At 40.0% G+C, this 124,031-nt stretch overlaps 3 protein-coding genes across 5 annotated transcripts in view; 2 read left to right on the top strand and 1 right to left on the bottom strand.

The window, feature by feature from the left end:
* Positions 1-9,530, top strand: part of CDK16 (cyclin dependent kinase 16) — a 134,389-nt gene extending 124,859 nt beyond the window's left edge. For all 3 annotated transcript variants that reach the window (XM_053695753.1, XM_053695752.1, XM_053695754.1), the window contains one exon: positions 8,308-9,530. In XM_053695753.1, coding sequence (XP_053551728.1) covers positions 8,308-8,348 — 41 coding nt within the window. In that variant the 3' untranslated portion in view covers positions 8,349-9,530. The remainder of the gene's footprint in view (positions 1-8,307) is intronic.
* Positions 9,531-26,002: 16,472 nt separating this feature from the next.
* On the bottom strand, positions 26,003-35,948 carry LOC128643026 (ER membrane protein complex subunit 3). Its single transcript, XM_053695944.1, has 8 exons — positions 35,719-35,948; positions 35,420-35,477; positions 33,515-33,608; positions 33,334-33,438; positions 32,615-32,696; positions 30,481-30,560; positions 29,212-29,294; positions 26,003-26,925 (listed from the first exon to the last, which is right to left on the bottom strand). The coding sequence occupies exons 1-8, from the start codon at positions 35,871-35,873 to the stop codon at positions 26,833-26,835; spliced, it is 750 nt and encodes a 249-aa protein (XP_053551919.1). The 5' UTR covers positions 35,874-35,948; the 3' UTR covers positions 26,003-26,832.
* Positions 35,949-35,979: 31 nt separating this feature from the next.
* On the top strand, positions 35,980-86,584 carry UXT (ubiquitously expressed prefoldin like chaperone). Its single transcript, XM_053695946.1, has 6 exons — positions 35,980-36,135; positions 42,276-42,357; positions 45,880-45,947; positions 71,671-71,778; positions 75,338-75,401; positions 86,299-86,584. The coding sequence occupies exons 1-6, from the start codon at positions 36,074-36,076 to the stop codon at positions 86,347-86,349; spliced, it is 435 nt and encodes a 144-aa protein (XP_053551921.1). The 5' UTR covers positions 35,980-36,073; the 3' UTR covers positions 86,350-86,584.
* The last annotated feature ends 37,447 nt before the right edge of the window (positions 86,585-124,031 follow it).

Below are 124,031 nucleotides of genomic sequence, written 5' to 3'. Positions count from 1 at the left end.
CTCTCTCCCCCTCTCTTGCGCGCTCTCTCTCTCTCTCCCTCTTTTGCGCTCTCTCTCCCTCTTTTGTGCTCTCTCTCCCACCTCTCTTTTAAGCTCTCTCTCTCCCCCTCTTTCTCTCCCAATCTCTTGCGCTCTTTCTCCCTCTTTTGCTCTTCCCCCCTCTTCTGCTCGCTTTCTTTCCTTCCTCTGTTTTGGTCTCTCCCGCCGGCCACACCCCTCCCGCGCGCTTCCGCGAGGCCACGCCCCCTCGCCACACCCGTCTGCCACACCCCCTCGTCATGCCTGTCACGCCCGCCGGCCACGCCCCCATCACGGCACGCCCGACGCCAGTCACGCCCCCACCAGGCAGCTTGCGCAGTGCGCACTACTCTGCAGCTGAAGGCCAGGTGTGTTTGTCCACGCGCAGTCTCTACTGCGCATGACGGCTTCAGACAAACACACTTGGCCTTGGCCTTTTAGAATATAGGATATATATATTGTCAGTATATGGCCGGGTTATAATACAATATATTTAATAATTATCCTTTAAAATAAACCACCTATAAAATGCATATACAATGTAAATTCCTAAATTCTTAATGTTAGTTAAAATTTATAGACACATTGAAATATATTTGTAAAAACCCAGATCTGAATCAAACTATACACGTTTAAACTGTTATAATATGCTATGCAAAGATCACAAAAGTTACCTTATTTATTAACCTTATTCATAGTTGAATTTCATTAAAATACCACAATGAGATACCAAGATATGAGCCACTAACTTTAACAGTGCTTAGTTAAACAATAGAAACACTTTGAAAGTCAATTTCTCCAACATAGGTGTGTCCGGTCCACGGCGTCATCCTTACTTGTGGGATATTCTCTTCCCCAACAGGAAATGGCAAAGAGCCCAGCAAAGCTGGTCACATGATCCCTCCTAGGCTCCGCCTACCCCAGTCATTCTCTTTGCCGTTGTACAGGCAACATCTCCACGGAGATGGCTTAGAGTTTTTTAGTGTTTAACTGTAGTTTTTATTATTCAATCAAGAGTTTGTTATTTTGAAATAGTGCTGGTATGTACTATTTACTCAGAAACAGAAAAGAGATGAAGATTTCTGTTTGTATGAGGAAAATGATTTTAGCAACCGTCACTAAAATCCATGGCTGTTCCACACAGGACTGTTGAGAGCAATTAACTTCAGTTGGGGGAACAGTGAGCAGTCTCTTGCTGCTTGAGGTATGACACATTCTAACAAGACGATGTAATGCTGGAAGCTGTCATTTTCCCTATGGGATCCGGTAAGCCATGTTTATTACGATCGTAAATAAGGGCTTCACAAGGGCTTATTAAGACTGTAGACTTTTTCTGGGCTAAATCGATCATATTTACACATATTTAGCCTTGAGGAATCATTTAATCTGGGTATTTTTTGTAAAATAATATCGGCAGGCACTGTTTTAGACACTTTATTCTATAGGGGCTTTCCCTAATCATAGTCAGAGCCTCATTTTCGCGCCGGTATGGCGCACTTGTTTTTGAGAACAGCATGGCATGCAGCTGCATGTGTGTGGAGCTCTGATACATAGAAAAGTCTTTCTGAAGGCATCATTTGGTATCGTATTCCCCTTTGGGCTTGGTTGGGTCTCAGCAAAGCAGATTCCAGGGACTGTAAAGGGGTTAAATATAAAAACGGCTCCGGTTCCGTTATTTTAAGGGTTAAAGCTTCCAAATTTGGTGTGCAATACTTTTAAGGCTTTAAGACACTGTGGTGAAAATTTGGTGAATTTTGAACAATTCCTTCATGTTTTTTCGCAATTGCAGTAATAAAGTGTGTTCAGTTTAAAATTTAAAGTGACAGTAACGGTTTTATTTTAAAACGTTTTTTTGTACTTGGTTATCAAGTGTATGCCTGTTTAACATGTCTGAACTACCAGATAGACTGTGTTCTGAATGTGGGGAAGCCAGAATTCCCATTCATTTAAATAAATGTGATTTATGTGACAATGACAATGATGCCCAAGATGATTCCTCAAGTGAGGGGAGTAAGCATGGTACTGCATCATTCCCTCCTTCGTCTACACGAGTCTTGCCCACTCAGGAGGCCCCTAGTACATCTAGCGCGCCAATACTCCTTACTATGCAACAATTTACGGCTGTAATGGATTATTCTGTCAAAAACATTTTAGCCAAAATGAACACTTATCAGCGTAAGCGCGACTGCTCTGTTTTAGATACTGAAGAGCATGACGACGCTGATAATAATATTTCTGAAGGGCCCATAACCCAGTCTGATGGGGCCAGGGAGGTTTTGTCTGAGGGAGAAATTACTGATTCAGGGAACATTTCTCAACAAGCTGAACCTGATGTGATTACATTTAAATTTAAGTTGGAACACCTCCGCATTCTGCTTAAGGAGGTATTATCCACTCTGGATGATTGTGACAAGTTGGTCATCCCAGAGAAACTATGTAAAATGGACAAGTTCCTAGAGGTGCCGGGGCTCCCAGAAGCTTTTCCTATACCCAAGCGGGTGGCGGACATTGTTAATAAAGAATGGGAAAGGCCCGGTATTCCTTTCGTCCCTCCCCCCATATTTAAAAAATTGTTTCCTATGGTCGACCCCAGAAAGGACTTATGGCAGACAGTCCCCAAGGTCGAGGGAGCGGTTTCCACTGTAAACAAACGCACCACTATACCCATAGAGGATAGTTGTGCTTTCAAAGATCCTATGGATAAAAAATTAGAAGGTTTGCTTAAAAAGATGTTTGTTCAGCAGGGTTGCCTTCTACAACCAATTTCATGCATTGTCCCTGTCGCTACAGCCGCATGTTTCTGGTTCGATGAGCTAATAAAGGCGGTCGATAGTGATTCTCCTCCTTATGAGGAGATTATGGACAGAATCAATGCTCTCAAATTGGCTATTCTTTCACCCTAGACGCCACTTTGCAATTGGCGAGGTTAGCGGCTAAGAATTCTGGGTTTGCTATTGTGGCGCGCAGAGCGCTTTGGTTAAAATCTTGGTCGGCTGCTGCATCTTCCAAGAACAAGCTACTTAACATTCCTTTCAAGGGGAAAACGCTGTTTGGCCCTGACTTGAAAGAGATTATCTCTGATATCACTGGGGGTAAGGGCCACGCCCTTCCTCAGGATCGGCCTTTCAAGGCAAAAAAAATAAACCTAATTTTCGTCCCTTTCGTAGAAACGGACCAGCCCAAAGTGCTACGTCCTCTAAGCAAGAGGGTAATACTTCTCAAGCCAAGCCAGCTTGGAGACCAATGCATGGCTGGAACAAGGGAAAGCAGGCCAAGAAACCTGCCACTGCTACCAAGACAGCATGAAATGTTGGCCCCCGATCCGGGATCGGATCTGGTGGGGGGCAGACTCTCTCTCTTCGCTCAGGCTTGGGCAAGAGATGTTCTGGATCCTTGGGCGATAGAAATAGTCTCCCAAGGTTATCTTCTGGAATTCAAGGGACTTCCCCCGAGGGGGAGATTCCACAAGTCTCAGTTGTCTTCAGACCACATAAAAAGACAGGCATTCTTACATTGTGTAGAAGACCTGTTAAAAATGGGAGTGATTCATCCTGTTCCATTAAGAGAACAAGGGATGGGGTTCTACTCCATTCTGTTCATAGTTCCCAAAAAAGAGGGAACGTTCAGACCAATCTTAGATCTCAAGATCTTAAACAAGTTTCTCAAGGTTCCATCGTTCAAGATGGAAACCATTCGAACTATTCTTCCTTCCATCCAGGAAGGTCAATTCATGACCACGGTGGATTTAAAGGATGCGTATCTACATATTCCTATCCACAAGGAACATCATCGGTTCCTAAGGTTCGCATTCCTGGACAAGCATTACCAGTTCGTGGCGCTTCCTTTCGGATTAGCCACTGCTCCAAGGATTTTCACAAAGGTACGAGGGTCCCTTCTAGCTGTGCTAAGACCAAGGGGCATTGCTGTAGTACCTTACTTGGACGACATTCTGATTCAAGCGTCGTCCCTTCCTCAAGCAAAGGCTCACACGGACATTGTCCTGGCCTTTCTCAGATGAACGTGGAAAAGAGTTCTCTATCTCCGTCAACAAGGGTTCCCTTCTTGGGAACAATAATAGACTCCTTAGAAATGAGGATTTTTCTGACAGAGGCCAGAAAAACAAAACTTCTAGACTCTTGTCGGATACTTCATTCTGTTCCTCTTCCTTCCATAGCTCAGTGCATGGAAGTAATCGGGTTGATGGTAGCGGTAATGGACATAGTTCCTTTTGCGCGCATTCATCTAAGACCATTACAACTGTGCATGCTCAGTCAGTGGAATGGGGACTATACAGACTTGTCTCCGAAGATACAAGTAAATCAGAGGACCAGAGACTCACTCCGTTGGTGACTGTCCCTGGACAACCTGTCACAAGGGATGACATTCCGCAGACCAGAGTGGGTCATTGTCACGACCGACGCCAGTCTGATGGGCTGGGGCGCGGTCTGGGGATCCCTGAAAGCTCAGGGTCTTTGGTCTCGGGAAGAATCTCTTCTACCGATAAATACTCTGGAACTGAGAGCGATATTCAATGCTCTCAAGGCTTGGCCTCAGCTAGCGAGGGCCAAGTTCATACGGTTTCAATCAGACAACATGACAACTGTTGCGTACATCAACCATCAGGGGGGAGTTCCCTAGCGATGGAAGAAGTGACCAGAATCATTCTATGGGCGGAGTCTCACTCCTGCCACCTGTCTGCTATCCACATCCCAGGAGTGGAATATTGGGAAGCGGATTTTCTGAGTCGTCAGACATTGCATCCGGGGGAGTGGGAACTCCATCCGGAAATCTTTGCCCAAGTCACTCAGCTGTGGGGCATTCCAGACATGGATCTGATGGCCTCTCGTCAGAACTTCAAAGTTCCTTGCTACGGGTCCAGATCCAGGGATCCCAAGGCGGCTCTAGTGGATGCACTAGTAGCACCTTGGACCTTCAAACTAGCTTATGTGTTCCCGCCGTTTCCTCTCATCCCCAGGCTGGTAGCCAGGATCAATCAGGAGAGGGCGTCGGTGATCTTGATAGCTCCTGCGTGGCCACGCAGGACTTGGTATGCAGATCTGGTGAATATGTCATCGGCTCCACCTTGGAAGCTACCTTTGAGACGAGACCTGCTTGTTCAGGGTCCGTTCGAACATCCGAATCTGGTTTCACTCCAGCTGACTGCTTGGAGATTGAACGCTTGATCTTATCGAAGCGAGGATTCTCAGATTCTGTTATCGATACTCTTGTCCAGGCCAGAAAGCCTGTAACTAGAAAGATTTACCACAAAATTTGGAAAAAATATATCTGTTGGTGTGAATCTAAAGGATTCCCTTGGGACAAGGTTAAGATTCCTAAGATTCTATCCTTCCTTCAAGAAGGATTGGAAAAAGGATTATCTGCAAGTTCCCTGAAGGGACAGATTTCTGCCTTGTCTGTGTTACTTCACAAAAAGCTGGCAGCTGTGCCAGATGTTCAAGCCTTTGTTCAGGCTCTGGTTAGAATTAAGCCTGTTTACAAACCTTTGACTCCTCCTTGGAGTCTCAATTTAGTTCTTTCAGTTCTTCAGGGGGTTCCGTTTGAACCCTTACATTCCGTTGATATTAAGTTATTATCTTGGAAAGTTTTGTTTTTAGTTGCAATTTCTTCTGCTAGAAGAGTTTCAGAATTATCTGCTCTGCAGTGTTCTCCTCCTTATCTGGTGTTCCATGCAGATAAGGTGGTTTTACGTACTAAACCTGGTTTTCTTCCAAAAGTTGTTTCTAACAAAAACATTAACCAGGAGCTTATCGTACCTTCTCTGTGTCCGAAACCAGTTTCAAAGAAGGAACGTTTGTTGCACAATTTGGATGTTGTTCGCGCTCTAAAATTCTATTTAGATGCTACAAAGGATTTTAGACAAACATCTTCCTTGTTTGTTGTTTATTCCGGTACAAGGAGAGGTCAAAAAGCAACTTCTACCTCTCTCTCTTTTTGGATTAAAAGCATCATCAGATTGGCTTACGAGACTGCCGGACGGCAGCCTCCCGAAAGAATCACAGCTCATTCCACTAGGGCTGTGGCTTCCACATGGGCCTTCAAGAACGAGGCTTCTGATGATCAGATATGTGGGGCAGCGACTTGGTCTTCACTGCACACTTTTACCAAATTTTACAAGTTTGATACTTTTGCTTCTTCTGAGGCTATTTTTGGGAGAAAGGTTTTGCAAGCCGTGGTGCCTTCCATTTAGGTGACCTGATTTGCTCCCTCCCTTCATCCGTGTCCTAAAGCTTTGGTATTGGTTCCCACAAGTAAGGATGACGCCGTGGACCGGACACACCTATGTTGGAGAAAACAGAATTTATGTTTACCTGATAAATTACTTTCTCCAACGGTGTGTCCGGTCCACGGCCCGCCCTGGTTTTTTTTTAATCAGGTCTGATAATTTATTTTCTTTAACTACAGTCACCACGGTACCATATGGTTTCTCCTATGCAAATATTCCTCCTTAATGTCGGTCGAATGACTGGGGTAGGCGGAGCCTAGGAGGGATCATGTGACCAGCTTTGCTGGGCTCTTTGCCATTTCCTGTTGGGGAAGAGAATATCCCACAAGTAAGGATGACGCCGTGGACCGGACACACCGTTGGAGAAAGTAATTTATCAGGTAAACATAAATTCTGTTTTTTATGCTAAGTTATCTGAGATGAAATATATTCTTTAGCAGCAATAAAGTAAATTCTGAAATATAGTTATATATTTGCAGAGATAAATTACACACCAGAGAGATTTACTACAATAATGGGCGTGACTAAGAAATATGCAACCCAACGGATATTTATCTAGCAAATAAATTAATTACTTAGCATACAAGAGTGACAATACAAAATACCCTTTTAAAATGACTAACTGCAATTTGACTATAGTCTTACCAATTACCTTTGTCTAAAATATTAAAGACAAACAACCATCATGCATTACCAACATAAACAATTAATGTTTTAACTTCAAGAGTTTTTCCAATCAATCCAATTTCGCTTCATAAATTGAAAGAGGTAATTTTTGCTTTATAATAGACTGGATTGCAGCAGTTTTTAATCAGTCAAAAATTCAGCACCAAGTTTTCTTTTCTCTCTTGCTTGGGACTATATTTTACAATCTAGTCCCACCCCTTTTTATTTTAATCATCGTGAAATTAGGATGATTGGCCCTCCGGAAGTTGAGCATTGATTGGTTATCTGGGAAATTTAATTTTTAACAGCCAAATGCATTTTGGCTGTAATACTGGATTTAGGCCATCGGGGGCAGCAGACAAGACATACAGTTTCATTTTTTAACACTGCTAATCCAAATATCTCCCTATATAATGATTATTTAACATACTATAACTTATTGCATTAATCACTTACAATTTTCATTTTAGATGGGATAATATAATGTCATTTTTCTGATTACTCCAATACTAAATATAAGCAAGTTTCTAGTGATCACACCAATAATACATACCTTGAGATCAGCAAACATATGCTGTTTTCATATAATTATATCTATATTGGATTACTATCCCATACAGATTAATATTTCATATCTGTATATCTCTCTGAGAGTATAAAATACACAGGATATTGTTTAAAATACCAATTATATATGTATATATAATATATAATATGAATATATATTATATATGTACTTCTTAGATGTCTGAAAGATGTAAAGAAATAGGTTTAAAAATTGGACATTTTAAAATTGACTGTATTGTCATTTTTTTAATTCCAGCATACACTTATCCAATATGTTACCGTTGTACAAATAGACAATCTGAATTGCATTTTCCCAGATCCATATATAGACATTTATTACAGTCTAAGGCATATATTTAATGTTTGAGATTTAAACCCAAGTTGTGATTCAAAATGAATTCACAAGTTATAATGCAAAACGTGTCTCTGCTAGTCAGTACAAGTGTTGATTCAATACAACAGGGACAATTTAGCATCTGTGTGCATAAGACTATTTCCTTTGAAAATGTTTGTTCAGCTAAGAACTGGTTCTTCGAATAAAATACATTTATGGAAAAACAATTTTACAGTGTACTGTCCCTTTAAGTCTAAAAAGAAATACAGTGGTTTTTCAGAGATTGTGTCTGTATCACTGCAGGAGGTAATTTATCTGATAATCTTTGTTCTCAGATGTCCTGTTAATCAAGAAAGGGAATCTTCGTCTGATCTAAGATTTGCAATACACAAAATATAGATGACCATTTTTTTTTATTTTAAGTAATTTGCCTTTCTGTGAAATGACTAATGGCCAATTGTTTTTTACTCTTCTGCAGTTCATATACAGTCTCGTCGGCTCAGTCTTGTGCTCGGATGAATTCAAAGAATTTTGTCTTCAGTGAATCAATGTGATCCTGATGGCTGGAAGGAGAAATCTGCACTTAGAAGAGCTGGACAGACTGCTCTCTGTGCCCATAGCTGGAGGACAAGTGAATGTGGATATTAGGCAGTGCCAGCATGTGGCACCTACAGAACCCATATTATATCTACCCATGCCGTGCTGTTGCAGTGCGGACAATGTGCTGCTGTCCCTCCCGGGATTCCTGCCACGTCATGCTGTGCTCCTATTATGACTCCTTTCCTTGCTATTCCTTGTGCTTGTCCTCTCCTCCCTAAGGCATGGGAAGATTTTCTCTTTACCCACAAGCCCCCTCTCTTTCAGTTGTCCTTGGGATTTAAGTATGAATTTTTATGACCTCTCAGTGAGGATGGAAGTCAACGGTTGAACAGGATGCAAACTGTTTACTGCAGAAGACCAAGATATATGGGGGAAATCAGAAGGACAAATTGTTATCTGAAAGATGGGACCATTGTGGATGTTGAACAGGAGAGAGGTTAAATATAGGTTAGGTGAAGCTATATCTAAAGAATTACTGTATGTAGTAGGAGTCTGAGTTAAGGAATCCTTTAGATGGTGTGATAGGAGGGCTCTGCAGGTAGTTGTTTGGGGGGTTAAAGTGATGCTCTGAACAAGCCTGCAGAGCATATGGAGATATCCGTTACAATAAACCAATGACAGATACCCTGGCAAATTGTACAGGGGACCACATATTCACCCCAAAACTAGGCCGTTAACTAAAGCTCTAGTCCCATTTCTAACACTGCGAGTACTAGAAGCTGCTCAGACGTGGACGTTGGTACCACACGTCTCCAAGGCAAGGTCACTACATTTCTCAGGTATAAGGGTCAGAGCTGTGTCTGTTGCAGAGGGCTCAGTATTATTGAAGGGGATAGTGAGCAGGTACCAATGCTCTGCAGATTATAATGGAAGACAGCATCTTCACTAGGAGAATGAATAAGGGCTGCATGGGAGAATAGTTGTCTCCTATATCTGTGCATGTGCAGGGCCCAATTCTGGTTCCTGTGGAGATTGCACTTGCTTCTCTAGAAGAAACATTGTCTGCCATCCAGGGGAGGAGCGAGGCAGGGACTGACCCCTCTTCCTGCTACATATCAAATGTATGAACAAATATTAAAAAAAAAGTTTTGAAAAACTAAACCAGGATTCAGTAGCTTTGTTGGAACAGAAGTGTTTTTATTGCCAAAAGATTGGTTATGTCTGCTGGTTCATTTTCTTGAAACATATTTTGTTTTTCACTTAAAGGGACAGTAAAGTCAAAAATAAACTTAACTGATTTAGATAGAGCATTCAGTTTCAAACTTTCCAATTTACCCTCTAATTTGCTTTGTACTCTTGATATCCTTTGTTGAACAGCATACCTAGGTAGGCTCGGGAACAGCAATGCACTATTGGGAACTAGCTATTGGTGGCTGCACAAATAAGCCTGTTGTCATTGGCTCACCCGATGTGTTCAGCTAGCTCCCAGAATTGCATTGATGTTCCTTCAACAAAGGATAACATGGAAATGAAGCAAAATGTATAATAGAAGTACATTTTAAAATTGTATGTTCTCTCTTAATCATAAAAGAAAAAAAAAATGTGGGATTCATGTCCATTTAACTAAAATTATACAACTCCAGAACTGATGCAAAACTGCTAAATATCTTATAGGCACCACTTCTATTTTAAATGGACGCCAGCCCTTTTTGTTGTTATGAAGTTTAAAAATTAGGTGTTAAAGGGACATTAAACTGCTGTGTACGCTCACAGATCAGTGATATTGTCTACTCTTTTACAGCAGCATAATATTTTATGTTAGTGTGCATGATACATCATATGCTATTTACATTTTATTACACTTACACAAAATATATTTAAAAAAAAAAACACAACAATAATATAGAGCAAAGCAGTCACTGCAGAAATGTACAGCTCTTTCTTTGTATCATGCACACTAACCTGAAGCTCATTATACAGCTGTAATATCACTGATCTGTGAGAATACCTGAGCTCCAAGATGGCAGTGCCCAGTACAAAGAGGCGGAGCTTCAGTATCTGGCACCTTTAAAGGGACATGAAACTTAAAAGTTTTCTTTCACGTTTCAGATACAGATGTCAATTTTAAACAACTTTCCAATTTAATTCTATTATTTAATTTGCTTTCTTCTCTTGTTATCCTTTGCTGAAAGGTTGATCCAGGTAAGCTCAGGAGCAGCAAGGAACTTAGGTTTGATTGGAGTTCAGTTAGAAACCAGTAGTGCATTGCTGCTCCTTCAACAAAACATAGCAAGAGAATGAAACAAATTAGATAATAAAAGTAAATTAGAAAGTTGTTTAAAATTGTTTGTTCCACCTGAATCATGAAACAAAATTGTTATAAAATTTAAGTTATAAAAACCTAACAGATTTGAAAAGAGCTGCAGGAACAGGATGAAATGCAAGAACATAGTGCATAAAAACCATTCTAGGGTTTAAAAGGACATGAAAGTTGGTAGTGTACTGGGGTTGTGCCTTTCTAACACTGGATTAGTAATATGTGCCAGCACCTGGTGCGTGATACAGTTTATATGGGCACCAAATGATAGTACATCCTGCAGACATCTATCCAGCTCATTCACAGATATTACCTATATATTGGCTCTTGAGTAAGTTGAGATCGGCACTTGGGTATATACATAAGGTAACAATCTTAGCATAAAAAAAATCAGCAATTCAAACTTCTTTGCTATATACAACATCTGCATTCTAGACAATGGGGGATATTTATCAAAGCCTCAACTTTGTTGCATTCACCGGCACCAACATCGCGTATCTCAATACGCTCTCCTTATTTATAAAAAAGCCGGAAAAAGACGTGTACCAAGTACGGGGGTTAACAGTCATCGATCTTGCGTCTATTCGTCTTTTTACCAACTTTATTTATACTCTGTCACTAAACGCTGCCACTATACTAATATAAAAGTGTTTAACCCCTATCCCGCCACTCCCCGACCCCGCCACAACATAGTTATTAACCCCTATTCCGCCGCTCCCCGACACCACTAAATACACGTATTAACCCCTAAACCTCTGGCCTCCCACATCACCACCACTAACTAAACCTATTAACCCCTAAACCGTCAGCCCTCCACATCGCCATAAACTAAATTAAGCTATTAGCCCCTAAACCTAACAACCCACTAACTTTAAATTAAAATTACAACATCCCTATCTTCAAATAAATTTAAACTTACCTGTAGAATTAAAATAAACTATTTTAAAATATTAATTAACCTACCCTAACTATTATACAATTAAATTAAACTACCAATTTAATTAACTAAATTACATATTAAAAACCCCAACCCTACTCAAATTATTTAAATATACTATTAAACCTTATTAAAAGTACTACATTACCAAAAAAAAAACCTAAGTTACAAAAAACAAACGAACATTAAATTACAAAAAATAAAAACCACATTATCAAAAATAAAAAAGAATTACACCTAATCTAATAGCCCTATCAAAATAAAAAACCCTAGCCTACAATAAACTACCAATGGCCCTTAAAAGGGCCTTTTGTGGGGCATTGCCCCAAAGATATCAGCTCTTTTACCTGTAAAAAAAACCAATACAAACACCTCCCAACAATTAAAGCCACCACCCAACCAACCCCCCCATTGAGCTCTCATTCTATTGGCTATTCCAATCAGCCAATAGGATTTGAGCTCAATCCTATTGGCTGATTGGAACAGCGAATAGGTAATTAGCAGCTCTAATCCTATTGGCTGATTGAAATCTTTCAGCCAATAGGAATGCAAGGGACGCCATCTTGGATGACGTCACTTGCATTGAAGTTCCAGTTTACGGCGGCAACCGTATGAAGAGGATGCTCCGTGCCGGATGTCTTCAGGATGAACCTGCTCCGCGCTGGATGGATGAAGATAGAAGATGCCGCCTGGATGAGGACTTCTCCGGCTGGATGAAGACTTCTTGCCGCCTGGATGATGACTTCTCCGGCTGGATCCTTCAAGCGGGACTTAAAAATCTGTAAGTGGATCGTCGGGGGTTAGTGTAAGGTTTTTTTTTTTTTTAAGGGTTTTTTGGGTGGGTTTTATTTTTAGAGTAGGGCATTTAAAAGAGCTAAATGTCCTTTTAAGGGCAATGCCCATACAAATGCCCTTTTCAGGGCAATGGGGAGCTTAGGTTATTTTAGATAGGTTTTTTATTTGGGGGGGTGTTTTGTATTTATTTTTTTTACAGGTAAAAAAAAAGCTGATATCTTTGGGGCAATGCCCCACAAAAGGCCCTTTTAAGGGCCATTGGTAGTTTATTGTAGGCTAGGTTTTTTTTTATTTTGGGGGGGCTTTTTTATTTTGACAGAGCTATTAGATTTGGTGTAATTCCTTTTTATTTTTGATAATGTGTTTTTTATTTTTCGTAATATAGGCTTTGTTTGATTTTTCTAACTTAGTTTTTTTGGTAATGTAGTACTTTTAATAAGGTTTAATAGTATATTTAAATAATTTGAGTAGGGTTAGGGTTTTTTAACATGTAATTTAGTTAATTAAATTGGTAGTTTTAATTTAATTGTAATACAATAGTTAGGGTAGGTTAATTAATATTTTAAAATAGTTTATTTTAATTCTACAGGTAAGTTTAAATTTATATGAAGATAGGGATGTTGTAATTTGAACTAAAAGTTAGCGGGTTGTTAGGTTTAGGTGTTAATGGCTTAATTTAGTTTATGGCGATGTGGGGGGCTGACGGTTTAGGGGTTAATATGTTTAGTTAGTGGTGGTGATGTGGGAGGCCAGAGGTTTAGGGGTTAATACGTTTATATTGTGGCGGCGGTGTCAGGGATCGGCGGAATAGGGGTTAATAATTTTACGTTGCGGCAGGGTCGGGGAGCAGCGGAATAAGGGTTAATACATTTTCTTTAGGTTGCGGCGATGTCGGGGGCGGCAGATTAGGGGTGTTTGGACTCAGGGTTTATGTTAGGTGTAAACGTCACTTGTTTTCTACCATATAAATCAATGGGATATCTGGCAGCATCGAACATAAGCTTTCGCTGCTTTCAGACTCCCATTGATTTCTATGGCATCCGTGGCCTCCAGGGTGGCGGATTGAAAACCAGGTACGCTGGATCCGAATAGCCACGAGCGTACCTGTTAACTAGGTAAAGAATATGTTGGCACAAATCAGCAACTCTATAGCCCTATCTGCAAAGCATTTGTAAAGGAAGAATATCTATGTGCTGGAATGTACTAAGGCAAGTAAACAAGATGCCAGATCACTCAAGCAGAAAATCATATAAATACATTTCCTTCTAATGGCAGTGAAGGTCCATGAAAACATTCATTACCTATGGGAAATACTTCACCTGGCCACCAGGAGGAGACAGACACCCCAAACGGAAAACACTGAAATATCCCTCCCACTTCCCCAGTTATTTTTTTGTCTTCAGGAGGACATAGAGACGTGCTCTGCAGCAATTCTGGATTTTATGCTCTAAATGGGTGGTTTCCCTTTAAGAAAGAGCAGTGTTCTTTAACTATAGAATGGTAGCTCTGTCCCATTAAAGGTTAGACGGGAAAGTAATTGCTGTCTTTCATCTAAAATATAGGATTTTAAAATTTACTAAAAAAAAAAAAAAAAGACTTTTTTAGGCTTGTGAAGGTGTAAACATTACCACCAATAAGGGGAGCAGCTTACCCCTTAGTATCTGCTATGCACAAGCTTGCACTCTGTTTCAAAATCTGTAATGGTTTACCTTTTTATCAAAAAAAAAAATTAAAAAAAGTTTAATTCCTATATATATATATATATATATATATATATATATATATATATATATATATAAATACATTGAATATATTGTCCCTATTAAATCAGAGCAAGTGAGAATTAAAAGAATCATTCCAAAAATGCTAACTATTGAAAAATATTTTCTTTCTGATACTGACAAGTTGAGTAGCTTTGCTGTTTTATCAACCACCTGCAAGTCGCAGGACTAGCATCCTTATTGGCCACTGTAAGTAAATATTTTATATGCCTGTTACTAACTAACTACCTAAAATAAGCTTTTTATCAATAGCATTTCATTAACATATCTCTACCGTATATCAGAAATCTTGTCTGCAAATTTAATTGTTTTCCAAACCCACTCCGTGGGTATCCTTTGCTCTGTACCAATCCGTTTACAATACCTAGGTTTCAAAATGGCGCTTTAAACACAAAGTTATTGGTTTAAGTATTTTGAACACGCAGTGCTGAAAATAGTGGGCAGGATAACGTGACATCATCGGCGAATAAAAGAGAGAACTTTTAGAACGTTATGAAACTTCGTTTTGGAGAAAATATAGGTCAGTAGGTTTTAATTAATGTTTATTAACTTTAATATGTTTGTTGTTTAGCTTAAAAATTATAACAGAAAGTAATCCTTTAAGAGAGAAGTTAGTGATATTTTCTAGTTAGCTTTTTACAGAGACACTGCATCACTTTCAAGTGCTTCAACATTTGGGTATCATGTCCCGTTAAGGACAGATAAAGCGTGCAGTCAGTTGCTTTGTTGAATATATCAAAGGGACTGCGTAGTGCATACATTATTCACACAAACAAATTCTTAAGTCCAAATATCTAAGTATGCTCCATAACTAATTGAATGTAACTCCAGTAACCAAATGAATGTTTGTTATAGAAACACTAGATGTCCAACTGATGTGTTCTGACTCCGCGTGTTACATGTGCTGTATATTAATCCACTTAATGTTGCAGAGTTTCAAGCTGACATCACTCTCAATGCTGTATGGTACAAACTGCGCTCTCAGCCTGTCAGTGTAGGATATATTATCCCAGCTATACAGAGTTCCGTAGTATGTATAATGAAATACAATGTGATCAGCTGTAAATTACAGCGTTTTACTCACGGATCCCAGGTGACGTCTTGTTTACTCTGAAGGGCCGTAATGGTTGATAGCGGTCCCAAGCTCCGAAATGCTTTAGGGCTCTCCAATAACCCTATTTCAATCCAGAACATCCAGCAAACACAAGTAAGGCAAATTCGGCAGAATATAAACACAAGGAAAATAAATTGCTCTAAGTTCTGACCCTAAATTAAACTTTTCACTTGAATCTTGCCCCGTGCGTCTTTTCTTCTTTTTCTTCTACAAATTCGGCAGACACCAGTATTTAAATGAGGAGGGAGCAATAAAAGTTAAAAAGTTGGTTTGTTGTAACATGAAATTAAGAACATAAAGAGTACAGCAACCAGACTTGCACAGCTAACGCGTTTCCTGCCTCTTAGGGCACTTCCTCAAAGCTGCCATACAGGTGTATCTCACCTAGTTAAGTACACAGACAGGATAGTAAGCCCAATTAATAAAATTTTATCAGGGCTACACACCCACTCTGTGTACCTATCACATATAGTCTGATACACATATACAAAAGTATAAAAACAATAAAGAAACAAAGCTAAAATGTCTCTAAACCACCCATAGATACATAGGATAAACAGATCTCAATAAAACATTTACTTACATCTGTGATAAATTAAATTGGTATGGGTGACGTAAGAGAGAGTGCATAATATCAGAAAAAAAACTCAATGCGTGTTAAGAAAAAACCTCACGACTCAAACTGTCTTTAAACATTTGATAATCATAGTGGAGACAAACTATTTCTAGATGACAAGAAAAGACATATATATATATATATATATATATATATATATATATATATATATATATATATATATATATATATATATATATATATATATATATATATATATATATATATATATATAATCGCTATCCAATGCCACAACCTCCTAGAACAAAAATCGTTTCTTCTCAAGGATTTAGCACAAACACTGCAAAAGCCCACTCACATAGCCTGTATAAAAGTCAAATGTTATATATATATAAAATAAGCCAGTGAGCTTCCAGAGCGCAAGCGTCAATCCAAGGTAAGGAAGTGGGATCAAGTAGCGACCGCATATCACATTCCTACAGATTTAATGCAAGTTGCATATCCGATATAGATAATAAATCTGAGGGAAATCTCAAACCAATATATAGTTGCTACTGGGGTTTTGGGAACTTAAGCCTCAAGTGACAATAGGTGTTCCCTAACTCGATCTTTGACCATCCTTGAGGTGAGCCCCACATATTGAAAATTGCACACCTTACATGTTACCAGATATACCACATAAGTGGAGTTACAATAATTACATTGTTTAATGGAAAAAACTTTCTTTGTAACTGTTAATACAAATGTATCTCCCTCTCTTATGTAGTTACAACTTTTACATCGTCTTCCTCTGCATCCATAAAAACCTAACCTTGGTGTTAACCAATTCTTACCAGTTCCTCTACCTGATTTGCCTGTAGCAAAATCTCCTCTTACTATATCATTTGTAGTTTTACTTTTCTTAGAAATGAATGTGCACTGTCTTGATATGGGGTGTAAATCTTTACAGAGCTACTGGCAACATGCCAACAGTTTGACAGAACGTTTAGTAGAGAGAGGATATGATAAAGGAAAACTAAACACTTTATCTAGACAAGTATCAAAATCTGATAGAGATAGTTTGCTGTTGGATAAGTTAAAACCTAGAAGGGATGATGTAGGAGTTAATTTTATCACTACCTTTAGCAAACAATTTTCAGACATTTGTAATATCATAAGAAAGAGGTTACCACTTTTGGAGAGTGATAAAGATTTACACACCATATCAAGACAGTGCAAATTCATTTCTAAGAAAAGTAAAACTACAAATGATATAGTAAGAGGAGATTTTGCTACAGGCAAATCAGGTAGAGGGATTGTTAAGATTTGGTTAACACCAAGGTTAGGTTTTTATGGTTGCAGAGGAAGACGATGTAAAAGTTGTAACTACATAAGAGAGGGAGATACATTTGTATTAACAGTTACAAAGAAAAAAAATTCTATTAAACAATGTATTAAAGTAAAGGTCAATTTTAATGAATAAGTGCCCGGTTTTTAATAATCCTATTAAAAACAAGGGCACTTTAATTCATCAAAATTGCAATTTCACTCCTTTTCTTCAAAAACGTACCTTTTAATCCTGAAAGCCGCTCCAGTGCTTCCCCCGCCCGTCGCAAGCCCTCTTCACGGGTCTAAAATGACGAATCCGGCTTCCTCCAATCAGTGTTGCAACAGGCCATGACCCCCGGGGGGGGGGGGGGGAACTGTGATTGGAGGAAGCCAGATTCGTCATTTCTGACATAAAAAGAGGATTCCGATGGCCGGGGGAATCGCTGGAGCGGCTTTCAGGATTAAAAGGTAAGTTTTTGAAGAAAAGGAGTGAAATATCAATTTTGATGAATTAAAGTGCCCTTGTTTTTAATAGGTTTATTAAAAACCGGGCACTAATTCATTCAAATTGAACTTCACTTTAATTGTAACTCCACTTATGTGGTATATCTGGTAACATGTAAGGTGTGCAATTTTCAATATAGGGGACAAAAGATAGAGTTAGGGAACACCTATTGTTACTTGAGGCTGAAGTTCCCAAAACCCCAGTAGCAAAACATTTTTTAAACATACTAATTGCTTGGAAGCCTTTAGTTTACAAGGTATTGAATTAGTTAATATTGGATGCAGAGAGGGGAGATACATTTCAAATGTTATATAAGAAAGAAGTTTTTTGGATTTACACACTACGTACAGGGTCTCCTCTAGGTATCAATGAAATCAGTGATGTGAAGCTTTTTATTGATAAAACATAATCTGTTTTCCTTCTGTAATTATATATGAATGAGTTTTTTTTGCTATATATTGGTTTGAGATTTCCCTCAGATTTATCATCTATATCGGATATGCAACTTACTAGGAATGTGATATGCGGTCGCTACTTGATCCCAATTACTTACCTTGGATTATATGTAAACATTTGACTTTTATACAGGCTATGTGAGTGGGCGTTTGCAGTGTTTGTGCTCAATCCTTTAGAAGAAACTATTTTCGTTCTAGGAGGTTGTGGCATTGGATAGCGAATATATATATATATATATATATATATATATATATATATATATATATATATATATATATATATAGCAAAAGATAGAAGACAGCACTCTCTGGTCTTAAATACAAAGGTTGTTTTATTTGTAGTGACGTTTCGGGGAAAGCTTCCCCTTCCTCAGACCAAAGAGTGCCAAACATTTATACACATACAGATCCCTCCCCCTGTTAAACACCAACATTAGTTGCTAAGCAACCATTACCTGGCTGGTTACCAATAAAGCAATTATCTAAAATACAGACAACATCTGTGTAGAGTGAATATATACTGATTGAAAACACCTGATTGTGTAAACACTTGTCTTGCTAACTATACACTTGAATTAATTACATTTAGCCTTAACTTAATCTAAACTGTACAGTCATGTTGCAAAAAATCATTTTAAAATTGTTGAAGGGTAACTAATTATTTTTATTATCATAGGACACTATGTTTATTTGTCCAGGTAATGGTTGCTTAGCAACTAATGTTGGTGTTTGTTTAACAGGGGGAGGGGTCTGTATGTGTATAAATGTTTGGCACTTTGTATTATTCTTTGGTCTGAGGAAGGGGAAGCTTTCCCCGAAACGTCACTACAAATAAAACAACCTTTGTATTTAAGACCAGAGTGTGCTGTCTTCTATCTTTTGCTATTATTACCCACATTCATGCACCCTGGCAAATCGTGATACTGTTCGTGAGAGTGCACTTGTCCTACTAACCTATATATATATATATATATATATATATATATATATATGTCTTTTCTTGTCATCTAGAAATAGTTTGTCTCCACTATGAATATCAGATGTTTAAAAACAGTTTGAGTCGTGAGGTTTTTTCTGATATTATGCACTCTCTCTTACGTCACCCATACCAATTTAATTGATCACAGATGTAAGTAGATGTTTTATTGAGATCTGTTTATCCTATGTATTTATGGGTGGTTTAGAGACATTTTAGCTTTGTTTATACTTTTGTATATGTGTATCATTAGACTATATGTGATAGGTACACGGAGTGGGTGTGTAGCCCTGATGAAATTTGATCCGTTGGGCTTACTATCCTGTCTGTGTACTTAACTAGGTGAGATACACCTGTATAGCAGCTCTGAGGAAGTGCCCTAAGAGGCAGGAAACGCGTTAGCTGCGCAGGTCTGGTTGCTGTGCTCTTTATGTTCTTAACTTCATGTTACAATAAACTGACTTTTTAACGTTTCTTGCTCCCTCCTCATTTAAATACTGGTGTCTGACGAATTTGCCTTACCTGTGTAATGCATAAAGTATATGCCCAGATGTGCAGCTGCCACTATTGATTAGCTCAGCTGCCGTGTATGCGTCTTACCAGCAATTTTCTGTGGCTTTCAAGCAATAGTTTAACTTTTTATCTGAAGGTTAAACACACAGACTGTGTTTTTGCTAAAATTCCATGCTCTAATAAATTAAATTCCTTTTTAACATTATATATGTTTGTAAGTGCGGTAAAGTTACTACACACTGCTGCATATGTTACTCATAGCCACAGCTTGACTGACTGTCCAATAAAACGTAGCCAATGTGGAAAGAACTAGCCACCACAGTAATGTAGCCACAGCCTAGCCAGTGAATTTCATTTAAACTAGTTTTGTATTTCTTTCATGCTGTTGTTATATTTATTAGTTAAACAACTTTTTCTATTTACATCATTTTATTAACATGTTTGCTTTATTCTCCAATATCATTAAACCTTTGGCAATGCAATGCATCCAGCTTTAGCATGCAGGTACAGATACTGGTCAGTGACACCATACCTCACTATTTGCTTATAGATATATCCAGGGTCACTGTGCCTTAGCATGCAGGTACAGATACTGGTCAGTGACACCATACCTCACTATTTGCTTATAGATATATCCAGGGTCACTGTGCCTTAGCATGCAGGTACAGATACTGGTCAGTGACACCATACCTCACTATTTTCTTATAGATATATCCAGGGTCACTGTGCCTTAGCATGCAGGTACAGATATTGGTCAGTGACACCATACCTCACTCTATCCTCTTATAGACAGATCAAGGGTCACTGTGCCTTAGCATGCAGGTACAGATACTGGTCAGTGACTCCATACCTCACTCTATCCTCTTATAGACAGATCAAGGGTCACTGTGCCTTAGCATGCAGGTACAGATACTGGTCAGTGACTCCATACCTCACTCTATCCTCTTATAGACAGATCAAGGGTCACTGTGCCTTAGCATGCAGGTACAGATACTGGTCAGTGACACCATACCTCACTATTTGCTTATAGATATATCCAGGGTCACTATGCCTTAGCATGCAGGTACAGATATTGGTCAGTGACGCCATACCTCACTCTATCCTCTTATAGACAGATCAAGGGTCACTGTGCCTTAGCATGCAGGTACAGATATTGGTCAGTGACACCATATCTCACTATTTGCTTATAGATATATCCAGGGTCACTGTGCCTTAGCATGCAGGTACAGATATTGGTCAGTGATTCCATATCTCACTCTATCCTCTTATAGACAAATCCAGGGTCACTGTGCCTTAGCATGCAGGTACAGATACCGGTCAGTGACGCCATACCTCACTATTTGCTTATAGATATATCCAGGGTCACTGTGCCTTAGCATGCAGGTACAGATACTGGTCAGTGACTCCATACCTCACTCTAGTTACTTATAGACTTTTCCAGGGTCACTGTGCCTTAGCATGCAGGTACAGATACTGGTCAGTGACTCCATACCTCACTCTAGTTACTTATAGACTTTTCCAGGGTCACTATGCCTTAGCATGCAGGTACAGATACCGGTCAGTGACTCCATACCTCACTCTATCCTCTTATAGACAGATCAAGGGTCACTGTGCCTTAGCATGCAGGTACAGATACTGGTCAGTGACACCATACCTCACTATTTGCTTATAGATATATCCAGGGTCACTGTGCCTTAGCATGCAGGTACAGATACTGGTCAGTGACACCATACCTCACTATTTGCTTATAGATATATCCAGGGTCACTGTGCCTTAGCATGCAGGTACAGATACTGGTCAGTGACTCCATACCTAACTCTATTTACTTAGACTTTTCCAGGGTCACTATGCCTTAGTATGCAGGTACAAATACTGGTCAGTGACACCATACCTCACTCTATCCTCTTATAGATATATCCAGGGTCACTGTGCCTTAGCATGCAGGTACAGATACTGGTCAGTGACACCATACCTCACTATTTGCTTATAGACAGATCCAGGGTCACTGTGCCTTAGCATGCAGGTACAGATATTGGTCAGTGACACCATACCTCACTATTTGCTTATAGATATATCCAGGGTCACTGTGCCTTAGCATGCAGGTACAGATACTGGTCAGTGACTCCATACCTAACTCTATTTACTTAGACTTTTCCAGGGTCACTATGCCTTAGTATGCAGGTACAAATACTGGTCAGTGACACCATACCTCACTCTATCCTCTTATAGATATATCCAGGGTCACTGTGCCTTAGCATGCAGGTACAGATACTGGTCAGTGACACCATACCTCACTATTTGCTTATAGACAGATCCAGGGTCACTGTGCCTTAGCATGCAGGTACAGATACTGGTCAGTGACACCATACCTCACTCTGTCCTCTTATAGACATATCCAGGGTCACTGTGCCTTATCATGCAGGTACAGATACTGGTCAGTGACACCATACCTCAATCTGTCCTCTTATAGACATATCCAGGGTCACTGTGCCTTAGCATGCAGGTACAGATACTGGTCAGTGACACCATACCTCACTATTTGCTTATAGACAGATCCAGGGTCACTGTGCCTTAGCATGCAGGTACAGATACTGGTCAGTGACTGCATACCTCACTCTATTTGCTTATAGACAGATCCAGGGTCACTGTGCCTTAGCATGCAGGTACAGATATTGGTCAGTGACTCCATACCTCACTCTATCCTCTTATAGTAAAATCCAGGGTCACTGTGCCTTAGAATGCAGGTACAGATACTGGTCAGTGACTCCATACCTCACTCTAGTTACTTATAGACTTTTCCAGGGTCACTATGCCTTAGTATGCAGGTACAAATACTGGTCAGTGACACCATACATCACTCTATCTTCTTATAGACAGATCCAGGGTCACTGTGCCTTAGCATGCAGGTACAGATACTGGTCAGTGACACCATACCTCACTATTTGCTTATAGATATATCCAGGGTCACTGTGCCTTAGCATGCAGGTACAGATACTGGTCAGTGACACCATACCTCACTTTATCTTCTTATAGACAGATCCAGGGTCACTGTGCCTTAATGATCAGTATCTGTACATGCATACTGACACCATACCTCACTCTATCTTCTTATAGACAGATCCAGGGTCACTGTGCCTTAGCATGAAGGTACAGATACTGGTCAGTGACTCCATACCTCACTCTATCCTCTTATAGACAGATCAAGGGTCACTGTGCCTTAGCATGCAGGTACAGATACTGGTCAGTGACTCCATACCTCACTCTATCCTCTTATAGACAGATCAAGGGTCACTGTGCCTTAGCATGCAGGTACAGATACTGGTCAGTGACTCCATACCTCACTCTATCCTCTTATAGACAGATCAAGGGTCACTGTGCCTTAGCATGCAGGTACAGATATTGGTCAGTGACACCATACCTCACTATTTGCTTATAGATATATCCAGGGTCACTGTGCCTTAGCATGCAGGTACAGATATTGGTCAGTGATTCCATATCTCACTCTATCCTCTTATAGACAAATCCAGGGTCACTGTGCCTTAGCATGCAGGTACAGATACCGGTCAGTGACACCATACCTCACTATTTGCTTATAGATATATCCAGGGTCACTGTGCCTTAGCATGCAGGTACAGATACTGGTCAGTGACTCCATACCTCACTCTAGTTACTTATAGACTTTTCCAGGGTCACTGTGCCTTAGCATGCAGGTACAGATACTGGTCAGTGACTCCATACCTCACTCTAGTTACTTATAGACTTTTCCAGGGTCACTATGCCTTAGCATGCAGGTACAGATACCGGTCAGTGACTCCATACCTCACTCTATCCTCTTATAGACAGATCAAGGGTCACTGCGCCTTAGCATGCAGGTACAGATACTGGTTAGTGACACCATACCTCACTATTTGCTTATAGATATATCCAGGGTCACTGTGCCTTAGCATGCAGGTACAGATACTGGTCAGTGACACCATACCTCACTATTTGCTTATAGATATATCCAGGGTCACTGTGCCTTAGCATGCAGGTACAGATACTGGTCAGTGACTCCATACCTAACTCTATTTACTTAGACTTTTCCAGGGTCACTATGCCTTAGTATGCAGGTACAAATACTGGTCAGTGACACCATACCTCACTCTATCCTCTTATAGACAGATCCAGGGTCACTGTGCCTTAGTATGCAGGTACAAATACTGGTCAGTGACACCATACCTCACTCTGTCCTCTTATAGATATATCCAGGGTCACTGTGCCTTAGCATGCAGGTACAGATACTGGTCAGTGACACCATACCTCACTCTTTGCTTATAGATATATCCAGGGTCACTGTGCCTTAGCATGCAGGTACAGATACTGGTCAGTGACACCATACCTCACTATTTGCTTATAGACAGATCCAGGGTCACTGTGCCTTAGCATGCAGGTACAGATATTGGTCAGTGACACCATACCTCACTATTTGCTTATAGATATATCCAGGGTCACTGTGCCTTAGCATGCAGGTACAGATACTGGTCAGTGACACCATACCTCACTCTGTCCTCTTATAGACATATCCAGGGTCACTGTGCCTTATCATGCAGGTACAGATACTGGTCAGTGACACCATACCTCAATCTGTCCTCTTATAGACATATCCAGGGTCACTGTGCCTTAGCATGCAGGTACAGATACTGGTCAGTGACACCATACCTCACTATTTGCTTATAGATATATCCAGGGTCACTATGCCTTAGCATGCAGGTACAGATATTGGTCAGTGACTCCATACCTCACTCTATCCTCTTATAGTAAAATCCAGGGTCACTGTGCCTTAGAATGCAGGTACAGATATTGGTCAGTGACACCATACCTCACTCTATTTGCTTATAGACAGATCCAGGGTCACTGTGTGTTAGCATGCAGGTACAGATATTGGTCAGTGACTCCATACCTCACTCTATCCTCTTATAGTAAAATCCAGGGTCACTGTGCCTTAGAATGCAGGTACAGATACTGGTCAGTGACTCCATACCTCACTCTAGTTACTTATAGACTTTTCCAGGGTCACTATGCCTTAGTATGCAGGTACAAATACTGGTCAGTGACACCATACCTCACTCTATCTTCTTATAGACAGATCCAGGGTCACTGTGCCTTAGCATGCAGGTACAGATACTGGTCAGTGACACCATACCTCACTTTATCTTCTTATAGACAGATCCAGGGTCACTGTGCCTTAATGATCAGTATCTGTACATGCATACTGACACCATACCTCACTATCTTCTTATAGACAGATCCAGGGTCACTGTGCCTTAGCATGCAGGTACAGATACTGGTCAGTGACTCCATACATCACTCTATTTGCTTATAGATATATCCAGGGTCACTGTGCCTTAGCATGCAGGTACAGATACTGGTCAGTGACACCATACCTCACTATTTGCTTATAGATATATCCTGGGTCACTGTGCCTTAGCATGCAGGTACAGATACTGGTCAGTGACTCCATACCTCACTCTGTCCTCTTATAGACAGATCCAGGGTCACTGTGCATATAAGTTTCTTTCTTGGCATTGCATACAAAGCCTAAATCGTGACATTGGCAGGACTGCTCCAATAAAGGAGTAACCCTAACTGTGCCAACCAGTAACTGTATTTACTATTGTGCATAAAGTACAATGCCCTGGCACTCTTCAGTCTCCTCACCTGTGCATATACAGACAGCCCCTGTACCCTGCCCATGAAGTGCCCGGTTACACTCACCACCACTCCTGAGCAGATACACACACAGCGGTCTCGTACCCATGTGCATTCTCAGCCCATTGTCATATGTCCGTTACCCCATCTTCTTTCCCCCTTCCTGAGCCCAGCTGCCCACGTCACACAGCTTTACCAATGCATGTGCATGATATTCGCCTGACAGAGGTGTGCGCCTCCCCAGCACCGTTTTTCATGTGGTTAGTCGCCCCCTGGCAGCCATAACCATTTCTGGCAAGTTTCCCTTCTCTGTGCGATGGCTTAAAAAAAAAATCAAAGTACTTTACTGGGCTGTCTTTATTTTTTTTAATGCTGTAGGAGCCAGCTGAGGTTCAACATCTTGCTCACTGATTAGTTGTCCCACGCTGATATAATCATGACGCCTCACATGAACAACGTGCTTTTAATGCGCACCTCTGGAAGTTTTGGTTTTACATTAAAAAAAAAAAATGCGACCTTGTATGATTCCAAAATCGCATGCTCTAATATTGCAATTAATCGCACAGTCATTGTTGGCATGTTATATGCCGTAAAACTAAATTTTAACATGGTGACACCCATTACTTTATAAGAAAAGAAAAAACAGAAAGAGGAAAAGAACACAAGATAAATAATCAAAGTATATTTCGTTTTTCTTTTCTTAGTACACATAATTAAACATTTTATATGAAAATCTCAAAATGCTTAAAGGGCCATAATACCCAAATGTTTAAACACTTGAAAGTGATGCTGCATAGCTGTAAAAAGCTGACTAGAAAATATCTCCTAAACATCTCTATGTAAAAAAGAAAGATATTTTACCTCAAAAGTTCCTCAGTAGCCACATCCCATTGTAAAGGATTTCTAAGCAGCATGCTAGTATGTATGTCCTGGGACAGCTGAAGGGATGAGCCTCGTGCACTCATGTTATTTCCCTATTCAGTTTAGGGAAGTTTACAATGAAATTTCATGAGCGTTAAGTGAAATCTCATGATATATCAGTAAAAGAGTTCATGACCTCAGCGCTGCTGTTCATTTTTTTTACCTGCAGCTGAGTATAACTTTTTACACAGAACTTACTCTGGTGAGCTGAGGAAATTGTGAGGTAAAATACCTTCCTTTTTACATAGAGATGCTCAAGTGATATTTTCCTGTCAGCTTTTTACAGTTACACTGCATCAGTTTCAAGTGATTTAGCATATGAGTATTATGTCCCTTTAATATCTTTTTAACAGAGGGGTTCACTGGTATTCTTCCAATTTTCATGAGCACTTTTTTTTTTGTCCATAAAACAGACATCTTTAGTAGTGTTGTAATAAATCTGCTCCACAGAAGGAGCTACGGAATAATTCATACAATTGTATTGAATTTTTAGTAAATACTCTTGTGTAGTCTGTCATACAATATAAATCCAACAAATTCCCCCTCTTCTTTAATTCCGTGCATCAGCAGATAACACTAATCTAACTTCAGATCCTTGGAAATTAGATCTTCCTCCACGTTCTCAAGTGCCCAGTGATGTTCTGTAATCTCCATTGCTTCCCACTCAGCCTGAAAAGCAAAAAGGGTACCCGAGATTAGGAACCTGACAGCGTAGCTATGGCAATATAAAAGAGGCATTGAACCCAAATGTATTATATGTTAGCTAGAGGATACAAATATAAACATTCCAAATTACTTCTCTGCTCTGGATTTGCTTTATTCTCTTGGTATCCTTTATTGGAGCAACAACACACTCTTTACCAGCTAGCTCCCTGTAGAGCACTGTTACTTCTGAGCCTACCTAGGTATGCTTTTCAAACAAAAGGGGGGAAAAAAGTAGAAAGCAAATAGAAAAATGTATGCGCTGAATCATGAAAGTTTAATTTCTACTCTAGTCTTGCAATAAAATCCACATAACAGCCCAGTTTGAAAAAGTTCTGAATGCATTAACAAGTTTGATGCAATTATTTTTAAATGTCCACCCACATCTCCCCCCCCCTTAGCTTCCTTGGAAAAGCCAATCTAGACTTGCTACCAAAATAGGAAAAGTGTGCCATTGTCATTTTGTTAGTAATATGATCTTATTGCCGCTGCTGGGACCCATTAAGGACAGATGTAGAGTTAGGTTTGAGTCAGTAGTGTGCACTTCCAATTCTATGAACTGGAAACCCCACATCTTTTTAAGTCATTAAAGAAAAGGTGGCAAAATATGTAACGAAAGGTTATTGCAAAGTCAAAGTGGTTCATCTCGTTTTAAGTTATTAGTTTCCAGTTTAACAAACGCCAGGTCCCAGTGTATCACATAACATCTACGTTAATCCTGTTTACAGCCCTTTCAGTCTCAATTGTCAACTGTCAACTGAGACTTCACCTTATTTAGAATAACGTAATTAAATTGATGACTGCAGTTACTGTGTGATAACCAATATTATATTTAATTCTTTGTTAAAATGACTCCTTGACTATAAAAAGGACCCTGTAGGATCATAAGGGGAGATATCTTATCTCCAAGGATGGTGACAAAAATCAGATGAATGTTGTATTATACAACAGTATATAAAAGTAAAACCAATATTGAAGTTTCCTCGACTCTGATCACTGAATAAATCCTCTTTGGCAAGCTGAAAATCTAGAAAAGCTGAGTGAATTGTAAAGGAACAGCAAACACGTTTCCCCCCTTCACAATTAGGTGAGAATATGGATCCAATAAAATGTATAAACCTGCTAGAAGTAAAATTCAGTTTAAGGGGATATAAAAACCCATTTTTTTCCTTGCATGATTTAGATAGAAAGCTGCTTAAAATTGCATGCTCTAATTTACTTCATCAAAATGTCGGTTATCTTGATATCCTTTGTTGAAAAATAAGGAGGTAAGCACGTCGGCAGCAGTTCTGCAAGAATGTTAGTAATTTGCTCGAGAATCAGATGGCAGCACTATTTACGCCATGTAAAGCTTCAGCCATATGCACACTATCGACCTAGGATTTTTTTTATTTTTTTTTAAAAGAAAATGATAATAGTAAAAAGAAAAATCCAATTTACTACTCTGTCTGAATCACAAAACAAATAAATGCATCATGACTAAGGGCCTATTACAGGCCTGAAATGATGTACTATGGTCATAGACCCAACATTTAATAATAAAAAAAAAAAAAAAAAAAAAAAAAAAAAAGAGACACAGTCTACAACAGAATTGTTATGGTTTAAAAAAGATAGATAATCCCTTTATTTAAGATTCCCCAGTTTTGCATAACCAACATTGTTATATTATACTTTTTACCTCTGCTTATCTTATATCTAAGCCTCTGCCGACTGACCCCTTATTTCAGTTATTTTGACGACTAGCATTTTAGCCAATGAGTGCGGGCTCCTAGGTAACTCCACGTGCGTGAGCACAATGTTATCTATGACACACAAACTAACACCCTCTAATGGTAAAAAACTGTCAAAATGCATTCAGATAAGAGGCAGCCTTCAAGGTCTAAGAAATTAGCATATGATCTTACCTAGTTTTAGCTTTCAACTAAAAATAACAAGTTAAAGCAAAATTGGTGATAAAAGTAAACTGGAAACTTGCTTAAAATTACATGTCCTATCTGAATCATGAAAGTTTATTTTGGACTAGACTGTCCCTTTAAGAAATATAAAGGTCTTAGCATTTTGGAGGCTGGAAATGATATTGATATTACACAAGTACAGTGCCACAGCAAAAACGGTGGAACGCAATAGCGTGACATGAGGGTGTCTGTGCTTACACAAAACAAATAAGCTATTTTCCTGTGTTACCATTTTGCGTGATGTAGTAGATAGAGGATGGTGCTGCTGTGAAAAACAGCACACGATTAGGAATCTTACCTTGAAAGCTTTATTAGGGTCAGTAGGAGCTGCCATAGCTGCCCCAGTCATCTGATCCTGCATGATACGGCTCTGGTCAGCAGCTGCAACAAATATAAAATCAGTAATTACAAGGCACAGATAATACTCATTCTTAAAGGGAAATAAACCCTAGCATTTTTCTTTCATGATTCAGGTGGAGAATACAATTTAAAACACTATTCAATTTACGTATATTATCTAATTTGCTTCATTCTTTAGATATCCTTTATTGAAGAAATAGCAATGCACATGGGTGAGTCAATCACTCGAGGCATCTGTGAGCAGCCACTGAGCCTATCTTTATATGCTTTTCAGCAAAGGATATCAAGAGAATGAAGCAAATTAGAAAGTTTTTTTTAAAATAACATGCTCTTCCTAAATCATGAAAGAAAGAAAAATTGGGTTTCATGACCCTTTAAAGGGAAACAAAACCCCAAAATTCTGATTTAGATAGCGAACACAATTAAAAAAAAAAGTTTCAAAATGTACTTCTATTATAAAATTTGCTTTGTTCGCATGTTATTCTTTGTTGAAGAGATATCTAGACAGATAGCGTGCACAGATCTGTAGCACTACGTGACAGGAAATAGTTCTGCCAACTAGTGCTCATGCCAATGTATAACATTGTTACAAAACTGCTGCCATATATTACAGCAGACACGTGCACACTCCTAAACTTACCTTCCTGCTTTTTAATGAAGGATAACAAGAAAACAAACAATTTGTTAATAGAAAAACATAGGAAAGTTGTTTAAAATTGAATGTTATCATAATCATGCTAGAAATTCTGGGTTTTATGTCCCTTTAAAAAGGGACATAAAACAAGTTGGGATAGAGACAAAATATAATATGTACATTACCTGCAAATTTATACTGCAGTGCCTCGACATTAACCCTTTCTTTTTAGTTTCTGAATTGTAAAGCTCTAACTCCCCCGCAAAATTCCTTCTATGGCCGTATCTATATCTATTGTTTTTGTAGAATGCAAAAGTGCATCGGGATTATCTGCTGGAGCTGCCTAGAAGCTGTGAACTCAATTGAAATACAATGCCTGTGTCTAAACACTGATAAGGGGGGAGGAGTTGGCTTCTCCAGGCAGCTTAGCTATGAAATTCATTTTGCTTATTTTAAAGTACTTGCCAGCGATTTTTAAACAATTTTTTTTATGCAAACTATTTTTAATTATCCCTTTTAGGATATGCACAGATCTCAACCTGTTTTATGTCCCTTTAAGTGTTATTTACTCACCATTATCCTGTCCAAGTATCAGGGTATACATGCTGCGGAGACCAAACACATTAAGAAAGTACCAGGAGGCCGAGCTCACCCTGCAAGTAAAATTGTAAGAGAAACCAAACATCAGCACAAATATTTTGTCTATATCATTACATCAGAATTTATAGGTGAAAACACTTGGGTTGGGTTTTCAAATTCAAAGTTATTACAATCCATTGAAAAAACCAACTTCTCACAACATTTTCAAACAAAATTTTTTTTAACCTTTTATTACTTTCAAAATAGTACTTGGTGGGGACGTAGCCCCAATCCACAGAACAAAGAGTTTTCGTTCATTAGATATTAAAGCCATCTTTCAAATTTAAACATCAGATATTTGCTGCATAGAGGAGAAATAAAAAAAAAAGGCTTCCTCTCTCTATTGTTTGTAAAAGCCGATAACATCAGAGATCTGTGAAAGTGCACTGCTTCTATCACAAGATAATATGCAGAGCTTTACCAACTGGATTCTGTAAGGAGAGCTTAAAGGGACACTGAACCCAAATTTTCTCATTTGTGATTCAGATAGAGCATGAAATTTTAAGCAACTTTCTAATTTACTCCTATTATCAAATTTTATTTATTCTCTTGGTATCTTTATTTGAAAAGCAAGAATGTAAGTTTAGGTTCCGGCCCATTTTTGGTGAACAACCTGGGTTGTCCTTGCTGATTGGACAGCACCAATAAACAAGTGCTGTCCATTGTTCTGAACCAAAAATGTGCTGTCTCCTTAGCTTAGATGCATTTTTCAAATAAAGATAGCAAGAGAATGAAGAAAAATTGATAATGAGTAAATTATAATGTTGCATGCTCTATCTGAATCACAAAAGAAAAAAAAAAATGGGTTTAGTTTTCCATTAAAAGAAAGCTGTAGATAAGGAGGAAAACCAATAGCACAGCGAATAATAAACTGTTACTGTAGGTTAATGTCCCTTTAACTTACAGGAAACAGGCAAAATAAGGGCATTGCTATTTTAATTCTGCATTATTAAACATTTTAGGAGCAATGAAATCATGACTTTAACCCAAGATGTTAAGACAACTTGATACAGCGTGTGGTGGGTTATCTACGCATTTGACAGATTCTGCCTGTGCACATAATACACTAGCAGGTTCTCTTATTTTAGTATTCAGCACCAAGGAATTGACATTTAAAAAGTTCAGATTTTTAAAAAAAAACCAAAAAAAAAAAACCAACAACAACCAACCACCAGAAGATTACCGCCTCTGAATTATTTGCTAGTTATCTTCTTTCGGAAGGAAAGATGCTGGAGATAGAAGCCCCCAGCAGTATTCAACTTTTTTTCAGTCAGTTTTCTTCTCATTAAAGTGAGACATACTGAGATGCAAATCCAAATCTTAGTGTTACACTTCCACAAGAACAAGGCCGGCTCCGAAAACAGCCAAATGCCGATGGTTGCCTCCATTTCCTTCCAAATGCACATGCCTATTTACCAAGTAATTCTTCTAGTGTGCATGAGATCTCCTCTCCATGTATTTGACAAGAAATTTCTGCACCCATATTCTTTACTGGAATAGTCTCCCTCCATATATTCAGTGCAAATAGATCCCCCCATACATTCAGTGCTATAGATTTCTCCCCTACTTGTGTTCCGCTCCCTGAGAATCCCCACTCTATGCGTTTAGCTCCATGCAGTTCCTCCTAATTGTTTTCGATCATATTCTAGCTGTTAATTTAACAATACATACACACATTTATTTTTTTAATATTGGATTTTTTTTGTATTAGTACCAGTTACTAAATTTACAGTTGGAATATCTTTTATAGCAGTCTTTAGTTTATCAAGCAGTGTTGGGAGGATTTATGCACTTTTCAAAAATGCTATAGCCTTCACAACTAGCTGTTCAAAAACAGGCCAAGGTCAATATATAATTCCCTGGCTGTTTAAAATGCTATTACAGATTTTCCTGTCAAACTTTTTTTTTTTTTTTATAAATTAATTTGAATGTCTTAAGATAAAAAACAAAAAAAAAAAACAAATATCTTCTTTGTTCTACAGTTTTTTTCTTCACGTAGAAATTCTGGTGGCTTTGAATGGAAGCCCAACACGGCAACAATGGAATGATCCAAAACAAGGGTTCTTACCATGAAGCATCCAGTGATACCAGCTCAATTCCACGCTGTAACATGGGTTTGAAGCGAAGTGTCAAGGGAAAAGGTACCTTAGCTGAAAGAGAAGGGAGTCTCATGATAATATGCAGAAATCAATCTTCCTTCAAGTACTTAAAGGGACAGTATACTGTAAAATAGTTTTTTCCTTAATGTGTTTACAATTGCTTTTTTTTACCAACTGCAGAGTAAAAAATGTATGAAAATTAGCTTTTTAAGGCTTATTTGTGTATATTAAAGCTCTGATTTTGTGTTTTGAAGCCACAACCTAATAAAATGGGTTGAGCTTGTAGGTATAATCCAATCTCATTACTGTATCACATTGTGCACATATACCTGCTTCTTTATTTTATATCTGTCCTTAAAACAATCACCAGTACTTTGAGAGAACAATGGAAAATCAACATTGTATTACCTTATCTCTGCTATATCCCACTGGGAGTGAAATGTCTTCTGCTGGCTGTGTTTACAAAGCTTATCTATAGCTGGGACCTGCGGCCACAAACTTTCAGAATAGGTGGGGATACCACATGCTAAATCAACAATTTCAAATGCCAATATAAGGATAAAGGAGCTACTTGTAAACAATTTAATACACTCCAGCAGGTAAAGTGGATCATTGGGAACAAATTAAAGGGGAGAAAATTGAGTAAACTGTCCCTTTAAATTCACTACAGCATTTAGGTCCAACTTACTTGTAAGGAAGCCAGAGAAAGCCCAGTTAATCCAGCCTCCAATGAGAATCATAGGAAGGACATTGGTAAGATTACCCTTCATCATTTCAGTAACCATAGTGGGGTCTGTAAATTACAAGGATGTTATACCATGTGGTGAAATGGAAAAATGGGTAATATATGTTAGGGTGCAGTTAGTTACCAGTCATTGGATTCCGTTGTGCAACTTTCCTTTTTGTTTTCTTGAAGAATCCAGTTTCTTCTTCATTAAAATAAGACTTCCTCATCAGAAAAGCCTGGTGAAAACAATTGAATCAAGTTGGATTTCAGATGTATTCAATAGAAACAAAAAAAAAAAAAAATGTACTACTATTTTCTATAAATACTCATTTTTTACCACAAGTTACAAAGCCTATGACACTGATGGCGATCCCTGGTACTTCAGATGTTTCAGAACTATTTTTCCCATGATGCTCGATTAGACTTCAGAGTACCTAAGCATTATGGGAAATGTAGTTCTGAAACATCTGGAGTGCCAAGGTTCACCATCACTGGCCTATGACCTACTTCTCTTCAGCTCACATTATTTCCTCATGTTCTTGTCTTTCCAGAACTGCACCTATCAAGTGGAACCTAGAACAGCAATGCACTACTGGGAGTTAGCTAAACAAATCGGGTCAGCCAATGACGAGGCATATATGTGCAGCCTCCAATCAGCAGCTAGCTCTGAGGAAGCGTTCGTGAAACGCGCGTCAGGGGTCCGACAGGGGCAGCTCAGCCTCTCCTGTTTGTTTTTAATTTGCTTACTCTTGAGGAAAATTAGATTAATAAGTGGTTAAACTTATGTCCTCAAATCCTTTATTGTTACATATTAATATTAATGCAGCCCTCGGATTGTAAGGGCTTAGTTAATTTAAATTCATTACGGATTGAGGATATTTAATAGTGGACATACTTATTCCATGGCTATTATGCAAACCACAGAGTTAAAGTGGTTTTAATTTACAGCTTCTGCTACTGTATGAGTGTGAGTTCCTTAGTTGAATTAATAAACTTTAATGTATGAATGATTGGGAACGATTTTATTGTTTTGAACACAACTTTTTTGATATAAGTAGAGTTAAGTTTGATAATACTTAGTGGAATTATTCTCTCTTTAAACTTTGTTGTACTCTCAGTTACAACTAGTTTGTCTAGTTGTGTTCACCATCACTGGTCTATGACCTACTTCTCTTCAGTTCACATTATTTCCTCATGTTCTTGTCTTTCCAGAACTGCACCTATCAAGTGGAACCTAGAACAGCAATGCACTACTGGGAGTTAGCTATACAAATCAGGTTAGCCAATGACAAGAGGCATATATGTGCAGCCTCCAATCAGCAGCTAGCTCCCGGTAGTGCTTTGCTGCTACTGGACCTACCTAAGTTTATTCATCAACAAAGATAATCAGGGGAACAAAGCAAACTGTATAAAACAAATTGGTAGGTTGTTTAAGGGACATGAAAGCCAAATATTGCCTTCCATGATTCAAAGAGGATGTGAATTTAAACTTTCCAATTTATTTCAATTGTCTAATTTTTTTTGTTCTCTTGGTATGTTTTGTTAAAAAGGATGCCTAGTTAAACTCAAGAGCTACTGATTGGTGGATGAACCTATACTGTATGCCTCATGTTATTAGTTCACCCAATACATTCAGTTAGCTCCCAGCAGTGCACTGCTGCTCCTTTAACAAATGATTCCAAGAGAATTAAGCAACTTAAAAATAGAAGTAAATTTTAAGTTGTATCTGAATCATAAAATAGTTTTTGTGCGTTTCAGGATTCTGAAAGAGCATGTCATTTTAAAATGACATGAAAGTTTATTTTTTAAAGTCACTGTCCCATTAACCCTTGGAGAGATCAGGACCTTAGTCTGCTGTGAGCACTAACTGGGAACAGCATCTTTAGAATTAGAGTCTAGGTTTGGTATTTTGACTTTTTTCTCTGATAAGGTCTTTCCATAGATTGAGGATAATAACTGGGATCTTTATTCCTGTCTCTTTGATCACAGTTGTGGGATGGTGGTTTTCCCCTGTCTGGGGCTCATGTTCTGTTTTTCTCCCTCTCACCTGGCGGGGGATGTATTTTCCATTCTCCCTGAGTATTCGACTCCTGATCAGCACCTGACTGAGAGAAACAGAGATACACAGGTAAAGTGAGTGAGGAGCAATTTCTTAATCGCCCACAATAGCAGTGAAGTAACAGCCATTTAGAATAAATCAGGACTCTCACAAATGGAGGGATGCAGTTGAATGAAGGGGGGATAGGGTGCGGGGTTCAGGTCTTACAAGAGTATAGTGATCCGTAGTAAATAGCCTAAAGGGTGCATGGTCAGAGGTTTACATTATTATTGGGTCAGAGGTCACACCTGTCACTGAGCGGCTCCAGTTCAGTCTTCTTGTCTTCCTGCAGCAGCCGAGTCACATGGTGTCGCAGCAAACCGCTCAGGAAGGTGATGAACACTATAGGCAGAACGACCCATAACCGTATACTAGAGTCCAGCAGCAGCTCCGGGGTTGACATAGTGCCAAGACTCACTACTACTAAAGAAACAAGCACGCTTCCGGGTTTTATAGAGACATTTCCTGTTCCGGGGAACAAGATGGTGGACAGCGCACGTGTTGCAGGTTATACGTGCGTGTGACGTAGCAGCTGTGGCAGTGGATGGCAAGTTGGTGAGAGTGGCGGGCGGAAGTATCCTGGAAACAGAAGCCAAAGAAGGGATGGAGGACAAAGTTCTGCGGTACGAGGGCTTTGTTAGTGACGTGCTTCAGCGGGATCTTTTGTGAGTACTATGTTATTCTTCCGCAGTTCAAACACGTCATTAGTCCTTCCCATAAGGAGCCTAAGAGGAATCTTTAAATAATCCTCTCAGTTGTGCTCATACTCAACTACTAAAATACTACTTAAACAGGTTCCTTCAAAGGCATTGGGTACCATGGCTTTTTCCCTTTCAAGGCGCTGGATGTTTTATTCTGTAGGTTCCATGTTTCATTAAATGCCCCCATTCTAGGCAAATCGCACCAGGAGATATCCTGCTCCAAACACACAATGGTAGCAGTATTTCATTCATATTAATTATGAGCCAGCTGGTTTTCCAATCAAACACAATGTGGCAAATTATTCTGCATCAAATAAAGTAAGCGCAAGAGTCCCAATTATAAAATAAAACTTGACTTTTAATCTCCATTTTAAAAACACAAGGATGCACACATCATAGAAGACATGAGGGAGGTGGTGTGGTAACCGTGATTGCCTTGCCACCTCGTCCATGTCTTCCTGGACACTTATGAGTTATACTTATGAGGGTGTGCAGGGAGGGACATGGATACTGCTGTCCAGAGTCACTATTAGTGTGCTGTCCAGGTGTGCAGTGCATGTTCCCCTCAGCACACCCTGCAGCATGTGTAACTCATAAGTGTCCAGGAAAACATGGCCGAGGTGGCAACCCTAGTCGTGATGTGTGCATCCTTGTGGTTTTAAAATGGAGATTGAAAGTCAAGTTTTATTTTATAATTGGGACTCTTGCGCGTACTTTATTTGATGAACTATTCCGCATTTCAGCAAAGCCACAGAGTCCACTTATACCCAGTTTACCTGCATATCATATCCTATTCCTAACGGTATTAAAGTTCAAAATTGTGACATCATCTACAGTCACAAGTGGAGCAAACTGTGATGCTAATCGTATGCAGAGTATTGAGGGAGACCAAGGTTCTGGGAGTGTAGGAGAGCAGAAAAGACACGGTAAGATACACTACTCATAGAGTTGCAGTGTGGTGTCGCCTCCTCACTAAGGGATCCAGACTTGGGTTTTACCACTCACCTGTGAAAGCGATTGAGGCTCCAGACCGGGTAAGAAGATGCCGTATACTCCCCTGAGATATGTTTATACTATAACGCTTTGGTCCAAGCTTAAAATCCTGTTGTTGTTTAAATTATTCTGCACCCATAGTTTGCAGATTCCGTCCCTATTTTAGTATTCATCATCCTCTATGCATTCTCTGTTTCAGTATTAAAATTCATGTATTCTTTGCCAAGAGAGCCTTCTTCACACATTCACATTGAGTTCCAGTACCATAGATTCACTTGGAACAACAATACCTCATCCTCACATTTACTTTTCCATGTGTTCAGTTCCAAGAGATTCACCCTACATTCATAACTTCAATGTTCTCCCTCTATATATTCAATGCTGTATGAGTTCACCTCCACTTGTTATGCTACATGATAGGCACTACTGTATGAGATTCTCCCTCCACATGTTACACTTAAGAAGATTACCTCTCCGTGTGTTCTGCTCCATGAGATTCTTCTTACATGAGCGCTTGTCCATGAGATTCCTCCTATATGAGCACTACTACATGAGCTCCGATCCATGAGATTCCTCCAATGTAAACTCTGCTCTATGAGATTCCTCCTATATGAGCACTGGTTCATGAGATTCCTCCTATATGAGCACTGTTTATTTAGATTATTTCTAGTAGAGCTCTGCTCTAATAAGATTTATCCTACAAAATCTGCTCCATGAGATTCCTCTTACACATGCTCAGCATCATGAGATTCTTCCTACATTGTCTCTGCATCATGAGATTTCTCCAACGTGAGTTCTGCTCCAGGATATTCCTCCTTCATGAGCTCCATTCTTTGAGACGACTCCTACAAATGCTCTGCTCCGTGAAATTCCTCCTACAAGAGCTCTGCTCCAATGAGATTTATCTTACAAGCACTACGCTTAATTAAATTTTTCCTACATGCACTCTTCTTCATGAGATTCCTCCTACACGTATTCTGCTTCATGAGATTCCTCCTACATATGTTCTGCTTCATGAGATTCCTCCTACACGTGTTCTGCTTCATGAGATTCCTCGTACATGTGCTCAGTTCTATGAGATTCCTCCTAATCGCATTCTGCACCATGGGATTCATCCTACATATTTTCCGCTCCACGAGATTACTCCTACATGAACTCTGTTCCACGAGATTACTCCTACATGAGCTCTGCTTCATGAGATTCCCCTAAATGCGCTCTGCATCATGAGATTTTTCTTACATATTCTCCACTTCATTAGATTTCTCCTACATGAACTCTGTTCCATAAGATTTCTCCTACATAAATTCTGTTCTGTAAGATTTCTCCTACATGAGCTGGTCTTCATGAGATTCCTCCTACATGTGCTCTGATTCATGAGATTCCTCCTACAGTTGTCCTCTTCACGAGATTCCTCCTACACATGCTCCTCTTTATGAGAATCCTCCTACACATGCCCCTCTTCATGAGATTCTTCCTACACGCGCTCTTCATCATTAGATTCTTCCCACATGCGCTTCGCTTCATGAGACTCTTCCTACACGCGCTCCGTTTCATTAGATTATTCCTACACGAGCGCTGCATCATGAGATTCTTCCTACACACCCTCATAAGATTCATCCTTTACGCACTCTACTTAATTAGATTCTTCCTACATAGATAATATTCCTCCTACATGCTTTAGACCACATGCTAGCTGTTTAGTAACTGATTGTAACAATCATTATATATACGTTAATGGATTATTATTTTTTTTAAATAAAGTCATGCACTAAATAAAAATTTAAAATTTTTTTAAAAAAGTACCGAGTACAAATTTCAGTCAGGTTGCAGCCATGGATAACTATTTGATTTGTATCACATAGTCAAGTTCTCTAGTTTGACCACCAGTTACATGTTTATGGTTTGTGCTGCCTTAGGCACTCAACAGTCTGCTGGTCCCCACCAATATTTTGCTGAGCTGAAGTTCAACTTGCGCTGACCTTTGTGTATTTCCGGTACACACACACATACATACATACTGGTGTATCACAAGAGAAACATCTCCTTGACAACCAATACACTTGTATAACTGAGAACACGTTATGCAGATTTAAGTAATACTATTACTTAATCATTCTATTGATTCGTTGTCCACATTCATCTGAAAAATAAGGAATTTACCCACTGATTCATACAGCTGTCATCTATGCTGGGATGTGCTTTACATTTATAGCTTCCGAAGTCACATTGTATAAAGACTCCCATAAGCAATGTGCATGGATCAGGGACATAGCGTGTCTGTAACTGTATTTATTTGTGCTATCTATGTAACAGGATTCATGACGGTAGCCTATTCCTATACACAGAGTTTGCACTGTGGAACAGCCATAGCTGGTGTCCCCTCTAAGCACTTTCAGGTTCCAGTTGAAATAGACTGCTGGCTTCTCTGAGGACTACTTTTCTGTATAAGTGTTCAGTCGACGTGCAATTAAAGTAGCCTGTCAGAATGTTGACATTGGTGCCATGAAGACCCAACTGCGTAGGCTATGAACCTCACTTTTAAAGTGGTTGACCACCTGCTCCCAAATGCAGGACCTGTTTAACCCCTTAAGGACCGGGCATTTCAGACAAAAACTTCCCCAAAAGACCAGAGCATTTTTGCCATCACTACATTTAAACAGAAATAGAGTCTTTTTTATAGTTGCATAAATAAAGAGAGAAGCGCTCAATCCGGGAACGAACAATAGCATAATAGCTTGTTCTATGGCTAGTTACCACCCAAGAAGCAGCTTATTTTTTGCTCAACATGTGCCTTTCACAGAGAAGCACTGTCGTGTAGCATATCAGTCTGATCCTGCCCGAAATACCAGGCAATCCCTCTCTGAACAAGAGAAACGGCAAAACCCCAGACGTACATTTTGGCCTATTGTGGGCTTCATCAGTGAGGTGCAGCCATATCCCCCTAGGCACATTGAGCAACGGGTCCACGTCTAAGAGTCATAATTTGCATAAATAAGAAGAGAGAAACGCTCAACCTGGGAACGAACAACAGCATAAAAGCTTGTTCTTTGGCTAGTTACCACCCAAGAAGCAGCCTTTTTTTTAATCAACATGTGCCTTTCACAGAGAAGAACTTTCCTGAAGCATATCAGTCAGATCCTAACTTCACAGTACTGTCCAAGCCCCGAAATACCAGGCAATCCCTCTCTTTTAATTTATGCAAATTATGACTCTTAGGGAAGTCTCCCTAGGAATCCAGACGTGGACCAGTTGCTCAGTGTGCCTAGAGGGATATGGCTGCACCTCACTGACGAGGCCCACACTAGGCCGATACGTACGTCTGGGGTTTTGCCGTTTCTCTTGTTCAGTGAGTGATTGCCTGGTATTTTGGGGCTGGACTGTACTGTGAAGTCAGGATCAGACTAATATGCTTTAGGAAAGTTCTTCTTTGTGAAAGGTACATGTTGAGCAAAAAGAGGCTGCTTCTTGGGTGGTAACTAGCCATAGAACAAGCTAGTATGCTGTTGTTCGCTTGTTCCCAGGTTGAGCGCTTCTCTCTTTTAATTTATGCCTTTTTTATATTTACCTACCAAAACTATATATTTTTTTTTTAGTAGACATCCCAAAGTATTGATCTAGGCCCATTTTGGTATATTTCATGCCACCATTTCACCGCCAAATGCGATCAAATAAAAAAACAAACTTTTTCACAATTTTAGGTTTCTCACTGAAATTATTTACAAACAGCTTGTGCAATTATGGCACAACTGGTTGTAAATACTTCTCTGGGATTGCCTTTGTTCACAAATAGCAGACAGTGAAGCAGTTAAGCAGTGAAGGTGTTAATTAGGTAGCTTGTAGGGTTAATTTTAGCTTTAGTGTAGAGATCAGCCTCCCACCTGACACATCCCACCCCCTGATCTCTCCCTGACCCCCCCCTCAAACAGCTCTATTCCCTTCCCCACCTTACAGTTGTCATCGCCATCTTAAAGGGACACTGACCCCATTTTTTTTCTTTTGTGATTCAGAAAGAGCATGCAATTTTAAGCAACTTTCTAATTTACTCCTATTATCAATTTTTCTTCGTTCTCTTGCTATCTTTATTTGAAAAAGAAGGCATCTAAGCTAAGGAGCCAGACAATTTTTGGTTCAGAACACTGGGCAGCACTTGCTTATTGGTGGGTGAATTTATTCACCAATCAGCAAGAACAGCCCAGGTTGTTCACCAAAAATGGGCCGGCATCTAAACTTACATTCTTGCTTTTCAAAAAAAGATACCAAGAGAATGAAAAAAATGTGATTATAGGAGTAAATTAGAAAGTTGCTTAGAATTGCATGCTCTATCTGAATCACAAAAGAAAAAAATTGGGTTCAGTGTCCCTTTTAAGTACTGGCAGAAATCCCTCAATGACGCAGTTTTTTTTTTTTTTTTTTTTTCTATACCCTGTAGCGTGGCTGAGAGGTCCCACCCACTCCCGCCCGCCTCTTCCAGCGAAGGGACGCCCACCCGCCTCCCTCCTTACACTCCCACCCACCTACAATTGGCACCACCGCTGTCCGATGCAGAGAGGGCCACAGAGTGGCCCTCTCTGTATCAGTAACAATGCAAATCTATTTCTGCAGTGCGCCACTTGTGGGGCATGCAGAAATAGCGCAATCTCGCTGTTTTGAGCGAGATTGTGGCAGAGAGAAGCCCAGGACTGCAACGACGTACAGGGTACGTCGCTGGTCCTTAAGGGGTTAATGTGAACCCACCCATTAAGCCAAATTAATATTACATTTTATCAATGCTGGTTGCACACAACAGTTTATGTTACATTTTGCAATTCATTTGTGCTTTGTATAGCTTAAGTAACATTTATAAATAAAAGAAAATGTTATAATATTGAAAAGTACTACACTGCCCTTACCCTGCTACTTCATAATGCCACCCAACTGGCAAAGTTTTCTTTAAATGGATACCAGTTGGCTATTTCTGTAGGCGTAATCCAAAGTACTCTACTCACCTCACCACTTTCTTCATATACACCACCTTCTGATTACATAATTACAATTTAATTATATAGACCCTCATTTTGTTATATCAGACTAACAGTCTAAAATAGGATATGTGTGGGTTTTTTTTTATACAGGCGGGTCCTAGAGAATCGAGATGCTATATATGAGAAAATTAGCCAATACTTGCAGCTGAAGAATGTCATTGAGAGACTACAGGTATGTAGAGGAGATATAGGGGTACAGCTGAATGTATGTATAGGAGCTCTGCTGTGGGGGGGTGAAGACATAGCTGTAAGCTAGTGGAGTTAAAGGGATATTCCGGGCAAAATTTTAATGCACATAGATGAATTACATCTTTGAATAGAAACATATTTGTAATATAAATTGTATTGGCAAAAATGCTTCTAGTTAAAGCTATCACTGTTTTAGTGTGGACATTTATCTCTGCACGTGCATGTGAAGCATAGCTAGATATTCTCAGTGCACCAGCATGTTAAATACTGCAGTTGTTCAGAGCTCCAGCGGGGCTTGTATTATGTCAGCAATTAAAAAATGGAGTCATTACCAGATGGTACAAGCAACTCTGAGCAAGTGCTATGTTTAAAATGCTGGTGCATGGTGCATACTTAAATACACTTTTGAAACAGCTATTGCTTTATTAGAAGCATTTTTGCTAATACATCTATATTACAAAAATACTTATATTCAAAACTGAAATGCATCCATGTGGATTCTAATTTTGGCTGGAATGTCTCTTTAACCCCTTAATGACCAGACCATTTTTCAGTTTTCTTACCCTTAAGAACAAAGGCTATTTTTACATTTCTGCTGTGTTTGTGTTTAGCTGTAATTTTCCTCTTACTCATTTACTGTACCCACACATATTATATACCGTTTTTCTCGCCATTACATGGATTTTCTAAAGATATCATTATTTTCATCATATCTTATAATTTACTTTAAAAAAGATTATAAAAGATGATGAAAAAATGGAAAAAAACACACTTTTTCTAACTTAGACCCCCAAAATCTGTTACACATCTACAACCACCAAAAACTCCCATGCTAAATAGTTTCTAAATTTTGTCCTGAGTTTAGAAATACCTAATGTTTACATGTTCTTTGGTTTTTTTGCAAGTTATAGGGCAATAAGTACAACAAGTAGCACATTTCTATTTCCAAACCATTTTTTTTTTTCAAAATTAGCGCTAGTTACATTGGGACACTGATATCTGTCAGGAATCCCTGAATATCCATTGACATGTGTATATATTTTTTTAGAAGACATCCCAAAGTATTGATCTAGGCCCATTTTGGTATATTTCATGCCACCCTTTCACCACCAAATGCGATCAAATAAAAAAAAAGTTCACTTTTTCACAAATTTTGTCACAAACTTTAGGTTTCTCACTGAAATTATTTACAAACAGCTTGTGCAATTATGGCACAAATGGTTGTAAATGCTTCTCTGGGATCCCCTTTGTTCAAAAATAGCAGACATATATGGCTTTGGTGTTGCTTTTTGGCAATTAGAAGGCCGCTAAATGTCGCTGCGCACCACACTTGTATTATGCCCAGCAGTGAAGGGGTTAATTGGGGAGCTTGTAGGGTTAATTTTAGCTTTAGTGTAGAGATCAGCCTCCCACCTGACACATCCCACCCCCTGATCCCTCCCAAACAGCTCTCTTCCCTCCCCCACCCCACAATTGTCCCCGCCATCTTAAGTACTGGCAGAAAGTCTGCCAGTACTAAAATTAAAAAAAAATAGTTTTTTATTTTTAATTTTTTTTATTTTTTTTAAATTATTTATTTTGCTGTGATGGACCCCCCTTAGCCCCCAACCTCCTTGATCCCCCCAAACAGCTCTCTAACCCTCCCCTCGCTACCTATTTGCCGCCATTTTGGGTACTGGCAGCTATTTGCCAGTACCCAGTTTCCCCCCCAAAACCAACGTTTTTTTAATTTATTTTTTATAAAATATAGCTTTTTCTGGAGTGTAGCTGCCCCCCTCCCCCTCCCTGACCCTTTGATATATTTTTTTTTATTTATTTTCCCCCCACACACTGCAATTTATTGATCATTGGTGGCAGTGGTTGCTGTGTGCGCGCACACACACACGCTCGCCCCCGCAGGCCCCCCTGCACGCTACCGGATGCTGCGTAGCGATGGGCTGCCCACGCGCCTCCCTGCTAAGCTCCCACCCACCAACAATCGGCACCATCGCTACCGGTGCAGAGAGGGCCACAGAGTGACTCTCTCTGCATCTGATGCTTGAAAAAGGGTATTGCAGGATGCCTCAATATTGAGGCATCACTGCAATACCCTGACAGCTGCTGACATGCCAGGTACGTCCATTGTCACTAACTGACAGTTTTTGCAGGACGTACCTGGCACGTTCTTGGTCGTTAAGGGGTTAAAGGGACACTAAACCCAAAAAAAATTCTTTCATGATTCAGATAGAGCATGCGATTTTAAGCAACTTTCTAATTTACTTCTATTATCAAATTTTCTTCGCTCTCTTGCTATCTTTATTTAAAAAGCAGGAATGTAATGCATAGGAGCCGACCCATTTTTGGTTGAGAACCTGGGTTATGCCTGCTTATTTATTGGTGGGTAAATGTCAGCCTCCAATAAGCAAGCGCTATCCATGGTGCTGAAGCTAAAATGGTCTGGCTGCTAAGATTTACCTTCCTGCTTTTAAAATAAAGATAGCAAGAGAACGAAGAAAAATGGATAAATGAAAATTGAGTTCAGTGTCCCTTTAAGACACAACTGTATGTAGCAGTACTGGTATACTTTTTGGAATAGGCAGCCCCAGGTTTGGCATAAGGATGATAAATAACTCTCAGAAAGGATCAATAAAAAAGCTCTATACTCAGCTTCCCTAAAATCTAGAGAGACCTCTCATTTGAAATAAAAGGAGAATTTCCTCTTTCAAAAGAGTAACATTCTAGGCAAATCAGCAATATATTAATCCATTAGATACCAGGTTAAACATAAAAAGGACAGGGGCTCTGAAACAATATTGTTTCTCATCCATAAATACATCTGATATATAATTTGAATGTGGAGAGAAGCCTCTTTCAAATGAGGGGTAACAGGGCTCTCTATATTTCACATGATTGATTCCCCCCACCCCACCTTTTTTCTATAGTGTTGCCCCCCCCCCATCCCTCCCTTTCCCTTTATTTTATTTTTTTGCAGTGTAGGGACACGCCACTCCCTCGCCTTCCCTCCCCCCTCCGCCGCTGGACTGCCCACCCGCATCTTGGTTTCCCTCCCACACATCCTGCCGGCATCAGCAACAGTGTCACCGTCTGTAACGATCTGGCATCTGCCTTCTTATGGACCCGTAGCACCAATCCTGCTCTGGTTCCAAATGCAGGCAAATGCCTGGAGCTCAGGAACTCCATACTGCTGGAGCTTCCTGCAGCTCCGACGTGTATATCTGTCATGAGGTACGGTAGGCAAAGTACCGCATGACGTATATATACGTCATATTGGGTTAAGGGGTTAAATAAATTGAATGAGTTAATTAGCCAGATACGTGCATGCTTGAGATAAATCTGTGCCAACTTGGAAAAAGTCTAGTGGACACCATTATGTGTGGAATGAGGCCCCTGGTATTACTGGATGATTTTGTGTGGATTTATAGTGAAAGATGGTATAGGGTGCTGTTCTGTGGGTATGCTTGCCACACTATATGTAATATTTACTGATGAGTCATTTCTTTTATAGGAGGTGGGTTCTGAACCACTCGAAACTCAGGTGGACCTGGGAAGCAACTTCTTTGTGAACGCCCAGGTGTGAGTGACCTATGTTTTTGCTATTGAGATTTTTTTTTTTACCTTATATTTTAATATATGAGTCTCTCCTTCACATACAGAACTCAACATAGTGAGGTAAACATCTCTCAAGGTAAATATTGTGTTTCTAAAATTCTTAGAGGGACCTCGCCGTACTGACGAATCTTCTTAAACCATCTCGCCTGTGCGGAGAACTTATAGTAATCTAGTCCCTAAGATGAGTTAGTTCTGATCACATTAGTATATTTCAACAGTTAGCATAAAAATAATGCACCAGCATTCGTTGTTGACGGTGTTGGCAAAATCTACTTTGTTTCTATTTTCTGGCTGTGAGTAACACTTCCTGTAGTGCCATTTTAGTGACAGACGCAAATTACTGTGTGCTGAAAAACTTCCCTGCGGAACTTAGCAGTAAAGACTGCAGCAGGAGGTGGGCTTCTAGCGTTAAGCATATAGCAGGGCTCAACAAGCCCATGTGCCTGGAGCCACTGGCTCCTTAAAATTAGGCCCTGGCACCCTGGTTTAGAGTCTCCATGCCACATGCAGCTTAATTTTTTTCTAATATATATACACTTGAACAATGGAGAGCATTCTCACTATCCACGTGTACCAGGGTGCCGACAAAGGACAGCATACATTAAAGACATTGGGGCATATTTATCAAAGTGCGAGCGGACATGATACAATGTAGCATATCATGTCCGCTGCACATCGATAAATACCGACAGCATATTCGGCCCCACAGACAGGCACTCTAGATTTTCAGATGTAATCACACATTTATTTGTGCAAATGTGATGTTTCGGAGATGTCGCACCTGCCTCTGTCTGATTTTTGCACACATAAATATTTCTTGTTTTATATGAGAGATAGAAGAGTTAGAGGAGAGAGATAAAAAAACAAGAAACCTTTGGCTCGACAAACCCAGATGCCAGGGAGCCACTGGCTCCTTAAATTTAGGCCCTGGCGTCCTGGTTTAGAGTGCCCAAGACACCTTTAGGTGTCCCCCACTTCACACCATCTAGATCCTTTCTAATCCTCACAGCTGTGATATAAAGATCCAACTTTGTGTTGGGGTTAAACACATAGTTTGCAAAATGGTTAAACACATAGTTAAAACCTGTTTGTGAGCTGCAGAGAACCACTGATCCCTAGTGAAAACTGTCACTGACCTAGTCATCACTTGTCGCACAACCCAGCTGTGCAACTGTACAGCAACAGTTTAAACTCAGGACAAGCAGTTCTTTACAGCCCTAGAGTGACTCTTCAACTATGTATTTAAATCCTTTGCAAGGATTAAAGGGACATGAAACCATTTTTTTTTCATGATTCACATAGATCATACATTTTTCAACAAATTTCCAATTTACTTCTATTGTCAATTTGCTTAATTCTCTTGGTATCCATTGTTGAATGAGCAGCAATGCACTACTGAGAGCTAGCCCAACACATTGGTAAGCCAATGACCAGAGTCATTTATATGCAGCCATCAATCGACACCTAGCTCCCACCACCTGAGTCTACCTAAGTGTACTTTTCAGCAAAGGATACCAAAAGAACTAAGCAAATTCGATAACAGAAATAAATTAGAAAGTTGTTTAAAATTGTTTGTTCTATCTGAATCATGAAAGAAAAATTTTGGGTTTCATATCCCTTTAAGAGTGTTGACATGCTCTAAAGAATTAAAACTTGTAATTTTTCAATTATAATGGCCCATAAAAAAAGTCTGTAAAAGCTGTCCCTTTAATTCACATTGTTGTACTTTTTTAATTTAGCCTTTGATCTCAGATGATATATTCTTTATCTGCCATTGCTGTAAATAAAGTATGGAATGGGGGGGGCAGTGTTTTTCAATATCCCCATGAGGTGCAACAAAATTATATTCCTTGTTCTGTTACCGTAGCAACTTGTAGCATGTTGTGCCATGACTCCAGCACTGATATTGTATGGTATTATTAACTGAATCATTCAGGCACATGAGTGTGGCCAATCACAGAAATATGTTCTGTACTTTCTCTTAATCTGTCTGATTGTCCAAACTCAACGGTCTGTGTTATTAAAGGGACAGTCTACTCCAGAATTGTTATTGTTTACAAAGATAGATAATCCCTTTATTACCCATTTGCTAGTTTTGTATAACCAACTGCTTCCTTATCTTCGATCTTTTGCCAGACTTGCATTTTAGCCAATCAGTGCTGACTCATAAATAACACAATGTTATCTATATGACACACATGAACTAGTGCTGTCTAGCAGGGAAAAACTGTCAAAATACACTGAGATGAGAGGTGGCCTTCAAGGCCTTGTACATTAGCATATAATGAGCCTACCTAGGTTAATCTTTCAACAAAGAATACAAAGAGAACAAAGCAAATTTGATGGTAAAAGTAAATTGGAAAGTTTTTTGAAATTGCATTCCCCATCTGAATCTTGAAAGTTTAATTTTAACTGGACTGTCCCTTTAAAGAGACATTGAACCCACATTTTTTATTTTGTGATTCAAATAGAGCATGCAATTTTAAGCAACTTTCTAATTTACGCCTATTATAATTTTTTCTTCGTTCTCTTGCTATCTTTATTTAAAAAAAGAAGGCATCTAAGCTAAGAATATTTGGTTCAGTACCCTGGACAGCACTTGGTTTATTGGTGGGTGAATTTATCCACCAATCAGCAAGAACAACCCAGGTTGTTCACCAAAAATGGGCCGGCATCTAAAATGACATTCTTGCTTTTCAAATAAAGATACCAAGAGAAAGACTAACATTTGATAATAGGAGTCAATTAGAAAGTTGCTGAAAATTGCATGCTCTATCCGAATCACAAAAGAAAAATTTGGGTTCAGTGTCCCTTTAAGCATACTATAGTCTGCAACAACATATTTGCCAGACGCTCATCAACGTACAGTATTCAATCATTTTTGTCCCTACAAGGACCATCTGCTAAATCAACCATGAATGAAAAATCCACAGACATTCTCAAGACCCTAGTTCCTGAGCGCCCACTCTACCCTGTCTCTCCAAGCCTACCAAAAATAAAATAACTAGGGAAATGGCATCAGCCAGTGGCTAAGATTAACCCTTACATACAAACAGTGCCAATCAAAAGTTTCAAGCACCAACTCATAGAAGGTTTTTTTTTTTATTTACTATTTTACACATTTTAGAATAGTTGTAAAGCCATCAAAACTATAAAGTAACGCAATGTAATTGTGCAGTGACCACAAAAATGTTAAACCAATCAGAACTATTCTTCAAAGTGGCCACCCTTAGCCTTGTTAACCGCTCTTGGCATTCTGTCAGCCAACTTCATGACGAGGTTGCCGCCTGAGATGCTTTTCAAACAGTTGTGAAGGAGTTTCCATATATGCCCAGCACTTTTCAACTGCTTTTCCTTAAAGGGACATTGTACACTAGATTTTTCTTTGCATAAATGTTTTGTAGATGATCCATTTATATAGCCCATCTGGTAGTATTTTTATAAAAATGTATAGTTTTTAATAACATTGTGTGCTGATTTTCAGACTCCTAACCAAGCCCCAAAGTATCAGATGTATACTGAAGTCTACAGACTCCTGCTGCTCCTGTTTGTGTAATGGGTCTTTTCTTATGCGGGGGCAGTGGGGGGAGTGTCTGCTTTTTCATCTTTCTCACCCCCTTTCAGTGGGTGTCCCAGCCTAACCTCATCAACAGTGCTAAACTGAGAGCTTCTAAGTAAGTTTTTAAAAGGTTTTATACTGAATTTTTAGATCAGTTTCTGTGCATATTCTTCTTTATAGTAGTGTCTGTTACATGCAGTTATTGGTGTATACTGTCCCTTTAACTCTGCAGTCCAACTCATCCCAAAAGAACCCTTTTGGGTTTATGTTAGGTGACTGTAGAAGCTTGGTCATCTTATACAGAACTCCATCAATCTCCTATGTCAAATAGGTTTTGTACCGCCGGAGGTGGTTAAACTGTGAATATTCTGACCTTAGTATGTGTTCTGTCGTATTTGCTATGTTTTTCTTTGTGCCAATAGAAACACTTTATTTAAAAGTGTGTTGCTTTTTTAAAGGGACATGAAACCTATTTTTTTTCAGGATTCAGATAGAGCATGCGATTTTAAATAGCTTCCTAGTTTACTTCTATTATCAATTTTGTCTTTGTTCTTTTGGTATCTTTTGTTGAAAAGCATATGTATGCTTAGTAGCCGGCCCATTTCTAGAGCACTATGTGGCAGCAGTTTTGCAAGAATGTTGTCCATTTGCAAGAGCACTAGATGGCAGCACTATGTCCTGTCATGTAGTGCTTCAGATGCCTACCTAGGTATCTCTTCAACACAGAAAATCAAATTTCATAATGGAAGTAAATTGGAAACTTTTTTTAAAATGGTCTGCTCTGTCTGATTCACAAAAGAACATTTTTGGGTTTCATATCCCTTTAAGAGGATGATAGTTTGAACAGAGTTCAGAAATTATTGTAAAATTACCCCCAAAAAATGATGTATTGAAAGATTAATTATCACATTTCACAAAAACTTAACTAACTGTAAAAAACACCCATAAAATGTGTTCATTGGCATCCTCTGATTCAGCTAACACCAAACATATGTTTTATTATTTTTGATCATTTTAAGGTCTTTTTTCTGCAGCTATGTCTAAAATGATGCAATAGGCTAATACTTATTTGGTATAGCAGAACTGCCCAAATTCTCAAAATTAACCCCCAAAACTATATATATTTCTAAAGTTGGCAAACCCAAACTTTGCAAAAAACGTTTATATGTTCGTATTTGGAGGCCAAATAGTTGCATCAAATATACCAAAATGGGCCTAGATCAATACCTTGGGTTCTCACTGAAATTATTATTTACACACAACTACTGCAGTCATATGGCAACTGGTTGTAAAAGCTTCTCTACGGTCCCCATTGTAAAGAAATAGAAGACATGCATGGCTTTGCTATAGGTTTTTGGTAATTAGAAAGCCCTAATTGCAGCTGCCCACCACACTCCCGACTCTGAAGGGGCTAATCCGGTAGCATGTAAGATTAAAGGGACAGTCTAGGCCAAAATAAACTTTCATGATTCAGATAGGGCATGTACTTTTAAACAATTTTCTAATTTACTTTTATCACCAATTTTGCTTTGTTCTCTTGGTATTCTTAGTTGAAAGCTTAACCTAGGAGGTTCATATGCTAATTTCTTAGACCTTGAAGGCCACCTCTTTTCAGAATGCATTTTAACAGTAGACTAGAGGGTGTTAGTTCATGTGTTTCATATAGATAACACTGTGCTCGTGCACGTGAAGTTATCTGGGAGCAGGCACTGATTGGCTAAACTGCAAGTCTGTCAAAAGAACTGAAATAAAGGGGCAGTTTGCAGAGGCTTAGATGCAAGATAATCACAGAGGTTAAAAGTATATTAATATTAGGGTAGCACCGATACCATTTTTTTATGACTGAGTACAAGTACTGATACTTGTTTTCAAATACTCGCCGATACCAATTACCGATACTTTTTTTTTTAATGTCATGTGACAGTTTACCAAGCACAATACAGACTAATTATTTAAGATTCCTTCTTTATAATTATAAAGGGCTGTAATTCAAAAGACATTATGAAATAATGTCACTGAACATGTTTATAAATAAAAAATATTACAATAAAATATTAAATTTAAAGGGGTGATGCAATTGGGTTGTAGGGCTTCTATATAACATCAATCTGACATGTGTATGGAGGTTCGACTCTAAGTTGAACAGTCTTTCACTTTCCACACTACTGCATGGGGCAGAAAGATATTTTTGGGCCATTTTAGGCAGAGCTGGAAATCTGTTTATTAACTGCCCAGTACTTCAGGGGTTTGACTGAACGAGGTACAGTGATCTCTCCTACAATAATACAAATAACAGCAATTTGTATTGGCAGAACAGTAGTAAACAATTTTTAGTTTAGTCTCCACTCCAGTTTAAAATGAAATGGGAACATGCAGTTTGAAAAAACGCCACAAGATAGCATATGGGTAGGAAGTGGAGGTATCGGTTTAAGTTAAAAGATTGAGTGTATATCCTGCGCAAAAAACAGAACAGGGAAAGGGGTAGGGGATACCTCTAGCTCTCCTCAGCGGGTACCCTAGTGGACCCAATATGAAAATGAATAATGGGGGGTAGAGGTGAGCGCCAAATAGGCTGAGGATGGGGAAGGGAGTACCGATTAGGCTAAGATATTCCAAACGTTAAGAGTGACCTCAAACTAGGTCAAAGGATTCTTAATAAAACAATGTGTTTAAAAATGATGTCTAAAATATGAAATTTATTCCACACAATAGTTAAAAATAATCGTAGATGCTGGTTAACTGCTCAAAGGGGTATATACAATGTTGAAAAAATCCGTTATACACATACAATAATCATGGATCCATGTTACAGATAAAAATAAAAAATAAAAACTTATTAAAATCAAGTTTATATACTTAGAAAACGGTTGACGGTGAAACTTTAGAGGTTGTATATGGTTAGTCTTTTATCCAAACATAAGATAATAACTTATTCTTGTCCAATTGAAAAAGTGTAGGAAATGTGAAAAAATGGTGAAAAAATTCCTGTGATCACAAAAAAGTAATAAAAAAGATATAAAAGTGAAAATCTTCCAAAATTGTGTAGGAAAAATAATCCAAAAATGTGTGGGAAAATAAATGTCAGCCAAAAAACATTTCAAATGCTGAGTGTCTATAAATCCAAAGTGTCCAATGTGATGTGATGATTTCTGTGCAATAAAGAAGTGACTCAGTGTTGATACGATGCAAACAAACAAATTGAGGTATGAATAAAAACCTGTAAAGGAAACAAACAATACTATAACATATACAAACTGTTTAGTTGATATATCAGTATTATGCTTACTCAAATCAGTCGACGCGTTTCGGCCATGTACTCCTGGCCTTCACCGTCAACCGTTTTCTAAGTATATAAACTTGATTTTAATAAGTTTTTATTTTTATCTGTAACATGGATCCATGATTATTGTATGTGTATAACGGATTTTTTCAACATTGTATATACCCCTTTGAGCAGTTAACCAGCATCTACGATTATTTTTAACTATTGTGTGGAATAAATTTCATATTTTAGACATCATTTTTAAACACATTGTTTTATTAAGAATCCTTTGACCTAGTTTGAGGTCACTCTTAACGTTTGGAATATCTTAGCCTAATCGGTACTCCCTTCCCCATCCTCGGCCTATTTAGCGCTCCCCTCTACCCCCCATTATTCGGTTTAAGTATCGGTGCATTTGCACGAGTACAAGTACTCATGCAAATACTTGGTATCGGTACCGATACTAGTATCGGTATCGGTGCATCCCTAATTAATATAACTGTTGGTTATGCAAAACTGGGGAATGGGTAATAAAGGGTTTATCTATCTTTTAAAACAATACAAATTCTGGTGTAGACTGTCCCTTTAATATTTGCTCTAGTGTAAGGATTACCCTCCCACCTGACACCTCTCTCCCTGATCCCTTCCAAACAGCTCTCTTCCCTCTCTCACCCACCACTGGTCACCACCATCTTAGGTACTAGCAGACAGTCTGCCAGTATGAGGTTTAGGGATTTTATTGATTTTTTTTTTTAATATTTTATTTTTCATTTTTTGTATTGTAGGGATCCCTCTTCACCCACCACCCTGATCTCTCCCCCCAACCAGCTCTATAACCCTCTCCCCTCACTCTACTGTCTGCCATCTTTGTTAATGGCAGCTATTCTACCATTAACAAATTATACTTTTCTTTTTTTTTTTTTATATTTGTAATATATATATATATATATATATATATATATATATATATATATATATATATATATATATATATATATATATATATATATATATATATATATAGAGAGAGAGAGAATATATATAGATAGATATTGTACATACAGATATATATATATATATATATATATATATATATATATATTTATATTTATTTAAAATAAAAACATAATTTATGCTTACCTGATAAATTTATTTCTCTTGTAGTGTAGTCAGTCCACGGGTCATCCATTACTTATGGAATATATCTCTTCCTAACAGGAAGCTGCAAGAGGATCACCCAAGCAGAGCTGCTATATAGCTCCTCCCCTCACATGTCATATTCAGTCATTCGACCAAAACCAGACGAGAAAGGAGAAACCATAGGGTGCAGTGGTGACTGGAGTTTAATTAAAATTTAGATCTGCCTTAAAGACAGGGCGGGCCGTGGACTGACTACACTACAAGAGAAATAAATTTATCAGGTAAGCATAAATTATGTTTTCTCTTGTTAAGTGTAGTCAGTCCACGGGTCATCCATTACTTATGAAATACCAATACCAAAGCTAAAGTACACGGATGAAGGGAGGGACAAGGCAGGAACATTAAACAGAAGGAACCACTGCCTGAAGTACCTTTCTCCCAAAAATAGCCTCTGAAGAAGCAAAAGTGTCAAATTTGTAAAATTTTGAAAAAGTGTGAAGTGAAGACCAAGTTGCAGCCTTGCAAATCTGTTCAACAGAGGCCTCATTTTTAAAGGCCCAGGTGGAAGCCACAGCTCTAGTAGAATGAGCTGTAATCCTTTCAGGAGGCTGCTGTCCAGCAGTCTCATAGGCTAAACGTATTATGCTACGAAGCCAAAAAGAGAGAGAGGTAGCCGAAGCCTTTTGACCTCTTCTCTGTCCAGAGTAAACGACAAACAGGGAAGAAGTTTGACGAAAATCTTTAGTTGCCTGCAAATAGAACCTCAGGGCACGGACTACGTCCAGATTATGCAAAAGTCGTTCCTTCTTTGAAGAAGGGTTAGGACACAGTGATGGAACAACAATCTCTTGATTGATATTTCTGTTAGTAACTACCTTAGGTAAGAACCCAGGTTTAGTACGCAGAACTACCTTGTCTGAATGAAAAATCAGATAAGGAGAATCACAATGTAAGGCAGATAACTCAGAGACTCTTCGAGCCGAGGAAATAGCCATCAAAAACAGAACCTTCCAGGATAACAGCTTGATATCAATGGAATGAAGGGGTTCAAATGGAACGCCTTGAAGAACGTTAAGAACTAAGTTTAAGCTCCACGGCGGAGCAACAGTCTTAAACACAGGCTTAATCCTAGCTAAAGCCTGAACGTCTGGAACTTCAGCCAGACGTTTGTGTAGAAGAATAGACAGAGCCGAAATCTGTCCCTTTAACGAACTAGCAGATAAGCCCTTTTCTAAACCCTCTTGTAGAAAGGACAATATCCTAGGAATCCTAACCTTACTCCATGAGTAACTCTTGGATTCGCACCAATATAAATATTTACGCCAAATCTTATGGTAAATTTTTCTGGTAACAGGCTTCCTAGCCTGTATTAAGGAATCAATAACCGACTCCGAGAAGCCACGCTTTGATAGAATCAAGCGTTCAATCTCCATGCAGTCAGCCTCAGAGAAATTAGATTTGGATGGTTGAAAGGACCCTGAATTAGAAGGTCCTGTCTCAGAGGCAGAGACCACGGTGGACAGGACGACATGTCCACTAGGTCTGCATACCAGGTCCTGCGTGGCCACGCAGGCGCTATCAGAATCACCGAAGCTCTCTCCTGTTTGATCTTGGCAATCAAACGAGGAAGCATCGGGAATGGTGGAAACACATAAGCCACGTTGAAGACCCAAGGGGCTGTCAGAGCATCTATCAGCACCGCTCCCGGGTCCCTGGACCTGGATCCGTAACAAGGAAGCTTGGCGTTCTGGCGAGACGCCATGAGATCCAGATCTGGTTTGCCCCAACGATTAATCAGTTGAGCAAAGACCTCCGGATGAAGTTCCCACTCCCCCGGATGAAAAGTCTGGCGACTTAGAAAATCCGCCTCCCAGTTCTCCACGCCTGGGATGTAAATCGCTGACAGGTGGCAAGAGTGAGACTCTGCCCAGCGAATTATCTTTGAGACTTCCAACATCGCTAGGGAACTTCTGGTTCCCCCTTGATGGTTGATGTAAGCCACAGTCGTGATGTTGTCCGACTGAAATCTGATGAACCTCAGAGTTGCTAACTGAGGCCAAGCTAGGAGAGCATTGAATATTGCTCTTAATTCCAGAATATTTATTGGGAGGAGTTTCTCCTTCGGAGTCCATAATCCCTGAGCCTTCAGGGAGTTCCAGACTGCGCCCCAGCCTAGAAGGCTGGCGTCTGTTGTTACAATCGTCCAATCTGGCCTGCGAAAGGTCATCCCCTTGGACAGATGTGGCCGAGAAAGCCACCATAGAAGAGAATCTCTGGTCTCTTGATCCAGATTTAGTAGGGGGGACAAATCTGAGTAATCCCCGTTCCACTGACTTAGCATGCACAATTGCAGCGGTCTGAGATGTAGGCGCGCAAATGGTACTATGTCCATTGCCGCTACCATTAAGCCGATTACTTCCATGCACTGAGCTACTGACGGGTGTGGAATGGAATGAAGGACACGGCAAGCATTTAGAAGTTTTGATAACCTGGCCTCTGTCAGGTAAATTTTAATCTCTACAGAATCTATAAGAGTCCCTAGAAAGGGAACCCTTGTAAGTGGTAATAGAGAACTCTTTTCCACGTTCACCTTCCACCCATGCGACCTCAGAAATGCCAGAACTATCTCTGTATGAGACTTGGCAGTTTGAAAACTTGACGCTTGTATCAGAATGTCGTCTAGGTACGGAGTCACCGCTATGCCTCGCGGTCTTAGTACCGCCAGAAGTGAGCCCAGAACTTTTGTAAAGATTCTTGGAGCCGTAGCTAATCCGAAGGGAAGAGCTACAAACTGGTAATGCCTGTCTAGGAAAGCAAATCTTAGGTACCGATAATGATCCTTGTGAATCGGTATGTGAAGGTAGGCATCCTTTAAGTCCACTGTGGTCATGTACTGACCCTCTTGGATCATGGGAAGGATGGTTCGAATAGTTTCCATTTTGAATGATGGAACTCTTAGGAATTTGTTTAGGATTTTTAAGTCCAAGATTGGTCTGAAGGTTCCCTCTTTCTTGGGAACCACAAATAGATTTGAATAGAATCCTTGCCCGTGTTCCGTCCGCGGAACTGGGTGGATCACCCCCATTAGTAAGAGGTCTTGTACACAGCGTAGAAACGCCTCTTTCTTTATTTGGTTTGCTGATAACCTTGAAAGATGAAATCTCCCTTGTGGAGGAGAAGTTTTGAAGTCCAGGAGATATCCCTGAGATATGATCTCCAACGCCCAGGGATCCTGGACATCTCTTGCCCAAGCCTGGGCGAAGAGAGAAAGTCTGCCCCCCACTAGATCCGTTTCCGGATAGGGGGCCCTCTCTTCATGCTGTCTTAGGGGCAGCGGCAGGTTTCTTGGCCTGCTTGCCCTTGTTCCAGGACTGGTTAATTTTCCAGCCCTGCCTGTAACGAGCAACAGCTCCTTCCTGTTTTGGAGCGGAGGAAGTTGATGCTGCTCCTGCCTTGAAGTTACGAAAGGCACGAAAATTAGACTGTTTGGCCTTTGATTTGGCCCTGTCCTGAGGTAGAGCATGGCCCTTACCTCCCGTAATGTCAGCTATAATTTCTTTCAAGCCGGGCCCGAATAAGGTCTGCCCTTTGAAAGGAATATTAAGCAATTTAGATTTAGAAGTCACGTCAGCTGACCAGGATTTAAGCCATAGCGCTCTGCGCGCTTGGATGGCGAATCCGGAGTTCTTAGCCGTAAGTTTGGTTAAATGTACGACGGCATCAGAAACAAATGCGTTAGCTAGCTTAAGTGCTTTAAGCTTGCTCATAATTTCATCCAATGGAGCTGTGCGAATGGCCTCTTCCAGAGACTCAAACCAGAATGCCGCCGCAGCAGTGACAGGCGCAATGCATGCAAGGGGCTGTAAGATAAAACCTTGTTGAACAAACATTTTCTTAAGGTAACCCTCTAATTTCTTATCCATTGGATCTGAAAAGGCACAACTATCCTCCACCGGGATAGTGGTACGCTTAGCTAAAGTAGAAACTGCTCCCTCCACCTTAGGGACCGTCTGCCATAAGTCTCGTGTGGTGGCGTCTATAGGAAACATTTTCCTAAATATAGGAGGAGGGGAAAAAGGCACACCAGGTCTATCCCACTCCTTGCTAATAATCTCTGTAAGCCTTTTAGGTATAGGAAACACGTCAGTACACACCGGTACCGCATAGTATCTATCCAACCTACATAATTTTTCTGGAATTGCAACCGTGTTACAATCATTCAGAGCCGCTAATACCTCCCCTAGCAATATGTGGAGGTTCTCAAGCTTAAATTTAAAATTAGAAATCTCTGAATCCAGTCTCCCTGGATCAGATCCGTCACCCACAGAATGAAGCTCTCCGTCTTCATGTTCTGCAAATTGTGACGCAGTATCTGACATGGCTCTCACCTCATCCGCGCGCTCTGTCCTTAACCCAGAGCTATCGCGCTTGCTCATAACAGTAGCCATGTCTTGCAAAGTGATTTGTAAGGGCCTCCCTGATGTACTTGGCGCCACAAAATCACGCACCTCCTGAGCGGGAGGCGAAGGTACTGACACGTGAGGAGAGTTAGTCGGCATAACTTCCCCCTCGTTGTCTGGTGATAATTTCTTTACATGTAAAGATTGACTTTTATTTAAAGTAACATCAATGCAATTAGTACATAAATTTCTATTGGGCTCCACATTGGCCTTTAAACATAGTGAACAAAGAGATTCATCTGTGTCAGACATGTTTAAACAGACTAGCAATGAGACTAGCAAGCTTGGAAATACTTTTCTAAATAAATTTACAAGCAATATAAAAAACGCTACTGTGCCTTTAAGAAGCACAAAAAGCTGTCACAGTTGAAATAACAATGAACCAAAATAGTTATAGCAACCAATTTTTCACAGTAAATGTATTAAGTTAGCAAAGGATTGCACCCACCAGCAAATGGATGATTAACCCCTTAATACCCAAAAACGGATAACAATTTAATAATTAACGTTTTTCTCACAGTCAAAACACACTGTCACAGTTCTGCTGTGACTGATTACCTCCCTCAAAATGAATTTTGAAGACCCCTGAGCTCTCTAGAGACGATCTGGATCATGGAGGATGAAGTAGACAGATTGCGACTGAATTTTTACTGTGCAAAAAAGCGCTAAAATAGGCCCCTCCCGCTCATATTACAACAGTGGGGAAGCTCAGATAACTGTTTCTATGCAGAAAACAAAGATGGCCATGTGGTAAAAATCATGCCCCAATAAGTTTTATCACCAAGTACCTCACAAAAAACGATTAACATGCCAGTAAACGTTTTAAACATACATTTGAAAAGTTATGAATTGTTATTAATAAGCCTGCTACCAGTCGCTTTTACTGCAGTTAAGGCTCATACATTATTTCAGTATTAACAGTATTTTCAGAGTCAATTCCATTCCTTAGAAAAATACATTCAGTGTACACACACTCATCAGCCTAATACCAGTCGCTATCACTGCATTTAAGGCTGAACTTCCTTTACATTGGTATCAGCAGTATTTTCTCAGTCAATTCCATTCCTCAGAAAAATAATTTACTGCACATACCTCGTTTGCAGGGGGCCCTGCATGCTATTCCCCTTCTCTGAAGTTACCTCACTCCTCAGATGAGAACAGCCAGTGGATCTTAGTTACGTCTGCTAAGATCATAGAAAACGCAGGCAGATTCTTCTTCTAATGCTGCCTGAGAACAAACAGCACACTCCGGTGCCATTTAAAATAACAAACTTTTGATTGTAGAAATAAACTAATTTAAAAAACACCACAGACCTCTCACAGCGACCTATCTTTAGTTAGGCTGCAAGAGAATGACTGAATATGACATGTGAGGGGAGGAGCTATATAGCAGCTCTGCTTGGGTGATCCTCTTGCAGCTTCCTGTTAGGAAGAGATATATTCCATAAGTAATGGATGACCCGTGGACTGACTACACTTAACAAGAGAAATAAAAAACATTTTTTTCTAAGTGTAGAACATAGGAATTTAAAGCATTTCTATTCAAAGCATATTACAATTCTTATAAAAACTATATTGAATGGGAAGATCTCAAAAGTGTGTGTGTGTATATATATATATATAGATAGATAGATGTGTGTGTATAAATATATATATATATATATATATAAGTCGAATAGCCTGTAGCCCAGCACTCCAACCAGGTGGAGCAGCCACGAACTGGGTGCAATCCTTATAAAAAATGAATGTAGATATCAGTGTAGAAGAAGGGCACTCTCAGGATTTGTTTAGAAGAAAAATAATGTTTTATTTATTTAGTTGAATCACTAATACATGGTCGACGTTTCGGCCCTCAGTTGGGCCTTCATCAGGACAAGTATAATCTTGCAAATGCCGAGTGGCAAAAATCTCAGATCCAAAGAGACGAGTCGTATATATATATATAAATAGCTGCACATACATATTTACACTTAATAGGCACATACAATTATATATATATACACACACACACATTGGAGTCCTTTCCAGTCAGTGACCTTGCCATATACCATATCCCTTTTTAACACGTTTAAAACCTTTTATCAATATTAAAATTATATTTTTTTTTTAAAGGGAAACTAAAGTCCAATGATTTAGAAAGTGCATGGAGTTTTAAGAGACTTTCTAATTTACTTCCATTATCAAATTTATATACACACTTTCTGAGGCACCAGCTCCTACTGAGCATGTGCACAAGTTCATAGGGTATACGTATACTAGTCTGTGATTGGCTTATGGCTGTCACATGATACAGCGAGCCGGCAAATGAGTGTGTCTTTTTATTATGCGCTTTTTAATAATGCAATTCTACTGTTTTTAGTGGTCCTTTTAAAATGTATATATGAATGTAATATTTTATTTTAATACACTTTACTTCAAGTCTCAAGTCGCGCTAAATATTCTAGCAGTTTTGGTTTTCACTTGAGCGCACCATATAGCGTTTAATTTGTAATATGAGCGCTATTTAGTGTGGTTGTGATCTCCATTAAAAGTAAAGGGTTCCGCTAGAGTGAAATCGGCCACGCTAACCCTTCTCTGGTAAGTGAGATTTACCATGGGCTTGTCATATCGAGAGGCGCGCTAATGTTAGCGATGTCCAGCTTATCGCATCCCACAATATCATTAGCGCGCCAGCTTCTTATCTACGCCTGTGTTGGCTCTGGCCACCAGTAGGCAGTAGTACAGCTGTATATGATAACTTTGTCCACTAGTGGCCAGAAGTACAGCCTTATATGTTATCTCTTTTTACCAGTAAGCTGTAGTACAGCCGTATATGTTATCTCTGTTCACCAGTAGGCTGTAGTACAGCCGTATATGTTATCTCTGTGCAGCAGTAGGCTGTAGTACAGCCGTATATGTTATCTCTGTCCACCAGTAGGCTGTAGTACAGCCGTATATGTTATCTCTGTTCACCAGTAGGCAGTAGTACAGCCGTATATGTTATCTCTGTCCACCAGTAGGCTGTAGTACAGCCGTATATGTAATCTCTGTTTACCAGTAGGCAGTAGTACAGCCGTATATGTTATCTCTGTCCACCAGTAGGCTGTAGTACAGCCGTATATGTTATCTCTGTCCACCAGTAGGCTGTAGTACAGCCGTATATGTTATCTCTGTCCACCAGTAGGCTGTAGTACAGCCGTATATGTTATCTCTGTCCACCAGTAGGCTGTAGTATAGCCATATATGTTATCTCTGTCTACCAGTAGGCAGTAGTACAGCCGTATATGTTGACTTTGACAACTAGTGGGAATTAGTACAACCATATACAGTATGTTAGCTCTGTCCACCAGCAGCATTAGTACTTCTGCATATGTTCATTTTGACCACTAGGGGGCAATAGTACAACCATATATGTTCGCTCTGTTCGACAGTAGAAAGGTGTACAGCTGTATGTGTTGACTTTGGCCACTAGTGGGCAGAAGTACAGCCATATATGTTATCTCTGTCTGCCAATATGCAGTAGTGCAGCTGTATATGTTGACTCTGGCCACCAGTAGGGGATAATACAGCTGTATTTGTTGTTTGTATCCCTCTGTAAGTTGCAACATTACTGTAGGTTAGGGCTAATACTTTAAATTGTATTCTGGCTCCCCATACACTCCAGAATACAATTTAAAGTATTAGCCCTAACCTACAAAGCACTCAACAGTCTAACTCCCAACTATATTTCCTCTCTCATCGTGAAATACTCCCCATCCCGTCCTCTTCGATCAACCTCTGACCTACGTCTCTACACTCCTGTTATCTCTACATCCCACTCCCGCCTCCAAGACTTCGCACGTGCTGCTCCTGTCCTCTGGAACTCTCAACCCCGCTCCATCAGACTGTCTCCAACCTTGTATAGCTTCAGACGATCCTTGAAAACCCACCTATTCAGAGAGGCTTACCATCTCTCCTGCATCCGAACCAAGCTAATACATGTACAGGAACTGCCTGACTCACTGCTGCAAATACAACCAATGTAACAATCTACCCCAACCTTATGTCTCTGCACCCTAAACCTATAGACTGTGAGCTCTCCGGAGCAGGGGCCTCTTCCTCCTGTGCTAGATTTGTTTAGTCTTGATATGTTTTGTATTGTATCACAAATCTTTGTCGTTGTATACCCCTATCATTGTACCCAGCGCTACGGAATTTGGCGGCGCTATACAAAGAAATGATAATAATAATAATATGTGCATCAGAGAGCAACTTTATAGGTCTAGTTTCTGAGCACTAATACAGCTATGTGAGTTGTGCACGGAGAAGTATTTATTACAACGTCAGTCTTTTTGGTAGCTTTTTCTTAGCATGATAAATTACTGGTCTTTCACATCCATGCTAGAGTTCCCTTTAATCCCTTAATGACCGATGATGGAATTATTCTGTCATAGAACCAATGAGCAAACTGAAGCTATGTCCATAAGGGGTTAAAATGCCATTGAGCAGTGTTTCCAAATATCTGATCCATGCATTCTCTGTAATTACACATCAGATAGAGCTTATAAATGGCTGAACAGTTTGTTCCAAGTTTCCCGTGTCCTAAAGAAGCTGTTTTAGCATCTAATTTTGGCTGCCTTATTCCCTGTTGGTCACTCATGGTTTTTATTGGTTTATATTTTTTTTTTTTTTTTTTTTTTTTTTTTTTTTTTTTTTTTTTTGAGTATAATAGTTTATTTTTTTTTTTTTTTTTTTTTTTTTTTTAAATATTTTTTATTGAGGTAAAGAATATAACAGTACATAGTAATCATTTAGAAAAACCCTCAACCCGTGAGGATATATAATAAGGTATACAGTACTGTACATATAGCATACATCTCCACAAAACTATAAACATAAATAAAGTCTTGCACTTCTACATGTAGAGAAAACAAAAACTAAAAACTGAACCAAACACTAGTAAACAAGTGCTACCTATGTGGTTAATAAAAGTAAAAAGGACTAACCTCAGATTTTCAAATAAAAATATGGGGCCCTTTTGGAGCCCTTATGACTGTAATTGCCAAAAGTTATGAAAAGAATTCAAATCTATAGCCTATAGGGCCATAATTAAGCCCATACAAATATAAATCTCCTTAGACGAGTGAAATCATTAGAAAATATACAATAAGAAAGGGGATTAGCAAGACTATTATTATGTAATACTTGAATGAGGCTATTACTAGCCGCTACATTGTACCAGTCTTGTGTTATATAGAAGGGAAATTCAAGGGAATCTACGTTCCTTGGTTTACTAAGTAAACATATACTAAGGCGGGAGCCCTAGGGGGGGAATCAGAGCCAACCAGTTTATAATATATAGTTAGACAGTTGAGGCTATAGAGGTAGACCACATATACCTACACTCTGTAACATGGATAATAACTTGCCAAATATAAGCAGCCACGGGCTATCATTGTTGTTTTACCTAAATCTAAATTATCTATATGGACTGGCAATTTTCATGTCTGGGAAGAGAATATAATTTATTTAGTCTCAATTCTGCTAAACTGAAGACACCTTATATTATTAGATTAGAGTACACTAGGGGTGTTGCTAAGCACTTCAAATTAAAAAAAAGACAGCATATTGGAAAGCCATGAATTACATATTAAACTAAATAAGAAAACTATAACACTGAAACTTAAACTATCAGAACAGTAGCATTACTAGTGTAGGGGGTATTAATCATATGTATTTGCATCAAAATACATCTACAAAGTAGATCAGAAAGTGTATAGTACCCCTACTTTTAATAATTAAATAAAACCTGTTCCCTAAAAACATATACTGAATAACTGCAGAAATCGGTGATATATCCTAGCGAATTCTTAAGAAGGTCTTATGTTAATATTATCCAATTGGTATATAGAATGTTAGAGTATAGATGTTCTAAAGCTAATTTTGACTGTAATAAGCCCAAGGGCTAGAATATGCTGTCCCGGCCGCAGGCAGCACACCAGCCCACATGACAGGTAGTGATGTAACACAAATACAGTAATACCTATTACACTAAAATTAGAAGCCTGGCAATGCTTAAATAATTTCAATAACGTAATTATTGCTACGATATAGGCCTACAATAGATTCAGTGCTAACATAGTAGCTGATGATTACAAGTCCACAATGCTTATATTCAACAAGGGACTTTCCAGAAAACCTATGTTTCAGACATTAACATCTTATCAGACTGTCCTAGCAAATATATAAATTTAAATGTTCGAAAGTCTTATCAGTACTATATATACTATACCCTAAAAGGGGTAGGGCAGTAGTCTATTATATAAATATACCCAGTGCAGATGCTCATTCAACATGTGGGTTTAAAAGCATACAAAAGCAAAACTAAACTGCCTGGATCGTAATAAATAATCTTATTTAAGCCCAGTATACTTCAGAATAAGCCTTAGGTCAATCTTATAAACTAATGTTCTACAGAGCTACAGCATTAAATAACATTGGTCTGTAGTACCCAGAGGTATTTGTACTGAAATGTTAGACTATACTATAGCTAGATATGTAAGTCAGGGATCATATTAGACATATAGAAACAATAAACTCCCCAGTATTAGGCACATAGATATTAGCAAAATAAACATGACAGAACTATCCTAGCACTAAAAGGGGTACAGAAAAAAAAAGGATTTAGAGTCCAAATATATTATTACAGTCCCAGGACAGCATTTCCATGAATAGATAATAAAAACATTTATAGCAACTGATCTTTGTCCATCCAGTGGTAAAAAGTGAGATTTATAATAGGTGTCAAACTAAATGATTAATCAACCTCTATTGAACTAGCTATGTTATGCATCAAAATCCAAAAGAACAGTCACACTAACTCACATACATGGGTTCAGAGGGCTGGAGGGAATATCGTTCTTACCAGTATCTTAGACACGGCTGGGAAATCTTATGTGTCTATACTGCCATCTAGTGGGCCAGGGAAGATATGAGCAGCAGAGGGGAAAAAAGGAAACCGATCACATTTAAATGAACACGGGCTCTATTAACTCAGAATGTTACCTATTCCCCCAATAAAGTAGCTACCTGAACATCAGAATATTGAAACCTACCCAGAGAACAGTCCAGAAATATACATTACAATCTAGAAAACAAAGTGTATGTAAACATTGTGAAAAAACTCTGCGTTAAACATCTAACATCATGAATCTGCCTATACCATATAACCCACATCTGCCATTCGATTTGTAGAAACAAAAAAACAAACAAAAAAAAAAAAAAACACAGACTTAGAATATATTTGATCAATTCCTTGCTGGGGAAGATCAGTTCCATCATAAGTTCAACCAACTCCTTGCCTGGGGCTGCTCAGTCCGGTAAGCAATAAAAGAGAAAGGCAATAAAATATATAAGATAAATGACCTGACTAATATTTCAAACATGGGAGAATGATCTAGGAGCAGCTCCCAGTAAAGGGGACTCCCCTCCACATATCAGAACCTTTATCCGACACCAGCCCTGTTATGCTGGGGTAAAGTCTCAGCCACATCTCCGCCACCAAAATAAACAGTCCAGGTAACGTTCTCAGGGCCTTGACACTTGTAGAAAGAAACCTTCAGAACGATCATGTTAGTATCCAGGCCTCCACCACTGAGCACTTTGCAGATGTTCACTGCTGATACCATCTCAGTGTCTCCCATCCTCTCAGTAGTGATTAGTACAGATAGCCAGCTAGCACCAGGATCCTCATCTTTGTCAAATGAAAGTGAGACCGCACTGTCTCCCCGCAACTCTCGCTCTACTCCCATCACCTGTCTCACTGCAGATACACTATCCACCGATGGTGAAACAAACGGTTGTGGTTTTTGCTGGCTCTGTGCCACATATCCTCCGGTACTATGAGCGGGATCCCTCTCCAGTTTCACCTGTTGCTCAGCGCCGAGGTGCTGAGGGTAGGAATAGTTGGTAATAATCTGTAGAAGCTCTCTCCTCAGCTCCCCAAACACAGCATGCACGGTATTACAAAGATCTTCCATGGCTCAAGGTCTATTTCGGGATAGTGCTAGTAAACAATGTACAAAGGAGTCAGAATAGACTGGGCTATAGTGTGCCACGAGGGCAGTAGAAAGAACAAACAGGCAAGATGGCCGCTACCCCAGAGCTTCTATAACGATCAGTCCATTAACCAAGTATGCAGCTCTGTTGTCTCCGTAGCTCGCAGCATAAGTAACACCAGTAGTCAGGGCAGTCTCACCAGAGGTTGAACTCACTTTTAACGTATTATTCGTTCAGCTGGATGGCCATTGTAAGCATAAAAGGATAAAAGTTATATGGAGCTCTACTCATGTGCGTCCATTCTGTTGCCGAGCTAGCTCCGCCCCCCATTGGTTTATATTTTTAGCAGGTTTCTGGGTTTTAATTTGTATTTTGGAATTTATTTTTACCGTCAGTAAAGTGAAGGAAATCAAAACTCATAAAAACATCAATTATTAGTAACCAAAAAGTACTGAATACCTGTTTGTACATCAGAAGATAGCATTTATGCGCAAATAGTCTCAGGCTTCTAGGAGTTAAAGGGACAGTGTACACCAATTTTCATATAACTGCATGTAATAGACATTGCTATAAAGAAGAATATGCACAGATACTGATCTAAATATCCAGTATAAAACCTTTAAAAACTTATTAGAAGCTCCCAGTTTAGAACTTTTGATGCGGTTAGGCTGGGACACCCATTGAAAGGGGCTGAGAAAGCAGGAAGAGCAGACACTCCGCCCTCCTTTCTTCCCTGCATATGAAAAGACCCATTAGACCAACAGGAGCAGCAGGAAGCTGAAGACATCAGTATACTGCTAACACTTTGGGGATTGGTTAAGAGTCTGAAAATCAGCACAATGTTATTAAAAAATAAGCAAAACTATACATTGTTACAAAAACACTCCCAAATGGGCTGTATAAATGGATCATCTACAAAACATATATGCAAAGAAAAATGTAGTGTACAATTTCCCTTTAAAGGAAACTAATCAGTTAGAGCATTTTTCTTTTTGCGCTGTTACTGTCACTATGTGTAGATAGAATATACAAACCACTTTCCAATTTACTTCTGTTATCAAATTTGCTTCATTCTCATACTAACCTTTGTTGAAGGAGCAGCAATGCACTACTGGGAGCTAGCTGAACACATTGTGTGAGCCAATGACAAGAGGCACATATCAGCAACCAGCAGTTAGCTCCCTGTAGTGCATTGCTGCTCCTGAGCCTACCTAGGTATGGTTTTCAAGAAAAGGATATCAAGAGAACAAAGTAAATTGGATAATAGAAGTAAATTGGAAAGTTGTTTAAAATGGTATGTTCTATCTAAATCATGAATGTTTTATTTTGACTTTACTGTCCTTTTAAAGTGAAAGTGTACTCAGTCAATCAGCAAAGAGTTAATTGTATTCAACGCAGCTGCAGGAAATCCAATATAAATGGTCTGGATTCTCCCTCCCACTCCCCACTTGTAGGTTTTTGCAGATGCCTTGTCTTGTTTACGTAGTTTTTCTTTAGCTAGTAATGCAGCATTATGTCTGTGTAGGTGGAGGTTTCAACAAGCAAGTGCATCTACTTTAAATGACAAAATAAATATATAGAATATATTTGGCACACTCTGGCAGTTAAAATAGATCATTGTGAACACATTAAAAGGAAAAAAATCTTAATACACCGTCCCTTTAAATACTAGCTAAAGTAAGCTCCAAACAGAAAAGCACCACTCAATTGCTGAAGATGGCCAGATCAGTGGATATTCACATATGCTGCTCGTGATTGGCTCAGAGGACCTTGTCCGAAGCTCAGGATCGCCAAAGATAAAATTCTTTTTATTCAAGATGTGAATCATTTTTACAATGAACAGACGTGATATAAATAAGTCCCACGCACCTGTATTCAAATCCTGCTCAGAGAGCGTATACTGCGCCAGGGATGTCATTGTTACCGCAGATACATACACGCCACAGCTGGCTCGCTGACCAGTGCAGTGGATTTTAATGAGAGTGCACCTGGTGTATGTATATATGCTTTGTGCACAGTAAAATGTGTCTCAGTAATGAACTTTACACTTGTACTGGAAAAATACTTCCTTCCAGAATGTAAACTCATTAATCTGCACCCCTCTCTCTGCCCCATATCTTTCTATATTTCCCATCTCCCTGTTTTTCTCCCCTCTGTCTCACTTCTCTCTCTTTCCCCTCTCCCCTATCTCATTTTACTCCCTCTCTGACCTCTCTCTTTCCCCTCCCCTCTCTCTTTCCCCTCCCCTCTGTGCCTCACTTCTCTCCCCTCTGTGCCTCACTTCTCTCCCCTCTGTGCCTCACTTCTCTCCCCTCTGTGCCTCACTTCTCTCCCCTCTGTGCCTCACTTATCTCCCCTCTGTGCCTCACTTATCTCCCTTCTGTGTCTCACTTCTCTCCCCTCTGTGTCTCACTTCTCTCCCCTCTGTGCCTCACTTCTCTCCCTTCTGTGCCTCACTTCTCTCCCCTCTGTGCCTCACTTCTCTCCCCTCTGTGCCTCACTTCTCTCCCCTCTGTGCCTCACTTATCTCCCCTCTGTGCCTCACTTCTCTCCCCTCTGTGCCTCACTTCTCTCCCCTCTGTGCCTCACTTCTCTCCCCTCTGTGCCTCACTTATCTCCCCTCTGTGCCTCACTTATCTCCCCTCTGTGCCTCACTTATCTCCCCTCTGTGCCTCACTTATCTCCCCTCTGTGTCTCACTTCTCTCCCCTCTGTGCCTCACTTCTCTCCCCTCTGTGCCTCACTGATCTCCCCTCTGTGCCTCACTTCTCTCCCCTCTGTGCCTCACCTCTCTCCCCTCTGTGCCTCACCTCTCTCCCCTCTGTGCCTTACCTCTCTCCCCTCTGTGCCTCACTTATCTCCCCTCTGTGCCTCACTTATCTCCCCTCTGTGCCTCACTTATCTCCCCTCTGTGCCTCACTTATCTCCCCTCTGTGCCTCACTTATCTCCCCTCTGTGCCTCACTTATCTCCCCTCTGTGCCTCACTTATCTCCCCTCTGTGTCTCACTTCTGTCCCCTCTGTGTCTCACTTCTGTCCCCTCTGTGTCTCACTTCTCTCCCCTCTGTGCCTCACTTATCTCCCCTCTGTGCCTCCCCTCTGTGTCTCATTTCTCTCCCCTCTGTGTCTCACTTATCTCCCCTTTGTGCCTCACTTCTCTCCCCTCTGTGCCTCACTTCTCTCCCCTCTGTGCCTCACTTCTCTCCCCTCTGTGCCTCACTTCTCTCCCTTCTGTGCCTCACTTCTCTCCCTTCTGTGCCTCACTTCTCTCCCTTGTGTGCTTCACTTATCTCCCCTCTGTGCCTCACTTATCTCCCCTCTGTGCCTCACTTATCTCCCCTCTGTGCCTCACTTATCTCCCCTCTGTGCCTCACTTCTGTCCCCTCTGTGTCTCACTTCTGTCCCCTCTGTGTCTCACTTCTGTCCCCTCTGTGTCTCACTTCTGTCCCCTCTGTGTCTCACTTCTCTCCCCTCTGTGCCTCACTTCTCTCCCCTCTGTGCCTCACTTATCTCCCCTCTGTGCCTCACTTCTCTCCCCTCTGTGCCTCACTTATCTCCCCTCTGTGTCTCATTTCTCTCCCCTCTGTGTCTCACTTATCTCCCCTCTGTGCCTCACTTCTCTCCCCTCTGTGCCTCACTTCTCTCCCCTCTGTGCCTCACTTCTCTCCCCTCTGTGCCTCACTTCTCTCCCCTCTGTGCCTCACTTCTCTCCCCTCTGTGCCTCACTTCTCTCCCCTCTGTGCCTCACTTCTCTCCCCTCTGTGCCTCACTTATCTCCCCTCTGTGCCTCACTTATCTCCCCTCTGTGTCTCACTTATCTCCCCTCTGTGCCTCACTTCTCTCCCCTCTGTGCCTCACTTCTCTCCCTTCTGTGCCTCACTTCTCTCCCTTGTGTGCTTCACTTATCTCCCCTCTGTGCCTCACTTCTCTCCCCTCTGTGCCTCACTTCTCTCCCCTCTGTGCCTCACTTCTCTCCCCTCTGTGCCTCACTTCTCTCCCCTCTGTGCCTCACCTCTCTTCCCTCTGTGCCTCACCTCTCTCCCCTCTGTGCCTCACCTCTCTCCCCTCTGTGCCTCACCTCTCTCCCCTCTGTGCCTCACCTCTCTCCCCTCTGTGCCTCACTTCTCTCCCCTCTGTGCCTCACTTCTCTCCCCTCTGTGCCTCACTTATCTCCCCTCTGTGCCTCACTTCTCTCCCCTCTGTGCCTCACTTCTCTCCCCTCTGTGCCTCACTTCTCTCCCCTCTGATCTCACCTCTGTGCCTCACTTCTCTCCCCTCTTTGCCTCACTTATCTCTCTCTCTTTGCCATCTCGACTGTCTCGGTACTTTCACTCCCCCCACTGCTCTTTTTCTCTCCTTCTTTCTTCCTCTGTCTCATCTGTTCACCCTATTGCACTTTTTCTGTCCTCTCTTTGCCTTAAAGGAACAGTTAACACCTTGAAAGTTTTATAATAAATTATACATAATTATATGTAATGAAATAACTTTGCAATATACTTTCATTATTTTTTTTAATGCAATTTAGGTCTGAAAATTGAGGATTTTCTAATTCTCCGAACTTAAAGGGATATGAAACACAAAAAAAATATTTTGTGATTTACAGAGCTCACCATTTAAAAAAAAAAAAAATGTTTCCAATTTACTTCTATGATCAAATTTGCTTTGTTCCCATGATATTCTGTGTTGAAGAGATACCTAGGTAGGCATCTGAAGCTCTACATAGCAGGAAAGAATGCTGCCATATAGTGCTCTTGCAAATGGATAATATTTTTGAAAATCTGCTGCCATATAGTGCTCCAGAAATGGGCCGGTTCCTAATCTTACGTCCCTGCTTTTCAACAACAGATACCAAGAGAACAAAGAAAAATTTATAATTGAGAGTAAATTAGAAAGTTGTTTACAATCACATGCTCTATCTGAATTGTGAAAGAAAAGTTTTGGGTTTCATGTTCCTTTAAAATGCACCCTAGTGACATATCAGGGCTAACCATGCTACATATTGGTCCCTTATTGGCTTTATCAGATAACAACTGGCAAACAATTAATTTTATAATGACTGTGGCTAGTCTTGTTGCCTGTGGGCAAAAACCCGATAGGCTCCTTACAAATAAGGCAAATGGTGGCTATTGAAGAACTATGGCAGTAAAAAGTTGATGTTAATTTGTTTTAAAAATGTTAAGACTTGGCCGATATGTTACTCTATATCAATATATCTATATTGTCCCTTTGATTTTTTTTTTTCATTTCTCTAGTCCTGATTCCTCGAAGATTTTTCTTGCGTTGGGGTTTGGATTTTATGCAGAACTAACCTTGGAAGAAGCTCTAAAGTTCATTGAAAAGAAAAGCAAAATACTGACCGAGTAAGAAAAAGATTCCAGCCCTGATTAACAACCTCCCTCCCTGTCTGGCTTTCTCGCCTGCTTCTCGCTCTTCTTTTCTGTCCCTTTCAGCCAAATAAACCGAAAATCTAGTGTACTTTTGTTATATATAATTACCTAGCCTTGCAATATCCTACGCAGAGATTGCTTAGCACACTATACAAACTGCTTTGTATCTCACATCTGCTTGGACGCGGCTCTTTCTTTGCAAATTCTGTTTTGTACGTGGATCTTTATTAATGCGGTACATAAATACAGACGTATACAATGGTCATATTAAACACAAACACAGAGTTTTAAATGTTCCATTATATCCCCAAGTCAAGTGTTTCTTTCTAGTATTCACAATTAGCAGCGTGTTATTGCTCATTGTTACAGAACGGGTATAGGGTTTAGTTTTTACTGCAATAGCAACCTGCTGACGTCTCTAGTAACTGAGTGTAATGCTAGGTCTGCACTGCCAGCTATACCCCAAAGCTAAAGTCTGTATCCTGTTTTTTTGTCTTATACCAGCTATAGAAAGACTCTTGTAATAATTCCATCTCTGTTAAAAATGTATTTATACTATTCTTCCCATGGGACACAACTAATGTAGCTTCTGCTGCAGTGCCTGACTGTATACTGTATAATGTACCCCCCTGACTGTACACTGCACACTGTATAATGTACCCCCCTGACTGTACACTGTATAATGTACCCCCCTGACTGTATACTGTATAATGTACCCCCCTGACTGTATACTGTATAATATACCCCCCTGACTGTATACTGTATAATGTACCCCCCTGACTGTACACTGTATAATGTATAATGTACCCCCCTAACTGTATACTGTACCCCCCTGACTGTACACTGTATAATGTACCCCCCTGACTGTACACTGTATAATGTACCCCCCTGACTGTACACTGTATAATGTACCCTCCTGATTGTACAGGGAGTGCAGAATTATTAGGCAAATGAGTATTTTGACCACATCATCCTCTTTATGCATGTTGTCTTACTCCAAGCTGTATAGGCTCGAAAGCCTACTACCAATTAAGCATATTAGGTGATGTGCATCTCTGTAATGAGAAGGGGTGTGGTCTAATGACATCAACACCCTATATCAGGTGTGCATAATTATTAGGCAACTTCCTTTCCTTTGGAAAAATGGGTCAAAAGAAGGACTTGACAGGCTCAGAAAAGTCAAAAATAGTGAGATATCTTGCAGAGGGATGCAGCACTCTTAAAATTGCAAAGCTTCTGAAGCGTGATCATCGAACAATCAAGCGTTTCATTCAAAATAGTCAACAGGGTCACAAGAATCGTGTGGAAAAACCAAGGCGCAAAATAACTGCCAATGAACTGAGAAAAGTCAAGCGTGCAGCTGACAAGATGCCACTTGCCACCAGTTTGGCCATATTTCAGAGCTGCAACATCACTGGAGTGCCCAAAAGCACAAGGTGTGCAATACTCAGAGACATGGCCAAGGTAAGAAAGGCTGAAAGACGACCACCACTGAACAAGACACACAAGCTGAAACGTCAAGACTGGGCCAAGAAATATCTCAAGACTGATTTTTCTAAGGTTTTATGGACTGATGAAATGAGAGTGAGTCTTGATGGGCCAGATGGATGGGCCCGTGGCTGGATTGGTAAAGGGCAGAGAGCTCCAGTCCGACTCAGACGCCAGCAAGGTGGAGGTGGAGTACTGGTTTGTGCTGGTATCATCAAAGATGAGCTTGTGGGGCCTTTTCGGGTTGAGGATGGAGTCAAGCTCAACTCCCAGTCCTACTGCCAGTTTCTGGAAGACACCTTCTTCAAGCAGTGGTACAGGAAGAAGTCTGCATCCTTCAAGAAAAACATGATTTTCATGCAGGACAATGCTCCATCACACGCGTCCAAGTACTCCACAGCGTGGCTGGCAAGAAAGGGTATAAAAGAAGAAAATCTAATGACATGGCCTCCTTGTTCACCTAATCTGAACCCCATTGAGAACCTGTGGTCCATCATCAAATGTGAGATTTACAAGGAGGGAAAACAGTACACCTCTCTGAACAGTGTCTGGGAGGCTGTGGTTGCTGCTGCACACAATGTTGATGGTGAACAGATCAAAACACTGACAGAATCCATGGATGGCAGGCTTTTGAGTGTCCTTGCAAAGAAAGGTGGCTATATTGGTCACTGATTTGTTTTTGTTTTGTTTTTGAATGTCAGAAATGTATATTTGTGAATGTTGAGATGTTATATTGGTTTCACTGGTAAAAATAAATAATTGAAATGGGTATATATTTGTTTTTTGTTAAGTTGCCTAATAATTATGCACAGTAATAGTCACCTGCACACACAGATATCCCCCTAAAATAGCTATAACTAAAAACAAACTAAAAACTACTTCCAAAACTATTCAGCTTTGATATTAATGAGTTTTTTGGGTTCATTGAGAACATGGTTGTTGTTCAATAATAAAATTAATCCTCAAAAATACAACTTGCCTAATAATTCTGCACTCCCTGTATAATGTACCCCCTGACTGTATACTGTATAATGTACCCCCTGACTGTATACTGTATAATGTACCCCCCTGACTGTACACTGTATAATGTACCCTCCTGACTGTATACTGTATAATGTACTCCCTGACTGTATACTGTATAATGTACCCCCTGACTGTACACTGTATAATGTACCCTCCTGACTGTACACTGTATAATGTACCCTCCTGACTGTACACTGTATAATTACCCTCCTGACTGTATACTGTATAATGTACCCCCCCTGACTGTACACTGTATAATGTACCCTCCTGACTGTATACTGTATAATGTACCCTCCTGACTGTATACTGTATAATGTACCCTCCTGACTGTATACTGTATAATGTACTCCCTGACTGTATACTGTATAATGTACCCCCCTGACTGTACACTGTATAATGTACCCCCTGACTGTATACTGTATAATGTACCCCCCTGACTGTATACTGTATAATGTACCCTCCTGACTGTGCACTGTATAATGTACCCTCCTGACTGTATACTGTATAATGTACCTCCTGACTGTATACTGTATAATGTACCCCCCTGACTGTACACTGTATAATGTACCCTCCTGACTGTATACTGTATAATGTACCCCCTGACTGTATACTGTATAATTACCCTCCTGACTGTATACTGTATAATGTACCCTCCTGACTGTATACTGTATAATGTACCCCCTGACTCTATACTGTATAATGTACCCCCTTACTGTATACTGTATAATTACCCTCCTGACTGTATACTGTATAATGTACCCTCCTGACTGTATACTGTATAATGTACCCTCCTGACTGTATACTGTATATTGTACGGCCTGACTGTATAATGTGCCTCTGCCTGACTGTACTCTGTATAATGTGCCCCCTGCCTGACTGTACTCTGTATAATGTGCCCCCTGCCTGACTGTACTCTGTATAATGTGCCTTTGTCTGATTGTACCCTCTCAATCTTTTTCTGACTATATATCCTGTATAACATTCATGTATTCCTTTTTTTTTTTTTTTTTTTTTAAATAAGAATAAGCGACAATTTATCGAGAGATGCGGCTAATATTAAAGCTCACATCAGAGTGGTCCTAGAGGTGAGTTTTGGGCAGCGGAATAAGAGGGTATGGGAGGGGTGGGGTCAGAGGAGCAGAAAATATTAAATAGAATTATAAATATTTTATTATAATATATATATATATATATATATATATATAACTATATACACTTTTTAAAAAATAATTATGTAGTTTTGCAACATTCTTAAAATTCTGAAATTTACCATCACTTTAAGGTTAAATGGATATGAAACCTACATTTTTCTCTCACGATTCAGAGCACAATTAAACAGCTTTCCCATTTACTTCTAGTATATCATTCATTTTTGTTCTTTTGGTATACGCAGTTGCTGAGCCTACCTAAGGCCTAGATTTGGAGTTCGGCGGTAAAAGGGCTGTTAACGCTCCGCGGGCTTTTTTCTGGCCGCACCATAAAATTAACTCTGGTATCGAGAGTTCAAACAAATGCTGCGTTAGGCTCCAAAAAAGGAGCGTAGAGCATTTTTACCGCAAATGCAACTCTCGATACCAGAGTTGCTTACGGACGCGGCCAGCCTCAAAAACGTGCTCGTGCACGATTCTCCCATAGGAAACAATGGGGCTGTTTGAGCTGAAAAAAAACCTAACACCTGCAAAAAAGCAGCATTCAGCTCCTAACGCAGCCCCATTGTTTCCTATGGGGAAACACTTCCTACGTCTGCACCTAACACTCTAACATGTACCCCGAGTCTAAACACCCCTAACCTTACACTTATTAACCTCTAATCTGCCGCCCCCGCTATCGCTGACCCCTGCATATTATTATTAACCCCTAATCTGCCGCTCCGTAAACCGCCGCATCCTACGTTATCCCTATGTACCCCTAATCTGCTGCCCTAACATCGCCGACCCCTATATTATATTTATTAACCCCTAATCTGCCCCCCTCAACGTCGCCGACACCTGCCTACACTTATTAACCCCTAATCTGCCGAGCGGACCTGAGCGCTACTATAATAAAGTTATTAACCCCTAATCCGCCTCACTAACCCTATCATAAATAGTATTAACCCCTAATCTGCCCTCCCTAACATCGCCGACACCTAACTTCAATTATTAACCCCTAATCTGCCGACCGGAGCTCACCGCTATTCTAATAAATGGATTAACCCCTAAAGCTAAGTCTAACCCTAACACTAACACCCCCCTAAGTTAAATATAATTTTTATCTAACGAAATAAATTAACTCTTATTAAATAACTTATTCCTATTTAAAGCTAAATACTTACCTGTAAAATAAACCCTAATATAGCTAGAATATAAATTATAATTATATTATAGCTATTTTAGGATTAATATTTATTTTACAGGCAACTTTGTAATTATTTTAACCAGGTACAATAGCTATTAAATAGTTAAGAACTATTTAATAGTTACCTAGTTAAAATAATAACAAATTTACCTGTAAAATAAATCCTAACCTAAGATATAATTAAACCTAACACTACCCTATCAATAAAATAATTAAATAAACTACCTACAATTACCTACAATTAACCTAACACTACACTATCAATAAATTAATTAAACACAATTCCTACAAATAAATACAATTCAATAAACTAGCTAAAGTACAAAAAATAAAAAAGAACTAAGTTACAGAAAATAAAAAAATATTTACAAACATAAGAAAAATATTACAACAATTTTAAACTAATTACACCTACTCTAAGCCCCCTAATAAAATAACAAAGCCCCCCAAAATAAAAAATTCCCTACCCTATTCTAAATTAAAAAAGTTACAAGCTCTTTTACCTTACCAGCCCTGAACAGGGCCCTTTGCGGGGCATGCCCCAAGAAGTTCAGCTCTTTTGCCTGTAAAAAAAAACATACAATACCCCCCCCCCAACATTACAACCCACCACCCACATACCCCTAATCTAACCCAAACCCCCCTTAAATAAACCTAACACTAATCCCCTGAAGATCTTCCTACCTTGTCTTCACCATCCAGGTATCACCGATCCGTCCTGGCTCCAAGATCTTCATCCAACCCAAGCGGGGGTTGGCGATCCATAATCCGGTGCTGAAGAGGTCCAGAAGAGGCTCCAAAGTCTTCCTCCTATCCGGCAAGAAGAGGACATCCGGACCGGCAAACATCTTCTCCAAGCGGCATCTTCGATCTTCTTCCATCCGGAGCGAAGCGGCAGGATCCTGAAGACCTCCAGCGCGGAACATCCATCCGGACCGACGACTGAACGACGAATGACTGTTCCTTTAAGGGACGTCATCCAAGATGGCGTCCCTCGAATTCCGATTGGCTGATAGGATTCTATCAGCCAATCGGAATTAAGGTAGGAATTTTCTGATTGGCTGATGGAATCAGCCAATCAGAATCAAGTTCAATCCGATTGGCTGATCCAATCAGCCAATCAGATTGACCTCGCATTCTATTGGCTGTTCCGATCAGCCAATAGAAAAAAAAACATACAATATTAGATTAGGGGTATGTGGGTGGTGGGTTGGGGGGGGGTATTGTATGTTTTTTTTTACAGGCAAAAGAGCTGAACTTCTTGGGGCATGCCCCGCAAAGGGCCCTGTTCAGGGCTGGTAAGGTAAAAGAGCTTGTAACTTTTTTAATTTAGAATAGGGTAGGGAATTTTTTATTTTGGGGGGCTTTGTTATTTTATTAGGGGGCTTAGAGTAGGTGTAATTTAGTTTAAAATTGTTGTAATATTTTTCTTATGTTTGTAAATATTTTTTTATTTTCTGTAACTTAGTTCTTTTTTATTTTTTGTACTTTAGCTAGTTTATTGAATTGTATTTATTTGTAGCAATTGTATTTAATTAATTTATTGATAGTGTAGTGTTAGGTTAATTGTAGGTAATTGTAGGTAGTTTATTTAATTATTTTATTGATAGGGTAGTGTTAGGTTTAATTGTAACTTAGGTTAGGATTTATTTTACAGGTAAATTTGTTATTATTTTAACTAGGTAACTATTAAATAGTTCTTAACTATTTAATAGCTATTGTACCTGGTTAAAATAATTACAAAGTTGCCTGTAAAATAAATATTAATCCTAAAATAGCTATAATATAATTATAATTTATATTGTAGCTATATTAGGGTTTATTTTACAGGTAAGTATTTAGCTTTAAATAGGAATAAGTTATTTAATAAGAGTTAATTTATTTCGTTAGATGTAAATTATATTTAAGTTAGGGGGGTGTTAGTGTTAGGGTTAGACTTAGCTTTAGGGGTTAATCCATTTATTAGAATAGCGGTGAGCTCCGATCGGAAGATTAGGGGTTAATAATTGAAGGTAGGTGTCGGCGATGTTAGGGAGGGCAGATTAGGGGTTAATACTATTTATGATAGGGTTAGTGAGGCGGATTAGGGGTTAATAACTTTATAGTAGCGCTCAGGTCCGCTCGGCAGATTAGGAGTTAATAAGTGTAGGCAGGTGTCGGCGACGTTGTGGGGGGCAGATTAGGGGTTAATAAATATAATATAGGGGTCGGCGGTGTTAGGGGTAGCAGATTAGGGGTACATAGGGATAACGTAGGTGGCGGCGCTTTGCGGTCGGAAGATTAGGGGTTAATTATTTTAAGTAGCTGGCGGCGATGTTGTGGGGGGCAGGTTAGGGGTTAATAAATATAATACAGGGGTCGGCGGGGTTAGGGGCAGCAGATTAGGGGTACATAAATATAACGTAGGTGGCGGTCGGCAGATTAGGGGTTAAAAATTTTAATCGAGTGTCGGCGATGTGGGGGGGCCTCGGTTTAGGGGTACATAGGTAGTTGATGGGTGTTAGTGTACTTTAGGGTACAGTAGTTAAGAGCTTTATAAACCGGCGTTAGCCCAGAAAGCTCTTAACTCCTGCTATTTTCAGGCGGCTGGAATATTGTCGTTAGAGCTCTAACGCTCACTTCAGAAACGACTCTAAATACCGGCGTTAGAAAGATCCCATTGAAAAGATAGGCTACGCAAATGGCGTAGGGGGATCTGCGGTATGGAAAAGTCGCGGCTGAAAAGTGAGCGTTAGACCCTTTAATCACTGACTCCAAATACCGGCAGTAGCCTAAAACCAGCGTTAGGAGCCTCTAACGCTGGTTTTGACGGCTACCGCCGAACTCCAAATCTAGGCCTAAGTATCCTTTTAGAAAATAATACCTAGCTAGGCACAAGAGCTGCTGATTGGTGGCTGCTTATATATGCCTCATGTTATTGGCTCACTCAATGCATTCAGCTAGCTCCCAGTAGTGCTTTGCTGCTCCTTCAACAAAGGATACAAAGAGAATGAAGCACATTTCATAATAGAAGCAAATCTGAAAGTTGTGGAAATTTGTATTCTCCATCTAAATCATGAAAAAAAACATAATTTATGTAAGAACTTACCTGATAAATTCATTTCTTTCATATTGGCAAGAGTCCATGAGCTAGTGACGTATGGGATATACAATCCTACCAGGAGGGGCAAAGTTTCACAAACCTCAAAATGCCTATAAATACACCTCCCACCACACACATACTTCAGTTTTAACATATAGCCAAGTAGTGGGGTGATAAGAAAGGAGTAAAAAGCATCCTCATGGACTCTTGCCAATATGAAAGAAATGAATTTATCAGGTAAGTTCTTACATAAATTATGTTTTCTTTCATGTAATTGGCAAGAGTCCATGAGCTAGTGACGTATGGGATAGCAATACCCAAGAAGTGAAACTCCACGCAAGAGTCACTAGAGAGGGAGGGATAAAAATAAAAACAGCCATTTTCTGCTGAAAAAAATTAATCCACAACCCAAATCATAAGTTAAGTCTCATAATTGAAAAGAAAAACTTAAATTAGAAGCAGAAGAATCAAACTGAAACAGCTGCCTGAAGAACTTTTCTACCAAAAACTGTTTCCTAAGAAGCAAATACATCAAAATGATAGAATTTAGTAAATGTATGCAAAGAAGACCAAGTTGCAACTTTGCAAATCTGATCAACTGAAGCTTCATTCTTAAAATCCCAGGAAGTGGAGACTGATCTAGTAGAATGAGCTGTAATTCTCTGAGGCGGGGATTTACCCGACTCCAAATAAGCTTGATGAATCAAATGCTTTAACCACGAAGCCAAGGAAACGACAGAAACCTTCTGACCTTTCCTGGAACCAGAAAAGCTAACAAATAGACTGGAAGTAGCTTCAACATAATATTTCAGAGCTCTCACCACATCCAAAGAATGTAAAGATCTCTCCAAAGAATTCTTAGGATTAGGACACAAAGAAGGGACAACAATTTCTATATTAATGTTGTTAGAATTCACAACCTTAGGTAAAAATTTAAATGAAGTCCGCAAAACTGCCTTATCCTGATGATAAATCAGAAAAGGAGACTCACAAGAGAGATTAGATAATTCAGAAACTCTTCTAGTAGAAGAGATGGCCAAATGGAACAACACTTTCCAAGAAAGTAGTTTAATGTCCAAAGAATGCATAGGCTCAAATGGAGGAGCCTGTAAAGCCTTCAAAACCAAATTAAGACTCCAAGGAGGAGAGATTGATTTAATGACAGGCCTGATACGAACCAAAGCCTGTACAAAACAATGAATATCAGGAAGCTTAGCAATTTTTCTGTGAAATAAAACAGAAAGAGTCGAGATTTGTCCTTTCAAGGAACTTGCAGACAACCCTTTATCCAAACCATCCTGAATAAACTGTAAAATTCTAGGAATTCCAAAAGAATGCCAAGAAAATTTATGAGAACACCATGAAATGTAAGTCTTCCAAACTCGATAATAAATCTTTCTAGAAACAGATTTATGAGCCTGTAACATAGTATTAATCACAGAGTCAGAAAAACCTCTATGACTAAGCACTAAGCGTTCAATTTCCATACCTTCAAATTTAATGATTTGAGATCCTGATGGAAAAACGGACCTTGAGATAGAAGGTCTGGCCTTAATGGAAGTGGCCAAGGTTGGTAACTGGACATCCGGACAAGATCCGCATACCAAAACCTGTGAGGCCATGCTGGAGCCACCAACAGCACAAATGATTGCTCCATGATGATTTTGGTTTTCACTCTTGGCAGAAGAACTAGAGGCGGGAAAATATAAGCAGAATGATAACACCAAGGAAGTGTCAACGCATCCACTGCTTCCGCCTGAGGATCCCTGGACCTGGACAGGTACCTGGGAAGTTTCTTGTTTAGATGAGATGCCATCAAATCTATTTCTGGAAGACCCCACATCTGAACAACTTGAGAAAACACCTCTGGGTGGAGAGACCACTCCCCTGGATGTAAAGTCTGACGACTGAGGTAATCCGCTTTCCAATTGTCTATACCTGGGATATGAACCACAGAGATTAGACAGGAGCTGGATTCCGCCCAAACAAGTATCCGAGATACTTCTTTCATAGCTTGAGGACTGTGCGTCCCACCCTGATGATTGACATAAGCCACAATTGTGATATTGTCTGTCTGAAAACAAATGAACGGTTCTCTCTTCAACAGAGGCCAAAACTGAAGAGCCCTGAGAATCGCATGGAGTCCAAAATATTTATTGGTAATCTCGCCTCTTGAGATTTCCTAACCCCTTGTGCTGTCAGAGATCCCCAAACAGCCCCCCAACCTGAAAGACTTGTATCTGTTGTGATTACAGTCCAGGTTGGACGAACGAAAGAGGCCCCTAGAATTATACGATGGTGATCTAACCACCAAGTCAGAGAGAGTTGAACATTGGGATTTAAGGATATTAATTGTGATATCCTTGTTTAATCCCTGCACCATTGGTTCAGCATGCAAAGCTGGAGAGGTCTCATATGAAAACGAGCAAAGGGGATCGCGTCTGATGCTGCAGTCATGAGACCTAAAACTTCCATGCACATAGCCACTGAAGGGAATGATTGAGACTGAATGTTCCGACAAGCTGAAACAATTTTTAATTGTCTCTTGTCTGTTAGGGACAGAGTCATGGACACTGAATCTATCTGGAAACCTAAAAAAGGTTACCCTTGTCTGAGGAATCAAAAAACTTTTTGGTAAATTGATCCTCCAACCATGTCTTTGAAGAAACAACACTAGTTGATTTGTGTGAGATTCTGCAGAACGTAAAGACTGAGCAAGTACCAAGATATCGTCCAAATAAGGAAACACAGCAATACCCTGCTTTCGGATTACAGAGAGTAGGGCATTGAGAACCTTTGAAAAGATTCTTGGAGCTGTCGCTAGGCCAAAGAGCAACAAATTGGTAATGCTTGTCTAGAAAAGAGAATCTCAGGAACTGATAGTGATCTGGATGAATCAGAATATGAAAATATGCATCCTGTAAGTCTATTGTGGACATATAATGCCCTTGCTGAACAAAAGGCAGAATAGTCCTTATAGTCACCATTTTGAAAATTTGTACTCTTACATATCGATTCAAAATCTTTAGATCCGAAACTGGTCTGAATGAATTTTCTTTCTTTGGGACAATGAATAGATTTGAATAAAACCCCAGACCCTGTTCCTGAAACGGAATTGGCATTATTACCCCTGATAACTCCAGGTCGGAAACACACTTCAGGAAAGCCTGAGCCTTTACTGGGTTTGCTGGAATGTGTGAGAGAAAAAATCTTCTCACAGGCGTTCTTACTCTGAATCCTATTCTGTAGCCCTGAGAGACAATACTCTGAATCCATTGATTTTGGACCGAATTGATCCAAACATCTTTGAAAAATCTTAATCTGCCCCCACTAGCTGAGCCGGAATGAGGGTCGCACCTTCATGCGGACTTGGGGGCTGGCTTTGATCTCTTAAATGGCTTGGACTTATTCCAATTTGAGGAAGGCTTCCAATTGGAAACAGATTCCTTGGGGGAAGGATTAGATTTCTGTTCCTTATTTTGTCGAAAGGAACTAAAACGGTTAGAAGCTTTAGATTTACCCTTAGGTCTTTTATCCTGAGGCAAAAAAACTCCCTTCCCCCCCAGTGACAGTTGAAATTATTGAATCCAACTGAGAACTTATTACCTTGGAAAGAAAGAAATAGCAATCTGGACATAGAAGTCATGTCAGCATTCCAAGATTTAAGCCACAAAGCTCTTCTAGCTAAAATAGCTAAAGCCATAGATTTTACATCAATTTTGATGATATAAAAAATAGCATCACAGATAAAATAATTAGCATGTTGGAGTAAGCGAACAATGCTAGACAAATCAGAATCCAATTCTTGTTGCGCTAAATGTTCCAACCAAAAAGTTGATGCAGCTGCAAAATCAGCCAAAGAAATTGCAGGCCTGAGAAGATGACCAGCATATAAATAGGCTTTCCATAGATAAGATTCAAGTTTTCTATCTAAAGGATCTTTAAAAGAAGTACTATCTTCAGTATGAATAGTAGTACGTTTAGCAAGAGTAGAGATAGCCCCATCAACTTTAGGGATCTTTTCCCAAAACTCTAAAGAAACTGCTAGCATAGGGTACAATTTTTTAAACCTTGAAGAAGGAATAAAAGAAGTACCAGGCCTATTCCATTCCTTAGAAATCATAACAGAAATAGCATCAGGAACTGGAAAAACCTCTGGAATAACCACAGGAGGTTTATAAACGGAATTTAAACGTTTACTAGTTTTAATATCAAGAGGACTAGTTTCCTCCATATCCAATGTAATCATCACTTCTTTTAACAATGAACGAATATACTCCATTTTAAACAAATAAGATTTGTCAGAGTCAATATCTGAGGCAGGATCTTCTGAACCAGATAGATCCTCATCAGAGAAGGATAATTCAGTATGTTGTCGGTCATTTGAAATTTCATCAACTTTATGAGAAGTTTTAAAAGACCTTTTACGTTTATTAGAAGACGGAATAGCAGACAAAGCCTTCTGTATAGAATCCGAATTAAATTCTTTTAAATTTACAGGTATATCTTATGCATTAGATGTTGAGGGAACAGCAACAGGAAATGAACTACTACTGATGGATACATTTTCTGCATGTAAAAGTTTATCATGACAGCTATTACAAGCCACAGCTGGAGATATAACCTCCTCAAGTTTACAACAAATGCACTTAGCTTTGGTAGAACCATAATCCGGCAGCAGAGTTCCAACAGTGACTTCTAAAAAAGGATCAGATGGAGAAATCTTGCAAATGTAAGAGAAAAAACAACATATAAAGCAAAATTATCAATTTCCTTATATGGCAGTTTCAGGAATGGGAAAAAAATGCAGCATAGTCCTTTGACATAGAGAAAAGGCAAGAGGCATATAGGAATGTTGTCTTAAATAATTAAAATATTTGGTGCCAAGTATGACACATGGCACAAACAGAAAAATATTTTTTGTTGCCAAAAACGTCCGGAAATGACACACTCGCGTCACAGAAGATGCAACCTTGTGAAGGACTCAGCGTCAACTAAGACACCGGAAATGACGAAATTGCGTCAACGAACGTAGCTTCACGCTAAAAAAATCTTGCGCCAAGAATGACGCAATAAACGTTAGCATTTTGCGCCCTCGCAAGCCTAATTCTGCCCGCAAATTTAAAAGATAGTCAATTTGAAAAAGACTACACCCCAGGTAAGAAATACATTTTTCCTAAAAAAAAACATTTCCCAGATATGAAACTGACAGTCTGCAAAAGGAAATATACTGAAAACCTGAATCATGGCAAATATAAGTACAATACATATATTTAGAACTTTATATAAATACATAAAGTGCCAAACCATAGCTGAGAATGTCTTAAGTAATGAAAACATACTTACCAAAAGACACCCATCCACATATAGCAGATAGCCAAACTAGTACTGAAACGGTTATCAGTAGAGGTAATGGAACATGAGAGTATATTGTCGATCTGAAAAGGGAGGTAGGAAATGAATCTCTACGACCGATAACAGAGAACCTATGAAATATATCTCCCGTGAGGAAAACCCTTGCATTCAAAAGGTGATACTCCCTTCACATCCCTCTGACATTCACTGTACTCTGAGAGGAATTGGGCTTCAAAATGCTGAGAAGCGCATGTCAACGTAGAAATCTTAGCACAAACTTACTTCACCACCTCCATAGGAGGCAAAGTTTGTAAAACTGAATTGTGGGTGTGGTGAGGAGTGTATTTATAGGCATTTTGAGGTTTGGGAAACTTTGCCCCTCCTGGTAGGATTGTATATCCCATATGTCACTAGCTCATGGACTCTTGCCAATTACATGAAAGAAACATTTTTGGGTTTCATCTCCCTTTAACTTCCTGTTAGCCTCAAAATTAAAATAAATTAACCCTTTTGCTATGCAAAGAATATTTGAACATGTTTAAATAGTTCTCATTCTTATCCATGACAGATATTGATTGTACAGTCTCTTTGAGAGATATATTTATATTGGGTCAGATTACGAGTGGAGCGCACAATATTTGCACTGGTATTACTAGTTGAGCGCAATGCGAACGTGACCTCACGTTCGCATTGCATAGAAGCTTTGTGCTCACAAGAGCATGCTTCCATAGGCTCTAAAGGGAGCCTCTTTTTCATGCCGTGAGACACGGCAAAGAACCTACCGCAGCGAAGGGGAGTAAGTTGCGCAGCGATGGGCAGCAAAGTGTAAATATATATATAATATGAATATATACATATATATTTGTGTTTATATGTGTAAAAACACATATTAACACATAAATATATATGTATATAAGCATATTCATACTGTACACTTTATTTTGGGGCAAATTTGGGGCCTTTTTTTCCATTAACCAGAGATCTGATATCTGTCTAAAGTTCTACCACGAGCTCCCGGTAGCATTAACCAGCCACTCGTAATGACTGGTTATTTAATGTGCACATGTAAAAGGGCAAATTTGCCCGTGTACGGCTGCACATTAAATTAGCACTCCACTTGTGATCTAGCCCATTATTGATGTTATAGATTTTGTTTCATTGCCCATCTGGTGTTCCAGATTATATGGAGATTTCTTGTTTATTTTCAGGGTCTTCGGGAATTACAGGGTCTACCAGGTGATGAACAACCATCTGATTGAAGGCAACACACAAGGAGCACTTGGCCATTAGTGGCTGGAAACGCCATATTGGCAGCGATAAAGGCACGCAGCGCCAGTGTCACTTTGTGCGTCTATTGGATTCTACTCTTGGATTTGCTTGTGTTCCTGTGTGTGACTGGGTCTATGTGTGTGTCTGTGCTGAACTGTTTGTATACAAGGAACAGAAGCTGTAACTAGATTTTGTACAGTCTAATAAACATATTCAACGTTAAAATCTGTGTCATCTTGTAACAGTGTGTTTTGGCAGGAAAATGGCTCAGGAGCGTTGCACAAGGCTCTGGCAACAGTTTTTAAACAATTCTGTATAAGGCTATAGTGGGGGAGGGACTTAGGGATGAGAGAGGTTAAAGGTACATTAAATACTTGTAATATAAAGAGCCAGAGTACAAGTGGAGCTTGTGCTCTAACTCCACTAGAAGTAAGGTTTTTGCATGCGTCGGGTAGCGCTCGTATTACAAGCTTAAAGTCAAAAGTTTTTGCTCGCAATGCTAGCCTGATGCACACAAAAAGCTGAACTTCGAATATGGAGCAAAAAAAAAGTAGGGGGGAAAAACCTAACACCCTACTTGCACGTAAATCTGATTCCATATTCTTAAGTGCTCTAACCTGAAATATATATAGATGATTTTATATAGTTATAGAAATATACAGATATATAGGAATATCTATTTATAAATACATAGAACATATTCCTCTATGTGCAGAACATTGGAATGTGAAATATTTACAGTAAATACACACTATAACACTTGATTAAATATGAATATTGCATAAATATGATTTTATATGTTTTCATCTACTTAAATGCAAAGACTTCCAATATATATATATATATACACACATACAGTTGTGCTCATAAGTTTACATACCCTGGCAGAATTTATGATTTCTTGGCCATTTTTCAGAGAATATGAATGATAACACAAAAACTTTTTTCACTCATGGTTAGTGTTTGACTGAAGCCATTTACTATCAATCAACTGTGTTTACTCTTTTAAAATCATAATGACAACAGAAACTACCCAAATGACCTTGATCAAACGTTTACATACCCCAGTTCTTAATACCGTGTATTGCCCTCTTTAACATCAATGACAGCTTGAAGTCTTTTGTGGTATTTGTGGATGAGGCTCATGGTAAAGCTGCCCATTCTTCCTGGCAAGAAGCCTCCAGTTCCTGTAAATTCTTGGGCTGTCTTGCATGAACTGCACGTTTGAGATCTCCCCAGAGTGGCTCAATGATATTGAGGTCAGGAGACTGAGATGGCCACTCCAGAACCTTCACTTTATTCTGCTGTAGCCAATGACAGGTCGACTTGGCCTTGTGTTTGGGATCATTGTCATGTTGGAATGTCCAAGTACGTCCCATGCCCAGCTTCCGGGCTGACGAATGCAAATTTTCCACCAGTATTTTTTGATAACATACTGCATTCTTCTTGCCATCAATTCTGACCAAATTTCCTGTGACTTTGTAGCTCACACATCCCCAAAACATCAGCAATCCACCTCCATGTTTCACAGTAGGAATGGTGTACCTTTCATCATAGGACTTGTTGACTCCTCTCCAAATGTAGCGTTTATGGTTGTGGACAAAAAGCTCAACTTTGGTCTCATCACTCCAAATGACTTTGTGCCAGAAGGTTTGAGGCTTGTCTCTGTGCTGTTTGGGGTATTGTAAGCGGGATACTTTGTGGCATTTGCGTAGTAATTGCTTTCTTCTTGCAACTGGACTATTCAGCATCTTGAAACAGCCACACCACATGTTTTCAGAGAGTCCTGTATTTCACCTGAAGTTATTTGTACATTTTTCTTTGCATCCCGAACAATTTTCCTGTCAGTTGTGGCTGAGATTTTAGTTGGTCTACCTGACCGTGGTTTGGTTTCAACAGAACCCCTCATTTTCCACTTCTTAATTATAGTTTGAACACTGCTGATTGGCATTCTCAATTCCTTGGATATCTTTTGATATCCCTTTCCTGTTTTATACAGTTCAACTACCTTTTCCCACAGATCCTTTGACAATTGTTTTGCTTTCCCCATGACTCCGAATCCAGAAACGTCAGTGCAGCACTGGATGAAAGATGCAAGGGTCTATCAGGAGTCCAGAAACTCATTGACCTTTTATACACACACATTAATTACAAACAAACAGATCAAAGGTGAGGCTGGTTACCTTTAATAGCCATTCAAACTCCTTTGTGTCAACTTGTGTACATGTTATCAGGCCAAAATCACAAGGGTATGTAAACTTTTAATCAGGGTCATTTGGGTAGTTTTCTGTTGTCATTATGATTTAAAAAGAGTAAACACAGTTGATTGATAATAAATGGCTTTAGCCAAACACTAACCATGAGTGAAAGAAAAGTTTTTGTGTTATCATTCATATTCTCTGAACAAAGGCCAAGAAATCATAAATTCTGCCAGGGTATGTAAACTTATGAGCACAACTGTATGCATGTATGTATGTATGTATGTATGTGTATATATATATATATATATATATATATATATATATATATATATATATATATATATATATATATATATATATATAGAGTCGTATGCAAAAGTTTAGCCGCCCCTGACAATTCCCATGATTTTTATTTATAAATAATTGGGTGTTTGGATCAGCAATTTCATTTTGATCTATCAAATAACTGAAGGACACAGTAATATTTCAGTAGTGAAATGAGGTTTATTAGATTAACAGAAAATGTGCAATATGCATCCAAACGAAATTAGACAGGTGCACAAATTTGGGCACCCTTGTCATTTTGTTGACTTGAATACCTGTAACTACCTAGCACTGATTAATTGGAACACACAATTGGTTTGGTCAGCCCATTAAGCCTTGAACTTCATAGACAAGTGCATCTGATCATGAGAAAAGGTATTTAAGGGAGCCAATTGCAAGTTGTTGTTCTCTTTGACTCTCCTCTGAAGAGTGGCAACATGGGGGCCTCAAAACAACTCTCAAATGACCTGAAAACAAAGATTGTTCAACATTATGGTTTAGGGGGAGGCTACAAAAAGCTATCGCAGAGATTTAAGCTGTCAGTGTCAACTGTGAGGAACATAGTGAGGAAATGGAAGACCACAGGCACAGTTCTTGTTAAAGGGACACTGAACCCAAATTTTTTTCAACTTTCTAATTTACTTCTATTATCAATTTTCGTTCTCTTGCTATCTTTATTTGAAAAAGAAGGCATCTAACCTTTTTTTCTTAGTTTAGAACTCTGAGCAGCACTTTTTTATTGGTGGATGAATTTATCCACCAATCAGCAAGGACAACCCAGGTTGTTCACCAAAAATGGGCCGGCATCTAAACTTTACATTCTTGCATTTCAAATAAAGATACAAATAGAATAAAGTAAATTTGATAATAGGAGTAAATTAGAAAGTTGCTTAAAATTTCCTGCTCTATCTGAATCATGAAAGAAAAAATTTGGGTTCAGTGTCCCTTTAAGGCCAGAAATGGCAGGCCAAGTAAAATATCAGAGAGGCAAAGGCAAAGAATGGTGAGAACGGTCAAAAACAACCCACAGACCACCTCCAAAGACCTACAACATCATCTTGCTGCAGATAGTGTCACTGTGCATCGTTCAACAATTCAGCGCACTTTGCACAAGGAGAAGCTGTATGGGAGAGTGATTGCGGAAGAAGCCTTGAGGTATGCAAACGCATATTTGGACAAGCCAGCTTCATTTTGGAAGAAGGTGCTGTGGACTGATGAAACAAAGATTGAGTTATTTGGTCATAACAAGGGGCGTAATGCATGGCGGCAAAACAAAATTTATGCTTACCTGATAAATTCATTTCTCCTGTAGTGTGGTCAGTCCACGGGTCATCATTACTTCTGGGATATTATCTCCTCCCCTACAGGAAGTGCAAGAGGATTCACCCAGCAGAGCTGCTATATAGCTCCTCCCCCCTACGTCACCTCCAGTCATTCGACCAAAGGACTAACGAGAAAGGAGAAGCCCAAGGGTGTAGTGGTGACTGGAGTATAATCCAAAAAAATTTTTAGCCTGCCATAAAAAAACAGGACGGGCCGTGGACTGACCACACTACAGGAGAAATGAATTTATCAGGTAAGCATAAATTTTGTTTTCTCCTGTTAAGTGTGGTCAGTCCACGGGTCATCATTACTTCTGGGATACCAATACCAAAGCAAAAGTACACGGATGACGGGAGGGACAGGCAGGCTCTTTATACGGAGGGAACCACTGCCTGAAGAACCTTTCTCCCAAAAACAGCCTCCGAAGAAGCAAAAGTGTCAAATTTGTAAAATTTGGAAAAAGTATGAAGAGAAGACCAAGTTGCAGCCTTGCAAATCTGTTCAACAGAAGCCTCATTCTTAAAGGCCCAAGTGGAAGTCACAGCTCTAGTAGAATGAGCTGTAATTCTTTCAGGAGGCTGCTGTCCAGCAGTCTCATAGGCTAATCGTATTATGCTACGAAGCCAAAAAGAGAGAGAGGTAGCCGAAGCTTTTTGACCTCTCCTCTGACCAGAATAAACGACAAACAGGGAAGACGTTTGACGAAAATCCTTAGTTGCCTGTAGATAAAATTTCAGGGCACGGACTACATCTAGATTGTATAGCAGACGTTCCTTCTTTGAGGAAGGATTAGGACACAAAGATGGAACAACAATCTCTTGATTGATATTCCTGTTAGTGACCACCTTAGGTAGGAACCCAGGTTTAGTACGCAGAACTACCTTGTCTGAATGAAAAATCAGATAAGGAGAATCACAATGTAAGGCAGATAACTCAGAAACTCTTCGAGCCGAGGAAATAGCCATTAAAAACAGAACTTTCCAAGATAACAACTTGATATCAATGGAATGAAGGGGTTCAAACGGAACACCCTGTAAAACATTAAGAACTAAGTTCAAACTCCATGGCGGAGCAACAGTTTTAAACACAGGCTTGATCCTAGCTAAAGCCTGACAAAAAGCTTGAACGTCCGGAACTTCTGACAGACGTTTGTGTAAAAGAATGGACAGAGCTGAAATCTGTCCCTTTAAAGAACTAGCGGATAACCCCTTTTCTAAACCTTCTTGTAGAAAAGACAATATCCTTGGAATCCTAACCTTACTCCATGAGTAACTCTTGGATTCGCACCAATATAAGTATTTACGCCATATTTTATGGTAAATCCTTCTGGTAACAGGCTTCCTAGCCTGTATTAAGGTATCAATAACTGGCTCAGAAAAACCACGTTTTGATAAAATCAAGCGTTCAATTTCCAAGCAGTCAGCTTCAGAGAAGCTAGATTTTGATGTTTGAATGGACCCTGGATCAGAAGGTCCTGTTTCAGAGGTAGAGACCAAGGCGGACAGGATGACATGTCCACTAGATCTGCATACCAAGTCCTGCGTGGCCATGCAGGTGCTATTAGAATCACTGATGCTCTCTCCTGTTTGATTCTGGCAATCAATCGAGGAAGCATCGGGAAGGGTGGAAACACATAAGCCATCCCGAAGGTCCAAGGTGCTGTCAAAGCATCTATCAGAACCGCTCCCGGATACCTGGATCTGGACCCGTAGTGAGGAAGCTTGGCGTTCTGACGAGACGCCATGAGATCTATCTCTGGTTTGCCCCAACGTCGAAGTATCTGGGCAAAGACCTCCGGATGAAGTTCCCACTCCCCCGGATGAAAAGTCTGACGACTTAAGAAATCCGCCTCCCAGTTCTCCACTCCCGGGATGTGGATTGCAGACAGGTGGCAAGAGTGAGACTCTGCCCAGCGAATTATCTTTGATACTTCCATCATTGCTAGGGAGCTTCTTGTCCCTCCCTGATGGTTGATGTAAGCTACAGTCGTGATGTTGTCCGACTGAAACCTGATGAACCCCCGAGTTGTTAACTGGGGCCAAGCCAGAAGGGCATTGAGAACTGCTCTCAATTCCAGAATGTTTATTGGAAGGAGACTCTCCTCCTGATTCCATAGTCCCTGAGCCTTCAGAGAATTCCAGACAGCGCCCCAACCTAGTAGGCTGGCGTCTGTTGTTACAATTGTCCAGTCCGGCCTGCTGAATGGCATCCCCCTGGACAGGTGTGGCCGATAAAGCCACCATAGAAGAGAATTTCTGGTCTCTTGATTCAGATTCAGAGTGGGGGACAAATCTGAGTAATCCCCATTCCACTGACTTAGCATGCACAATTGCAGCGGTCTGAGATGTAGGCGTGCAAAAGGTACTATGTCCATTGCCGCTACCATTAAGCCGATCACCTCCATGCATTGAGCTACTGACGGGTGTTGAATGGAATGAAGGACCCGGCATGCATTTTGAAGCTTTGTTAACCTGTCTTCTGTCAGGTAAATCTTCATTTCTACAGAATCTATCAGAGTCCCCAAGAAGGGAACTCTTGTGAGTGGAAAGAGAGAACTCTTCTTTTCTCCAACATAGGTGTGTCCGGTCCACGGCGTCATCCTTACTTGTGGGATATTCTCTTCCCCAACAGGAAATGGCAAAGAGCCCAGCAAAGCTGGTCACATGATCCCTCCTAGGCTCCGCCTTCCCCAGTCATTCTCTTTGCCGTTGTACAGGCAACATCTCCACGGAGATGGCTTAGAGTTTTTTGGTGTTTAAATGTAGTTTTTATTCTTCAATCAAGAGTTTGTTATTTTAAAATAGTGCTGGTATGTACTATTTACTCTGAAACAGGAAAGAGATGAAGATTTCTGTTTGTAAGAGGAAAATGATTTTAGCAACCGTTACTAAAATCGATGGCTGTTTCCACACAGGACTGTTGAGAGGAATTAACTTCAGTTGGGGGAAACAGTGAGCAGACTTTTGCTGCTTGAGGTATGACACATTTCTAACAAGACTCGGTAATGCTGGAAGCTGTCATTTTCCCTATGGGAACCGGTAAGCCATTTTCTTAGTTTAAGTAAAAGAATAAAGGGCTTCATTAGGGCTTAAAAAACTGGTAGACATTTTTCTGGGCTAAAACGATTACTTTACTAAGTATATTTGGCAGATTATTACTTTTAATAGTTGTTAAATCTTGGGGATTGTTTTAATAAAAACGGCAGGCACTGTGTTGGACACCTTTTTCACTGGGGGCCTTTTCTAGTCATAGACAGAGCCTCATTTTCGCGCCTCTAATGCGCAGTTGTTTTTGGAAAGCATGGCATGCAGATGCATGTGTGAGGAGCTAAGAACCACTGAAAAAGCTTATAGAAGGCATCATTTGGTATCGTATTCCCCTCTGGGCTTGGTTGGGTCTCAGCAAAGCAGATACCTGGGACTGTATGGGGTTAAATGTAAAAACGGCTCCGGTTCCGTTATTTTAAGGGTTAAAGCTTTCAAATTTGGTGTGCAATACTTTTAAGGCTTTAAGTTACTGTGGTGAAATTTTGGTGAAATTTGAACAATTCCTTCATACTTTTTCACATATTCAGTAATAAAGTGTGTTCAGTTTGAAATTTAAAGGGACAGTAACGGTTTTATTGTAAAACGTTTTTTGTGCTTTGTTGACAAGTTTAAGCCTGTTTAACATGTCTGAACCATCAGATAACGATGTTCTATATGTATGAAAGCCAATGTGTCTCCCCATTTAAATATATGTGATATATTTGTGTCATAATGTCCAAACAAAGTAGGGATAATAATGCCATAGATATGATATTGCCCAAGATGATTCCTCTAATGAGGGGAGTAAGCATGGTACTGCATCATCCCCTTCTGTGTCTACACCAGTTTTGCCCACACAAGAGGCCCCTAGTACATCTAGTGCGCCAATACTTATTACCATACAACAATTAATGGCTGTAATGGATAATTCTATTGCATGCATTTTTTCCAAAATGCCTACTTATCAGAGAAAGCGTGATTGCTCTGTTTTAAACACTGAAGAGCAAGAGGACGCTGATGATATCTGTTCTGACATATCCTCACACCTATCTGAAGGGGCCAGGAGGGAGGTTTTGTCTGAGGGAGAAATTTCAGATTCAGGGAAAATTTCTCAACAAGCAGAACCTGATATTGTAACTTTTAAATTTAAATTTCAACATCTCCACGCACTACTTAAGGAGGTATTATCTACTCTGGATGATTGTGACAATTTGGTCATTCCAGAGAAATTAGGTAAGATGGACAAGTTCCTAGAGGTTCCGGTGCCCCCCGATGTTTTTCCTATACCCAAGCGGGTGGCGGACATAGTAAATAAGGAGTGGGTAAGGCCCGGCATACCTTTTGTCCTCCCCCTATATTTAAGAAATTAGTTCCTATAGTCGACCCCAGAAAGGACTTATAGCATACAGTCCCCAAGGTCGAGGGGGCGGTTTCTACTCTAAACAAACGCACTTCTATTCCTATAGAAGATAGTTGTGCTTTCCAGATCCTATGGATTAAAGGTTAGAGGGTTTGCTTAAAAAGATGTTTGTTCAGCAAGGTTACCTTCTACAACCAATTTCATGCATTGTTCCTGTCACTACAGCTGCGTGTTTCTGGTTCGAAGAACTAGAAAAGTCGCTCAATAAAGAATCATCGTACGAGGAGGTTTTGGACAGAGTTCAAGCTCTTAAATTGGCTAACTCTTTTTTAATTTAGATGCCGCTTTGCAATTAGCTAGATTAGCGGCGAATAATTCAGGGTTTGCTATCGTGGCGCGCAGAGCGCTTTTGCTTAACATCCCTTTCAAGGGTAAAACACTGTTTGGCCCTGATTTGAAAGAGATTATTTCAGACATCACTGGGGGAAAGGGCCACGCCCTTCCTCTGGATAGGTCTTTTAAGGCTAAAAAGAAGCCAAATTTTCGTCCCTTTCGCAGAAACGGACCAGCCTCAAATTCTACACCCTCTAAGCAAGAGGGTAATACTTCTCAAACCAAGCCAGCCTGGAGGCCGATGCAAGGCTGGAACAAGGGTAAGCAGGCCAAGTCACCTGCCACTGCTACCAAAACAGCATGAAGTGTTGGCCCCCGATCTGGGAAGGATCTGGTGGGGGGCAGACTTTCTCTCTTTGCTCAGGCTGGGGCAAGAGATGTTCAGGATCCTTGGGCGCTAGAAATAGTTTCTCAAGGTTATCTCCTGGAATTCAGGGAACTACCCCCAAGGGGAAGGTTCCACGGGTCTCAATTATCTTCGAACAGGCATTCTTACACTGTGTAGAAGACCTGTTAAGCATGGGAGTGATTCATCCTGTTCCATTAGGAGAACAAGGGATGGGTTTTTACTCCAACCTGTTCATAATTCCCAAAAAAGAGGGAACATTCAGACCTATTTTAGATCTCAAGATTCTAAACAAGTTTCTAAGGGTTTCATCATTCAAAATGGAAACCATTCAAACGATCCTTCCTACCATCCAGGAAGGTCAATTCATGACCACGGTGGACTTAAAGGATGCGTACGTACGTATTCCTATCCACAAGGAACATTTTCGGTTCCTAAGGTTCGCCTTTCTGGACAAGCATTACCTGTGGCACTTCCATTCGGATTAGCCACTGCTCCAAGGATTTTCACAAGGGTACTAGGGTCCCTTCTAGCGGTGCTAAGACCAAGGGGCATTGCAGTAGTACCTTACTTACATCCTGATTCAAGTGTCGTCTCTGTCAAAAGCAAGGGCTCATACGGACATTGTCCTAGCCTTTCTCAGATCTCACAGGTGGAAAGTGAACATAGAAAAAAGTTCTCTGTCCCCGTCAACAAGAGTTCCCTTCTTGGGAACAATAATAGTTCCTTAGAAATGAAGGTTTTTCTGACAGAGGCCAGAAAATCAAAACTTCTAAGCTCTTGTCAGGTACTTCATTCTGTTCTTCTTCCTTCCATAGCGCAGTCCATGGAAGTAATAGGTTTGATGGTTGCGGCAATGGACATAGTTCCTTTTGCACGAATTCATCTAAGACCATTGCACCTGTGCATGCTCAGACAGTGGAATGGGGATTATACAGACTTGTCTCCGACGATACAAGTAGATCAAATAACCAGAGATTCACTCCGTTGGTGGCTGACCCTGGACAACCTGTCACAGGGAATGAGCTTCCGCAGACCAGAATAGGTCATTGTCACGACCGACGCCAGTCTGGTGGGCTGGGGCGCGGTCTGGGAACCCCTGAAAACTCAGGGTCTATGGTTTCGGGAAGACTCTTTTCTCCCGATAAACATAATGGAACTGAGAGCGATATTCAATGCTCTCAAGGCTTGGCCTCGACTAGCAAAGGCCAAATTCATAAGGTTTCAATCAGACATCATGACGACTGTTACATATATCAACCATCAGGGGGTAACAAGGAGTTCCCTGGCGATGGAGGAGCATCCGGGGGAGTGGGAACTCCATCTGGAAATCTTTGCCCAAATAACTCAATTATGGGGCATTCCAGACATGGTTCTGATGGCCTCTCGTCAGAACTTCATGGTCCCTTGTTACGGGTCCAAATCCAGGGATCCCAAGGCGACTCTATTGGATACAATAGTAGCACCTTGGATCTTCAACCTAGCTTATGTATTCCCACCGTTTCCTCTCATTCCCAGGCTGGTAGCCAGGATCAATCTGGAGAGGGCTTCGGTGACCTTGATAGTTCCTGTGTGGCCACGCAGGACTTGGTATGCAGACCTGGTGAATGTGTCATCGGCTCCACCATGGAAGCTACCTTTGAGACAGGACCTTCTTATTCAGGGTCCATTCGAACATCCGAATCTGGTTTTCCTCCAACTGACTGCTTGGAGTTTGAACGCTTGATTTTATCAAAGCGTGGGTTTTCAGATTCTGTAATAGATACTCTTATTCAGGCTAAAAAGCCTGTAACTAGAAAAATTTACCATAATATATGGAAAAAATATATCTGTTGGTGTGAATCTAAAGGATTCCCGTGGAACAAGATAAAAATTCCTAAGATTCTTTCCTTTCTACAAGAAGGTTTGGAGAAAGGATTTTCTGCGAGTTCTCTGAAGGGACAGATCTCTGCTTTATCTGTTTTACTTCACAAAAGGCTGGCAGCTGTGCCAGACGTTTAAGCGTTTGTTCAGGCTCTGGTTAGAATCAAGCCTGTTTACAGACCTTTGACTCTTCCCTGGAGTCTTAATCTAGTTCTTTCAGTTCTTCAGGGGGTTCCGTTTGAACCCTTACATTCCGTAGATATTAAGTTATTATCTTGGAAAGTTTTGTTTTAGGTTGCAATTTCTTCCGCTAGAAGAGTTTCTGAGTTATCTGCTCTGCAGTGTTCTCCGCCCTATCTGGTCCATGCAGATAAGGTGGTTTTTACGTACTGAGCCTGGTTTTCTTCCGAAGGTTGTTTCCAACAAAAATATTAACCAGGAGATAGTTGTACCTTCTTTGTGTCCGAATCCAGTTTCATAGAAGGAACGTTTGTTACACAATTTGGACGTTGTCCGTGCTCTAAAATTCTATTTAGATGCTACAAAGGATTTCAGACAAACATCTTTCTTGTTTGTTGTTTATTCTGGTAAAAGGAGAGGTCAAAAAGCAACTTCTACCTCTCTATCTTTTTGGCTTAAAAGCATCATCAGATTGGCTTATGAGACTGCCGGACGGCAGCCTCCTGAAAGAATCACAGCTCATTCCACTAGGGCCGTGGCTTCCACATGGGCCTTTAAGAACGAGGCTTCTGTTGATCAGATATGTAAGGCAGCGACTTGGTCTTCACTGCACACTTTACCAAATTTTACAAATTTTATACTTTTGCTTCTTCTGAGGCTATTTTTGGGAGAAAGGTTTTGCAAACCGTGGTGCCTTCCATCTAGGTGACCTGATTTGCTCCCTCCCATCATCCGTGTCCTAAAGCTTTGGTATTGGTTCCCACAAGTAAGGATGACGCCCTGGACCGGACACACCTATGTTGGAGAAAACAGAATTTATGTTTACCTGATAAATTACTTTCTCCAACGGTGTGTCCGGTCCACGGCCCGCCCTGGTTTTTTAATCAGGTCTGATGATTTATTTTCTTTAACTACAGTCACCACGGTATCATATGATTTCTCCTATGCAAATATTCCTCCTTTACGTCGGTCGAATGACTGGGGAAGGCGGAGCCTAGGAGGGATCATGTGACCAGCTTTGCTGGGCTCTTTGCCATTTCCTGTTGGGGAAGAGAATATCCCACAAGTAAGGATGACGCCGTGGACCGGACACACCGTTGGAGAAAGTAATTTATCAGGTAAACATAAATTCTGTTTTCGTTCACCTTCCATCCATGCGACCTTAGAAATGCCAGTACTAACTCTGTATGAGACTTGGCAGTTTGAAAGCTTGAAGCTTGTATCAGAATGTCGTCTAGGTACGGAGCTACCGAAATTCCTCGCGGTCTTAGTACCGCCAGAAGAGTACCCAGAACCTTTGTGAAGATTCTTGGAGCTGTAGCCAATCCGAATGGAAGAGCTACAAACTGGTAATGCCTGTCTAGAAAGGCAAACCTTAGATACCGGTAATGATTTCTGTGAATCGGTATGTGAAGGTAAGCATCCTTTAAATCCACTGTGGTCATGTACTGACCCTCTTGGATCATGGGCAAAATTGTTCGAATAGTTTCCATCTTGAACGATGGAACTCTTAGGAATTTGTTTAGGATCTTTAAATCCAAGATTGGCCTGAAAGTTCCCTCTTTTTTGGGAACTACAAACAGATTTGAGTAAAACCCTTGTCCTTGTTCCGACCGCGGAACTGGATGGATCACTCCCATTAATAAAAGATCTTGTACGCAGCGTAGGAACGCTTCTTTCTTTATTTCGTTTGTTGACAACCTTGACAGATGAAATCTCCCTCTTGGGGGAGAGGATTTGAAGTCCAGAAGGTATCCCTGAGATATGATCTCTAACGCCCAGGGATCCTGAACATCTCTTGCCCAAGCCTGGGCGAAGAGAGAAAGTCTGCCCCCTACTAGATCCGGTCCCGGATCGGGGGCCCTCGATTCATGCTGTCTTAGGGGCAGCAGCAGGCTTCCTGGCCTGCTTTCCCTTGTTCCAGGACTGGTTAGGTTTCCAGCCTTGTCTGTAGCAAGCAACAGCTCCTTCCTGTTTTGGTGCAGAGGAAGTTGATGCTGTTCCTGCTTTAAAATTACGAAAGGAACGAAAATTAGACTGTCTAGCCCTAGGTTTGGCTTTGTCCTGAGGCAGGGCATGGCCCTTACCTCCTGTAATGTCAGCGATAATCTCCTTCAACCCGGGCCCGAATAAGGTCTGCCCTTTGAAAGGTATATTAAGCAATTTAGATTTAGAAGTAACATCAGCTGACCAGGATTTTAGCCACAGCGCTCTGCGTGCCTGAATGGCAAATCCGGAATTCTTAGCCGTAAGTTTAGTTAAATGTACTACGGCATCTGAAATAAATGAGTTAGCTAACTTAAGGGTTCTAAGTTTGAGTGTAATCTCATCTAGTGTAGATGATTCAAGTGTCTCTTCCAGAGACTCAAACCAAAATGCTGCTGCAGCCGTGACAGGCGCAATACAAGCAAGAGGTTGCAATATAAAACCTTGTTGAACAAACATTTTCTTAAGGTAACCCTCTAATTTTTTATCCATTGGATCTGAAAAGGCACAGCTATCCTCCACCGGGATAGTGGTACGCTTAGCTAAAGTAGAAACTGCTCCCTCCACCTTAGGGACCGTTTGCCATAAGTCCCGTGTGGTGGCGTCTATTGGAAACATTTTTCTAAATATCGGAGGAGGTGAGAACGGCACACCGGGCCTATCCCACTCCTTAGCAACAATTTCAGTAAGTCTCTTAGGTATAGGAAAAACATCAGTACTCGCCGGTACCGCAAAATATTTATCCAACCTACACATTTTCTCTGGTATTGCAACTGTGTTACAATCATTCAGAGCCGCTAACACCTCCCCTAGTAATACACGGAGGTTTTCCAGCTTAAATTTAAAATTTGAAATATCTGAATCCAGTCTGTTTGGATCAGAACCGTCACCCACAGAATGAAGTTCTCCGTCCTCATGTTCTGCCACCTGTGACGCAGTGTCTGACATGGCCCTAATATTATCAGCGCACTCTGTTCTCACCCCAGAATGATCACGCTTGCCTCTAAGTTCTGGTAATTTAGCCAAAACTTCAGTCATAACAGTAGCCATATCCTGTAATGTGATTTGAAATGGCCGCCCAGATGTACTCGGCGGTACAATATCACGCACCTCCCGAGCGGGAGATGCAGGTACTGACACGTGAGGCGAGTTAGTCGGCATAACTCTCCCCTCGTTGTCTGGTGAAATATGTTCAATTTGTACAGATTGACTTTTATTTAAAGTAGCATCAATACAGTTAGTACATAAATTTCTATTGGGCTCCACTTTGGCATTAGCACATATAGCACATGTATCTTCCTCTGAATCAGACATGTTTAACACACTAGCAATTAACTAGCAACTTGGAAATGCTTTTTCAAGTAATTTACAATAATATGAAAACGAACTGTGCCTATAAGAAGCACAGAAAAAATTATGACAGTTGAAATAAATAAATTATAGCATCAAATCTTTGTAAGAAATATACAATTTTAGCAAAGGATTGTTCCCATTAGCAAAGGATAACTAACCCTGGCAGCAGAAAAAATACACAAATAAAGGTTTTTTATCACAGTCAACTACAATCTTCACAGCTCTGCTGTGAATGATTACCTCCCTCATAAAAGACTTTGGAGATCCCTGAGTTCTGTAGAGATGAACCGGATCATGCAGGAAGAAAATGAACCTCTGACTGAGTTTTTTGATGCGTAGTAAAAGCGCCAAAAAATGGCCCCTCCCCCTCACACATAACAGTGAGAGAGATCAGTGAACTGCTTTAATTTAAACAAAACTATTGCCAAGTGGAAAAAATAGTGCCCAAAACATTTTTTCACCCAGTACCTCAGAGAAATAAACGTTTTTACATGCCAGCAAAAAAACGTTTAACCTCAATAAATTAATTGCTATTTAAAACCTATTGCAAGTCCCTGCAAATTAGGTTAAGTCTATGCATACAGTATAAATCCAGTGAAGTACCATTCCCCAGAATACTGAAGTGTAAAATATACATACATGACAGCCTGATACCAGCTACATCTACTGCATTTAAGGCTGATTTTACATTAGAACGGTATGGCAGGATTTTCTCATCAATTCCATGTCAGAAAATAACAAACTGCTACATACCTCTTTGCAGATTAATCTGCCCGCTGTCCCCTGATCTGAAGTTTACCTCTCCTCAGATGGCCGAGAAACAGCAATATGATCTTAACTACTCCGGCTAAAATCATAGCAAAAACTCAGGTAGATTCTTCTTCAAATTCTACCAGAGAATGAATAACACACTCCGGTGCTATTATAAAATAACAAACTTTTGATTGAAGATAATAAACTAATTAAATCACCACAGTCCTCTCACACATCCTATCTATTCGTTGGGTGCAAGAGAATGACTGGGGGTGACGTAGGGGGGAGGAGCTATATAGCAGCTCTGCTGGGTGAATCCTCTTGCACTTCCTGTAGGGGAGGAGATAATATCCCAGAAGTAATGATGACCCGTGGACTGACCACACTTAACAGGAGAAAATAACACAGCGGTCCAAGACAAACACTTGCTACCCACAGTAAAATTTGGTGGATGTTCCATCATGATGTGGGGCTGTGTGGCCAGTGCCGGTACTGGGAATCTTGTTAAAGTTGAGGGTTGCATGGATTCCACTCAATATCAGCAGATACTTGAGAATAATGTTGAGGAATCAGTCACAAAGTTGAAGTTACGCCGAGGCTAGATATTTCAACAAGACAACGACCCAAAACAATGCTCAAAATCTACTCTGGCATTTATGCAGAGGAACAAGTACAATGTTCTGGAATGGCCATCCCAGTCCCCAGACTCTACTAAATATTGATGCAATATTTCTGTTGGGGTGCCCAAATTTATGCACCTAATTTCGTTTGGATGCATATTGCACATTTTGTGTTAATCCAATAAACCTCATTTCACTACTGAAATATTACTGTGTCCTTCAGTTATTTGATAGATGAAACTGAAATTGCTGATCCAAACACCCAATTATTTATAAATGAAAATCATGGAAATTGTCAGGGGTGCCTAAACTTTTGCATATGACTGTATATATACTGTGTGTGTGTGTATGTATGTATGTATATATATATATATATATATATATATATATATATATATATATATATATATATATATATATTTATGTATATATACTGTGTGTGTGTATATATATATATATATATATATATATATATATATATATATATATATATATACACAGTATACACCTGAGACCTCATATCTTTAAACCCTTATAACTTTATTGAGCAATTCTTTTTTTTTAAATAATTTTTATTAGATAGTGTTATTATGATTAATTATGTATGTTTGATGAGTTTTGTGACACTTTTTTGATAAATAGAACCAGGGCTCTGATGACACGGTAATCATTCTATCGTAAATCGCATTTACTTTCAACGACCGATAAAACCGACGTGCACAAACAGCCGTGGTAAATCACTTTTCGCTTGCACACAACTGTTAGCGTGCCACTCGTAATCTGGCTCAAAAGTTTTAATAATATGTAGCAATACAACTTTGTAATATACTTTCATTATTTTGTCTCTTTTTCCTGTAATTTAAAGAACCACTAAACATAGCAGAATAGAATAATCAATAAATGCATAATAATTAGGCAATGCAAAAGCACTTAGGGACCGATTTTCTAAAGTTCTCTGGGCTGGTGAGGTTCTAAAAGAAAGCTCCCCAGCCCTTCTGTTTCCCTTGTAGAATGATCTAAAGCCACTTTTTATCATGAAAATAGGTATTTTCGTATGGGAAGCAAATGTATACATTACAAAGGTGCACAATTATATTCGTTATTTATAAAAAATAACACAAAACTAATAATTGAACCAATCACACACAAATACGCAGGAATTAATTGTATTGTTAAAGGGCCACTAAACCCAAAATCTTTCTTTCATGATTCAGATAGAGAATACAAATTTAAACAACATTACAATTTACTTCTATTATTTATTTTGCTTCATTTTTTAGATATCCTTAGTTGAAGAAAAAGCAATGCACATGGTGAGCCAATCACACAAGGCTTCTATGTTCAGCAACCAATCAGCAGCTACTTAGCATATCTAGATATGCTTTTCAGCAAAGAATATCAAGAGAATAAAACAAATTAGATAATATAAGTAAATTAGAAAGATGTTTAAAATTGCATTCTCTTTCTAAATCATGAAAGAAAAAATGTGGGTTTCATGGCCCTTTAAATCGTAACAAAATTATTCACCAAAAATAATATTTTATCAAAAACTTAAAATTTGTATGTAAATTACACAGGAATAAATTGTATTAAATATGCGTAGCGTAAATCGTAATTTAAATACACTGGATGCGCAAAAATGATAAAGAAATTTGTAGTTATAAGTAGAAAATACAAAGCGTAATTGTTGTTTTTTTCGTAAAATTTCTCTCACATCACAGTGTAATTCTGTAAAAATTTTCGCACTACAGTTGTCACTGGTTTTTCTCACCAGTTAAAAGGTGGCGAGTTTTCACCAAAATACTCTAAACACTAATTATTCTTAAGGGAAAAACCTATGCATACAGAAATTACAGCAAATTTAAAGGGGCAGTCTAGTCAAAATAAAAATTTCATGAATCAGATAGGACATGCAATTTTAAACAACTTTCCAATTTACTTTAATCATCAAATTTGCTTTGTTCTTTTGGTATTCTTTGTTGAAATCTAAACCTAGGTAGGCGCATATGCTAGGTTCACAGCTAGACAGCGCTAGTACACGTGTGCCATATAGATAAGATTGTTTTCACTCACTTGGAATTATTTATGAGTCAGCACTGATTGGCTAAAATGCAAGTCTGTTAAAAGAACTGAGATAAGAGGGCAGTCTGCAGAGACTTAGATACAAGATAATCACAGAGGTAAAAAGTATATTAATATAAAGGTGTTGGTTATACAAAACTGGGGAATGGGTAATAAATACAAATAAATACCCATAAATAAATATCTATCTTTCTTTCTTTCCTAAGATACGGTGAGTCCACGGAATCATCAATTACTGTTGGGAATGTCACTCCTGGCCAGCAGGAGGAGGCAAAGAGCACCACAGCAAAGGTATTAAATGTCACTTCCCTTCCCAATATCCCCAGTCATTCTCTTTGCCTTCAGTGCAAGAAGGCGGTAAAGTTTTAGTGTTTGTTAAACTTTACATTCTTGCATTTCAAATAAAGATACAAATAGAATAAAGAAAATTTGATAATAGGAGTAAATTAGAAAGTTGCTTAAAATTTCCTGCTCTATCTGAATCATGAAAGAAAAAAATTGGGTTCAGTGTCCCTTTAAGGCCAGAAATGGCAGGCCAAGTAAAATATCAGAGAGGCAAAGGCAAAGAATGGTGAGAACAGTCAAAAACAACCCACAGACCACCTCCAAAGACCTACAACATCATCTTGCTGCAGATAGTGTCACTGTGCATCGTTCAACAATTCAGCGCACTTTGCACAAGGAGAAGCTGTATGGGAGAGTGATTGCGGAAGAAGCCTTGAGGTATGCAAACGCATATTTGGACAAGCCAGCTTCATTTTAGAAGAAGGTGCTGTGGACTGATGAAACAAAGATTGAGTTATTTGGTCATAACAAGGGGCGTAATGCATGGCGGCAAAATAACACAGCGTTCCAAGACAAACACTTGCTACCCACAGTAAAATTTGGTGGATGTTCCATCATGATGTGGGGCTGTGTGGCCAGTGCCGGTACTGGGAATCTTGTTAAAGTTGAGGGTTGCATGGATTCCACTCAATATCAGCAGATACTTGAGAATAATGTTGAGGAATCAGTCACAAAGTTGAAGTTACTCCGAGGCTAGATATTTCAACAAGACAACGACCCAAAACACTGCTCAAAATGTACTCTGGCATTTATGCAGAGGAACAAGTACAATGTTCTGGAATGGCCATCCCAGTCCCCAGACTCTACTAAATATTGATGCAATATTTCTGTTGGGGTGCCCAAATTTATGCACCTAATTTCGTTTGGATGCATATTGCACATTTTGTGTTAATCCAATAAACCTCATTTCACTACTGAAATATTACTGTGTCCTTCAGTTATTTGATAGATGAAACTGAAATTGCTGATCCAAACACCCAATTATTTATAAATGAAAATCATGGAAATTGTCAGGGGTGCCTAAACTTTTGCATATGACTGTATATATACTGTGTGTGTGTGTATGTATGTATGTATGTATATATATATATATATATATATATATATTTATGTATATATACTGTGTGTATATATATATATATATATATATATATATATATATATATATATATATACACAGTATACACCTGAGACCTCATATCTTTAAACCCTTATAACTTTATTGAGCAATTATTTTTTTTTAAATAATTTTTATTAGATAGTGTTATTATGATTAATTATGTATGTTTGATGAGTTTTGTGACACTTTTTTGATAAATAGAACCAGGGCTCTGATGACACGGTAATCATTCTATCGTAAATCGCATTTACTTTCAACGACCGATAAAACCGACGTGCACAAACAGCCGTGGTAAATCACTTTTCGCTTGCACACAACTGTTAGCGTGCCACTCGTAATCTGGCTCAAAAGTTTTAATAATATGTAGCAATACAACTTTGTAATGTACTTTCATTATTTTGTCTCTTTTTCCTGTAATTTAAAGAACCACTAAACATAGCAGAATAGAATAATCAATAAATGCATAATAATTAGGCAATGCAAAAGCACTTAGGGACCGATTTTCTAAAGTTCTCTGGGCTGGTGAGGTTCTAAAAGAAAGCTCCCCAGCCCTTCTGTTTCCCTTGTAGAATGATCTAAAGCCACTTTTTATCATGAAAATAGGTATTTTCGTATGGGAAGCAAATGTATACATTACAAAGGTGCACAATTATATTCGTTATTTATAAAAAATAACACAAAACTAATAATTGAACCAATCACACACAAATACGCAGGAATTAATTGTATTGTTAAAGGGCCACTAAACCCAAAATCTTTCTTTCATGATTCAGATAGAGAATACAAATTTAAACAACATTACAATTTACTTCTATTATTTATTTTGCTTCATTTTTTTAGATATCCTTAGTTGAAGAAAAAGCAATGCACATGGTGAGCCAATCACACAAGGCTTCTATGTTCAGCAACCAATCAGCAGCTACTTAGCATATCTAGATATGCTTTTCAGCAAAGAATATCAAGAGAATAAAACAAATTAGATAATATAAGTAAATTAGAAAGATGTTTAAAATTGCATTCTCTTTCTAAATCATGAAAGAAAAAATGTGGGTTTCATGGCCCTTTAAATCGTAACAAAATTATTCACCAAAAATAATATTTTATCAAAAACTTAAAATTTGTATGTAAATTACACAGGAATAAATTGTATTAAATATGCGTAGCGTAAATCGTAATTTAAATACACTGGATGCGCAAAAATGATAAAGAAATTTGTAGTTATAAGTAGAAAATACAAAGCGTAATTGTTGTTTTTTTCGTAAAATTTCTCTCACATCACAGTGTAATTCTGTAAAAATTTTCGCACTACAGTTGTCACTGGTTTTTCTCACCAGTTAAAAGGTGGCGAGTTTTCACCAAAATACTCTAAACACTAATTATTCTTAAGGGAAAAACCTATGCATACAGAAATTACAGCAAATTTAAAGGGGCAGTCTAGTCAAAATAAAAATTTCATGAATCAGATAGGACATGCAATTTTAAACAACTTTCCAATTTACTTTAATCATCAAATTTGCTTTGTTCTTTTGGTATTCTTTGTTGAAATCTAAACCTAGGTAGGCGCATATGCTAGGTTCACAGCTAGACAGCGCTAGTACACGTGTGCCATATAGATAAGATTGTTTTCACTCACTTGGAATTATTTATGAGTCAGCACTGATTAGCTAAAATGCAAGTCTGTTAAAAGAACTGAGATAAGAGGGCAGTCTGCAGAGACTTAGATACAAGATAATCACAGAGGTAAAAAGTATATTAATATAAAGGTGTTGGTTATACAAAACTGGGGAATGGGTAATAAATACAAATAAATACCCATAAATAAATATCTATCTTTCTTTCTTTCCTAAGATACGGTGAGTCCACGGAATCATCAATTACTGTTGGGAATGTCACTCCTGGCCAGCAGGAGGAGGCAAAGAGCACCACAGCAAAGGTATTAAATGTCACTTCCCTTCCCAATATCCCCAGTCATTCTCTTTGCCTTCAGTGCAAGAAGGCGGTAAAGTTTTAGTGTTTGTTAAAGATTTTTCTTAAATCAAGATTTTATTATTTTGAAAGCCAGTAAGTTTGCTCTGATCTTTCCTCTCAAGAATGGGTCTAGCTGTACTCCAGGTTAGTCTCTTCAGTAGGGCAGTGGTAGATTTCAAGCAGTTAGGAACTTGTGAGGTGGGCCTCACTGCGATTTCCTAACAGGTTGCTGCCCTTGTATAGAAAGCCTGAGTAGGTTTACTCTGTCCTTTCTTTCTTCACAGGTCTCTGTGAGGAGTGGCTTCCTCTCATGCCGGGTGGTGAGCTGTCCTCCTGCCGGACAGCTAGATATACAGGTAAGTGCCTTTTGTCTTCTGGGGCTAGGAGGCTGACACTATGGGGGTTAAGCTGGGAAATGCTGCCCAAACTGTATGTATTCTCTTATGGGACCACAATCCTGGTTTCAGGATGAATTATTGGCAGGGGCAGGCACTAATTGTATGTGACATTAGACAGGTGAATACTTTATTTGGTTGACCGTGCTAGAAGCACTGGTAGCTTGGAGGGTTTTAATTAACCCTTTCATCTGGAAGACCCAGGTTCCAATCCTCTTAGGGTCAGTCTGAATTTATTATAAGCTAAGCAAGCGATTTGTTATTACAAGCACATTCGTGTTTTGGGTCAGAACACTCTCACAAAGTATAGCGCTGCGCTGTCAGTTGTGAAGACCCATTAGTTCTCTGTTGATTGATAATGTTTTATAACAGAAACATTCTCATTGAGATGGGCTGTAAAAGAGACGTGTAATGCTTATGGTGCTGTAGCAATTGTGATGCCCTCTAGAGAAATTACTTTTGGGATAGATCTCTGTCATTGCAGTGGTTGTTTAAAGCGCGCTCGGGTGGGTCATGTGACTCGTTTCTCCGCCTTAAGTTTTTTCCAGCGGAGTGGCGTCCTTTCTATCTAACGGCTCCCAATCGGCAAGAGAGCTTTGAAGTGTTGCCGAGAGTTTATGCAAACAACCATGAATTAGAGACCGTTGTAGCTTGTCTCTAATCATTTCTATGAAAGCTTTTGCGATCCGTTCTCAAGGAACCAGTTTCTGAAGCCTTTTTCTGTGTCTGTCTTATAGTGACAGTAAATAACATATTCATGTATGACCTTGTTACACTTTTTAACATGTTAAAATAAAGGGATTTAATTTTTCTCATTTTATTTCAGACATGTTAGATTCTGTGTTTAATTATTTATGTTAGTTATGTTTGTCATGTTTAGGGCACAAATTGTTCTACTAACAATTTTGTCCAGCTTGCTTAGCCAGCTTTTTTCTAGGTGAACCCTATGTCTCTCAGGTTAATGCTGTTCAGACAATGCCACAGCTTTCTCCTTATACGTCCCAAGCCTCAATGGCGTTACATTTAGTGCCCTGTGGTTCCCTTTAATCTCCAGGAGGAGATTATTTGCCTGCAGAAATTGTTGCCCAGGTACCTTCTGCGGTATTTGTGGCATTATCTGTTTTTCCTATTCTAGTGGGAAATCACAAGAGGACAATTAGAAATATAGATGGTAAGGTTTCTGCTCCACTTGCTACTACACAGACTGCCCCTCCTCATGGGTCTGCAGAGGAGGACTGGTCGGTAGCTTCTGAGGGTTAGATCTCAGATTCAGGACAGTATAATTCCTTCATCTGATGCTGAAGTAATATCCTTCAGACATAATCTTGAACACCTTTGTGTATTGTTAAGGAGGTTTTGGCTACTTTGGAGCGACACTGATACGCCTGTCGTTGTCAACCCTAAGAATCTAGTAATCTTTATTAATACTAGGATTCCTCTGTGAAAGTTTTTCCTGTTCCAGACCGTGCTAGATTTTTAACAGGAATGGGAGAAGTCAGGGATTCTTTTTCCCCATCTTCTGTCTTTAAAAATATGTTTCCTGTCACTGTCTTCAGTAAATATCATGGCGCACGGTGTCTAAAGTAGTAGGGGCCATTTCTACTCTGACTAAGAGAACTGCGATCCCTAGAGAGGGTAGCTGATCTTTTTGGGATCAATGGACTTAATTGGAGGCTTACATGGAAGTTTGTATTGCCACTGTGTCAAGTGAGGCATCTTATTGGTGCGATGCCTTGTCTGATTCCATTTTTGGTAGGGACTTCTTTGGAGGAGATCTAGATCAGAATTAAGACTCTTAAGCTAGCCAATTCTTTATTTCTGATGCTACCTTGCAATTTTAAGCCGGGAGTCAAGATATCTGGCTTCCCTGTGCTAGCCTGAGTCCAAGCTTCTGGCACTTCTTTACAAAGGTAAGACCTTGTTTGGTCCTGATCTGTCAGGAATATTTCTGATATTATTTGTGGAAATTGTTTTTTTCTACCACAAGACAAGATTAATAGACCTAAAGGAGTTTGCCCCCAATCTGGGATCGGACCAAGTGGGGGGCTGAATCTCTCTGTCTCCAAACAAGGATAAGGATGTCCCAGATAAACTCCGGACATAGTATCTCAGGTTTTCTAAATAGAATTCATACCTTCCTTCCAGAGGCAGGTTTCTCCTCTCAAATTTTATCTGCAGGCCAGATAACAGTGAGGTACTTTTGAAGTGCGTTTGGGACTCCTTTTTTTTTTTTTTTTTTCTGTGAGTGATAGTTTCAGTTCCTGTAAGGGAACAGGGTCTAGGATTCTATAATTCCTTTTCATAGTTTCTGAAAAAGAGGGAATTTTTCGTTCTATTATAGACCTGAAGTTTCTCAACATCTCAGGGTACCGTTTTTCCTTTGGTCAGTCAGGATGACTATAGACCTGGAGGATGCGTATTTTCAAGTTCCCAAGATTTGCCTTTTTGTCCAAATTCAGCCTTGCCACGGCTCCCAGAGGGGGCTATCTTGGCAATTATTAGGTTTTGGGGGAATGGCTGTGGTGTCCCTCTTGGATGCCATGATGGTTCAGGCGCCATCTTTTCAACAAGAGTTCTCATACGGACATCTTGTTTTCTCTTCTTCCCCATGGTTGGGAAGTGAATCTGGAATTGGGTTCCCTTGTTCCAGCTACAGGGGTAGTTTTCTTAGGGACCATAATAGTTTCCCTATCTCTGTAAATATTTCTGACAGAGGTCAGAAAATCAAGATTCCTTTCTCTTGCCTCTTTAAAGATTTGGCCTTCAGTGGCTCAATGTATAGAGGTAATCAGTCTGATGGGCATTTCATTGGACATCATTCCCTTTGTTCGCTTTATCGGAGAGTTCTGTTATGCATGCTCAGATAGTGGAACGGGGATCATGTGGATCTGTCTGGGAGGATAGATCTGAATCGACATGAGATTTTCTCCCATGGTGGTTTTCTCAGGACTATCTGTCCCAGGGTACATGCTTCCGGAGCCCTCCCTGAATAATAGTGACCACGGACGCCAGCCTGTTGGGCTGGAGACTATGGGGAGTCTGCTTTTCCTATTACCATCTTGGAGTTGAGAGCAATCTACAATGCTCTGATGGCTTGGCTTCAGTTGTCCTGGACCCAGGTTTATCAGGTTCCAGTCGGACAATATCACCTCAGTCAGGAGGTGGTTCGGTTTGTTCAGTGGGCGGAAGCTCACAATTGCTATCTATTTGCCATCCATTCCAGGAGTTGACAACTGGGAAGCGGTTTTCCTGAGCAGACAAATTTTTCATCCTGGGGAGTGGGAACTCCATCCAGAGGTGTTCTCCAACTTACCCCTCAAATGGGGGGTGCCGGAGTTATATTGAGGGCATCTCAGTAAAATGCCAAGCTGCAAAGGTACGGTTCGAAGTCAAGAGATACACAGGCCGCTCTGATAGATGCTCTGGCGGTTCCTTGGGATTTCAGGCTGGCATACCTGTTTCCTCCATTTGCTCTTCTTCCATAAGTCATTGCTCGTATCAAACAGGAGAGAGCGTCGGTAATTCTAATAGTTCCTGTGTGGCCTCACAGGATCTGGTATGTAGACCTAGTAGAGATGTAATCTCTTCCACATTGGAGACGGCCTCTGAGGAAGGACCTTCTAATTCACGGTCCCTTCTCTAATCCAAATTTTGTTTCTCTGAAGCTGACTGAGAGATTGAACGCTTAGTTCTCTCTAAGCGTGTTTTTTTTTTTTTAATCGTCATTGAGACCATGATTCAGGCGTGCAAGCAAGCCTGTTAGAGGAAAGATTTACCATAAGATATGGGGTAAATATCTTTATTGATGTGAATCCAAGGACTACTCTTGGAGTAGGGTCAGGATTCTTAGAATTTTGTCCTTTCTACAGGGAGGTCTGGAGAAAGGTTTTATCAGTCAGTTCTCTAAAGGGTCAGATTTTTGCATTTTCTTTTTTGCTGCATAAGTGTCTGGCGGACGTGCCAGATGTGCAATCTGTTTGTCAGGCCTTGGTCAGTATCAGGCCTGTGTTTAAATCTGTTGCTCCTCCTGGGAGCCTAAACTTTGTTCTTAAAGTTTTGCTGCAAGCTCAGTTTGAGCCATTGCATTCCAGAGATATTTAGTTGTTATCTTGGAAGGTTTTGTTTCTTATTGCTATTTCTTCTGCTCAGAGAGTGTCGGAACTCTGTTTTGCAGTGTGATTCGCCTTATCTTACATTTCATGCCGATGAGGCGGTTCTTTGTACTATGTTAGGCTCCTTCCTAAAATGATTTCGGACAGAAATTTTAATAAGGAAATTTGGTTTTCCTTCTCTTTGTCATAGCTCTTCTTTTCTGAAGAACGTTTGTTACACAACTTGGAGGTTGTGCGAGCTTTAAAATTTTATTTACAGGCGACTAAGGATTTTTGCTAGTCTTCTGCCCTGTTTGTTTGTTTCTCTGGGAAACGTAAAGGTCAGAAAGCTTCTGCTACTTCTCTTTCTCTCTGGTTGAGAAGTATAATTAGTTTTGCTTATGAGACTGCTGGGCAGCAGTCTCCTGAGAGAATTGCAGCTCATTCCACTAGGGCTGTCCCTTCTTCTTGGGTTTTCAAAAAATGAAGCTTATGTGGATCGGATTTTCAAGGTTGCAACTTGGTCTTCTCTGCATACCCTGTCCAAATTTTACAAATTTGATTCTTTTGCTTCGGCTGAGGGTTTTTTTGGAAGAAAGGTTCTTCAACCTGTGGTGCCTTCTGTTTAGGTAACCTGTCTTGTCCCTCCCTAATCATCGGTGTCCTCTAGCTTGGGTATTGGTTTCCAACAGTAATTGATGATTCCGTTGAATCACCGTATCTTAGAAAAGAAAACAAAATTTATGCTTACCTGATAAATTTATTTCCGGATACAGTGAGTCCACGGCCCGCCCTTTTATTCTAAGACAGTTATTTTAAGTTTAACCTCAGGCACCTCTACACCTTGTGTTATTTCCTTTTTTCTCCATTTTTCTTTGGTCGAATGACTGGGGATTGTGGGAAGGGAAGTGACATTTAACAGCTTTGCTGTGGTACTCTTTGTCTCCTCCTGCTGGCCAGGAGTGATATTCCCAACAGTAATTGATGATTCCGTGGACTCACCGTATCCGGAAAGAATTCAATTTATCAGGTAAGCATATATTTTGTTTTTTAAACAATAAAAATTCTGGAGTAGACTGTCTCTTTAAGGTACAGTGTACTGAAAACAGCGTCATTTGATTTGTATTTAGCATAATATTACATTTTTTAAAAACGCCAGTTTCTCCTTCCGTACTTCACCCTCCACTGCAAACTTTTACCTCCAAGAGCCCTTACTGGAAACTTGTTCAACGTTATTCTCCATATATTTTGATCCTCTGTTGTTAAGTGTACAGCACTGGATTGGCTATCTACTGGAATCAGTTCTTCTCTGCTTATGGTAAGTCCAGTAGTATGGGTGCCTATCAGGTAAGTGTGGGTGTTGTTGTGGTCATTCACTTATGGGTATATCATAGCCTGGGGACCATTATGTCAAGCATTTTAATCTTGAGAATATATTGTAGATACCTTATTTCACCCTATGTAGGCCTTGAGGTGCGTTAGGTTTGTATTCATGTTTTGCATGTGTTCACTTTTATTTTGCGCATATTTCTTGTAGTGTGCATCAGCTTGATTGCGCACAGGTTTTTTTTTTTGCGTGTCTTTTTCTGTTTGCTCTTTCTTTTTTTGCATATGTTGGCTTATGTGCATGCTGGCATTTGTTTTTCGCTTTTACTTAACGCACGTCGGCTTGTTGGTTTTTTACTCCTTTATTCTTACATGCTTTACTCGCTTAGGCGTATATTTATGTAAGTGCGAGCGGAGATGATACGATGTAGCGTATCATGTCCGCTGTACATCGATAAATGCAGACAGCATACGCATTTATCATTGCACTAGCAGTTTTTGTGAACTGCTGGTGCAATGCCGCCTCCTGCAGATTCACGGCCAATCGGCTGCTAGCAGGGAGTGTAAATCAACCCGATCGTATTCGATCGGGTTGATTTCTGTCTGCCGCCTCAGAGCAGGCGTACAAGTTATGGAACTTGCTACAATGACCCCTTAGTCTCTTGTGCGCGTCTGTTCATCCAATGCTATATGAATATTTAATGCTTCTGAAGCTTGCTTAAGCCTCTGGTGAGGGGTAAGATTTTCATTACTTCTAAGAGCTGCTTTATTTAGGTGCAAGAATGCTTTACTTATCCTGCCTTTTGTTATGTACTCTCTATTATATCTGAGATGTTGGCGGCCATGCCCCCTCCAAGTAAGCGTAAGAAGGTAATTACTGATAATCCCTCTACTAGTTAATCTCATTTAAGGAATTATATGTCTGTTAAGATGAATGTTCCAGGTCCTGGTTCTTCTGAACTATCTTCTGAGGGTGAAGTGTTTTCAAGTGATCAAGAGTCAGTCTCTGATCAGGAAACTTAATCTTCCCTTTTTTTTTTTTTTTTTTTAAGCTTGAACAACTTCATTCTCTTTTAAGAGATGTGTTATGTACTTAAGGGGTTTATGTTTCTAAGGTTCCTAAAGATGTCTGGTAAACAGATAGATTTAATTTTTAAACCCTCTGTTAAGTCACCTGTAGTGTTTCAAGTTCCTGATGCTATCTCTGAGATAATTTCTAAAGTGTGGTCCATGCCTGGTATTTCTTTTAATCATACTCAAAGATTTTAAAGGTTGTTTCATTTGCCTGCTAATTTAGAGCTTTGGGAAGCTATTTAAAGTGGATGGGGTATTTCTACTTTGGTTAAACATACTACTATTCCTCTTGAAGATAGTTCCTCTTTTAGACACCCTATGGATAGGAATAGTATTTTCATACGGCTAGATTACGAGTCTTGCGTTAGGCTTAAAAAGCAGCGTTAGCCGGTCCAAACGCTGCTTTTTAACGCCCGCTGGTATTACGAGTCTTGCAGGTACAGGTGTACCGCTCACTTTTTTGGCCAGACTCGGAAATACCACAAATCCACCTACGTCAATTGCGTATCCTATTTTTTCAATGGGACTTGCATAGCACCGGTATTACGAGTCTGACAAAAAGTGAGCGGTACACCCTCTCCTGTCAAGACTGGTACCGCATTTAAAAGTCAGTAGTTAAGAGTTTTACACTACAACGCCGTAGGATAAAACTCTTAACTAAAGTGCTAAAAAGTACACTAACACCCATAAACTACCTATTAACCCCTAAACCGAGGCCCCCCCCACATTGCAAACACTTTAAAAAAAATTAACCCCTAATCTGCCGAACCGGACATCGCCACCACTATAATAAATATATTAACCCCTAAACCGCCACACTCCCGCCTCGCAAACACTAGTTAAATTTTATTAACCTCTAATCTGCCGTCCCTAACATCGCCGACACCTACCTACATGTATTAACCCCTAATCTGCCGCCCCCAACATTGCCGCCACTATATTAAAGTTAGTTAACCCCCTAAATCTAAGTCTAACCCTAACCCCCCCCCAACTTAAATATAATTTAAATAAATATAAATAAAATAACTATCATTAACTAAATTATTCCTATTTAAAACTAAATACTTACCTATAAAATAAACCCTAAGCTAGCTACAATATAACTAATAGTTACATTGTAGCTAGTTTAGGGTTTATTTTTATTTTACAGGCAAGTTTGTATTTATTTTAACTAGGTAGAATAGTTATTAAATAGTTATTAACTATTTAATAACTACAGGTACCTAGCTAAAATAAATACAAAAGTACCTGTAAAATAAAACCTAACCTAAGTTACAATTACACCTAACACTACCACTATAATTAAATTAATTCCCTAAATTAATTAACATTATCTAAAGTACAAAAAAAGCAAAACACTAAATTACAGAAAATAATTTAAAAAAAATACAAGATTTTTAAACTAATTACACCTAATCTAATCCCCCTAACAAAATAAAAAAGCCCACCCAAAATAAAAAAGCCCTACCCAAAATAAATTACAAATAGCCCTTAAAAGGGCATTTTGCGGGGCATTGCCCCAAAGTAATCAGCTCTTTTACCTGTAAAAATAAATACAAACCCCCCCAACATTTAAAACCCACCACCCACACAACCAACCCTACTCTAAAACCCACCCAATCCCCCCTTAAAAAAACCTAACACTAACCCCCTGAAGATCACCCTACCGGGAGACGTCTTCATCCAACTGGGCAGAAGTGGTCCTCCAGACGGGCAGAAGTCTTCATCCAAGCCGGGCAGAAGTCTTCATCCAGACGGCATCTCCTTTCTTCATCCATCCGGCGCAGAGCGGGTCCATCTTCAAGACATCCGACGCGGAGCATCCTCTTCTTTCCACGGCTACGACTGAATGAAGGTTCCTTTGACGTCATCCAAGATGGCGTCCCTTCAATTCCGATTGGCTGATAGAATTCTATCAGCCAATCGGAATTAAGGTAGAAAAAATCCTATTGGCTGATGCAATCAGCCAATAGGATTGAGCTTGCATTCTATTGGCTGATTGGAACAGCCAATAGAATGCCAGCTCAATCCTATTGGCTGCTAGCATCAGCCAATAGGATTGAACTTCAATCCTATTGGCTGATTGCATCAGCCAATAGGATTTTTTCTACCTTAATTCCGATTGGCTGATAGAATTCTATCAGCCAATCGGAATTGAAGGGACGCCATCTTGGATGACATCAAAGGAACCTTCATTCAGTCGTAGCCGTGGAAAGAAGAGGATGCTCCCCGTCGGATGTCTTGAAGATGGACCCGCTCTGCGCCGGATGGATGAAGATAGAAGATGCCGTCTGGATGAAGACTTCTGCCCGTCTGGAGGACCACTTCTGCTCGGCTTGGATGAAGACTTCTGCCCGTCTGGAGGACCACTTCTGCCCGGTTGGATGAAGACGTCTCCCGGTAGGGTGATCTTCAGGGGGTTAGTGTTAGGTAAAAGAGCTGATTACTTTGGGACAATCCCCCGCAAAAGGCCCTTTTAAGGGCTATTTGTAATTTAGTGTAGGGTAGGGCTTTTTTTTATTTTGGGGGGGCTTTTTTATTTTGTTAGGGGGTTTAGATTAGGTGTAATTAGTTTAAAAATCTTGTAATTTTTTATTATTTTCTGTAATTTAGTGTTTGTTTTTTTGTACTTTAGATCATTTTATTTAATTTAGGGAATTTATTTAATTATAGTGTAGTGTTAGGTGTAATTGTAACTTAGGTTAGGTTTTATTTTACAGGTACTTTTGTCTTTATTTTAGCTAGGTAGTTATTAAATAGTTAATAACTATTTAGTAACTATTGTACCTAGTTAAAATAAATACAAACTTGCCTGTAAAATAAAAATAAACCCTAAGCTAGCTACAATGTAACTATTAGTTATATTGTAGCTAGCTTAGGGTTTATTTTATAGGTAAGTATTTAGTTTTAAATAGGAATAATTTAGTTAATGATAGTTATTTTATTTATATTTATTTAAATTATATTTAAGTTAGGGGGGGTTAGGGTAAGACTTAGGTTTAGGGGTTAATAACTTTAATATAGTGGTGGCGACGTTGGGGGGCGGCAAATTAGGGGTTAATAAGTGTAGGTAGGTTGTGGCGACATTGGGGCGGCAGATTAGGGGTTAATAAATATAATGTAGGTGTCGGCGATGTTGGGGGCAGCAGATTAGGGGTTCATAAGTATAATGTAGGTGGTGTCCCGGAGCGGCAGATTAGGGGTTAATAATATAATATAGGTGGCGGCGATGTCGGGGGCAGCAGATTAGGGGTTAATAAGTGTAAGATTAGGTGTGTTTAGACTCAGGGTTCATGTTAGGGTGTTAGGTGTAGACATAACTTTTGTTTCCCCATAGGAATCAATGGGGCTGTGTTAGGAGCTAAACGCTGCTTTTTTGCAGGTGTTATTGTTAGGTTTTTTTTCAGCCGGCTCTCCCCCATTGATTCCTATGGAGAAATCGTGCACGAGCACGTTCAGCCAGCTCACCGCTAACGTAAGCAGCGCTGGTATTGAGGTGAGATGTGGAGCAAAATTTTGCTCTACGATCACTTTTTTGCGGTTAACGCCGGGTTTGGAAAAACCCGTAATACCAGCGCTGTCTGTAAGTGAGCTGTGAACATAAACTGCTCGATAGCACCGCACAGCCCTAACGCAAAACTCATAATCTATCCGATAGAAAGGGTTTTTTGCAAGCAGATTTTCTTTTTACGCCAGCAATTAGTACTGCTTGTGTTGCGGCGTCCTCTACCCTTTGGTGTGAGGGTTTATCTGAGCAGCTTTCTGATGAGTCTGCTGGTAAAGAGTTTTCTAATCAATTAAAACTCTTGAAGACAGCTAATGCTTTATTTTGTGATGCTGTTGTTCATATTAATAAGATCTATGCTACAAATATGGCATGAGCAGTTTGACTAGGTGGACCATGTTGTTGAAATCATGGTCTGGTGACATGGTTTCTAAATCTAGACTTCTGTCTCTTCCTTTTAAAGGGAAGGTGTTGTATGAGTCTCGTCTGAAGGACATTATTTCTATGATACTGGGGAGAGAGGTGCCTTTCTCCCTCAGAATTAGAAGTTTAATGGTGAATCTAGGGCTTCTAACAGTTTTTGTTCCTTTAGTCAATTTAAGAATCAGAAGTACTCCTCTTCATCCCAGAAGCAGGGTTCTTCCATTTTTTTTTCCTGGAAGCCAAATCCTAATTGGAAGAGATCTAAACAGTCTAAAAAGCCAGGTCCTACTACCAAGTCTGCATGAAGGTGTGGCCCCTGATCCGGATCATCTGGTAGGGGGCAGATTATGCAATTTTCAGACTGCTTGGTTTCTTTCTGTTCATGATCCATGAGTTCTGAACATTATTTCCCAAGGATACAGAATAGGTTTCAGATCAAGGCGTCCCAGGAGAAGGTTTCTTCTGTCTCATGTTTTAAAGACTCCTGTAAGGGCAAGAGCCTTTTTCAGTCGATTTCAAATCTGGAATCTATGGGTGTAATAGTTCTGTGACAAAACCAATCTCGCCATTGTACATTGGAGGGCCTGTTATGGAACATTCTTTGGGCTGGAGGTACATGGGCTTAAGGATACCCAGAGACTGCATGGAAATATGGAATGTTATATGCTGGACACCCCATGTACTTTCATAACTCTGTCTTATGTCTATGTCACCCTGTATCCATAAATACAGGATGGGTACAGGGTGTGAGTGCCCCTTGTGGGAGCAATTGTGACTCTATAAGCCAAGTGGGCATAAAAGACTTTATAGCTAATAAGAACTGTTCCTATATTCAGTAATAAGATGTATTCTATGTATGTTTCAGATCTGATTGTGTCTCAGGAGTCTGTCTGGGTAAACTGATTGTGTCCTTGTGTGATTATGTTAACTAGACTGCCCAACATCAGATTGTCTGAGTAAACGTTCTTCCCTAGTTAATTAACTTAATATGTTAATCTGTTTTACCTGTCAATAGACAATTGTTAGCAGTTTGATGCATTGTTCATATGTCTGCTTTACTGTTAAACCAATGCCCTTTGTAACCTGAAGCCAGGGTGTATAAATCTGTGTGCTGCCTTCAAATAAAGTAGTCATTCTGTTTTAAACCTGAAACTGGCTGGGTTGTGAATTGCTGATTGTCTATGCAGGACATTGTTCATCTGGTATTAACCCTTGGTACACTGTTGGTACCGTAACATTGGTGGCAGCGACGGAATGAACCTTATCGCCCAGAAGAGCAACTACACAAGCCAGTAACCTCAGGAAGAGGGGGATTATTACAATACTGACTAAGATGGAAAAGAGAAAAGTAAATTTTGCAGCTTTTAAAAACTTCCTGGAAACAGAAGGAGAGATTGATGGGTACCTTGCGGATTTTGAGAGGCAATGTGCACTACACAAGGTACCCGCAGAGGACTGGGTCACGATATTATCTGGAAAATTATCCGGCCGGGCCAGAGAGGCTTTTCGGGCCATTCCAGATGAGGAAGTCAGGGATTATAATACTGTAAAAGAGGCTCTGCTCTCCAGGTATGCGGTTACACCGGAGGCATACCGGAGGCGGTTCAGAGACACTGTTAAATTAGCTGGAGATTCCTACCTTGAGTGGGCATGTAAGGTGCACCGCACAGCAGCTCACTGGATAGCGGGGTGCCAAGCCATATCTGGGGAAGAGGTGATGCAGCTATTCCTGTTGGAACATTGCTTCGACAAGTTACCCGCAGGAGTTCGAGAGTGGGTTCGGGACCGTAAACCCTCCACCCTGCAGGAAGCGGCTCGCTTGGCAGATGAGTATACGGATGCCCGCAAACTGGACACTGCTACCACTAAGCCCCCTGCTAGAGTGGAGTACAGACCCCCAGTCACCCCAGCAGCTGCCAGTTACCAAACCCCGGCGCACCGCTATACCACACGGCCTCCGGCCACGAACTACCCTCAGAGAGCCCTGTTCAATTTGCGGTGCTACTCACAACCTATTCGGTGCTTTAGATGTAAGCAACTAGGGCACAAAAGACCAGAGTGTCCCCTAAATGCAGCGAACCAAGCGCAGTCCTGGAGAAGACCCGCCGGCGGAATCCCACGTAACTCTCAGCCTGCGGCCCGCTACGTAGAGGCGCAAGAATGCTGGAGCATCCTACATGAGGCAGACCTTGTGCAAGCTGCCCACCGGAATAACCGGCAACTGGTTAAAGTGAATGGGAAGAAGGTCAGTGGTCTACGGGATACTGGTGCTACCATGACCTTGCTTCAAAAGAACTTGGTGTCTGAGAAACAGTACACTGGAGACACTGTGGCTGTGAGGGTAGCAGGGGGCGATGTGTTCAGCCTACCTGTTGCCAGGGTACATTTGGATTGGGGAGTGGGCGCTAGACCTGTGAATGTGGGGGTCAAGAAGGACTTACCTGCTGATGTTCTTCTTGGAAATGACTTGGCCCCCCTTGTTTCTGCCTACGCTCCTATGGGTCCCGCTGATGTTAACTCTGTGACTACCCGTGCCCAGATCCATGCAGCAGAGACTGACCCACCTGCTGCTAAGCCCCAGGACGATGAGCTCAGTAAATCTCTATCCGCTATTGATATGTGGAGGTCCCGTTACAATGCGCTGATGAAGGAGAAGAGGAGCGCAGAGGAAAAAGCACGTTTAGAACGTGAATCTCTGCTAGACAAGCTGCACCGACAGACTGCAGAAAACACCAGCTTGAGAGTGGGACATGAAACCTTAAAGACAAACTTAGCGACACTTGAGGAGAAGCTGACGCTGGCTCATAGTGAGGTGCAGCAACTCAAGGGCACCCTATGTCAGTATGAAGGGATTGTGGATACCTATAAAGAGCAGGTACAGAAAACTCGTAAAGAAGCTGATGGGATTTTGAAGGACTGTTTGGCCCTGGTCTGGGCACTGAGGAATTTGAACCCTTGTTTGTATGGACAGGAATTCTCTCTCATAACGGGAATCCAGATGGATTGTCCCAGCAAACTGACATGCCTACCAGGCGCTCTGGTGGTATATGGCACATTATATACCCTGGACAGCCGAGCATGACAAACCAGAGGGAGAGGAGTTTGATGGTCCTGGCTTGTTATGGGAGTCCTTTGCAGAGCCTGACTTTGGGAGCCCAGACTCCATTCCCCAGCGGCAGGCTGCGTTAAAAGGGGTAGGGACAGTTGGTCCTGTCCCCCAGCAACACGGCTGTTTAGCCAAAGGGAAGACGATTGGTCTCCCCCTCCAGCAGCACAGCTATGTATCCAAAGGGGAGACAGTCGGTCTCCCCCTCCAGCAACCAGGCTCCCACCAGGCTACTTCCATGGTAGGTCTGGCACCCGGGCAGAGTACAGCTGGTCTCTGCCCACCTCGCAACCCACCAATTCAGCGTACCAGTCCCCCACACAGCTGTGGTGAGGTACCTGGACATGGACAAGTTTTCCCCGTACTCAGGTGTAGTAACCATTTATTGTGGGTGGGCTGTACTACTAATTGTGTTTTATGGGTGGGTTGCTGGACTAACCAGGGCACTGACCGGCAGGAGGTCAGATACCCTGTTAGTCTGTTTGGAAAAGGGGAGAGATGTGACAAAACCAATCTCGCCATTGTACATTGGAGGGCCTGTTATGGAACATTCTTTGGGCTGGAGGTACATGGGCTTAAGGATACCCAGAGACTGCATGGAAATATGGAATGTTATATGCTGGACACCCCATGTACTTTCATAACTCTGTCTTATGTCTATGTCACCCTGTATCCATAAATACAGGATGGGTACAGGGTGTGAGTGCCCCTTGTGGGAGCAATTGTGACTCTATAAGCCAAGTGGGCATAAAAGACTTTATAGCTAATAAGAACTGTTCCTATATTCAGTAATAAGATGTATTCTATGTATGTTTCAGATCTGATTGTGTCTCAGGAGTCTGTCTGGGTAAACTGATTGTGTCCTTGTGTGATTATGTTAACTAGACTGCCCAACATCAGATTGTCTGAGTAAACGTTCTTCCCTAGTTAATTAACTTAATATGTTAATCTGTTTTACCTGTCAATAGACAATTGTTAGCAGTTTGATGCATTGTTCATATGTCTGCTTTACTGTTAAACCAATGCCCTTTGTAACCTGAAGCCAGGGTGTATAAATCTGTGTGCTGCCTTCAAATAAAGTAGTCATTCTGTTTTAAACCTGAAACTGGCTGGGTTGTGAATTGCTGATTGTCTATGCAGGACATTGTTCATCTGGTATTAACCCTTGGTACACTGTTGGTACCGTAACAAGTTCCAGTTCCAGAATTGGAACAGTGTCAGGGTTTCTATTTTAAGGCTGTATCTTTAGATTTAGCAATATCTCATGCCTACAGACTTTTGTTGTTTCCAAAAAGTTCTCTGTCCTCTCACTTTGTAGCACTTTGTATGGAAGTTTTAGGTCTGACTCTGATGATAGCAGCCTTGGAGTTTGTGGATGCTCTAGTTGCTCTAGTAGCTCTGGGTTGTTTTGTCTGGCCTACATTTTTTCACCTCTTGTTCTGTTGTCAAGGGTGATAGCCAGGATCAACCAGGAGGTATCATTAGTAATCTTGATTGCTCCAGCTTGGCCTTGCAGGACCTGGTTTGCAGATCTGGTGCAGATGTCCAATTGTTCTCTGTATCCCAACCTTCTCTCTCAAGGTCCATTTTTTTCTTCAGGATCTAAAATCTCTAATCTTAATGACTTGAAGATTGAATGCTTAGTTTTAAGGCAGAGATGTTTTTCTGATTCTGTCATTGAAACTTTGGTTCAGGCCTATAAACCTGTGACAAGGAAAATTTATCACAAGATTTGGAAGACTTTTATTTCCTGGTGTTTGGAACATGGGTTCAGTTGGCATTCTTTTAGAATTCCTAGAATTCTTAAATTATTTTTCAGGATGATTTGGATAAAGGTTTATCCGCTAGTTCTTTAAAGGGCCAGATCTCTGCTCTTTCTGTCTCTTTTCACAAGAAGATGGCTGGGTCTTGTTTCAATTTGCTACTTCTTCTGCTAGAAGAGTTTCTGAATTGTCTGCTCTTTATTGTGATAATCCTTATCTTGTTTTTCATCTAGATAAGGCAGTTTTGAGAACTAAGTTTGCTTTTTTGCCTAAGGTGGTTTCTTCGGACTACTAAGGATTTTAGACAATCTTCTAACTTGTTTGTTTATTTTTCTGGTTCCAGAAAGGGTCAGAAGGCTACTGCTGTTTCGTTGGCCTCTTCGATGAAGCTTTTGATTCTTAAAGCTTACTTGGAAGCGGGTCAGACTCCTCCTAAATGGATTACTGCTCATTCTACCAGATCAGTTGCTACTTCATGGACCTTTAAGAATGAGGCATCTGTTGATCAAATTTGCAAGGCAGCTACCTGGTCTTCCTTACATATTTTTCTAAATTCTACCATTTTTATGATTTTGCTTCATATGAAGCAGTTTTTGGCAGAAAGGTCTTTCAGGCAGCTGTTTCTGGGCATTAAATATTATTGTGTGTGTGTATATATATATATATATATATATATATATATATATATATATATATATATATATATATATATATATATATATATATATATATATATATATATATAT

This window comes from Bombina bombina, chromosome 12 (assembly GCF_027579735.1).
Source record: "Bombina bombina isolate aBomBom1 chromosome 12, aBomBom1.pri, whole genome shotgun sequence".
NCBI lineage: Eukaryota > Metazoa > Chordata > Amphibia > Anura > Bombinatoridae > Bombina > Bombina bombina.
Note: the sequence above shows the minus strand (reverse complement) of the source record. Positions and strands in the feature narration are given on the sequence as shown.

Excerpts from the sequence above, each read along its gene's own strand:
- LOC128643026 (XM_053695944.1), bottom strand. The coding sequence starts at position 35,873 with ATGTCAACCCCGGAGCTGCTGCTGGACTCTAGTATACGGTTATGGGTC. Across the intron at positions 33,609-35,419 it reads GAAAATACATCCCCCGCCAG|GCTTTTCTGATGAGGAAGTC; the intron begins GTGAGAGGGAGA and ends TGTTTTCACCAG. Across the intron at positions 29,295-30,480 it reads GATACTTGGACAGGATAATG|CTGCTGACCAGAGCCGTATC; the intron begins GTGAGTAAATAA and ends TATTTGTTGCAG.
- UXT (XM_053695946.1), top strand. The coding sequence starts at position 36,074 with ATGGAGGACAAAGTTCTGCGGTACGAGGGCTTTGTTAGTGACGTGCTT. Across the intron at positions 36,136-42,275 it reads GTGCTTCAGCGGGATCTTTT|GCGGGTCCTAGAGAATCGAG; the intron begins GTGAGTACTATG and ends TTTTTTATACAG. Across the intron at positions 42,358-45,879 it reads ATGTCATTGAGAGACTACAG|GAGGTGGGTTCTGAACCACT; the intron begins GTATGTAGAGGA and ends TTTCTTTTATAG.